The sequence below is a fragment of the Salvelinus fontinalis genome, chromosome 24 (assembly GCF_029448725.1).
Source record: "Salvelinus fontinalis isolate EN_2023a chromosome 24, ASM2944872v1, whole genome shotgun sequence".
Lineage (NCBI taxonomy): Eukaryota > Metazoa > Chordata > Actinopteri > Salmoniformes > Salmonidae > Salvelinus > Salvelinus fontinalis.
In genome coordinates, this window is record NC_074688.1 from 16,090,800 (window position 1) to 16,217,424 (window position 126,625).

General features: G+C 43.2%; 5 protein-coding genes across 6 annotated transcripts; 2 read left to right on the top strand and 3 right to left on the bottom strand.

The window, feature by feature from the left end:
* Nucleotides 1–18,478: 18,478 nt before the first annotated feature.
* Nucleotides 18,479–22,890, bottom strand: LOC129822024 (homeobox protein otx5-like). The gene is made up of 3 exons (XM_055879869.1): nucleotides 21,905–22,890; nucleotides 20,480–20,631; nucleotides 18,479–20,312 (listed from the first exon to the last, which is right to left on the bottom strand). The coding sequence occupies exons 1-3, from the start codon at nucleotides 21,999–22,001 to the stop codon at nucleotides 19,683–19,685; spliced, it is 879 nt and encodes a 292-aa protein (XP_055735844.1). The 5' UTR covers nucleotides 22,002–22,890; the 3' UTR covers nucleotides 18,479–19,682.
* A 22,518-nt stretch (nucleotides 22,891–45,408) lies between these two features.
* Nucleotides 45,409–48,616, bottom strand: LOC129822026 (histone H3.3A). 2 transcript variants are annotated; one of them, XM_055879872.1, is made up of 4 exons: nucleotides 48,505–48,616; nucleotides 47,497–47,640; nucleotides 47,143–47,296; nucleotides 45,409–46,910 (listed from the first exon to the last, which is right to left on the bottom strand). In XM_055879872.1, the coding sequence occupies exons 2-4, from the start codon at nucleotides 47,622–47,624 to the stop codon at nucleotides 46,782–46,784; spliced, it is 411 nt and encodes a 136-aa protein (XP_055735847.1). In that variant the 5' UTR covers nucleotides 47,625–47,640; nucleotides 48,505–48,616; the 3' UTR covers nucleotides 45,409–46,781. The 2 variants fall into 2 exon arrangements, with proteins under 2 accessions (XP_055735847.1, XP_055735846.1); XM_055879871.1 differs by having other exon boundaries at nucleotides 48,501–48,614.
* An 872-nt stretch (nucleotides 48,617–49,488) lies between these two features.
* On the bottom strand, nucleotides 49,489–52,539 carry LOC129822027 (histone H3.3A). The gene is made up of 4 exons (XM_055879874.1): nucleotides 52,431–52,539; nucleotides 51,264–51,407; nucleotides 50,975–51,128; nucleotides 49,489–50,447 (listed from the first exon to the last, which is right to left on the bottom strand). The coding sequence occupies exons 2-4, from the start codon at nucleotides 51,389–51,391 to the stop codon at nucleotides 50,319–50,321; spliced, it is 411 nt and encodes a 136-aa protein (XP_055735849.1). The 5' UTR covers nucleotides 51,392–51,407; nucleotides 52,431–52,539; the 3' UTR covers nucleotides 49,489–50,318.
* On the top strand, nucleotides 52,027–66,973 carry nop53 (NOP53 ribosome biogenesis factor). The gene is made up of 13 exons (XM_055879870.1): nucleotides 52,027–52,100; nucleotides 53,049–53,349; nucleotides 54,339–54,415; nucleotides 54,512–54,608; nucleotides 55,112–55,311; nucleotides 55,404–55,459; nucleotides 55,614–55,709; nucleotides 59,551–59,652; nucleotides 59,771–59,920; nucleotides 60,022–60,197; nucleotides 60,512–60,578; nucleotides 65,424–65,500; nucleotides 66,119–66,973. The coding sequence occupies exons 2-13, from the start codon at nucleotides 53,144–53,146 to the stop codon at nucleotides 66,177–66,179; spliced, it is 1,365 nt and encodes a 454-aa protein (XP_055735845.1). The 5' UTR covers nucleotides 52,027–52,100; nucleotides 53,049–53,143; the 3' UTR covers nucleotides 66,180–66,973.
* Nucleotides 66,974–70,322: 3,349 nt separating this feature from the next.
* LOC129822028 (gap junction delta-2 protein) lies at nucleotides 70,323–115,251 on the top strand. Its single transcript, XM_055879875.1, has 2 exons — nucleotides 70,323–71,608; nucleotides 106,568–115,251. The coding sequence occupies exons 1-2, from the start codon at nucleotides 71,538–71,540 to the stop codon at nucleotides 107,409–107,411; spliced, it is 915 nt and encodes a 304-aa protein (XP_055735850.1). The 5' UTR covers nucleotides 70,323–71,537; the 3' UTR covers nucleotides 107,412–115,251.
* The last annotated feature ends 11,374 nt before the right edge of the window (nucleotides 115,252–126,625 follow it).

Genomic DNA, 126,625 nt, shown 5'->3' on the forward strand with positions numbered 1-126,625 from the left:
TGGAAAATGCAACAGGTTATGGGGCTGTTCTGTGAAAATAGGTTTTGGATTCATTGGGGAAAAGAATGCATTCAAACAAAATGTGTCTTCCGCATTTAACCCAACTCCTCTGAATCAGAGAGGTGCAGGTCTTAATCCACAACCTGGGGAGCAGTGCCTTGCTCAAAGGCAGAACAGCACATTTCCCCACCTTTCCTGTTCGGGGATTCGAACCAGCAACCCTTCTGTTACAACACTCTTAACCGCTAGGCCATGTGTTGCACTGTATTTATCTGGGCATGTCCAGGCAGACAGGTAGTAACTGCAGCCAGCTGTAGTACAGTAGATTATATCTACACAGATCATCATGGCTAACTCACCTGAGCACCCTCACATCAAAATCCAGATCATTTACACTACAGTACATCTAAGGCCTTTACTCAGCTTACTACAGTAACAGTACACCAACACACTACAGCCAATGTCTAAAGTAGAGTACATGAAGTATACCATTCATTAAAACACTTGTGTGAAACTTTGTGCGTGGCAGATTACAGTAAACTTGTAATATTCGCTCGATTTTATTCTTACAGAAGAAAAGCAAACATCATAATAGCTTAGTTATAAAATCAAGCTGGAGGATTAGGGACTGTATCTTAAAAAAAAACATTTTAGTCATTTATCTTATCCAGAGTAATTAGTGTTAAGTGCTTTGCTCTAGGGCACATCGGCGGGTTTTTCACCTAGTCGACTCATGGATTCGAACCAGTGACCTCTCAGCTACTGGCCAAACGCTCTTAACCGCTAGGCTAACTGCCACCCACTACCTGTGGAGGTTTGTTACAGGATGTAGGCATGATCATAGTTCCTGTAAGTAACCATAGCATGTTTTCTTGATATTCCAGAGAAGTTGGTAAAAGCATGTCTCCTGTACATCTGTATGGCACTGGGACAAACAGAGTTCACCAGTATCCGCAGCAGGTGTGTGCACACTGTGTGTGTGTGTCTGGCAGTAGTGTGTTGGTCTCTGTCAACCTAGTGGATCCGAAACAGGACGCGGCATGTGTGTGTTTGTGTTCACCTTCCCCAAGGTCTGCATAGTGCCGCTCCATCTGTGCCACTCTGGGGATTACAGCCCCATCCGTCTGTCTGCCTCTCAAAGTGCTGACGGACAGACCCCAGATTAGCAGAGCACTGCCTCCACCAGCAGCAGAACGGGTTGGGGGAGTGAGGGACCAGGGAGAGAGAGGAGGGGAGGAGAAACAGCGAGATTATCAGAGCAGTGCCAGAGACTGTGGGGGCGGGGAGGGGGGCAGATTAGAGCAGCACAGGGAGGCATGGAGAGATTAGTACGGCGTAGTGCACAAAGAGATGATGGGGGGAAGAGGGGGGGGGCTGGAGATTAACCTTGTTCAGCCACGAGCAACAGCACAACCTGGCCCCACAGCAACCATGGTCGTGTCCAAACGGCACCCTATTCCCTATATAGTGTACTACTTTTGAACAGGGTACATAGAGCTCTGGTCAAAAGTAGTTCACTATACAGGGAATAGGGTGCCATTTGGGACGCATCCTGATTCTGGAGTCTACATTATACTGCATATATTATTAACCCATCATACTTTATGACTGGCGTTAGTCTTACCTAGAGTCAATGATAGTATAGTTCAGAGAGTATTGACATATACACTAAAATGTCACACACTCAAGTATACTGAAATGCTACTGGTAAGGTTATACTGAAATGTAACGGGTTGAGGCTAAAGAGAAATTATCATTCAATGTATTCTGAGATTTTAGGATTCTACTGCATGCTACGATATAGACTGCAGTAAACTAAAACACAACAGTTCAGTTTATGGGAAACATGCTAACACAACAACCCTATTGGAAGTATGTGTTATTGTCTTGTGTTAGACACCTTAGACTAATACTACTACAACTACAACTACTACTACTACTACTACTACAAATACTACTACTACTATTACTACTCCTACTACAACTACTACTACTACTACTATTACAACTACTACTACTATTACTACTACTGCAACTACTACTACTACTACTATTACTACTACTACAACTAATACTACTACTATTACAACAACTACTACTACTATTCCTACTACTAGAACTACTACTGCTATTCTATTGCAACTACAACTACTTCTACTACTATTATTCCTACTACTAGAACTACTACTACTACTTATATTACAACTACTACAACTACTACTGCTGCTACTACTATTACTACTACTACTACCACTACTACTACTACTACTACTACTACTACTGCTACTATTACTACTATTACAACTACTACTATTACAACAACTAATACTACTACTACTACTACTACAACTACTACTACTATTACTACTACTACAACTACTACTACTACTACTATTACAACTACTACTACTACTACTACTACTATTACTACTACTACTACTACTACTACTACTATTACTACTACAACTACTACTACTACTATTACAACTACTACTACTACAACTACTACTGCTGCTACTACTATTACTACTACTACTATTACTACTACTACTACTACTACCACTACTACTACTACTACCACTACTACTACTATTTCAACTACTAGAACTACTACATCTACTCCTACTATTCCTACTACTACAACTACTACATCTACTACTACTACTAATACTACTATTACTACTACTACAACTACTACTACTATTACTACTATTACAACTACTACTACTACTATTACAACAACTACTACTACTACTACTATTACTACTACTATTACTACTATTACAACTACTACTACTACAACTACTACTGCTGCTACTACTATTACTACTACTACTATTACTACTACTACTACTACTACCACTACTACTACTACTACTACTACTACTATTTCAACTACTAGAACTACTACATCTACTCCTACTATTCCTACTACTACAACTACTACATCTACTACTACTACTACTACTATTACAACTACTACTAATACTACTATTACTACTACTACTACTACTACAACTCCTACTACAACTATTATTACTACTACCCCCGTGATATGCAACTTTTTAGGGAAGTTAGGAACCAATATACACAGGCAGTTAGGAAAGCTAAGGCTAGCTTTTTCAAACAGAAATTTGCATCCTGTAGAACAAACTCAAAAATGTTCTGGGACACTGTAAAGTCCATGGAGAATAAGAGCACCTCCTCCCAGCTGCCAACTGCACTGAGGCTAGGAAACACTGTCACTACCGATAAATCCACAATCATTGAGAATTTCAATAAGCACTTTTCTACGGCTGGCCATGCTTTCCACCTGGCTACCCCTACCCCGGTCAACAGCCCTGCGCTCCCCACAGCAACTCGCCCAAACCTCCCCCACTTCTCCTTCACCCAAATCCAGATAGCTGATGTTCTGAAAGAGCTTCAAAATCTGGACCCCTACAAATCAGCCGGGATAGACAATCTGGACCCTCTCTTTCTAAAATTATCTGCAGAAATTATTGCAACCCCTGTTCAACCTCTCATTCGTATCGTCTGAGATTCTCATAGATTGGATAGCTTCCGCGGTCATCCCCCTCTTCAAAGGGGGAGACACTCTAGACCCAAACTGTTACAGACCTATATCTATTCTACCCTGCCTTTCTAAGGTCTTTGAAAGCCAAGTTAACAAACAGATTACCGACCATTTTGAATCTCACCGTACCTTCTCCGCTATGCAATCTGGTTTCAGAGCTGGTCATGGGTGCACCTCAGCCACGCTCAAGGTCCTAAACGATATCATAGCCGCCATCGATAAGAGACATTACTGTGCAGCCGTATTCATCGACCTGGCTAAGGCTTTCGACTCTGTCAATCACAACATTCTTATTGGCAGACTCAACAGCCTTGGTTTCTCAAATGATTGCCTCGCTTGGTTCACCAACTACTTCTCCGATAGAGTTCAGTATGTCAAATCGGAGGGCCTGTTGTTCGTACCTCTGGCAGTCTCTATGGGGGTGCCAGAGGGTTCAATTCTCGGGCCGACTCTCTTCTCTGTATACATCAATGATGTCGCTCTCGCTGCTTGTGATTCTTTGATCCACCTCTACGAGAGACGACACCATTCTGTATACCTCTGGCCATTCGTTTGGACACTGTGTTAACTAACCTCCAGATGAGCTTCAATGCCATACAACTCTCCTTCCTTGGCCTCCAACTGCTCTTAAATGCTAGTAAAACTAAATGCATGCTCTTCAACCGATCGCTGCCTGCACCTGCCCGCCCGTCGAGCATCACTACTCTGGACGGTTCTGACTTAGAATATGTGGACAACTACAATACCTAGGTGTCTGGTTAGACTGTAAACTCTCCTTCCAGACTCACATTAAACATCTCCAATCCAAAATTAAATCTAGAATTGGCTTCCTATTTCGCAACAAAGCATCCTTCACTCATGCTGCCAAACATACCCTCGTAAAACTGACCATCCTACTGATCCTCGACTTCGGCGATGTCATTTACAAAATAGCCTCCAACACTCTACTCAACAAATTGGATGCAGTCTATCACAGTGCCAACCGTTTTGTCACCAAAGCCCCATATACTACCCACCACTGCGACCTATATGATATCGTTGGCTGGCCCTCGCTTCATACTCGTCGCCAAACCCACTGGCTCCAGGTCATCTACAAGTCTCTGCTAGGTAAAGCCCCGCCTTATCTAAGCTCACTGGTCACCATAGCAGCACCCCCCGTAGCACTCGCTCCAGCAGGTATATCTCACTGGTCGCCCCTAAAGCCAATTCTTCCTTTGGCCGCCTCTCCTTCCAGTTCTCTGCTGCCAATGACTGGAACGAACTGCAAAAATCTCTGAAGCTGGAGACTCTTACCTCCCTCACTAGCTTTAAGCACCAGCTGTCAGAGCAGCTCACAGATCACTGCACCTGTACATAGCTCATCTGTAAATAGCCCATCCAATCTACCTCATCCCCATATTGTATTTATTTATTTATCTTGCTTCTTTGCACCCCAGTATCTCAACTTGCACATTCATCTTCTGCACATCCTATCATTCCAGTGTTTAATTGCTATATTGTAATTACTTTGCCACCATGGCCTATCTATTGTCTTACCTCTCTTATCCTACCTCATTTGCACATGCTGTATATAGATTTTTCTAATGTATTATTGATTGTATGTTTGTTTATTGCATGTGTAACTCTGTGTTGTTGTATGTGTCGAACTGCTGTGTGTGTATGTGCGCGTGTGTGTGTTAGTGCGTGTGTGTGTGTGCGCACAAATACACTGTCAACATTGTTATTGCGGGTTTGATTGAATATGGTCATCAGCCGTGCTGGAATATGACTACAGTAACAGAGTTATTGTTCAGGACTCTCACACTGACCCTCACACTGGCTCCCGGACCATGTGTTCCTCAGGTCTCACTGTTCCAGTAGAAGGCCAGGCCAGAGGGGAGGGAGTGGGTTGGACACATGCCAGTTTTCAGCTGGCGCCACCTTACTGTGTCAATGACTTCTCTGCTCTAGGCCTCCCCCCACTGACTGCTGTTGTTATAGCACCTAAATACAACATGGCCCTCATCGGTCTAATATTAATGACAGACCATTGTTTGTGACTAGTTTTATAACATGAGAATGTGTTTGAGGTGCAAACACCACTGTAGCCTGAATTTGCTCTGTCCAATTATATTGTCTCGCCAACTGTTTTTCTCTTTTAAAAATGGCTCGACTTGTCAGTCATCTCATGCCATTCAACGTGCCAATTGACCAGTAAGTCATTATTGAGCATTTCTCCATTTGTGATCGGGTGTGTGGTAAAAACGTATCAAAAGCCCTATACAGGACAAGCTTAGTATAGTTGGTAACTGTCTTTGTGTATTCTGCCAACATTTTCCTATAGTTGAAATTAACCCAAAAAGGACGGGCAAACTGGTATTGGAAGGGTTATGCTTAATGAAGAGTCTGTAACGTAAAGTATTATTTTTGTTGTTCTAGAGCTGTATAAATGGAGAACACTGGTTCTGAATACCGTGTCTGTACTTGTTTTTCTAACCCTGACAGTTGTCTTTATTATCGAAAATCAACAGACACAGACACAATGAGTCTCATGGAATCATTGGAGTCATCATGAATAAACATGTTGACTGGAAGTCTCAAAAGGTCCTCTGATATTTTGAAACTTAAGGGAAATACACCTCCCCCCGAAACCCCCCCATCCCCGCCTTGCCATCTGTGATTGGTCACCGCGTCCCGGCAGCAGAGATTAAGACATGTTTCCCTACTTTACCTCCCCTGTTCCCCACGCCAGCGTCACATGACCCATTACATCACTGGATTGAGGTCAGCGCTGGATTAGGATGCTGGGAGAGTGGTGGAATTACTGAAAGTGATGGAGAAGTGGAGGGAGGAGGGGGGGTTCAGAGGGTAGAGAGAGAGGGAGAGAGAGAGAGAGAGAGAGAGGGGGGGGGGCATTAAGAAGAAAGAGGGGCATCGGGAAGAAGGGCAAAGGGGAGAGAAACAAGAGTCCAGAAAATGTACAGTAGAGAGCTTAACGTAAAACGGGGGATTGTACAAAGCAAGCAACTTAAATTCCATTTCCATACTTTTGTTGAAGTGCGGTTTGTGTGTGGCCATGCAGTTGACCTCTGTTAGAGTTCTAACAATAATTCATTATCAGCAGATAGATAATGACTGAGATAATGGTGTTCTAATGGCAACATAAGTGAGGAGGAAGGATACGTGACCCACAGGAATTGTCAGGGCTGTTGAAAGATGAGGACCAAGGTGCAACGTGGTGAGCGTACATTTTCCTTTATTAATATAAATGACGCCGAACAAAACAATAAACACTACAAAAACAAACCGTGAAGCTAAAGGCCATGTGCCCTAAACAAAGTCAACTTCCCACCAAGACAGGTGGAAAAAAGGGATACCTAAGTATGGTTCTCAATCAGAGACAACGATAGACAGCTGCCTCTGAATGAGAACCACACCCGGCCAAACACAAAGAAATAGAAAACATAGAAATAAAGAAACTAGAATGCCCACCCTAGTCACACCTTGGCCTAACCAAAATAGAGAATAAAAGCCTCTCTATGGCCAGGGTGTGACAGGAATGGGGTCACAGTCAAAGGATTTGTTGACTGTTGTGGAGATCACTCCACTGTGTCTCTATTTGTCTATTCTGTTCCTCTGTTGACCACTCTCATGTATTCATTGTATAACTTTGTTTTTGTTTATCAAACCATATGGGCAGTCACCTCCGCCTGTTTGTTGCACTGTTCTCTCCCCTCCCTCTCCATTCCACCCTCCATTTCTCAGGAGATTATGTCTGGAGACTTGTTATTGATGGTCGATGATGACAACAGTCAGTGATAGCAGCTTCCTAACACCTCCTCCCAGCTGCCCACTGCACTGAGACTAGGAAACACTGTCACCACTGATAAATCCACGAGAATCGAGAATTTCAATAAGCATTTCTCTATGGCTGGCCATGCTTTCCACCTGGCTACCCCAACCCCGGCTAACAGCTCTGCACCCCCCGCAGCAACTGGCCCAAGCCCCCCCCGCTTCTTCTTCACCCAAATCCAGACAGCTGATGTTCTGAAAGAGCTTCAAAATCTGGATCCCTACAAATCAGCTGGGCTAGACAATCTGGACCCTCTCTTCCTAAAATTATCCGCCGCCATTGTTGCAACCCCTATTACTAGTCTGTTCAACCTCTCTTTCGTATTGTCTGAGATTCCTAAAGATTGGAAATCGGCCACGGTCATCCACCTCTTCAAAGGGGGAGACACTCTAGACCCAAACTGTTACAGACCTATATCCCTCCTGCCCTGCCTTTATAAAGTCTTCGAAAGCCAAGTGAACAAACAGATCACCAACCATTTTGAATCGCACTGTACATTCTCCGCTATGCAATCTGGTTTCCGAGCTGGTCATGGTTGCACCTCAGTCATGCTCAAGGTCCTAAACGATATCATAACCGCCATCGATAAAAGACAGTACTGTGCAGCCGTCTTCATCGACCTGGCCAAGGCTTTCGACTCTGTCAATCACCGTATTCTTAACGGCAGACTCAACAGCCTTGGTTTCTCTAATGACTGCCTCGCCTGGTTCACTAACTACTTCTCAGATAGAGTTCAGTGTGTCAAATCGGAGGGCCTGTTGTCCGGACCTCTGGCAGTCTCTATGGGGGTGCCACAGGGTTCAATTCTCGGGCTGACTCTTTTCTCTGTATACATCAATGATGTCGCTCTTGCTGCGGGTGATTCTTTGATCCACCTCTATGCAGACGACACCATTCTGTATACATCAATGATGTCGCTCTTGCTGCGGGTGATTCTTTGATCCACCTCTATGCAGACGACACCATTCTGTACACTTCTGGCCCTTCCTTGGACACAAACTTACAAACGAGCTTCAATGCCATACAACACTCCTTCCGTGGCCTCCAACTGCTCTTAAATGCTAGTAAAACGAAATGCATGCTCTTTAACCGATCGCTGCCCGCACACGCCCGCCCGACTAGCATCACTACTCTGGACTGTTCTGACTTAGAATATGTGGACAACTATAAATACCTAGGTGTCTGGCTAGACTGTAAACTCTCCTTCCAGACTCACATTAAGCATCTCCAATCCAAAATTAAATAGAGAATCGGCTTCCTATTTCGCAACAAAGCCTCCTTCACTCATGCTGCCAAACATACCCTCGTAAAACTGACTATCCTACCGATCCTTGACTTCGACGATGTCATTTACAAAATAGCCTCCAACACACTACTCAGCAAATTGGATGCAGTCTATCACAGTGCCATCCGTTTTGTCAACAAAGCCCATATACTACCCACCACTGCGACCTGTATGCTCTCGTTGGCTGGTCCTCGCTACATATTCGTTGCCAAACCCACTGGCTCCTACCTACCTACCTACCTACCTACCTCATCCCCATATTTGTTTTTGTTTTTTCTGCTCTTTTGCACACCAGTATTTCTACCTGCACATCCTCATCTGCACATCTATCACTCCAGTGTAAATTGCTAAAGTGTAAGTACTTTGTTGCTATTGGCCTGTTTATTGCCTTACCTCCTTACTTAATTTGCACACACTGTACACAGATTTTTCTATTGTGTTATTGACTGTACGTTTGTTTATCCCATGTGTAACTCTGTGTCATTGTTTTTGTCCCACTGCTTTGCTTTATCTTGGCCAGATCGCAGCTGTAAATGAGAACTTGTTCTCAACTGGCCTACCTGGTTAAATAAAGGTGAAATATATTTTTTTTAATTCACTAGTACATACAGTACCATATCAACACACATTGGGAGATAACAACAGCCACAGGTTCATACCAGCAGTCTATAACAACTAGACATATGTTCATACCAGCAGTCTATAACAACTAGACATATGTTCATACCAGCAGTCTATAACAACTAGACACATGTTCATACTTGCAGTCTATAACAACTAGACACATGTTCATATCTGCAGTCTATAACAACTAGACACATGTTCATACCTGCAGTCTATAACAACTAGACACATGTTCATACCTGCAGTCTATAACAACTAGACACATGTTCATACCTGCAGTCTATAACAACTAGACACATGTTCATATCTGCAGTCTATAACAACTAGACACATGTTCATATCTGCAGTCTATAACAACTAGACACATGTTCATACCTGCAGTCTATAACAACTAGACACATGTTCATATCTGCAGTCTATAACAACTAGACACATGTTCATATCTGCAGTCTATAACAACTAGACACATGTTCATACCTGCAGTCTATAACAACTAGACACATGTTCATACCTGCAGTCTATAACAACTAGACACATGTTCATACCTGCAGTCTATAACAACTAGACACATGTTCATACCTGCAGTCTATAACAACTAGACACATGTTCATACCAGCAGTCTATAACAACTAGACACATGTTCATACCTGCAGTCTATAACAACTAGACACATGTTCATACCTGCAGTCTATAACAACTAGACACATGTTCATATCTGCAGTCTATAACAACTAGACACATGTTCATACCTGCAGTCTATAACAACTAGACACATGTTCATACCTGCAGTCTATAACAACTAGACACATGTTCATACCTGCAGTCTATAACAACTAGACACATGTTCATACCAGCAGTCTATAACAACTAGACACATGTTCATACCAGCAGTCTATTACAACTAGACACATGTTCATATCTGCAGTCTATAACAACTAGACACATGTTCATACCAGCAGTCTATTACAACTGGCCAGTAGTCTATAACAACTACACACAGGTTCATAACAGAAGTCTAAATCTATAACAAAGACAGGTTCATAACAGAAGTCTAAATCTATAACGAAGACAGGTTCACAAAAGAAGTCTAAATCTATAACAAAGACAGGTTCACAACAGAAGTCTAAATCTATAACGAAGACAGGTTCACAACAGAAGTCTAAATCTATAACACAGACAGGTTCACAACAGAAGTCTGAATCTATAACAAAGACAGGTTCATAACAGAAGTCTAAATCTATAACACAGACAGGTTCATAACAGAAGTCTAAATCTATAACACAGACAGGTACATAACAGAAGCCACTAACTGCGGTATGTTGTTAGACGTACCATTTAGGTGAGATAGAAATCCTAAATGGACTATGACTAGTTACTATAACCCAGTGAATTCCTCTGAGGCAGACTCTCCAGATTAGTCTGTGAGAGACTGGCACAGCAGGGCCTGGCAGGCCTGGGACCGGTTACTGGAAGAAGTCACACTCCAAATACTGCCAGCATTGCCATGAAGACCCGGAAAACACTATACTGTATGAAAACATGATAGGGATGGAAAGTGTTTCCCTGTAATTTTCAGGTGTTCTGTCTAGTTTTCTTCATGTTTTTTTCGAATACATTTTTTGTCCACTCTTTTTCCTGTCTGTATTGTTCTCGTCCCTCATTTATGTACTACAGGTCAAAGTTTAATTAAAGATCCTTTTTCCCAGGATGCACTGGGCTTCGAGGGCAGCTGTCATGGGTAATGGTGGAACCAATTTGTCGTCTGGAGAGAGAAGGACAGTAATCCTGCCAACAGAGAGAAAGATGTCAGGAGAGTGATGCACGTGGAGATGGAGAAGAAAGGCTGGAGAGACAGTGACACCATAGAGAAGAGAGAAAGAAATAGGAGGAGGAAGAGAGAGAGAGACTGTAATCCTGTCTAATTCACTTAGTGAAGCGCTGAAGGGGCAAGACACTAAGAGGATTGGGACATTCTCTAAATTAGATCAGTAAAAATAACTAAGTGCAACGAGAGGTGAGAACAAGTGTGGACATGTGGGCACATGACACAGGACAGGACAGAACAGGGGGACATGAAAGGACATGGGAACAGGACGGGAGAGGGGGACTAAGGATGATAATGGACATCTTTACTGACAGACATCAGAGAAGGTTGACCTAGTGCTCCTGTATGAGACTTCTCTCCAAGTCAGAGAAAGAACCAGAATCCCCTATTTAGTTCCACTTCAATTTAACCCTAATTCTAATTGTAAGGCTGAACTACCCCATTTCCCTCTATCCTCCAACCCTGCCTTTTCCCAAATCAGACTTCTCTCGTAAACAAATCTAATCCTGACAATAATCGCAGTCCAAGACATGGACAAAAATCTTGGATCCAAACACTGACTACTACTCTCGATAATAACTAGGTGTTAAACTTTAAGCCCCAGTATTGACTTAGTAAAATGATATAACATGATTTCCAGTCAAGTGTTGATCCAGTGATAGGCCTAACCATAATACTGATCTTATTACGACACTAAATTCAACTGAAAATACTGCACTTACCCTTAAAACGAATTATGGAGTGAGTCATTCCTGTTACGATTCTATTTGAGATGAAATCATGACAATAATAATAACAGAAAATTTTCATAAAAACAAGAATAACAACAACTTTATTTGTATAGCACTACTTAATGCAAGTAACAAAGTGCTTCGCATCATAAAACAAAAGTACTAACAAAGAAACAAAATCAAGAGGAAGGAGAAATGAAAAAAGAAGATGCCTAATTCAAATCGTACTGTACATTGAAATCAAACGTTAAAAGCATCTTTATGGAAGTGCATCTTCACAGTGTCAAAAGAGGATGGAATGAACAGTATTCTCAGTGATAATGATAGGATAGATCTATTACTACTAAGATGTTGTCAGCCTTGTCATATCAAACAACCAATCTCAGAATCAGACACCATTTAAAGATTCAAATGGACATCCATAACGTTGTTTGGTTGATTGAAGAGAGGTACAGTAAATAGCATTTAGAGCTTGACAGGGATAGACATAAGCTATTTGTTAAGGTTGGTAATATTTAGATGTACGTTTACAACCAATAGCATATTAGGATTAGGCTTTATGTCATAGAGAATACAGGCTTTTGGGGATTGTAAATGATCACAGATGGCATTTAAAACAAAGGCAGCCAAATTGTCTCCATCTTCTATATCTACAAAATAAACTTTCACTCTCAGCTTCTGTCTTCTTCCTCTTAAGTCTTATTTTGGACTTTATTGTATAAAACAATTATTAAAACTTCACTTTCATGAGATTAACAAATTCAATGGTTTTTCCTCCTTTCAGTAAATGAATTTTGCACCCAAAGAATTGGAATTGACTTTTAATTGGCTTGATTCACAAACAAAACATGTGGTATCCAGTATCCTTTGATTGTCTCCTTTCTGTTCACATAACCTCTCAGTTGTCTCACCCAACAATACACCATCTTCTAGTTCCATCCAACCTATCCCAGAGAGCAGTCTAGAACCCAGCCTAGAACCCAGTCTTAAACCAAGAGAACCCAAGCATGCCACCGCGTTCTCACAAACAATGATACCCCCACCCAACACTTACATGACGCCAATTAATTTCTGTGAAACTAGGCTTCTGACAGAACAGAGCATAATTGGGAAATGCTATTTTAATTTCCCTTCGCTCCCCACACACCTTTTAGTTCCGTCCAACCTATCCCAGAGAGCAGTCTAGAACCCAGAGCCAGAGAACCCAAGCGTCCTACATGCCATCATGTTCTCCCAAACAATGATCCACCCCAAGTAAACTCTTACGTGACGCCAATTAATCTCTGTGAAACTATGCCTCGGAAAGAACAGAATTGGGAAATGTGATTTCTTTTTCATTTAGTTTTATTCCTCACAAACCACCCACCCCCCTCGTGCAGAATGTCGGAGGGGGGGGTTGTTGGGTTGTTGGGATTAGGAATCGATTACGAAGAAATTGGACTGTAGGGCTGACTACGTCTCGCAGGGGCGCTGGCCTGGCCGCAGGATGATTACAGTATTTACAGAACATCCCGGGGGCCAGCTTGTTTGCCAGGGATTAGAGGCAAAGAAATGAATCATATTTTTAAGTCCTAAGTGTATCTGTGTCTCCCGCTCTGTCCCACTCTGTCTCTGTGCTTTACTAGTCCATATGCTGCTCCCAGGGATTACCATGGGGGAGGTTCTGGTCCTCTCGTCTGTTTCCTCCATCGCTCTACTCCTCTTTCTCATCTCTTATCTCTCTCCTTACTTTTCATCTCTCTTTCCTCTCCTGCCTCATTTCTCATATCCCTTTATCCCTCTCTCTATTCCTCCCTCTCCTATTTTTCTTTATCATCTCTCTGCTCCCTGACTATAGACGCGTAAATTAATAGAGGGGCGGCAGGTACCCTAGCGGTGAAGAGTGTTGGGCCAGTAACCATAAGGTCACTGGTTCGAATCCCCAAGCTGCTAACGTGGAAAATCTTCTGTTCTGCCCTTGGGGAAGGCAATTAACTCCCAACAACAACTGCGCCAGTGATGTCGACTAAGGCAGCCCCACGCAACTCTCTGATTGAGAGCCGGTGATGTCGACTAAGGCAGCCCCACGCAACTCTCTGATTGAGAGCCGGTGATGTCGACTAAGGCAGCCCCACGCAACTCTCTGATTGAGAGCCGGTGATGTCGACTAAGGCAGCCCCACGCAACTCTCTGATTGAGAGCCGGTGATGTCGACTAAGGCAGCCCCACGCAACTCTGATTGAGAGCCGGTGATGTCGACTAAGGCAGCCCCACTCAACTCTCTGATTGAGAGCCGGTGATGTCGACTAAGGCAGCCCCACGCAACTCTCTGATTGAGAGCCGGTGATGTCGACTAAGGCAGCCCCACGCAACTCTCTAATTGAGAGCCGGTGATGTCGACTAAGGCAGCCCCACGCAACTCTCTGATTGAGAGCCGGTGATGTCGAGTAAGGCAGCCCCACACAACTCTCTGATTGAGAGGATGCATTCAGTTGTGCAACTGACTAGATCTCTCCTTCCCTAATCTGCACTATCTTTTGGGTATTCTTACCATCTATGTCAGGAGTTCCCACATTTTTTTCACTCAGGCCCCCCTTCCAGCATTAGGTAACATCCCACACCCTCCTCCTGCGTGCACGCGTCATGTTTATTTCTATGGGAACAAGCACTGTTCATGACACAAACTGTTCACACCCCTCTTGTCGGTGGTGTAACGGCTGTCGAAGTCATTCTCCTCCTCAGACGAGGAGAAGCATGGATCGGACCAACACGCTGCGAGGTATGTAGACATCATGAATTTAATTATAATAACGAATACGAAAATACAAGACAAACTACAAAACAACAAACGACGTCAACAGACCTGAACATGCGAACTAACATAAAACGAAGAACGCACGAACAGACTAAACAAAAACGAAACAGCCTGTGCACCAGTGTGGTACACAAACACAGACACAGCAACAATCACCCACAAACAAACAGTGAGAACAGCCTACCTTAATATGGTTCTCAATCAGAGGAAACATCAAACACCTGCCTCTAATTGAGAACCATATCAGGCAACACACTTAACCCAACATAGAAGCACATAACATAGAATGCCCACCCCAACTTACGCCCTGACCAACTAAACACATACAAAAACAACAGAAAACAGGTCAGGAACGTGACAGGTGGAGAGAACATTTGACATGTTTAAAGTTTATTTCCTGCAATTCCACACGTTTTGTCATGGAGTGTAGTGAAAATGTTGCCTTTTCAAAACATATTTTCTGCTATTCTACACATATTGCCATGGCTAATGTGTGTTCATGTGATAGTTGAGTGACTCAAACATTACAACAAAATATATGGGCTAAAAAACGTTAGCTGACACGGGCTAGTTGATCTGGATATTACTTAAAAGTTATAAATAGCTCTAAGGTCTGCGATGACTGACATGACAAGAGGAAAACTGATGGTGCACAACCCAATTTAGAAATTGCACCTTGTGGATTCTATAATTACAACTTTCAAGAGTAAATTGAAGGCTGACTGAGTTCCTTAAAAAATATGATAATATATATATATATAATAATATATATATATAAACAGTACCAGTTTGGACACACCTACTCATTCAAGGGTTTTAGTTTATTTTTACTATTTTCTACATTATAGAATAATAGTGAAGACATTACAACTATGAAAAAACACATGGAATCATGCAGTAACCAAAAAAGTGTTAAACAAATAAAAATAGATTTTATATTTGAGATTATTCAAAGTAGCCACCCTTTGCCTTGATGGCAGCTTTGCACACTCTTGACATTCTGGCCCAATCAAGTCTCTTCTTATTATTGGTGTCCTGTAGTAATGGTTTCTTTGCGGCAATTCGACCAAGGGCTGATTCGCGCAGTCTCCTCTGAACAGTTGATGTTGAGATGTGTCTCTTACTTGAACTCTGTGAAGCATTTATTTGGGCTGCAATCTGAGGTGTAGATAACTCTAAGGAATTTATCCACTACAGCAGAGGCAACTCTGGGTCTTCCTTTCCTGTGGCGGTCCTCAAGAGAGCCAGTTTCATCATAGCGCTTGATGGTTTTTGTGACTGCACTTGAAGAAACTTTCAAAGTTCTTGAAAATTTCCGGATTGACTGAACTTCATCTCTTAAAGTAATGATGGACTGTCGTTTCTCTTTGCTTATTTGAGCTGCCACAGTAATGAACTTGGTATTTTACCAGATAGGGCTATCTTCTGTATATCACCCCTACCTTGTCACAACACAACTGAATGGCTCAAATGCATTAAGAAGGGAAAAAAATCCACAAATGAACTTTTAACGAGGCACACCTGTTAATTGAAATGCATTCCAGGTGACTACCTCATGAAGCTGGTTGAGAGAATGCCAAGCGTATGCAAAGCTGTCATCAAGGCAAAGGGTGGCTATTTGTCTATATAATCTATGTAACTCTGTGGACATCGTGTTGAAACGCGAAGAACTACTGAGCAAGAACATTATTCACCAATGAGATTTTCATCTGAACAGAGACGCTGTGCCATTACAGTCCTAAAACAAACTTTGACCCAAATATGTCCATGCCAAACTCAGTTGATAGTGTGGAAGAATACAAATCAACAAATATCACAATGAACTCATAAAACAGGTACAGAATTAGTCTTCTAGATGGTTCTATAAAGTTTTATTTAGGCTCAATAACCAGGGCTCATATTCAGAAAGAGTCTGAGTAAGAGAGCTGATCGAGGGTTGGTTTGGTCTTTTAGATAATAATGAATAAGATTATATGGACAGGAAGGACCCTGATCCTAGATCAGCACTCCTACTCTGAGACGCTTTGTGAATACGGTTCCAGATATTTGTTTAACCTGCATTGGTCTTTTTACAACCTATTGTCCAGTGCACGTTTCATAACACAGGTCTAGCTGACCTTACTGACAAAACACATGGACATATATGTGAGCCATCCAAATCCCTACCTCTCTCATGTCTCTGTTTTGGGAGGTTCATCAATTGGCCCCCACAATCTTAGGCCTACTTCTAATTTGTTTCTACTCTGTTCTTTCTCCTCTCAACATCTCCCCTCTCAACCTTTTGCATGGATTAGAGTAGTGTCCCTGGACGTCACATGTCTATCCCACTCTGTGTATGTACGACAGATACTTTACCTCCTGCTCTCTTTGCAGGGATACAACAGGAAAACACATGTAAGAGTGGGAAAGTGATCTAGGAGAGGCCTGCAATCGTAATAGTTGCTTCATTCTTATTGGTTGGATGATTAAGTGCCGCTAATGTGTACAATGTAGTTGGAATGCTGCTGTTCATTGCACACTGATAGGATTGTGTTATTACTTTGTTTGGGCACATTTTTATACACGTGGTTATTATGCGAGCATTTATGTACCAGTTTTAAAAGAGTAACGTTGCATATTTTATTTGTGTGTCAACAGAGTGAATTCCTTTTTTTCAGCATATGAACTGGATGCAATCAGTGTGTAGGGATAATCTTTGATGAAGTTATGCTACCCCTAGTAGTACTGTATCCATCCGTCTTTTAGCTTGTTGTGAAGCTCAATGTATTGGAATATGACCATAAAACACAAAGACCCCACAGACTTTCTTCAGTTGTTTAATGTCTTTAAACGAAATATCTGTCCCATGTAGAGTTGGGGAAACACACAAGAGATATGTCTGATATATTAATACTAAAGAGGGTGAGTCATTCGTATCAGGAAACAGAAAAAGCATATATTAGAATGCAAATAATGAAAGTATACAATCAAGAACTATACACAGTATTATATCCTATCACCACTAACTTTATTGGATAAAGCCCTGAGTTTGAAAAACGTTATTCAGAATAGACCAGACCAGAAAACAGAATTTAAAAAAGATATTGCCAGTCTTGTAGAAATTAGGAGTGAAGTTGCGTGGTGTGTTTGTGTAACACATTGTTGGTGCCAGACATGATTGCATTTTCAAGTAAAGTTTAATATTTACAAAAAGAACAAAATAAACAGAATAATAGCAATATTCATAAGAGCTGTGGAATTAATAATAATTATAATTATATTAATAATGATAATATTAACGTCAAACAAATTACCACAATTGTACTTCAAAGGACTCACAAATTTAAAGAAACATAATATGTTATAGTCTAATACAAAAAAGATTAAACAATACATCAACACAAAATGGTACCCCTCGCTCCTTCACAGGTAACAACTGAGAGAAGCTCCGTGCTTTCTGTGCAAGGGTAGCGCAGTCATGCCCAGACCCTTACCTTTCTACTGTTGAGTCTTCTCTCCTGCAAATATCTCATTGTAACAGTATATTCGGCAACAGGGTTTGTTAAGTCATTATTAAGGGAAAATGTTGTATTTAAGTGACGTAATCATCAAAGTCGTCCACCCTCCCCCAACAAACACAGAGTTGGATAGAAACGCAAAGGCTACACATTGGTCATCCTTGCAGATCCCAGAATGCCTTGTGCCCAGATGTGATTCATTCCATGATGGGTGCTCAAAGACAAGAGGTCTGTTACTAACCCTATAGCCCTAACCCTGCCCCTCTTTCTTACCCCCTCACCGCCCTTCACTCTAACACACTGTCTGCCGAGGGTCCCCTCCCTTCAAAGCTACTGGGGAAAAGGATACAACGATAGCCTAAGGTCTCTACTTGACAGTACCAAAGGTTATCCTTGCTTTACCCATCCCCTCTGGCTTATTGAGAAACACATGCACGTCTGTGTGTCTGCCTGTGTGTCTGTTTGGCTCCAGGATCTCTCAGTTCACCAAATATGAAAAGCAGCTTCATAACAAAAATAAACCATAAAACAAATGACAGAGGGAAAAAGAAAACAACATTGTCCCCATTGGAGTCAGTCTTCACCTATGGCTGGAACTCCCTATGTTTGTTCAATATCAAATTCAAGGCAGAGTCATTTTCTTCATTACAATGTACACAACTTTCAATTGTTCTGAAGTAATGACAAAAATAACCACTGGATCAAATTTGGTCAAAAGTCAAGGCCAGCCCACCCATCTTGGGGGTTGAATTCCACTTTTCCTTTCTAGTTTTCAGTTACCATTAAGCACAACAAGACCACTAAAGGAGTGACAGATCTTGTTCAGAAATCAACTTGGGGTTGACTATCAGCTACCTGAACGATGGGATCCATTGAAACCAATATTTGAATCTCCTTTTTCTCTTTTCTTCTCTATTTAAATCAATTGTTCATTCTCGCCATCGAATTGATACTCCATTCACCCTTCAAGTTGCAATCTCTGTTCATTTGGTTCACAAAACCCTGATTATGGAATACAAGAATGGAACATTGTCAATGATGCAGTTTTTTTCTCATGGTAATCATCAAATTATAAATCTATTCAATTTCATTCTACGGGTATTGCTTTCAATAGTGTGGTATGTAGTCCTTTTTAATAAAATCGGTTTTCAATTTTAGTATCTCAATTATCTTTTTACATGTTGATTTGTTTGTCATCAATTCTATATTACTATCTTTATTACTTTAATGTCCCATTGATTGTGCATCCTCACATTGTTAATGCTGTATTGATTGGATATAATAGATTTAACAATATTGATGTGATCATTGATTTCTTGTCACCTTCCCAACAATCACAAAGTCCAACATCATTGGATCTGCTTCCACATTGCTTTCCATAACACAAAAAATAATGACATATTACTCAGTCAATGAGTTCATGGACTGAAATGATTAGTTGACCATCTATGTGTCCAAGTCTTTAACACTGAATGGAATGGGAGCTTCTCCTGGCTGGTCCCTTCCTTACCTCCTCCCCCCTACAAGACCTGAAACTTCCAGGAGTTCTGGTCTTTGTAGTCCAGGCAGTCAGCTGCATTGAAGTTGAGTTTCCAGGAGGCAGCTTGGTCCTTGTAGTCCAGGCAGTCGATGGCCCCGAAGCCCAGCGAGGCGGCTGTGTAGCCCTGTGAGGACAGAGAGGGGGACTGGCTTAGGTGCCCGCCCATAGAGGTGATGGGGCTGAGGGCGCCCCCTGTGGCGGAGAGCTGTGAGTGCATGGGAGACAGGTAGGAGCTGCAGTCCAGGCCAGTGAAGTAGGAGGATGAGCCTGCGTAGCTCTGGGTGTAGGCCGGGGCCTGGGTGTAGGTCATGGGGTAGGCAGAGGAGCGCTGCATGCAGGGCGTGGTGGAGGCTGACAGTGGATCTGGCAGCGGGGAGATGGAGGCAGGGCTCCAAATGGACACGGTCGCGTTGGCACTGCTGGAGCTGGGGGTGATGGTGGTGCCAAGGGGAAGCGGTGCTGGACTGTAGGACCCGTTGGTGTTGACACTGGCCTCAGAGTTGGCCTCCCGGGCTGGAGAGGCCTTCTTCTTGGGTGGACGAGGTTTAGACTGGCCCGTGCTCTGCTGCGCCTGCTGGCGGCATTTAGCACGGCGGTTCTTGAACCATACCTGTGGAGGAGCACATGGTGAGTTCTCAGGCAACTCAGCTCCCATTCTGGCCAAACAATCACTGACGTTTTGTAAATAGACAATTGAACCACACTTTCATTTTTGCAAGATAATTTAACCAATTCTAGTGGGCAGTTATGCATGAGAGTATATATCATGTTTATTACCTGTACACGAGACTCTGGTAGGTTGATCTTAAGGGCCACTTCTTCTCTCATGAAGATGTCGGGGTAGCGCGTCTTGGAAAACAGTGCCTCCAGGATGTCCAACTGCGCGCGCGTAAACGTGGTCCTTTCCCGACGCTGCTTTCTGGGGATGTCTAAAATACACACACACACACGCACACACATATTATTTTTCTTATATTTCGTTTCATCATATATTTGTTTTTGTGAAGCTTTTCCACCTTGGCAAACATGCTTTCAAATGGAACACGAGAAAAAGAGAACGGGAAAAATGAACTGTAAATCACTTGTTTGGTGTTTGGTCAAATTTCCAAGTTAAATAATAGTCTAAATTAAATTAGTCTCATTTAGAATTTAATTCGTGTATATTCGTGTAATATAATTGTACTAGTAAGTAGTTATACTGAGGCATAAATTATGTTCTCTACGAAAATATATATTGTATATTCAGGGATGCTTTGTTTCCAATGTTATAGAAAATAAATATATGGCTCTGGCCTTCACATGTCATATCGTGGATCATTCAGCCAAAAGTCCTTTCGTTTGTTACATCATTAGATAAACATTAATACAGTTCAAAATCTAGTTGTTTTAACTTTGGTAAAAAAAAGATATCGGTCCCTTTATGTAAAAAAAAAGTGTTATTTAATGTTCGAGTGTTTTATTAACTTTAATTAGAATATTTAACATTATCCATTGATTCAGATATACATTGAGGCTTTATAAAACATAAACAAACACGAAATAAAATACGTTTGATAAAGGGAACGAAATGTATCTTGATAAAACATGTATCTTTTCACAGGAAGGTGGTGATCTATAAATCTTCATTTCACAACTGACAGGAACATAAAATATCTAGAACTACAGGTCTTAGTGAATTAGACTGGTGAGCATAACGCATGGCCCTGGATCAATCATTGAACAAAAAAACACACATTTTCATACAAATAGTTGTTAGGCCTACCACTTACACATCAAGTAAATAGGTCATCTCATTTTAAAGCTGTCATTTTATCCTAGGCCCTTCAAACAAGTTACTATGGACGTTCCCCATATCTTTAAAAAGATAAACAAACATGGAGTTTTTTTGTATGTGCGCATAAGGCATTTCCATTTGAAACAACGATGACCGTCGAAATTTGGCATCAGCTAAGAATAAAATATGGTGTCCGTAGTATGAAGATATATTATGCACAATTCACTGTCATAAGTCTAACAATAAGAACGAAAACAACATAATGGGTGTTCGTTGCGCACCGGTCCTTTTACGCACTCGTTGCGCATGGATAGGGTAGCAGTACCGCTTGGAATTCAGGCTGGATTCTGCCCGTTTTTCCATAATATAAAGTGCAATTGTTGAGACAAACATTTCTAAAACATTAAAAAGTTGAAAATATGACTTACTTGGGTATCCGACGGCAGAGTGTAGTAGATCCATGCCCGGGCCAGACAGAGTTAACCCGTTCACGGCGTAATGAGGCTGCTTAATGTAGGACATCATGCCTGTGCCGGCTTTAAAACGCTCCCTCACCCTCTCTCTCTCACAATCAGGCCGGGGGCCGGGTCTTCTGCTATTCTCCAGGGGGTGTCTCTCTCTCTCTCTCTCTCTCTCTCTCTCTCTCTCTCTCTCTCTCTCTCTCTCTCTCTCTCTCTCTCTCTCTCTCTCTATGTCCCTCCCTCTCTCTCTTTCTCTCAGTCACTTGTTTTTCTTTATATCTGTCGATCTGATTTTTGTTTTGTTTTCCTCTTTTGTTGCTGACCCTGTCGCAGTATGTTGCCAACTTTTGAGGCTACAGTAGCACCTGTGCTCGTCGGTAAAGAGTGCAGGTGCAGGGCGCCGGTAAAGAGTGCAGGTGCAGGGTGCCGGTAAAGAGTGCAGGTGCAGGGCACCGGTAAAGAGTGCAGGTGCAGGGCGCCGGTAAAGAGTGCAGGTGCAGGGCGCCGGTAAAGAGTGCAGGTGCAGGGCGCCGGTAAAGAGTGCAGGTGCAGGGCGCCGGTACTCCTTGTTCTGCGGCCTTCACACCTGTTGATCAAGCTGTTTCAGGGCACAGCTATTCAATAGGTATTGTGGTGCCGGTGTATTGTTTTCAATTTCACTTACAAAGTAACCTGAAAGCAATAATTAAACACACTAACCAATGGTATGATCACAGTTTTAAGTGTGATAAACCTTTCGATCCACGTGCGCTTTCGAAGTGCTCATCGGCATCAAGAAGTGACTGTATGCTTCCTTATTCTTCCCTTGTCAGATCTAGCGTTCCCTGGACTGAGCTCGAGCCTGTTGAAGTCTGTTGAAGCAAAGAGGATCAAGTCGTGCCTCCGGTGAGTGGCGATAAGCTTGGGTGAGAACGCGGAACTGAGCAAACCAAGAAAGAAGTTGGCTAATTAGAGTGAAGTTCTTGCGCGGAGTAGACTCTGACCCCTCCCTCTCTCTCTCTCTCTCTCCCTCTCTCTCTCTCTCTCTCCCTGTCCTGACACACGCAGGCTTTGCACTTTGTTGGATTTGATTCTGTCTTTCTTTTCTCCGCACACCATGCACATTCATCCAGTCAAATGAAACAACAGTTTGATATGTGTAGGCTCAAGAACAACAGGTGGACACAAAGCATATTGAACACCGGCGAGACAAAATGATTTACGCTGTTATTTTTCGAATCTCCTTTGTCCACATTCGAGTTAAAAGAGGAAACATTGGTATAACAATGTTGAACAAAAACGTACAGTAACTGCATAGCCTACCAATCCACTTAATCAAAAAAATTGAATGTTACACTCATTCATGAAAGTTAAATTGTACAATTAAATAGATGTGCCACTCATAATTTCTGAGTAGCCAATAAGTTTTGTGTGTTATGAGATTCCGTTTTGAATTGTTAAAGACAAAAAGACAAGCTAGAAACACTGTTCAAGTCATTTTCCTGGAGACGAAGAGGACCTTTAGGAGTTGAACAGCAGTGCTGCACTGTCAGGGAAAGCTTGATAGCTATTAGAAGAGTACATCCGTATCGAATCTCTTGTCTTGTTTGGAGAGAGCAGATTTAATACATTTTACACCGCTCTTAAAATACAGAAATAATTGGGCGATGTAGTCTGAGTGAGGAAGTTCAAGGGATAGAAGGGAATGGGGGTTGGGTGGGTGTACAAGCAGGATTAAAACTACACAAAGGCCGCGTTGTTCTCTACTAAAACCCCTACTGATCCCCAACATACTCCCTCTTCTATATTCATCTTTCTGTAGTAATAATAATAACAACAATATTAATAGTTATAATTATGATAATAATAATAATAATACTTAGAATTATGATAATAATTATAATGGTATGATGTTATCTGTTATAATATTATAATTAACAGGGATAACAGTGCATCTTATTATTGTATATCAAAATAGTAACATGATAACAACTGTATGGTCATAATTGTAAGTTAAAGCTATTATTTTTTATAGTCTCTTGGGGCATTTCATTCCAAATAAGTGGATGAGTTATTATAGACAAACTTTGCAGAAGTCTATTTAAATTGTACTCGTTAGCCCATGTCCCTCTGCGCTTTTAATTATAAATATATGGTTTGATAGATAGTAAAGTCTGTTATGGTGTAAAACAATGTTAGGGGCAGCATTAAGATTGGCTTAAACATTATAATAAAGCGCAATGCCACGTGTTGTTTAGTTGGGACTGAGAACATTGCGTTGCTGTGGGTTACAATGCCACGTGTTGTTTAGTTGGGACTGAGAACATTGCGTTGCTGTGGGTTACAGTGTCCAGTGTTTTCATTCGTTGCAGAACTCTAGCCAGGAGATCCGAATGGCCTGTCCAAAGTTCTGCTGGTGCATTTCTTTAAATGCGACGAGTTGTTGTCCATCCTGCGATTGTTGGCCTGTGCCTCATCCTATCCCTGTGGCCAGACAATTTCACAGTGTCCAAAGCCGATTCTCTGCTCTGGTTAATTGAATCGGATTTCTTATAGTTTAAAATCCACACAGACCCATGTACTGCCGAAACTGTATAAGGGGTTTATCTGAATCTGTAAAGCCACGGTGGAGATATAAAGAGAGAGAGACTATACTCGCATGTTGAACATTTTAAATCTTAAATAAACGTCTTTACCTGCGGCATCTGCCGGTGCGCACAGCGTGAGTGTGTGTGTTGTTTTAACCGTCCAATTTGGAATATGTGTTTCAAGAGGCCACATCACCTGCTCAACTAGGCTATCAGGTATGGTTTTGGTCTTTTCATTTTTATATAGATAAGGTCGAAAGCTGGCGATCGAAATAGCCTATTATTTGTAAATATGACAAGAAGCGCAACAGTCGATGGTTCAAGACTTCAAAACTACGTGTTACGTACTTTCTGAGAAGCAAAACCAAGAGCGCGTGTCAGAGTAGGCCTACACGCGCACTGAGACATGCACCTGTTCGTTTGCCTGTCTAGTTCTCGCTCTCTTACCATTCCTTCAGTACAATTTTAGTAGGCCTATGTGCTTTTATGCGTTGGGAGAAACAATTAACATTTACAAAACCTTTTAAAATATAGCATTTCACATAAATTATGTACGTTTTTCCACGCATTTCCGGATTGTATATTCTTTAACCATGATCAAACCATTAGCCTATCCAAAGACAACCAAATGATATCCATACAAATTATTGACTTTTGGTTAGGTATATTTCCATGCCCAACATTGAAAATTGCAAACTTTAACAACATATTCATGTACACAGAACGATAAGCTTCCTGTTTTCAGAAATATTGTTTTTTTGCTTTATGGTTTTGTTGCATAAAATGCAAATTTTAGCCATTTGGTTTATCGAATTTATTCGATAAAACGGAAAGACACGCTCGTTAATGGTGTTTGTGTTTGACCTACACTAGCCTATTTCATTCTTTTGTGTACTAAAATTGTGTTTAAAACGGAGGACATTCTAAATACCAAACAAATATAGCCTACAAATTGTTCATGACGAACCAATGCATTTTGAGACATTTGGTAGTAGCCTATCATTATTATATTTCTAGTATTCCAGAAAATTGTAAAACGGCAACAATTTAATTTCTGAAAGTATTGCTGTTAAATAACTTATTATTGCTGTTGTTCTTTTGTGCTGTTAATAACAACCATAATAATTGTTGTGGATGGATTTTTAAATAGGTGTTTGTCTTGGAAATTTACTGGGCAGTGCAATTACTATTACTAAGGTTGCACTAGGACCCAGGGCAGATACAAATTCAGGACACAACCACCACATAAGAGGCTTACTATATCTAAGCTATTCACACACACACACACACACACACACACACACACACACACACACACACACACACACACACACACACACACACACACACACACACACACACACACACTCACACACACACTCTCACACACACACACACACACACACCACTTAGAAACATCATATTTTTTAAATGGGTACGCAATTGGTCTCAGAGACATACATAACAACTGCGGTATTTTGATTTAATGTTCATCTTCTCCAAACTATTTTATTCCCCATTTGACCCCGACTTCTCTCCAGCTTTGTCAGAAGACTGCAGCCATATGTTGCATGATTGCTCTTGTCCAATTTCATTACCAAAGATGCACGCTCTTTCACTGTACAATTTGTCCAAAACATGCACTCTGTCTGACTACAAAGACAAGGGGTAAAGTGCAAACACGTTACTTTCCAAAACAATACACATTACAGTAAACAATGTCTAAATGTGCAACAAAAAAATGATTTGCACCAGACACGTAGTAATGCACCAGACACGTAGTAATGCACCAGACACGTAGTAATGCACCAGACACGTAGTAATGCACCAGACATGTAGTAATGCATCAGACACGAAGTAATGCACCAGACACATAGTAATGCACCAGACACGTAGTAATGCACCAGACATGTAGTAATGCACCAGACACGTAGTAATGCACCAGACACGTAGTAATGCACCAGACACGTAGTAATGCACCAGACATGTAGTAATGCATCAGACACGTAGTAATGCACCAGACACATAGTAATGCACCAGACACATAGTAATGCACCAGACATGTAGTAATGTACCAGACACGTAGTAATGCATTAGACACGTAGTAATGCACCAGACACGTAGTAATGCACCAGACATGTAGTAATGCACCAGACATGTAGTAATGTACCAGACACGTAGTAATGCACCAGACACGTAGTAATGCACCAGACACGTAGTAATGCACCAGACATGTAGTAATGTACCAGACACGTAGTAATGCACCAGACACGTAGTAATGCACCAGACACGTAGTAATGCACCAGACATGTAGTAATGTACCAGACACGTAGTAATGCATCAGACACGTAGTAATGCACCAGACATGTAGTAATGTACCAGACACGTAGTAATGCATCAGACACGTAGTAATGCATCAGACATGTAGTAATGTACCAGACACGTAGTAATGCACCAGACACGTAGTAATGCACCAGACACGTAGTAATGCACCAGACACGTAGTAATGCACCAGACACGTAGTAATGCACCAGACATGTAGTAATGTACCAGACACGTAGTAATGCATCAGACACGTAGTAATGCACCAGACACGTAGTAATGCACCAGACACGTAGTAATGCACCAGACATGTAGTAATGTACCAGACACGTAGTAATGCACCAGACACGTAGTAATGTACCAGACACGTAGTAATGCACCAGACACGTAGTAATGCACCAGATACGTAGTAATGCACCAGACATGTAGTAATGTACCAGACACGTAGTAATGCACCAGACACGTAGTAATGCACCAGATACGTAGTAATGCACCAGACATGTAGTAATGTACCAGACACGTAGTAATGCACCAGACACGTAGTAATGCACCAGACACGTAGTAATGCACCAGACATGTAGTAATGTACCAGACACGTAGTAATGCATCAGACACGTAGTAATGCACCAGACATGTAGTAATGTACCAGACACGTAGTAATGCATCAGACACGTAGTAATGCACCAGACACGTAGTAATGTACCAGACACGTAGTAATGCATCAGACACGTAGTAATGCACCAGACACGTAGTAATGTACCAGACACGTAGTAATGCACCAGACACGTAGTAATGCACCAGACACGTAGTAATGCACCAGACACGTAGTAATGCACCAGACACGTAGTAATGCACCAGACACGTAGTAATGCACCAGACACGTAGTAATGTACCAGACACGTAGTAATGCACCAGACACGTAGTAATGTACCAGACACGTAGTAATGCACCAGACACGTAGTAATGCACCAGACACGTAGTAATGCACCAGACATGTAGTAATGTACCAGACACGTAGTAATGCACCAGACACGTAGTAATGCACCAGACATGTAGTAATGCACCAGACACGTAGTAATGGAGTGTGTGATACCTTGGATGGACAGGGCCTATGGTCATGGCTGACAGTGCTATGGCTCTCAGGGAATGTATGTGTGTGTGTGTGTGTGTGTGTGTGTGTGTGTGTGTGTGTGTGTGTGTGTGTGTGTGTGTGTGTGTGTGTGTGTGTGTGTGTGTGTGTGTGTGCGCGTGTGTGTGTGTGTGTGTGTGCGTGTGTGTGCGTGTGTGTGTGAGAGAGAGAGATAGAGAGAGAGAGATTGTGTAAGCACAGAAAAGAGGAGATTACCCACTGATCACCACAGAGTTTAAGAGGTCACCGATATAGAGCGTTGGTGATGGGTTGCATCAAGCATGGGCCAAAAAAGACAAACCAAAACACAACAACCCCCTCCTCCAAAACCCCTGAAACCCCACCAGTGTTACTGTGCAGCTGCTAGAGCCCTGACTTCATGGAATTTGTTCGATACACACAGTGGGACACCAACACGCTCACACACACACACGCACAGAGTTCAGCCGATTTATCATAATATGCTTTATCTGAAAAGTAAGTATCTTACCTCGGGATAAAGGGAGGATAGTGGGGCTTGTAGTCAGATTGGCAGAGGAAGGGAGAGGATGGAGGGAGCGAGTCGGCTGGTCCAAAGGGAGGACATGAAGGACCTATTTGGAACGGATTATGACTGATAAGATACAGGGACCCATACGCCGACACAATGGGGAAGTGTTGTACCCGGGAACCTAGGTCTCTACGGCACTGGGAGATATGATTGACAGATGGACCTGGAGGGACCATCGTCGTACATAGATGAAGGGATGGATGGATGAACAGGTCACCCCCGAGGAGGAGGGTAGGGTGTTTGGACCCCACTGGGGGCCTTTTCTATAGTTGGAAGGAAAAAGAATGGTGGGATTCCTGATGAAGGAGTGTAGAGAACGAGAGGAAGTAGAGAGAGAGGAAGGGAGGGGCATAGTGGGAGGGGCGTGGGGTAGGACCTGTCCACAGAGACATTATAAGGGGCATAGCTAAAAGATTTTTACAGGTGTGTGTTTGGCCAACAAAGACGTTTAGAGTGGTTTGAACCCTTTTGTTGTGCTATGTTTTACATTTGGATTCAAGGTTTCTGTATGTGTCTTGCGTGATTGTTTTTTTGTATGTGATTGTCCTCATGTGTAAATCTTGAAAGCACTGGCATTTCCATTGAATTGTAAAGGGTTAATAGTGACGGGTTAACATCCATGTCAGTGGTTGTCGTGGTATTAAGGTCAGGCTGTGTTAATACTTAAATTAAACTGATGTAGGGATTACGCTGTGTAACTAAGCCAGGCAGTGACAGTAGTGGGTTTTGTGCACAAATACACTTGACTGTACGATACATTAGGAACGCCTTCCTAATATTGAGTTGCACCCTTTTTGCCCTCAGAACAGCATCAATTTGTCAGGGAATGGACTCTACAAGGTGTCGAAATCGTTCCACAGGGATACTGGCCCAAGTTAGACTCTGATGCTTCTCACAGTTGTGTCAAGTTGTCTGGATGTCCTTTGGGTGGTGAACCACTCTAGATACACAATGGAAACTGCTGAGAGTGAAAAACCCAGCAGTGTTGAATCTTTTGTCTTGCTCATTCACCTGAATGGCACATACACGACCCAAGTCTCAATTGTCTCTAGGCTTAATTAAAAATCCTTCTTTAACCTGTTTCCTCCACTTCATCTACACTGATTGAAGTGGATTTAACAGGTGACATCAATAAGGGATCATAGCGTTTACCTGGATTCACCTGGTCAGTCTATGTCATGTTCTTAATGTTTTGTCCACTCAGTATATATCATCACTTTATATTTACATTAGTAGTTCCTGCTTTATGTTACATACTGTAACGGTCCTGACCTGTTTTATGTTGTTTTTGTATGTGTTTAGGTCAGGGCATGTGTTTTGGGTGGGCAGTCTATGTTATCTGTTTCTATGTTGGTTTTGGTTGCCTGGTATGGCTCTTAATTAGAGGCAGGTGTTTTGCGTTCTCCTCTAATTAAGAGTCATATTTAGGTAGGGTGTTCTCACTGTTTGTTTGTGGGTGATTGTCTCCTGTGTCGTCGAATGTATGTACCATACGGGACTGTTTGGCTGTTCGTTTATTTTGATGTCGTCTGTTCGTTTATTTTGATGTCGTCTGTTTCCTGTCCGTGAGTTTACGTTTAGTTATGTAAGTTTATGTTCAGGTTTCGTCAACGTTGTTTTCTTGTTTTGTATTTTTGAAAGTGTTTTGTTTTTCGTGTTGCCATCATAGTTTTTTTCAAATAAAGAGATGGCCTATTTCCCTACTGCTGCATTTTGGTCTGATGATCCTTCTCTCCTTTCCTCGTCCGAGGATGAGGAGAGAGACAGCCCTTACACATACATTGTTTTCCGTTTTTTATGTAAATTAGAGTTCATGGATCCTATGATATGTTGCATAGCACTTCTCATTATGAACCTGTATTAAAGGAGCAATCTGGGATTCAAACAACAAATCAAAAAATGGATGTACCGATCCCAGATTGCCCCTTCTAATCACAGGCCATTCAGTCTGGGTACATTTGTTAGGATAGGGTTCCAACTACAGTGTATGCCCATGTGGCAGGCTAAATGTTTACAATGTAGTACACCTTGTATAGGGTTTCTTATAGGACGGATGGGTATGGTATGTAAAGTCTAGGCCCAGACACCTTTGAATTACTATCTCGATAAACTATTGCTTCTTTATGAACATATTGGGCTTCTCGTTATACAGTACAGGTCTGGTGCTGCTCACCAAGATATTTACTCTTCTAAATCTGCCCTTTGGTTATGCTTCTAATCAGTCCTGCAAAACTCTGAGCATGTCTGCTATGCTGTATATCAATACGACTGTCACGATCGTGTGGCGGATTAACGGACCAAAATGCAGCTTTTGGAAAATAAGCCATCTTCTTTTATTATAACACGAAGATGAACACGACACAAAAACACTTTAACAAAACAACAAAACAACAAAACGACCGTGAAGCTACAAACGTTGTGCACAAACATACAGGCTACTAACGTTCTTACATAGACAACGCTAGACATATACACTCAACACAAAACCATCTACTACACCCCATAACCCCTTTACCAAATAAACACCCAAAACCAACAAAACATAAACATTACCCATGTCACACCCTGACCTAACTAAAATAATAAAGAAAACAAAGAATAATAAGGCCAGGGCGTGACATAACCCCCCCCTTGAGGCGCGAACTCCGGGCGCACCATACACAGTCTAGGGGAGGGTCTGGGTGGGCTCCCCTCCACGGTGGCGGCTCCGGCTCTGGTCGTAGTCCCCACGTCACCACAGTACCTAACCACCTCCTAGGCTTCCTCCAAACGACCCCCCTCCACATTAACCCCATTGCATTAAGGGGGAGTTCCGGACTAAGGGACAGCTCCGGACTAAGGACCAGTACCAGGGTAAGGGGCAGTACCAGGGTCAGGGGCAGTACCAGGATAAGGGGCAGTACCAGGGTAAGGGGCAGCACCAGGGTAAGGGGCAGCACCAGGGTAAGGGGCAGCTCCAGGGTAAGGGGCAGCTCCAGGGTAAGGGGCAGCTCCGGACTGAGGAATGGCAGCTCCGGACTGAGGGACTGCAGCTCCGGACTGAGGGACTGCAGCTCCGGACTGAGGGACGGCCCATGGCTGGCTGACAGATCTGGCTGCTCATGGCTGGCTAACGGATCTGGCTGCTCATGGCTGGCTAACTGATCTGGCTGCTCATGGCTGGCTAACGGATCTGGCTGCTCATGGCTGGCTGACGGATCTGGCTGCTCATGGCTGGCAGACGGATCTGGCTGCTCATGGCTAGCTGACGGATCTGGCTGCTCATGGCTAGCTGACGGATCTGGCTGCTCATGGCTAGCTGACGGATCTGGCTGCTCATGGCTAGCTGACGGATCTGGCTGCTCATGGCTAGCTGACGGATCTGGCTGCTCATGGCTAGCTGACGGATCTGGCTGCTCATGGCTAGCTGACGGATCTGGCTGCTCATGGCTAACTGACGGATCTGGCTGCTCATGGCTAGCTGACGGATCTGGCTGCTCATGGCTAGCTGACGGATCTGGCTGCTCATGGCTAGCTGACGGATCTGGCTGCTCATGGCTGGCTGACTGATCTGGCTGCTCCTGTCTGGTTGGCGGCTCTGGCAGATCCTGTCTGGTTGGCGGCTCTGGCAGATCCTGTCTGGTTGGCGGCTCTGGCAGATCCTGTCTGACGGACGGCTCTAGCGGCTCCTGTCTGGCTGGCGGCTCTAGCGGCTCCTGTCTGGCGGACGGCTCAGTGGGCTCATGGCAGACGGGCGGCTTTGCAGGCTCATGGCAGACGGGCGGCTTTGCAGGCTCATTGCAGACGGATGGCTCAGATGGCGCTGGGGAGACGGATGGCTCAGATGGCGCTGGGGAGACGGATGGCTCAGATGGCGCTGGGGAGACGAGCAGTTCAGTCAACGCTGTGCAGACGGCAGACTCCTGCCGGCTGAGGCGCACTGTAGGCCTGGTGCGTGGTGCCGGGACTGGTGGCACCGGGCTGGGGACACGCATCTCAGGGCTAGTGCGGGGAGCAGCAACAGGACGCACAGGACTCTGGGGACACACAGGAGGCTTGGTGCGTGGTTTAGACACTGGTGGTAAAGGGCTGGAGACACGCACCATATAGCTAGTGCGTGGAGGAGGCACTGGTGGTACTGGGTTGGGGCGGGGAGGTGGCGCCGGAAATACCGGACCGTGCAGGCGTACTGGCTCCCTTGAACGCCGAGCCTGCCCAACCTTACCTGGTTCTATGCTCCCCGTCGCCTGACCAGTGCGGGGAGGTGGAATAACCCGCACCGGCCTATGTAGGCGAACCGGGGACACCATGCGTAAGGCTGGTGCCATGTACGCCGGCCCGAGGAGACGCACTGGTGACCAGATGCGTTGGGCCGGCTTCATGACATATGGCTCAACGCTCAGTCTAGCCCGGCCGATAAGTGGAGCTGCAATGTACCGAACCGGGCTATGCACGCGTACAGGAGACACCGTGCGCTCTACTGCGTAACACGGTGTCTGCCCTTACTCTCGCTCTCCACGGTAAGTACAGGGAGTAGGCGCAGGTTTCCTACCTGACTTCGCCACACTCCCTTTAAGGCCCCCCCCAAGAAATTTTTGGGTAGTACTCACGGGCTTCCAGCCCTGTCTCCGTGCTGCCTCCTCATATCGCCTCCTCTCGGCTTTCGCTGCCTCCAGCTCTTCACGAGGGAGGCGATATTCTCCAGGTTGATCCCAAGGTCCATCTCTTTCCAATTCGTCCTCCCAACTCCAGAGATCCTGTGTAGGCAGGTCCTGTTGCCGCCTTCCATGCCGCTTGGTCCTATGGTGGGTAATTCTGTCACGATCGTGTGGCGGATTAACGGACCAAAATGCAGCTTTTGGAAAATAAGCCATCTTCTTTTATTATAACACGAAGATGAACACGACACAAAAACACTTTAACAAAACAACAAAACAACAAAACGACCGTGAAGCTACAAACGTTGTGCACAAACATACAGGCTACTAACGTTCTTACATAGACAACGCTAGACATATACACTCAACACAAAACCATCTACTACACCCCATAACCCCTTTACCAAATAAACACCCAAAACCAACAAAACATAAACATTACCCATGTCACACCCTGACCTAACTAAAATAATAAAGAAAACAAAGAATAATAAGGCCAGGGCGTGACAACGACACATGCTGGGAAAAAGGTGATGAAATAATGCTTTCAAAGTTCTCATGTTTGCATGCATTCATGGCTAGATTATGTTCTCTTTATATTTTTGCAAGGGTTTTGTTGTTGATTGTATTATCAATATTCCTGGCTTATTAGAGTTAGTATTGTAGTGATATTGGACATTGAAGGAGACACACACTGAATGCAATATGTCATATAGTGTTGCAGTGTTAATACACTGTCCTCAGCCAGGATTTGTGGCTCAGTCGATATCTATTGAATCTCAGTGTGTGTGCAACAATACACACAGTCTGGGTCCTGTCTTAATCAATGACACTACTCTGTAAAACACACGCACACACACTCACGGCGTGTGCTGCTGACTGCGTCTGACGGCGCACGGGGAGATTCCTAATCCTGTGCAGACGGCAGCAGGTGGGGTCTGGGACTCGGTGTGTCAGCAGGGCAGGCAGCAGTTTAACTGTGCTAATGGCTGGCGTTTAGAGTAGACACCCTGTCTTGCCCTGGACCACACTGTCCTGTCTGGGGATTACATAGGTTAACACTTGATATGCTGCTTATTGCTTCAACGTACACTGGGTCTTCACTCCAGCATATAGTCCCTGTTTCAAATGACCTTTTCAATGATCTTTTGATAAAATCCACTACATTTCAACCTATGCTGCTATGTCACATAGCATAGGTGTACTTATTAGTATGAATACTTTTATCATATATGCATAATCTGTCAAATTACTTTGTGACATTCCCCCTTGATTTCTAATAATTTGCACCAGTTTTTTTCGCCATTTCAAAAAATAAGAGCTGCAAAGTTTACCAAGTCTGTCTCCCATTTCATTTCATCCCTCCTTGGAGTAGGGGACAATATGTATTTGTATTTGTACTGTACATCTATTTAGAGAGGGCATTATGTGGTGGACAGGACTAGAGTTACCAACTCTGCAGTAAGACAGGCATAATATAAGAGAAGCATGACATAAAGTGTGTGAAAATGGCTGGGGGTGGCCCAGAGGGGTGTCATGCCCCCAGTCCTTAAATTGGAGAATTTGGCATTTTTCAAACACCTGAAACAGCTTTTTCCTGCAATCTAGAGCCATAATCATGATTTTTAATTAGCTATCTATATCCCCCTGACTCGTGGTTCTTTTTTTAAAGAAACGAACTATGCTTCTCTGCATCTCTGCTAAAATCTGGGTACAATATTCAGTACATTTAGTTATTGCTTGCTTTTCTAAAGTCTACCAACCTTGCCAGCAGGCCTGCCAGCTAAGCTAGTTAGACAAGCTAGCGACTATTTGTTGCCTGAAATGGCTTCTTGGTAGCTAGTTATGAGGTTGGGAGATTGGGAACCTGTCTAGGCTAGCTAAACCCAACTTGATAAAAATTGCTAGGTGGCTAGCTAGCAGTATTACAGAGAAACATTAACTAAAATAAAGCAAAAAATATATATGTGCACTACCGGTCAAAAGTTTTAGAACACCTACTCATTCAAGGGTTTTTGTTTAGTTTTACTATTTTCTACATTGTAGAATAATAGTGAAGACATCAACACTAGGAAATAACACATATGGAATCATGTAGTAACCAAAAAAGTGTTAAACAAATCAAAATATATTTTATATTTGAGATTCTTCAAATAGCCACCCTTTGCCTTGATGACAGCTTTGCACACTATTGGCATTCTCTCAACCAGCTTCACCTGGAACGCTATTCCAACAGTCTTGAATGAGTTCCCACATATAACGAGCACTTGTTGGCTGCTTTTCCTTCACCATTTCAATATGGTTGAGGTCGGGGGATTGTGGAGGCCAGGTAATCTGATGCAGCACTCCATCAATCTCCTTCTTGGTAAAATAGCCCTTACACAGCCTGGAGGTGTGTTGGGTCATTGTCTTGTTGAAAAACAAATGATAGTCCCACTAAGCCAAAACCAGATAGGGTGGCATATCGCTGCAGAATTCTGTGGTAGCCATGCTGATTAAGAGTGAGTTCTGAATAAATCACAGACAGTGTCACCAAGAAAGCACCCCCACACCGTAACACCTCCTCCATGCTTTACGGTGGGAAATACACATGCAGAGATCATCCGTTCACCCACACCGTGTCTCACATAGACATGGCGGTTGGAACCAAAAATCTTCAATTTCGACTCCAGACCAAAGGACAAATTTCCACCGGTATAAGGTCCATCGCTCGTGTTTCTTGGCCCAAGCAAGTCTCTTCTTCTTATTGGTGTCCTTTAGTAGTGGTTTCTTTGCAGCAATTCCACCCTGAAGGCCTGATTCACACAGTCTCCTCTGAACAGTTGATGTTAAGATATGTCTGTTACTTCAACTCCGTGAAGCATTTAGTTGGGCTGCAATTTCTGAGGCTGGTAACTCTAATGAACTTATCCTCTGCAGCAGAGGTAACTCTGGGTCTTCAATTCCTGTGGTGGTCCTCATGAGAGCCAGTTTAATCATAGCGCTTGATGGTTTTTGTAACTGCACTTGAAGAAACTTTCAAAGTTCTTGAAATTTTCCATATCGACTGACCTTCATGTCTTAAAGTAATGATTGACTGTCGTTTCTCTTTGCTAATTTGAGATGTTCTTGCCATGATATGGACTTGGTCTTTTACCAAATAGGGCTATCTTCTGTATAACCCCCTTACCTTGTCACAACACAACTGATTGGCTCAAACGCATTAAGAAGGAAAGAAATTCCCAAAAATTACTTTTAAGAAGGCACACATATTTTGATTTGTTTACCACTTTTTTGATTACTACATGATTCCATATGTGTTATTTCATAGTTTTAATGGCTTCACTATTATTCTACGATGTAGAAAATACACATATCAGCTTTATTGTTTGTTCTGGGGCACATTGGCAATGTGTGTGTGTGGGGGGGTGTGCAGTGTGGGGGTTGAGTGGGGTAAGGGGGGTGTACAGTGGCTTGGGGACCCTCCCCGGCCCATATGGCAGCAGACAGCAGTAGTAATCAAGGAAGTGGAGCAACAGGCCTGAGCCCTTATAATCCCTAGCCACACTCTGACACGTGCCATGCTAACGCATACACCACCCGGTACACAAACACACTTGGATGCATGCACACGCACAGACGCATGCACACACACACACACGCAAAGATGTACATCATGTACACACATACATACAGTGCTTTCAGAAAGTATTCAGACCCCTTGACCTTTTCCACATTTTGTTACGTTCCAGCTTTATTCTAAAATAATTAAATAATTTCCCCCCTCATCAATCTACACACTACCCCATAATGACAAAGCAAAAAAATAATAATATCACATTTACATAAGAATTCAGACCCTTTACTCAGTACTTTGTTGAAACACCTTTGGCAGTGATTACAGCATCGCGTCTTCTTGGGTATGACGCTACAAGCTTGGCACACCTGTATTTGGGGAGATTCTCACATTATTCTCTGCAGATCCTCTCAAGCTCTGTCAGGGTGGATGGGGAGTGTCGCTGCACGGCTATTTTCAGGTCTCTCCAGAGATGTTCGATCAGGTTCAAGTCCGGGCTCTGGCTGGGCCACTCAAGGACATTCAGAGACTTGTACCAAAGCCACTCCTGCGTTGTCTTGGCTGTGTGCTTAGGGTCGTTGTCCTGTTGGAAGGTGAACCTTCGCCCCAGTCTGAGGTCCTGAGCACTCTGGAGCAGATTTTCATCAAGGATCTCTCTGTACTTTGCTCCATTGATCTTTTCCTCGATCCTGACTAGTCTCCCAATCCCTGCCGCTGAAAAACATCCCCACAGCATGATGCTGCCACCACCATGCTTCACCATAGGAATGGTGCCAGGTTACCTCCAGACGTGACACTTGGCATTCAGGCCAAAGAGTTCAATCTTGCTTTCATCAGACCAGAGAATCTTGTTTCTCATGGTCTGAGAGTCATTAGGTGCCTTTTGGCAAACTCAAAGAGGGCTTTCGTGTGCCTTTTACTGAGGAGTGGCTTCCGTCTGTCCACTCTACCATAAACGCCTGATTGGTGGAGTGCTGCAGAGATGGTTGATCTTCTGGAAGGTTCTCCCATCTCCACAGAGGTACTCTGGAGCTCTGTCAGAGTGACCATCGGTTTTTGGTCACCTCCCTGACCAAGGCCCGTCTTCCCCGATTGCTTAGTTTGGCCGGGTGGCCAGCTCTCGGAAGAGTCTTGGTGGTTCCAAACGTCTTCCATTTAAGAATGATGGAGACCACTGTATTCTTGGGGATCTTCAATGCTGCAGACATTTTTTGATACCCTTCCCTAGATCTGTGCCTCGACACAATCCTTTTTCTCTGAGCTCTACGGACAATTCCTTCAACCTCATGTCCAATCAATTGAATGTACGACAGGTGGACTCCAATCAAGTTGTAGAAACATCTCAAGGATGATCAATGGAAACAGGATGCAGCTGAGCTCAATTTCGAGTCTCATAGCAAAAGGTCTGAATACTTATATAAATAAGGTATTTCTGTTTTTATTCATATTTTTTATACATTTGCAAAAATGTCTGAAACCTGTTTTCACTTTGTCATTATGAGGTATTGTGTGTTGATTGCTGAGGATTTTTTTTTATTTAATCAATTTTAGAATAAAGCTGTAACGTAACAAAATGTTACCTATTACCTTTACCTATGCACTGTACGTAAACATACAGATGCACACAACGAAGAGATGAGCGCCACACCATTGACACACAAAACATCTAAAAACACATATTCACAAAATACTCTTTTCTTACATTTTAGTAGATACTCTTATCCAGAGTGACTTACAGGAGCAATTAGGGTTAAGTGCCTTGGTCAAGGAAACATCAATAGTTTTTCCCCCTTAATGAGCTCAGGGATTCGAACCAGCAACCTTTCCTTTGCTGGCCCAACACTCTAAGCTGCTAGGCTACCTGTCATCCTTCAGTGACACAACACTCCTGCTGCTTTCCAACTGCATACTACAATGCTTGCCTTACCTACACAGGTACTAGAGTACACACAACAAGCACAACAAGCACAATAAACATTGGCGCACACATTACTGCTTGTTTATTGGTAACAAAAGCATCAGCTACTCTTCCTTGGGTCCACAAAAAACACAAAACATGACAAGTAACAGAACAATGGTTCGCTGATAGACAAGGACAGTCACACAAATTTCAAATACAATGATATACAAACAACACACCTAAAACGAACCAAGGGTGTCATGCATGCGCCTTGTGAAACGCTGTCACACACACTTATAGATGTGCAGGAACTTCCACAGCATAGCTGTCTCACTATATATTGTAAATACACACATCTACCCTAATTTAGCGCACAAATAAATCACAGTATTATAGGGCCACATTTGCGCACACATTTACATACCTTTAACGAACATTTTCAGTTTACCACAAAAACACCTTGTTAACCCACCAAACCTGACATTGCACGCACACGGACACACACTCAGACAGACACACACAAACCCATTTGCGGTGACGCACAAGTACACACTCTCACAATGGTCCTCTTATTGTTAATTGGCTGTTTAATCCTGTGGAATGTCTCTAATTAGTACACTCTGGCGGGTGAGGATCTGACTCAATCTGCTGCGTTACAATAGACTGGCTGTAATGGGGATCTCAGACCACACTCTCTCAAGCACACGGTCAAACAAACTCCCATGCCCCAACACTCACAAACATACAACACACACTCATACACACACACACACTCATACACACACACACACACACGCACACACACACACACACACACACACACACACACACACACACACACACACACACACACACACACACACACACACACACACACACACACACACACACACACACACACACACACACACACACACACACACACAAGTAGCAGAATCTGTAGACTGTTACAGTCACACACTGTCACCTCATCACAAGCAAAGCCATTGATACTCATGATTTTATTTTCCAATCAGGGTTCCATGACGAGGTCAGTTTGGGGTGTCAGTGACAATAATACTATGCATTTATATTGATGAGCAAATAGAGCATCTAGGACTCAGTTGATTCCTTGGCATTTGAAGAACAATCGAATGCAGTACACCATTCAATAGTACACACACTCTCTGTGTCTCAGTCCCTCAGATGTACATCAGAAGCCATTATCTGGCAACAAGTCATGTTATTGGATGTCTTGCTAACTGTTGGCAAACAGGACTGTAAACCTTGAGCTCACTTTACTGAATCTCCATGGTAGACCTAAGCCCAGCCCGGTAATAGAGTCACAAGTTGTGTTTGTCGTCACTAGACTAGGCCTCAGTGCATGAGCAATGAACCAGTTACTGTTTGCTAGATTTTGCTGTGTACTCCGCAGCGTCCTTTATAGCTATCCCACTAAGGTCATGCATTTCTGAGCCTGCAACGGGGTGTGAACAGTAAAAAAACAACTCTATATTATGGCTGGGTTCCATTCAGCCTGACTCTGATAAAACATTTCCTGATGAGGATAACAGCACCACCAAAGAAGATCGAGCGAATGATGCCTTCCAGAGCCAAGTCTGTTCACGGGTTAAAGTGCAAGACTGTGGGCATGCTGGAAGCAGACACAGTCAGCACTGGGCCTAGTGACAGGTGTCATGCTGAGTAGAACGTGTGTAAGTCTGTACAGTGACAAAGAGGTGGCTGTACCAGGAGCTGAAGGACCAGAGTAAGAGTGAGGTGAAATATAGATACACAGGTTAAATGATGCAGATGAGTAGTAGAGAGGAATATTGATAGGAAGGAATGAGACAGAAAAGGAGGGAGAAGAGGTCAGACAAGAGGGGGGGGGGGGGGGTTGAAGAAAGACCGGGCAGGGCAGCATCACTGCTGACACACTGCTGCGGTCCAAATCCCAGCTTAGCGTGTCTAAAACAGGCCCGGCAAATAAGGCTGCAAGGCCCCTAATGCTGAGACCGCTGTCACCCCCAATCACTCACACATGCTTAATCCCCACGCCGTGACCCAACACAGACACACACACAGCCGCCCGCCCACAGCCACCACACACCAACACCGGGCGGCCCATTGGCCTTGGCTCCAGGCGGGTGGCCGGTCCCAGCACTGGGTGACACGAGCTGCAGGGTCAACCTTCTGTGCCAGGGGGAGGGGAGAGATGCAAGGGGGGATGGGGGGGGGGGGGGGGGGTACAAGAGCCAGCTGGATAGAGTTGGGGTGAGTTTCAGTAGTGTTTAACATAGTAGTGATGCTATAAGATGGTTTATGAGAATGTATGATGCACAGAGAGAGGGAGTGAAGGCATTTAAAGAGACCAGGATGCACATCATTAAATAACCATTTTCTCCCACAACACAGATATTCTGGTTCTATTGTCCTTGTCACATTGCATGATAAGCATTTGTTTTCTTGTTTATTCAGCAGGTGCTATGTCAACAGTAGATCTTCTGTGCTCTGAGAATGCATTTGAGAGTCAGACATCCTCATGTTGCTGATGTCGATCTCTTTTGTGTCTCCCTGTAGGTCCTGTCACTGTGTCTACCAACTCCGCACCCCTGAATAGCCCAGAGAGCCACAAGCCCTGGCAGTGAACCAAAGTGCTCCAGTGAATACGGAGAGAGGGCCTGGATGGGAGGGCTGCAGGGGTTTCTCATGGTCTCACTTAGAAGGAACTGTTTCTTAGAATGAATTGTCAAAGCTTCTTTCAGTAGTGTTGATCCTAATTTAGCTGTCTGCAAACAGGCAAACAGATAAAGAATCAGATTAAGTGGATAACACCATTTGGATTTATCAACATGAAGCTGAAACCCAGCGATACTCAGGTTCCGTTTCATATACTGTACTAAACAAAAATATAAACGCAACATGCAACAATTTCCACGATTTTTTACTGAGTTACAGTTCATATAATGAAATCAGTCAATTTAAATGAATACAGATACCCAGTCGGCAATACAGATACCTTTTTTTAAAAGGTTGGGGCGTGGATCAGAAAACCAGTCAGTATCTGTTGTGACCACCATTTGGCTCATGCAGCGAGTCACATCTCCTTCGCATAAAGTTAATCAGGCTGTTGATTGTGGCCTGTGGAATGTTGTCCCACTCCTCTTCAATGGCTGTGTGAAGTTGCTGGATATTGGCGCGAACTGGAACACGTGGTCGTACCCGTCAATCCAGAGCATCCCAAACATTCTCAGTGGGTGACATGTCTGGTGATACAAGCCATGGGAAAACTGGGATATTATCAGCAGACAGGAATTGTGTACAGATCCTTGCGACGTGGGGCCGCGCATTATAATGCTGAAACATGAGGTGATGGCGGCGGATGAATACCATGACAATGGGCCTCAGGATCTCGTCATGGTATCTCTGTGCATTCAGGTTGCCATCGATAAAATGCAATTGTGTTCGTTGTCCGTAGCTTATGCCTGCCCATACTATAACCCCATCGCCACCATGGGGCACTCTGTTCACAATGTTTACATCAGCAAACCACTCGCCCACACACAACGTCATACAAGCTGTCTGCCATCTGTCCTGTACAATTGAAACCGGGATTAATTAGTGAAGAGCACACTTCTCCAGCGTGTCAGTTGCCATCGAAGGTGAGCATTTCCCCACTGAAGTCTATTACAACGCCGAACTACAGTCAGGTTAAGACCCTGGTGAGGATGATGAACACGCAGAAAAGCATCCCTGAGACGGTTTCTGACAGTTTGTGCAGAAATTATTTGGTTGTGCAAACCCACAGTTTCATCAGCTGTCCGGGTGGCTGGTCTCAGATAATCCTGCAGGTGAAAGGGGATACCTAGTCAGTTGTACAACTGAATGCATTCAACTGAAATGTGTCTTCCGCATTTAACCCAACCCCTCTGAATCAGAGAGGTGCGGGGGGCTGCCTTAATTGACCTCCACGTCTTCAGCGCCCTGGGAATAGTGGGTTAACTGCCATGCTCAGGGGCAGAACAACATATTTTTACCTTGTCATCTTGGGGAATTGATCCAGCAACCTTTCGGTTAGTAGGACAACGCTCTAACTGCTAGGCTACCTTCCGAAGAAGCCAGATGTGGAGGTCTTGGGCTGGAGTGGTTACATGTGGTCTGTGGTTGTGAGGCGGGTTGGACGTACTGACAAATTCTCTAAAATGATGTTGGAGGCGGCTTATGGTAGAGAAATTAACATTAAATTATCTGGCAACAGCTATGTTGGACATTCCTGCAGTCAGCATGCCAATTGCACGTGTTGTGTAATAAAACTGCACATTTTAGAGTGGCCTTTTATTGTTCCCCAGCACAAGATGCACTTGTGTAACGATAATGCTGTTTAATCAGCTTCTTGACATGCCACACCTGAATTATCCTGGCAAAGGAAAAATGCTCACTAACAGGGATGTAAACAAATTTGTACGCCACATTTTTGAGAAATAAGCGTTTTGTGCATTTGGAACATTTCTGGGATCTTTTATTTCAGCTCATGGAACATGGGACCAAGACTTTAAATTATTTATATTTTTGTTCAGTGTATATAGTGAAAACAAATAACAGCACATCTATACAACTTTCTCTGATGTACTGTGTAGTTCAGTGGTACTATAGCTAAAGTCACATTACAGAGTTAAGGAAACACCAGTATTTTGTTCTGCTAATATACACCCTTAGAGAAAAAGGTGCATCTAGAACCTAAAATAGTTATTCGTCTGTCCCCATAGGAGAACCCTTTGAAGATCCCTTTTTGGTTCCAGGTAGAACCCTTTCCCTAGAGAGTTGTACATGGTACCCAAAAGAGTTCTACCTAGAACCAGAAAGGGTTCTACCTGGAACAAAAAGGGTTCTCCTATGGACGCAGCCAAAGAACCCTATTGGAACCGTTTTTTCTATGAGTGTATGGAGAACAAAAAGGATATATGGACAAAGATAAATGAATAGGAATTGACAAAATGTTACTGCTTTAGAATGTTTTATTTAGAATTATAGCAAGGGTCCAATGTTGTAATTCAATAAAATGAAATGACAAAAAATACAATCTGACTTTGGTGCAATGTCTGCAGGCTACATTGTGCTTTTGCCATTTACAGTTGACGACCTACATTTCTACAGTATTTCTTCCTTTAATAATCGTACCTAGCCTGATTTTATATTGCTCTCTCCTGTCTGTGTGTCTACTGTTGTGTATTTATGCTGGTGTTAATCTGTATCGTAGCTATACGTACTGTATATATTTGAGTGTGCCTCTGTGTGTGTACAGATTGTCAGGTGTGTGGCAGTAATTGACAAGGACACTGATCCGGTGACTAGATTAGAAGGTCAGTGTGGGTGGAAACTAGGAATGAGGGACAGCTATTCCTGAACCGGAGAATATATAGACCAAGACTTTTCTGTCCTGCTGCCCAACACACTCACCCACAAATTGATGTACACAATAGATTTTCACCCTCATTCACTTCAGGACAACAACCCTGTATGGCATTTCTAATCAGATGCTACTGTTTTATGTTGCAGGCAAAATTAGCAGATTTCTTTGCAGACTTGTTAAAATGAACAAGTCTGCAAACTACACCTACAATATTAAAAGTAGCACCTGAGTAGAAATATGTATGTGTGCATAGGACATAACCTGAATTAAGGGGACATAGCTTAATTTAATTCGGCTACATGCCCTTAATTCCTAAGCACATATTTTGATTACCATAATAAACAGGTTTCTACTAGTTTTCCGAACATGTTAAGCAACATGGTGGAAAACGTCAGTCATACTTGTTCAGTGGGGAATTCTAAAAGTCAAGAAGACAAATTCGATCTTTTTGTTGATTTGTCCTGTCCACCCCTGTGAGAGATGTGCTATTCTGAGGCCCTTGCATGCTTGCAGCCTCAATCATGTATTTCCACTCTAACACCAGTTCACTTTTAGCAGTTCATTAGGGCAGACTTTTACATATTTTACAATAAAACAGGATAGAGCAAAACAAATATAAATTGGTGTGAATGTTGAAGAGATAGCAAGGGTCTCTGAGGCTGAGCCCAGTTTTTATGCTACTGTTAATTTATTTATCAATGTGATGACGGAACAAATAAACGGAGCACTTTTTGGACATTCTCTATAAGGATGTTCTCTCTCTGATCTGAAGACTTCACATAAAAACAGGGACACATAGAATGACACTGTGCTCTCGGCCTAACTTACCACAGCTGAGAACAGATATCTGATACAATGATGTTGATTGTTTCTGTAAGGTTTCAGTTGTATGTAGATAAAACAGTACAGCTCCAATGGTCTGAATATTGTTGAAGAGATACCTAAAAGAGTGTTTAGTATAGGGCTCTACAGATACCCTCCATCCATGGACTTCTCTTCACTCAGAATATGACTTGTCTAGTTGGCTCGTTGTTCAAATGTGGTACTTTACTGCCCTCTAGTGGTCGTTTTGTATCTCAAAAAATTATAAAGAGCACAATCCACGTTTAAAAAAAATATGTTTTTCCATTGCCTCAAAACATGGGACAAGACTACGAATTTGATATCACGAAATTCGGGAGATAAAGAGGTTTTAAAAAAAAAGGTATAATCACACACATGATACCCTATTTGGTCCAGTATTTGAAACAACATGAGATTGTTAATGCATTCAGAAGAACACCAGATTGTGATGGTCATAACAAACCTTACTCATAATGGTCAAAGGTGTGCTTTTCACAGCTCTGGCAATAACATCAAATATCTATGTTAGTAATTGATTGATAGTCAATGGACTAAACAAAACTGACAGAAGACAGGTGTGTGTGTGTGTAACATCCATTTATTACCACCTTATATGAGAAATCTGGAAATTACAAACATTGTTTTATTTCAACATCTTAACATTTCAAATTCAAATTAAGAAATAAAAATTATTTAAGTTAAAAGGGTGACACATCAACCTGAGAAACATTACACAAATGTAGAATCTGGAGCGAAGTGAAGGGGGAGGTCTAAATATCTGACCATCCCATTTATAGCTCCCATAACATTAACATACATGATCACTTTACCAATTACACTATTTTTGGTTTGCAAGAGAGCATTGACCACCAAGCTCCATTACCCTCACAACGAGGCCCCTCAGGAGTGATCACAAAGAATATCACTGGATTCACTATTTGTTTTCAAAAGCCTTAAAATGCTGTCTCCAATTATTTATCACTGAAACCAAATTTGAGAATTCAAAGACAAAGGGAAAACAGTGTCAATCAGGTAAAGGGGAAATGAAATGACAATGAACAATCAAGGATCCCCTTTGACAGCCAAAATAAGCTTACGTCGATGTTGTTTCCTGTACAAAATTTTATTCGAATCCCCCATCTCCATTTCATTCACAAATATTATTTCCACTATGAAAAATGCGCGTAAGCTAAAAAAATAATTGACAACCGGTCCCATGTGGCTCAGTTGGTAGAGCACGGTGCTTGCAACACCAGGGTTGTGGGTTAATTTCCCACAGGGGACCAGTCAGGAGAAAGTATGGAAATGTATGCAATCACTACTGTTAGTCACTCTGGATAAGCGCATCTGCTCAATGACGTAAATGTAAATAACCATGATAGTGATGATCAATATTGTAAGAATAAACCATTGCTCCAGAGATTTTTTTGAATTGTATACAATTTGCTGTGCTGATCAGAATCTACACTCACACACGGGGGGGGGGGGCTGGACTCCCATTCATGGGTTCCCATGAAAGACACCAGCTCAGTCTTTATTTCACTGGCAGAGTTGGGAAGGAGGAAGGGGACTAGGGCAGTTGTTGTAGCACCCTGCAGAGAATGAGGTACTCCCCTCTGCAGACAAAAACCTAACCCCATCCTCCTGTGACCACCACCCGTCTCAGATTCCCTGCGTTCTGTTTAATCTGATCTCTCCACACGGCATCATGACAATGGAACATCTGATTTGAAGGTGTGGTGGTGGGAGATCTGACCAGCAACAAGCAGGTACATGCACAAAAGAGTACCCATAATAGTCTGCTGCCGAGAGTACTAAGAAAACACCACTATACACGTTATTCTTGTCATAATCATTGTTTCTCTAATCACTACCAACATAAGAGGAGAGGGCAGGGAGGGGAGGGGGGAGATAGACTGGTGAGGGGAGGAGAGGTAAATTAGAGAGGCATTTAAGCGCGCTCCCCACGGATACGACGGGCCAGCTGGATGTCTTTGGGCATGATGGTGACACGCTTGGCATGGATAGCACACAGGTTGGTGTCCTCAAACAGACCAACCAGGTAAGCCTCGCTGGCCTCCTGCAGACAACAAAGAACAGGTTGGAAAAATGGCTCACGACAACACACTTAAAAATGTGTGGACAATATCAACCTATAAAATGCTATTTTGTGATACACTCAGGCACATGATCCAAGTATTCCTCTTCAGTGTGTGATAAAACAATCAACATAATGCAATTATTTTTCTTCTGCCTCAAACTTGGATTATGTGGTTTATGACAGCAACCAACGGTGATGGTGTACCACTGACCTGCAGGGCTCCAATTGCTGCACTCTGGAAACGCAGGTCAGTCTTGAAGTCCTGAGCGATTTCTCTCACCAAGCGCTGGAAGGGCAGCTTGCGGATCAGCAGCTCAGTGGACTTCTGGTAACGACGGATCTCACGCAGGGCCACCGTACCAGGCCTGGAGGGAAACACAGTTAGAAGAATCCCATGACTAACACCACTGTATGGATTCATTACAAAAATCCAGAATCAAACTCTTTAGGCCTAAATCCTATCTTGTATCAGGTGGTGATGGAGTCATAATAAGGGCCAGTAGCATGACTCAGGGACAGAGGGCAGCTTTGGTAAGACCTTTCAGCCTCTGTCACTCTCTCTCACCTGTAGCGATGGGGCTTCTTGACCCCACCAGTAGAAGGGGCGCTCTTGCGGGCAGCTTTGGTGGCCAGCTGCTTACGTGGGGCTTTGCCTCCAGTAGATTTACGGGCTGTCTGCTTGGTACGGGCCATGGCTCCTACAAATCACCTGCATGAAGGGGAGAACCACATACATAGATGTGAGATATAAGAATGACCATAGGTTAAAAATGTTAACTTTCAGTTGTTGCAATTAGACCTGATAATCAAGTCATTGCATTTTTATTAATCCGTTCTCGGCTGATTCAAAACTTAAACAAAATTGAAAAGCACTGTGAAACAAGAGTATTTTTATACAGTAATTGGGTGTTCAACTCATTGTCATTGAACACATTTAGAACAAAAAGTGCGGACAAGATACAACATGAATCTCCCCAATCAAAGTCGACAGTGAGCCAATCAATCAATCAATAAACGGGGAAAACGACGGCATTGGTTGGTTAGTCAATCTAATTGTGTAAACATATGACTAAGGCCAATCAGCGTGTCTTCTGTCACGAAGAGGCGGGATCTACAGCTCCCAGACGTTGGTAGCCCCGCCCACTCAGCTGTGATGATGGCGGCTGCTTAATGCGCAACCGGGATAAAGACCCAAGGCATAAAAGCAAAGGAGTAGCACTAAAACTTTGATATTTAAAGAAACAGATGTTTGACAATCTCATTAAACAACTAATATACATTAAAGAAGACATCCCAGGGAACTCGTATGTAGTCATAGAAACGGAGTTTGACCGCCAATGACTGCGTACAACCGAAGCGAACCCGCGCATAATTTGAAACAATTTCTCCGGCTGCACTAGCTGTAGAAAAGGCTGCAATTCTGTGCCGTTTCGACAGTCGGGTTTGTTATTTTTCTCTACGACGAAAATGAAATGGATTTACAACAAAATAACACCAGAATTGAAGCAATTTGAAACTTTTCAAATGTGAAGTTAACGTAAATTAAAAGCAGTCGAGTGTCTGACTTACCTACACCAAAAGTGGTTAAAAAGGATGTGAGAAATGTTTAGCTTGTCTGGCCGTGTCAGTATTTTCTTCCTCGTATCCACAATGGGAGCAAACGTACAGCGGGAAAATGGCTGCTATGTCAATCATTTCTCCCATAATGCAACAGTGTACACACATTTCTTGTTTTGTAGCACTTCGGCCACATGTTTTGGATATTTATTTTGTACTCTACTGAATGTTACTGTATCGGTCTCAATTTCTTAAGCGAACATCGTAGTAATATCGATATTTTTCTCCAGATATTGTGGAAACGTATTGGCTTTTCAATTTGCCATGCTCAAGAAAATTATGCAATTGTATATCCTTGTACAACCGTAACTTCACAAGTCTTACGCAAATGTCAGCCGTAAATGTTAACCTTAAATGTCGTCACAAAAAGGTATGGTTTCCGACCAGTGGTGTGAAGTACTACTTTAGTTTCTGTACCATTTATATTGGACAACTCCTAAAGAAAAATGTACTTTCCACACCATACATTTTCCCTGCCACCCAAAAGTACTCATTACATTTTGAATGTTAAGCATGACAAGAAAATGGTCCAATTCACCCATTTACCAGGAGAACGTCCCTGATCATTCCTGCTGCCTCTGATCGGGAAGACTCACTAAAGAGGTAGTAGGGATGTTCTCTTGTTAAGTGAATTGGACCATTTTCCCGGTCTAGCTAAGCATTTGAAATGTAACGAGTACTTTTGGGTGTCAGGGAAAAGTGATTATAAAGTAAATTTAGGAATGTAGTCAAACATCGTAAAGTACAGATAAACCACCCCCCCAACTGCTTTAAAGTATTTTTACACCACTGCGGTGTTTGTAAAGTATGTCTGAGTTAAGTGTGCCCATTGCTACCCATAAATAAAAATTAACACACGGGTGCTGTTTGCTTAAGGAATATCAAATGATGTACACTTGCTACTTATGTATATTTAAAACTAAATACTTTTACTCTAGTATTTTACTGGTGACTCACCTGTCATTTTTTTTATTAAAATGCATTGTTACAAGTAAAACTGGGTACTTTTTCTAATGAATATGACAGTTCTTCAAATGACCAAATATGAAAAACCCACTATTTAAAATACAAATTGAGTAAAATATCATTGCCAGCAGCATGCAACTCAGTACTTTGTGTAGGTCAATCACTTTACTCAACCAGTTGTGGAACATCAGTTTATCACCTTTGTGAGAATTCTGGATATTACAAAAGTCTGCTTAAAAAAAATGAACAGAAAATTAAAATCAAAACCAGTAAGAAAAGGGTATCACAACCTGAGAAAGGAACTAAAATATTACCTGGATAAAACATGGGAGAAATACATAAACATTACGCTACATATAGGCCGTCGCAATGTTTTGAATCAATGTCACTTATCAATTTCAGAACAGAATTAACTATTTGTAAATGCATCCTGTAAACAGTAGAAACACTAGTTGTAAAAAAACAAAAGGGTACATGTAAAAAAAACAATGCATGTCTATCAATTAGAAAAGCCTGTTATAACAATGTAATAGCATCGTCAATAGGAGAAAATGCTTGCCCAAGATGCTTCATGCATGCACCCTTTGCCGTGCCGATTTGCACACACATTAAAGGTGTGACTCCGATCAGCTTCAAAACAGACACATGATACACAAAGTACCCTAAAAGTCTTCTGCTAAGAGAACTAAGGGGGACAAGACTGCACACTACTTTTATCACATCATTACTCAAACCAAGCTACTTAAAAAGAAAAGTGGGAAGGGAGGGAAAGACAGCCTGAGGACACGTAAATTAGGGAGGCATCTAAGCGCGCTCCCCACGGATACGACGGGCCAGCTGGATGTCTTTGGGCATGATGGTGACACGCTTGGCATGGATAGCACACAGGTTGGTGTCCTCAAACAGACCAACCAGGTAAGCCTCGCTGGCCTCCTGCAGACAAAAAAAATACAAGTTCAATTCAGTTGATGATATGCATAAGCGTTAACTTGGTATGGGACAATGCCTTCTTCAAACATTTGGAGAGAGTACTGCCAGTAGACCACCATTAAAGGGATACTTCAATATTTTGGTAATGAGGCCCTTTGTCCACTTCCCCAGAGTCAGATGAACTTGTGGATATATTTTTTGTCTGTCTCCAGTATGAAGGATGTTAGAGGTAGTTTTGCATGCCAATGATAACTAGCATTAGCACAATGACAAATTCTATGGCATCGTCGAGCATGCTAGAAGATACCCATAGACTTGCAGTCATTGGGCTCGCTAGTTAGGTTGGTGAGCCAATGCAAACTAACTTTCTTCATACTGGACAGACATAAACATGCATCCATTTTAGACTCAGCGAAAGTAGAAAGGTCTTCATGGCCAAAATTCCTTAGTATCCCAAAAAGTGTACAAAATCTGATAGGTCTGGCTTTAGTGTCATTTGGTGGGTGAACAAAAATCATAAACACACTGACCTGCAGGGCTCCAATGGCTGCACTCTGGAAACGCAGGTCAGTCTTGAAGTCCTGAGCGATTTCTCTCACCAAGCGCTGGAAGGGCAGCTTGCGGATCAGCAGCTCAGTGGACTTCTGGTACCGACGGATCTCACGCAGGGCCACCGTACCAGGCCTGGAGGGAAACAGTAATTAAGTAACACCACTGTGGTCCTTTACTTTATTTGCATCAAATTATTAAAGGAGAGAGCACGACACCAGGTGGGTCGAAGCCTGCATGTTCAGGCACTGCATTTTGTCCCGCCGTCACCTGTAGCGATGGGGCTTCTTGACCCCACCAGTAGAAGGGGCGCTCTTGCGGGCAGCTTTGGTGGCCAGCTGCTTACGTGGGGCTTTTCCTCCAGTAGATTTACGGGCTGTCTGCTTGGTACGGGCCATGGCTCCTACAAATCACCTGAATAAAGGGGAAATTGAGACAGGAACATTAATGGAAGTAACAAAATAGCTATCAAATCCAGTAAAAAACCCATGTTAGTCTACTAAACACCACCAATTACACTACCAGCAAAAATAGTGTAATAAGATTATACTTTGGAAAACTAAACCATTACTTGTTTTAAATTTAGAAAAAATGTTTGCAAAAAATACATTAAGACACCTTTGTTGTCAATTGCATTCAGTTAAACTTGCTTTTATTCAATGATTAAGTTTGTTCCACCTAAGCAAGTCAGAACCCTAGAATTACACACCAAATGCATTGATGGTCATTTTGTATTGTAATGGCTCTTAAGGGCAAATTAATTAAAATAAAACAAAGTTGTCAGACAAGTAAATAGAAACTAACCTATGACATGCTTTTTTTTATATAAATCGTTATTTGTATATAACCCTCTGTGATTGTATCCAAGTCTGTGGCACAAGTCCGCAAAGATGTACATTAACTTCAGCGAATTACAGCGTAAAAGGTTTCATACAACTACCAATAGGGATTTGTTTAGTGTTATAAGGGGTGGCATTTTCTTCCTTTTCCGCCAATGAGCAACGTCTTTCACCAAGTAGGTCCCCGCCTCTTACGCATTGAAGACTATGGCTGCTGTAACAGGAACGTATTAACGTGAAGGAAAATTCGAATGTGTTTAACAAGAAGGTGACAATTAAAACGACATTTAAAACGAGGACATTGTCGCTTTAAACTAAAACACATTGAAGGATTGTTCTAGACATCCTTAGGAATCTATTGAAAAACTTCTGTACTCAGAAAATTACTCAGAACCCGTGCATAACCGTGTCAAATTCGAAAGGAGTGCTTTGGTCTGTAGTTCCTACAAGCGGATAATAGCTTGCTTTTTCGGTTGTCTGGGTTGTGTTTTCCCTATGACTGCGGATTTACTTGCAAAAAGATAGTCTAAATAACAAAAAAGTTAAAATTTACAAATACACAATATTTGTAAAAAAATATTTCAAACGCGACACTTACCTTTGATACAACAGACAATGTTAAAAATATGAAACTCGTCTCGTGTCCTTATTTATTGCGTTGTTCACACAACAGAATGGAGTCCTATATTGGGTTAAAATGGCAGGTTACCCACAATGCATCTGCTGTGACAAGAGACCAACTTTTTTACACGATTATGAATTGACCAATTCAATAAATTATCAATCATCTTAAAAGCGTGATATACTCCATAATGAGATATGTTAGTGAAACGTCTGTTTACTGCATTGGCAGATATTGGTCATTTGACAAATTTACAAATTGATGACAATTATTGAAAGTGTTTTATGGGACTCAGATGATTCCACGTGAGTGCGCGATACAAAATGGCTATAACTGCAAAATTAGCAATTACAGGATTTCTGTTACCTGTAGTTCTTCATGTAAGAATTCAAACAATTTAGATTATCAGATTACACTTCTTGGAAGGTTTGTGTATTGTGATAAACATTGCTTTAGTATAAATTGTATTATATACACGTTTTAAATCACCAAAGTATTAAATGACCTATCAATTAAAAAAAATATTATCAATGTATACATTTGTGGCCTACAAATATCTTATTTCCAGGGGTGTTCATTTTTTTCTTACGCAAGTCCTCCTCAAGGTGGCCATAGGGGCCCATCAGCTCGTGCTGAACCTTAACAGAGGAAGAACATACGTCATCAGCATCGTCTTCAGATGATCCAGCATGGCGGCGGTCAAGAGACTGAAACGCGTGGCAGCGGCGCAGCCAGGATTCATGTCTTTTAAATCGTCGGCCAGTTTAGATGACTTGGGCAGTGGCCAGAGAAAGCGTGTGAATAAGAATAAGAAAAAGAATTGGAACAAACACAGTGATATTCAAGATGTTGAAGAGTTTTTGGATGACGTGAGACTTCAGGAAAGAGCTACAGGGTGAGCAGCATGTGTTAGCCAATACCTGCTTGCATTATAGCTAGCTACAGTGGCTATCTAGCTAGGTGTATTACTTGCTGTACCAATAAGCGATTATTTAGCAGGTATTGCGACATTATCAAACCACTGTGTGCTTACGCTAACTAGTTTTGCATATCAATCCAAGTCCACTTGGAAAAAATGGAAACACCACTTTGCTAGCTAGCAATGCTAATATACACGTTGGGTTGTTTATTCTAGCTAGCTATGCTTTATTTTATTTTTTTACCATTTCCTTCCTACATTCCTATCTATAACCAGTGGTGGAAAAAGTCACCCAGTAAAATACCACTTGTGTAAACGTCCAAAAGAATTTGGTTTTAAATATACTTAACGTTAAGTATCAAAAGTAAATTAAATTGTTATAATGTACTTAAGTATCAAAAGTAGAAGTATAAATCATTTCAAATTCCTTAGATTAAGCAAACCAGACGGCATAAAAAAATTGAACCAATTTACAAACGAAGCATTTGTGTTTAGTGAGTCTGCCAGATCAGATGCAGTAGGGATGACCAGGGATGTTCTCTTGGTAAGTGTGTGAATTGGACAAGTTTCCTGTCAAAATGTAACGAGTACTTTTGGGTTTCAGGGAAAAATGTATGGACTAAAAAGTACATTATTTTCTTAAGGAATGTAGTAAAGTAAAAGTTGGCATAAATATATAAATAGTAAAGTACAGATACCCTGAGAAACTACTTAAGTACTTTAAAGTATTTTTTACTTAAGTAGTGTACACCACGGGCTATAATCACCCAGACTTGAGCAATACACCTAAACTGAATTGTTTCTTGACCGGTTTACTCATTTATGATTAGGCTGCTTTTATGCACTTAGCTAGCTAACATTAATGCTCATATTTACAGTTTAACACATGCTGTATACCCAAATTTTATTTGCTTCAAAATATGAAGTTATTCATTTACTTGTCTAAACCTTCTTTTTTTTAACAGAGGACTGATATCTGAGAGGCCAGATGCTAGTCTCTTCTTTGTGGACATCGGAGAGCAGAGAAAATATGTCCAGCCAGGTAAGTAATACCACTGTTTACCATAAATACATTTTCTGCTTCAGTTTTGTAAATGTTTAGTGTCAAATCACTGATGTTTTCTGTGTCTGATGCCAGAAGTCCAAGAGGGAAAGAAGGGGAAGAAGTCAAAGTTGCGGCCCTTGTGGATAGACCTAATCCTGCAGCATGACTCTCTCGTCCATCCACCTAAAGAGTGAGTTTCTGACCATGGCCTGCTCACCCCCGTTATCCTCCCCCTTACCCGGAGATGGGCCAGTTAAGTTGTGCATGGCACAATGTCCCTCAGTGAACCCATCCTTGTGCTCACAGTATTTCCTCTGGAATGTGAAGACAATCATGGAACTTAGGGAGCTGTTGTGTGAACAGTCTTCTGGCAACTGAGGGCAACATGCTGTGCTGCTTACCCTCTCCGGGGTCGTATGTACTAGAAATGAAACAGAAACTCACGGAGGGACTACCTGAACTTACTTTTGTTCTCTGTTGCGAAAGGTGTTCCTACTGTTGGCACTAACTAATGCAACCCAGATTTGCCTCCACTTTGTAAACTGAAGCCATGCAGCAAGGCTATATTTTGAAAAGTACACAAGTGTACATAGGTTAGCTTATTCCTCATTCTCGTAATAAACTGTGATTGTGCACTGAAGTCTTCCTTTTCTTGAGGACACTACTTAAAATTCAGTTCCCCCTCTTCCCCAGTGTTTTGGCCTACCAGCAACCGAATGCAAAGAAACTCCGCCGCATTGCAGAGAATGCAGAGAAATTGGCGGCCATGGGTGTGTTACCACGGAGACAGAAACGGCTCTTGAACCGCAGACCGGCAATTACAACGTCAAAATCAAAAACGGCGGCCAACAACTTCCCAGACAGACCCTATTATGATCTGTGGGGAGGTGATGGTAAGTTTGACTATTCAAAATGCTAAATTATTTCAAATAAATCCTGGAGTGCTTTTGTCAGTGTTTGTGACCATCTTTTCTACATATTGCAGCCAAAGAGACAGCCGATCCTTACTACCTTGAGCAAACAGGGAAGAAGCGTGTGAAGGTGAGAAGAATACTGCATTGTCACTGCCTGAAAGTTTATAGTTTCTCAGTATTGTATGTGCTGTATAGTGAAGAGGGATACTTAGGCAAATGGGAGCGTTTGTATATTTAGTGTCTGACCATGAGGTGTTTAACACTGTCTTGTTCACTCTTAGCGACCAGAGAAGCTCAACTCAAAGCCCTCTGTTCTCCCGGCAGTGGAGGTCATAGCCCCCGGAGGCTCCTACAATCCAGACTTCTTCTCCCATCAGGTAACTTACTACACTTAACAGTGATTAAAACCCAAACCTTCCACCCTGTTTCTTTCTAGAGTTCGACCGAATATGATTTTTCAATACCGATACCGATTATTGGAGGACCAAAAAAGGCCGATACCGATTAATCAGACGATTTTTATTTATTCGTAATAATGACAATTACAACAATACTGAATGAACACTTATTTTAACTTAATATTAATACATCAATAAAATCAATTTGGCCTCAAATAAATAATGAAACATGTTCAATTTGGTTTAAATAATGCAAAAACAAAAGTGTTGGAGAAAAAAAGTGCGATATGTGCCATGTAAAAAAGCTAACGTTTAAGTTCCTTGCTCAGAACATGAGAACATATGAAAGCTGGTGGTTCCTTTTAACATGAGTCTTCAATATTCCCAGGTAAGACGTTTTAGGTTGTAATTATAGGACTATTTCTCTCTATACCATTTGTATTTCATATACCTTTGACTATTGGATGTTCTTATAGGCACTTTAGTATTGCCAGTGTAACAGTATAGCTTCCGTCCCTCTCCTCGCCCCTACCTGGGCTCGAACCAGGAACACATCGATAACAGCCACCCTCGAAGCATCGTTACCCATCGCTCCACAAAAGGCGCGGCCCTTGCAGAGCAAGGGGAACAACTACTCCAAGTCTCAGAGCGAGTGGCGTTTGAAACGCTATTAGTGCGCACCCCGCTAACTAGCTAGCCATTTCACATCAGTTAACACCAGCCTAATCTCGGGAGTTGATAGGCTTGAAGTCATAAACAGCTCAATGCTTGAAGCACAGCGAAGAGCTGTTGGCAAATGCACAAAAGTGCTGTTTGAATGAATGCTTATGAGCCTGCTGCTGCCTACCACCGCTCAGTCAGACTGCTCTATCAAATCATAGACTTAATTATAACATAATAACACACAGAAATATGAGCCTTTGGTCATTAATATGGTAGAATCCGGAAACGATCATTTTGAAAACAAAACGTTTATTCTTTCAGTGAAATACAGAACCGTTCCATATTTTATCTAACGGATGGCATCCCTAAGTCTAAATATTGCTGTTACATTGTACAACCCAAAACACGTGTCATAATTATGTACAATTCTGGCAAATTAATTACGGTCTTTGTTAGGAATAAATGGACTTCACACAGTTCGCAACGAGCCAGGCGGCCCAAACTGCTGCATATACCCTGACTGCTTGCACGGAAAACAAGAGAAGTGACACAATTTCCCTAGTTATAAGAAATTCATGTTAGCAGGCAATATTAACTAAATATGCATGTTTAAAAAATATATACTTGTGTATTGATTTTAAAGAAAGTTATTTCTTGTTTATGGTTCGGTACACATTGGTGCAACTACAGTGCTTTTTTTGCGAATGCGCTTGTTAAATCATCACCCGTTTGGCGAAGTAGGCTGTGATTCGATGAGAAATTAACAGGCACCGCATCAATTATATGCAATGCAGGACATGCTAGATAAACTATTAATATCATCAACCATGTGTAGTTAACTAGTGATTGTTAAGATTGATCATTTTTCATAAGATAAGTTTAATGCTAGCTAGCAACTTACCTTGGCTTCTTGCTGCCCTCACGTAACAGGTAGTCAGCCTGCCACGCAGGCTCCTCATGGAGTGCAATGTAAGGCAGGGGGTTAGAGCGTTGGACTAGTAACCGGAAGGTTGCAGAAACGAATCCCCGAGCTGACAAGGTAAAAATCTGTCGTTATGCCCCTGAACAAGGCCGTTAACCCACCGTTCCTAGGCCGTCATTGAAAATAAGAATGTGTTCTTAACTTCTACTGCTTCAGAAACCCGGATCCGGGAGCACCCCCCACCACCCCCGCCAGTAAAAAAGCTGAATAGCATAGCTAGCATAGCGTCACAAGTAAATACTAGCATCTAAATATCATTCAATCACAAGTCCAAGATACCAGATGAAAGATCCACTTCTTGTGAATCCAGCAATCATTTCAGATTTTTTAAACGTTTTACAGGGAAGACACTATGTAAATCTATTAGCTAACCACGTTAGCAAAAAACACAATTTTTCTTTGTCCGCCATTTTTTCTCACCACCGGTAGCTATCAGCAATTCGGCCAAATAAAGATATTGATAGCCACTAACCAAGAAAAAACCTCATCAGATGACAGTCTGATAACATATTTATGGTATAGGATAGGTTTTGTTAGAAAAATGTGCATATTTCAGGTATAAATCATAGTTTACAATTGCACCCACCATCACAACTCGACTAGAATAAATACAGAGAGCAACGTGTATTACCTAATTACTAATAATAATAAAAAATCTTACAAATACACAGCGTACACTAATTGAAAGACAGATCCTGTGAATCCAGACAATATTTCAGATTTTCTAAGTGTCTTACAGCGAAAACACAATAAATCGTTATATTAGCATAGCACATGTGCAAACATTACCCCAGCATTGATTCACGGCAAAAAGAGCGATAGCATTATCACCACCAAAATGTATACATTTTTTCACTAACCTTCTCAGAATTCTTCAGATGACACTCCTGTAACATCATATTACAACATACATATAGAGTTTGTTCGAAAATGTGCATATTTAGCCACCAAAATCGTGGTTATACAATGAGAAAAGTAGCCAAGCTGGTCAGAAAATGTCGGGCGCCATATTGGACAGTGATCTAGTCTTATACATAAATACTCATAAACTTGACAAAAAAATACAGGGTGGACAGCGATTGATAGACAATTTAGTTCTTAATGCAATCGCTGAATTACATTTTTTAAATTATCCTTACTTTTCAATACAGGTTGCGCCAAAGCGAAGCTACACCAAAGAAAATGGCGGCATAAGTGTTTAACATTTTTCGACAAACACGATTTATCATCGTAAATAGTTCTTACTATGAGCTGTTCTTCCATCAGAATCTTGGGCAATGAATCCTTTCTCCGGTCTAATCGTCTTTTGGTCGAAAGATGTCCTCTTGTCCCGTCGAAATGGCCACTAACGTTCACCATGCACTCAAAGTGCCCAGCTCCTCGAAGTGCGTCACACAGAAATGCCATAAAATCGCCCTAAACGGATATAAATTGCTATAAAACGGTTCAAATTAACTACCCTATGATGACCGGAGAAATATTACTGGCTAAACAACAGCTTGGAAGGAGGCAAGTCCGACGTCCATCGTGCGTCAGGCGCAGAGTCGAAAAGAAATGTACTTCCGGTCATTGGTGTTTTATACAGGCCCTGATTGCGCAATTGACTCCATTCAAAGCGTCACCACTTACTGACATCTAGAGGAAGACGTAGGCCGTGTCTGTTTCTCCATAGCATTTACAGGGACATTACAACTGACCTGGGAACAGGGGCCAAGATTTCTGAAATCTCACTCCCTGTCATGAAAAGTGCTGTAGAAGGAGTTCTGTTTCACTCAGACAAAATTCCAACGGCTATAGAAACTAGAGTGTTTTCTATCCAATAATAATAATAATAATATGCATATTGTACGAGCAAGAATTGAGTAGTAGGCAGTTTAATCTGGAGACCGATTTATGCTAAGTCGAAACAGCACCCCCTATATTCGCAAGAAGTTTTAACTGTCTTGCCTAGTTAAATAAAGGTGTAAAAAAACGGCCACAATTGGTGTCCAAAAATACAGATTAATGATTGTTATGAAACCTTGGAAGTCGGCCCTAATTAATCGGCCATTCCGATTAATTGGTCGACCTCTAGTTCGTTCATCAATGTTTCTGCTCCCTTGGTGTGTGTGGTGTTCTGTCTTCATGTTGAGTAATGCTGTGGTTAATGTATTGAAGTGCTGACCTTTCTCCCAGGCCTTGTTACTAGAGGCCCATGAGGTGGAGGTGAAGAGGGAGAAAGCGGAGCTGAGAATAGAGAGACAGCTGGCTGTCAACCAAGAGGATACCGCCACTGAGGTACAACAACAGTACACCCCTCCCCCCGCCTCTCAACTGTTCATCGTTTCACAATTCAGACCTGTATGTGGTCTGTCCAGTTCAATTTTGCCTGACCTTCCTCGCTGTTTCTCTGCAGGAGACAGTCTTCCAGGAACAAGTGGAAGGGCTAGTGGAAGAGGAGGAAGATGAAGATGAGGAGGAAGAGGATGTTTCTATTCGTGGCGGCTTGCAGCAGGAGAAAAAGACAGAGAAAGAAAGGAGGCGAGAGAGAGCCAACAAGATAAAGGTACGCGAGACTACAAAGCCTTTTTCCCCTAATGTGCCCTAGTCTTTCCCCTCCATGTGCTAGCTTAGCATCTGACCGACAGTGTCTCTCTCGCTGTGCAGTCGCAACAGAAGCAGGCAGCAAGGGCGTTCACTGACAAGAAGCAGCAGCTCTTCCAGCTGCGCTCCATCCAGGCGACCCTGAAGAGGCGGGAGCAGCAGACTAGAGAGAGGGTGGCCCAGCGCAAGGCCAACCAAGAAGCAGAGAAGTCCATGCCTCGACGTCTCGGCAGACTCAAGTCAGTACCTCCACAGGGCTGCCACTGTTATCTGCTATCTTGGTTATTTATTACAATTTTATACCTAGAGCGAGATGCAACAGTTCCCCCGTTTTGCAAAGCAGATCAAGTAAAATGCATCATAGAATGAACTGTAAGTAGCCCTAGACATTTCTGTAATAATGGGCTCCAGAAGAGCCTATACCCCATTCCAAACCAAATAATTTAGCCTTATTTCTATAGTGCTGCTTTCCCCTAAGTGTGAGTTGCGTCTGTGCTGTTTTGTCTATGGTCTCCATACTCTGTCTGAACTTGTCCCCCACATATCTCCCCAGGTTCCAGGCTCAGGATCTAGAGGTCCAGCTAAGTGATGAGATTCCTGGATCCCTGCGGACACTCAAGGTTTGACAGACTGTATCCCTATCACATTCTACAATACAATCATACTCGGCTGACCTTTGAACCCATGTACATTTACACTACAGTTCAAAAGTTTGGAGTCACTTAGAAATGTCCTTGTTTTTGAAACAAAAGCTCTTTTTTTGTCCATTAAAATAACATCAAATTGATCAGAAATACAGTGTAGACATTGTTAACCTCTCTAGGGTATGTGGGACGTCCCATAGGATAGAACATACAACATTTTTAGTTTTTTGCTTTGTTGAATTAGATTGTATGTTTAGATGTATTTTTGGTTACAACCACCAACATAGTGTACACAGCTCTCAATTTACACACCATTTAGAGATTGTGCATATGTGGTGTTTGGTGACAAGTTTTCATATTGTCTGTCAATGCAATACAAATACACCATGACAGCGCAATACAAATACACCATGACAGCGCAATACAAATACACCATGACAGCGCAATACACAAGGGGTGGAACAGTGGCAAAGGTACCCACAGGACAAACAGAATAATATTAGTCTGAGGAGAGATTAAATAGCATTAATACAACAAAAATAATTCTAAACACACCTTTAGTTTACACAAGTTAAACAGATGTATTTTTTCTTCATAATAAGCAGGAGTAATATTCTTAGATCAGAATGACAGCAGACTGTACTTCTATCCATGTCACTAAAGACTAACAGAAACAAAAGACAAATTTAACTAGAATGGCTTATCTTTTCTCCCCCAACCCACCAAGAGGTAACATGTAGATATACACATTTACTTTCAAAGCATACACACGAAACACACCATAGTAGCAATAAAAACAAAATATAAACTGAGGTACACTTGCGACATGTACTGAGAGTAATATTGCTTGTACTGGCAACCACACAGAAGAGTTATTGCAGCATATATATATCAATGGGTTTGTTTTTTTGCATAGGCTAGTCAGTTACAGTACATTAGAGGCGCATGGTTGTTGCGGTGGTTGTGCGTCCCACCTCGTCAACAGCCAGTGAAACTGCAGGGCGCCAAATTCAAAACAACAGAAATCCCATAATTTAAATTCCTCAAACATATAAGTATTTTACACCATTTTAAAGCTACACTTGTTGTAAATCCAGCCAAAGTGTCCGATTTCAAAAAGGTTTTACGGCGAAAGCACACCAAACGATTATGTTAGGTATGAGCCAAGTCACAGAAAAAGAGCCATTTTCCAGCTAGCGAGCAGTAACAAAAAGCAGAAATAGAGATAAAATGAATCGCTAACCTTTGATAATCTTCATCAGATGACACTCATAGGACTTCATGTTACACAATAATGTATTTTTTTGTTCGGTAAAGTTCATATTTATATCTAAAAATCTGGGTTTAGGCAAGACATTACTGTATCACTTGGCAAAAAGCCTGAAAATGCAGAGCGACAAATTAAAATTAATTACTATAAAATCAAACTTTCATTAAATCACACATGAAATATACCAAATTAAAGCTACACTGGTTGTGAATCCAGCCAACGTGTCAGAATTCAAATAGGCTTTTCAGCGAAAGCATACAATGCTATTATCTGAAACGAGAGAAAACATTTCAACCCTGCAGGCACGACACAAAACGCACAAATAAAAAATATAATTCATGCCTTACCTTTGACGAGCTTCTGTTGTTGGCACTCCAATATGTCCCATAAACGTCACAAATGGTCCTTTTGTTCGATTTAATTATGTCGATTATATATATATATATCCAAAATGTCAATTTATTTGGCGCGTTTGATCCAGAAAAACAACGGTTCCAACTTGCTCAAACGTGACGGCAAAATATCTCCAAGGTTACCTGTAAACGTTGCCCAAAAAATTCGAACTGCTTTTGTAATACAACTTTGGGTATTTTTTAACGTTAATAATCGATAAAATTGAAGACAAGATGATATGTGTTCAATACAGGATTAAAACGAAATGTTGCATGCCTTCTGTTTGATTGAAGCGCATGTCCAGGACACCTGGAGTGCCTCGACTTCCAGATGGCCATATTTCTTCATTTCACAACGGAATAACCTCAACCTATTTCTCAGGACTGTTGACATCTAGTGGAAGCCATAGGAACTGCAAGCAATTCGCTTAGAAATCTGGTTTCCCAATGAAAACTCATTGAAAAGACAGTGACCTCAACAACAAAAAAATTACTCTGAATGGGTTGTCCTCGGGGTTTAGCCTGCTAAATAAGTTCTGTTATACTCACAGACATGATTCAAACAGTTTTAGAAACTTCAGAGTTTTTTCTATCCATATCTACTAATAATATGCATATCTTATCTCCCGGGGATGAGTAACTGGCAGTTGAATTTGGGTATGCTTTTCATCCAAACGTGAAAATGCTGCCCCCTACCCTAAAGTTAATGTTGTAAATTACTATTGTAGCTGGAAACGGGTTTTATTTTTTAAATGGAATATCTACATAGGCGTACAGAGGCCCATTATCAGCAACCATCACTCCTGTGTTCCTATGGCACGTTGTGTTAGCTAATCCAAGTTTATCATTTTAAAAGGCTAATAGGTCATTAGAGAACCCTTTTGCAATTATGTTAACCTTTCTAGGACACACGTTCCGCTAGCGGAACCCCTCGACAACATTCCGCTGAAAAGGCAGCGCGAGAAATATTATTATAAATTTTTTTTTTTCATATGTAACTTTAACACATTAACAAGTCCAATACAGCAAATGTAAGATAAACATCTTGTTAATCTACCCATCGTCTCCGATTTAAATAATAATAATATATTTTTTAAAGGCTTTACAGCGAAAACACAACATACGATTATGTTAGATCACCGCCAAGTCCAAAAAACACACAGCCATTTTCCCAGCAAAGATAGGAGTCACAAAAAGCAGAAATAGAGATCAAATTAATCACTAACCTTTGATCTTCATCAGATGACACTCATAGGACATCATGTTACACAATACATGTGTGTTTTGTTCGATAATGTGCATATTTATATCCAAAAATCTCAGTTTACATTGGCGCCATGTTCAGAAATGCCTCCAAAATATCTGGAGAAATTGCAGAGAGCCACGTCAAATAACAAAAACTTTGATGAAAGATACATGTTTTACATAGAATTAAAGATACACTTGTTAATGCAACCACTGTGTCATTTCAAAAAAACTTTACAGAAAAAGCAAACCATGCAATAATCTGAGATGGCGCTCCGATAGAAACAACATTTCTCCGCCATGTTGGAGTCAACAGAAATACGAAATTACATCATAAATATTCCCTTACCTTTGATCTTCATCAGAATGCACTCCCAGGAATCCTAGTTCCACAATAAATTGTTGTTTTGTTCGATAATGTCCATTATTTATGTCCAAGTAGCTACTTTTGTTAACACGTTTAGTACACGTATCCAAACGCTCGCGCAGGTCCAGGTGAACTTCTGGTAAACTTCAAAAAGTTATATTACAGGTCAAATAAACTTGTCAAACTAAGTATAGAATCAATCTTTAGGATGTTATCATAAATATTCAATAGCGTTCGAACCGGAGAATTCCTTTGTGTCTATAGAAGTAATGGAACGCAAGTCGATATCATGTGGAATGCGCGTGACCAGGACCTGGCACTCTTCCAGACCACTGACTCAAACAGTTCCCATCCGGCTCAACATCACAGTAGAAGCTTCATTCAACGTTCTACAGACTGTTGACATCTAGTGGAAGGCGTAGGAAGTGCAAACAGATCCATATCCCACGGGGATTTCAATAGGCGATGGGTTGAAAATCGACTAGCCTCAGAATTCCCACTTCCTGTTTGGATTTTTTCTCAGGTTTTTGCCTGCCATATGAGTTATGTTATACTCACAGATATCATTCAAACAGTTTTAGAAACTTCAGTGTGTTTTCTATCCAATAGTATTAATAATATGCATATATTAGCATCTGGGACAGAGTAGGAGGCAGTTCACTCTGGGCCCGCTATTCATCCAAAGTGAAAATGCTGCCCCCTATCCCTAAAAAGTTAACACAGCTGAAATCGGTTGACCTGATTTAAAGAAGCAATAAAACTGGCCTTTAGACTAGTTGAGTATCTGGAGCATCAGCATTTGTGGGTTCGATTACAGGCTCAAAATGGCCAGAAACAAAGACCTTTTGAAACTCGTCAGTCTATTCTTGTGTACGAGATCTTCCGCTTTTTGGCAATTTCTCGCATGGAATAGCCTTCATTTCTCAGAACAAGAATAAACTGACGAGTTTCCGAAGAAAGGTCTTTGTTTCTGGCCATTTTGAGCCTGTATTCAAACCCACAAATGCTGATGCTCCAGATACTTAACTAGTCTAAAGAAGGCCAGTTTTATTTCTTCTTTCATCAGAACAACAGTTTTCAGCTGTGCTAACGTCATTGCAAAAGGGTTTTCTAAACAATTAGCTAATCCAAGTTTCTCATTTTAAAAGGCTAACACAACGTGCCATTGGAACAACGGAGTGATGGTTGTTGATAATGGGCCTATATAGATATTCCATAAATCTGTCATTTCCAGCTACAATAGTCATTTACAACATTAACAATGTCTACACTGTATTTCTGATCAATTTGATGTTATTTTAATGGACAGAAAATGTGCTTTTTTCCAAAACAAGGACATTTCTAAGTGACCCCAAACTTTTGAACGATAGTGTATGTGGAACTGAAATGCTGAAACGTTTCAGGATAGCAATGTAATTCCCTTCAATAATGTCTCACGTGGACCCCTGTTTTGGCGCACGGTCCTTCATCAGAGCACTCATTATTTATTTGGGTTTACTGACATGTACTAACATGTTTCCCTTCACATGTAATTATGTGTTCTGCAGCCAGAGGGCAGTGTCCTCAAGGACCGCTTCAAGAGTATGCAGAAGAGGAACATGATTGAGCCCAGAGAACGAGCCAAGTAAGTTATTCTCCCTTTAAAAACAAACAGCATTTAATGTCAGAAATGTATTTGCCTATAATGGATATTGAACAGTGATGTCATATACATAGTGGTCTATATGTCTAACTTTCATAGTAGAACTTTCTAGATTTGTGTTTATTGTTTATTTCCAGGGAGTTATACTACAAAGCAGGATCAATGCGTTAGCCAGTTAACTTGCCTAAATATTGTAAAATACCTTTTTTAGAAAGCTGAGCTTGAAATGGGAATGGTCTGACTCAAACACATCTTTGACTATCTTAATGAACCAGACAATCAATAGTTATTTTTGCTTGTTTATCAAAGTTAGCTGGGTAACTAGTGCTCTCCCCCGTTGGTTCAGTCAGCTTGAGCATGACTGTGTCCAGTGATGATCCCATCCTTGCGCTCACAGTATTTCCTCGGAAATGTGAAGACAATCATGGAACTCAGGGAGCTGTTGTGTAAACAGCCTCCTGGGAACTGAGGGCAACGTGCTGCTTCCCCTCCACATCACCTTTTTGTTTTTCTTGTACATGAGAATAGTCTTTGATGTGAAGCCGTTGATGTGCTTTAGAATGGACAGTGTTTGATTGTGCGCTCCGCCTCCTCCCACAGGTTCAAGAGGAGACACAAGGTGAAGTATGTTGAGAAGAGGGCCTTCAAGGAGATCACCTAGAGACCAAACCAACCTATGGAACTGTTCAAGACTGTGACCTCACTAACAACACAGCGGCAACCACCATTGAGTGACAGCCAGCCAGAGAACTACTGTTTGCCCCATCAATTGTCATCAATCAACTCAGCCCATTTTTTGTCATTGATGGATTTTCCACCTTTTTAAATCTGTTGGAAAATATTGAAGTCCCCACAACTTGTAACATTTGCCGTGCCTTGCTATTTTCACACATCTATATACAACACGAACCAGCCCAACCCAGCTAGTGCTATACAGATTCAGTCAGTTCTAATGCATTTTGAGGTCAAATGAGTTCATTGGCAGGATATTTAAATCCTCTGTGTCTGTCAACATCAGTTGGGAACGTTAAAGGCTTCAGAAGGGTGCTCTCCTGTCTATCCCTCCCAGTTGGTAATCTTGTCTTTTGCTCTTGTCAAACCAAGATTAATGCCCTCGTTAGAAGGGGTGGATGCCTGAGTGAATATGCAAAGCAATTAATGACAGACTAACGTTTAAAACCACGTGTCAAGAGTTGGACTTGTGTGCGTTCTGTCACTTACATCTTATTGTGTACAAAATCCCTTTTTTTGCCATAATCTGACTTGATTTCATTAAAGCAAGTTAATTATTGACCTTGTTTTTGCTGACTGCTATTTAAATGCCTCATTGCATTTGTAGTAACAATAAAATAAAGCCTATTTAATCCCATTGGTCACAATAGTGTGGAGAGGGATGTGTACTTAACAGGCTCTAGAGACGTTAGCTGTATTAATCAATAAATAAGTAATGCATTATTAAGGTGTCTAGTATGATTTCTCAATGGTCTAAACCACAAGCATAAATCTCAAAGGTTTCCTTTTACAGATGAATTTGGCACCAGTCTGTATTACACTACTTAAAATACCAATACATTGAAATTGTGTGTGTGTTTTTTTTTTTAAGGGTCTAGTTTACATGTCTTAATTTTCCATACATTGTATCCATGATGCTTGTGAAATATGGAAAAAATCTTAGCAGTCAGTTTTGACCTTTGGATTATAGTGGCTCAAATTTATACAGTGCCCTTGGATATTTTTCCAAATTTTATTGTGTTTCATAGTGGGATTAATTGTTTTTATTGTACTTTTGTCTACACACAATTCTGTCAAAGTGGATGAAATGCACACAAATAAAAGAAATAAAACTTACCTTGATTATATAAGTATTTGCCCCCTTCAGGCAATACATGTTGGAAACACCTTTGGCAGCGATTACAGCAAATAGTCTTTTTGGGTGAGTCTCTTAAGAGCTTTCCACACCTGTATTGTGCAATATTTGACCACTATTTTCAGAATTCTAGATCTAAATTTTCAAGTCTTGGTAAGCAACTAAGGTGTAGATGTGTGTTGTAGGTGGTTGATGTACTGAAAGGTGAATTCATCTCCCATTGTCTCGTGTGAAGCAGAGTTTCCTCTAGGATTTTGCCTGTGCTTAGCTCCATCCTGTTTCTTTTCATCCTGAAAAACTCCCCAGTCTTTGGCAATGTCATGTACACCCATACCATGATGCAGCCACCACCGTGTTTGAAAATGAGGCAGTTACTCTGGATTTGCCCCAAACATGAGGCTTTGCATTTAGGCCAAAAAGTGTATTCCTTTGCTCAGTTGTTTTTGTTGCAGTATTACTTTAGTGCCTTGTTGCCTACATATGCATATTTGGTATATTTGTGTTCTTTTCACTCTGTCATGTAGGTCATTATTGTGGAGTCACTACAATGTTGATCCATCCTCAGTTTTTTCCCATCACAGCCATTGAACTCTGGTAGCTCTTTTAATATCACCAATGGCCTCATGGTGACATCATTAAGCAGTTTCCTTCCTGTCTTGAAGCTCAGTTCAGAAGGACGACTGCATCTTTGATGTGTCTGGGTGGTTTAATCCATCCTCCACAGCATAATTATTAACTTGACCATGCTTAAAGAGATATTCAATGTCTTATTTGTTATTGTTACCCGTCTACCAATCAGTCTTTATGAGGCTGCCAAAAATCGCCCTGGTCTTTGTACTTGAATCTGTGCTTGAAATGTAATGCTTGATTGAGGGACCTTACATATGTAAGTATGGGGAACAGGGGAAAGTGTTAGTCATTCAAAAATCATGTGAACCCTTATTATTTCAAACAGCGAGTCCATTTAACTTACACTACATGACCAGAAGTATGTGGACACCTGCTCATCAAACATCTCATTCTAAAATCATGGGCATTAATATGGGGTTGGGGAGCTGAGGGGGACACGGGTGGGGGGTAAACCTTAATTACCCCTGGCCGGGCGGTATGGACATCTATCCCGCTGCCCTGTGGGTGTCTGGAGCGTGGACAAAGCTGCTTATCCCTTAATCGGGGTGCAAATGTAATCTTTTACCTAAAGAGTGGCCCACCGCCTGCCTCTGATCCCGCTAAGCAAATCCTCGGGCCTGCCAGCCAGGCACCATCCAGTGCCCACATTACCCTGCCCCTACCCACGGTGTAGTTACCCTCAACACACTGATGGCTCTGAGGCTGTGCCCACAGTAAACCGTACCTATGGTATAGCCGTCGACAGCAATGGCACTAAAAAGGCACATTTCTATTTCACAATGCAATGGACAATAATGTTCTCGTTTAATCTATTCTGTCAATGCTACCAGCCATCTTGGTGTTCAATTTGGTTCACCATGACCGTCAGTCATTTTGAGTGTTCAGATTTAGGTATGTTTGAGAGCGATGGTTTTCATGTTTTTCTCCTATTCTCCCTCACCTCACGTGCGAGCCGTGATGGAGCCAGATTGCCTTAGCATGAGGTAGATGACTATGGTGCGTCGTGAGTGGAGTCGTGCGGTACACATTATGAACGCTCTCACTGTTCACCTGCATCACTTCATTATAGTGTGTCTCACGGCTCGCCTGCATCACTTCATTATAGTGTGTCTCACGGCTCGCCTGCATCACTTCATTATAGTGTGTCTCACGGCTCGCCGAGCACATCGGTGTGCTGAGCCAGCAACCATCAGTCTCCTCACCTATAGTCCTATATACCGGTCTTTAAGCTGTCCTTTCTCCTATCTCAAAGACACATGAATAGTGAATGTGAGTGGTGAATACCTCATCCCCTCCCCTACCGACTGCACTGATACTGACCATAACTCACTTGCTCAGGACATGACTATGTCAAAGACCCCTCTCTTGGGAGGTATTTCTAATCTTCACCTGAACCTCACAGTGGATGCTTCCTTGAATGTGAGACGATGGGTAGCATAGTGATATGAACTGTGTACATACAGTAGCTTACAAGTCAGATCCCACGTCTGTATTCACCAGGGAGGATAAGGGCCTGGATCCTTGTGACTGCTCTCCATGAGTCCTCCCAGTCTGGCGTCTGTGCTGGTGTCCAGCTGATGATACACAGACACACTAGTATATACACCTTGTAAAGGCCTCCGCATTCCACTCCCATTGACGCCGTGGCTGTGTGATGTAACTTCCTGCTTAGAAAGGGTTTTGCATGAAGAGAGAGAGAGAGCATCATCTGGTCTAGGTCCAAAGTCACTGCAGAATTAGACTTTTTCCACGTTTCTCCAAACGTCAAATATAGAAATTGCAAGCTGCTTCAAACGTCAAATCTCTTTGTTAAAACTTGTCTCTCTTTAATTCCAACACATGCACGCACGCATGCGCACACACACACACACACACACACACATACACCTTCAGTCTTGCTCTGCTATCTACTTCCCTTGGCTGTGGGTAGAAAGAGAGAGAGGAGGGTCATCTGTATATTCGCATTTCCACCAGACTTAGCAAGTGTTTGTGCATTTGAGGGTGACCATAACAGTCTTCAACATCCCCCAACACCATGCCAGTGCCAATAAACACAGTTGTCAATGTGAACGCTCTGTGTACACACAAAAGGTGAGGAGAGGTAGAAAAGGGGAAAAGAGGTAGACCAGTCACGCCAGTAGGTGCGGAAAATGGAGGAATGGAGGAAAAGCAAGGCAGGATGAGAGTGGTAAAGGAAAATGGTTTGTGTGTCGGTTGTGTTGTAATTGGAGTGGAACAGTGAGAGATGAGAGAGAAGGGGATAAACAGAGCAAAGGATGGAGGGATGAGCAGAGCGATGATTCCTCTCTCTAATCTTCTGGACACACGCACGAGCCGAATGCCTGCAGGCAAAGAGAGAGAGAGTAAAAGAAAGAGAGAGAGAGAGAGAGAGAAAGAGAGAGGGAGTGAGAGAGAGAGAGTCAGAGAGAGAGAGTGAGAGAGGGGGAGTGGGCAGGTGGAGAAGGTGGAGACAGAGAGTGTCAAACTGTGAGGGGAAACTAGATGAAGGCAGAGAAGCAGCAGAGGGAGGGAGAAGAAGAGCTATCATTCCTCTAGCACGCTGAGAGAAACCAGTGAGGAGCTTTCCTTATGAGCACCAGCGAAGCAGAAATTCACTCTTGCTCTCTGCCAGAGTGAGAGGGGGAGAGCGAGAGAGTAAACGAGAGAGAGAGAGAGGGACACTACTCCACCGCTGACGGTGTGAACACAACGAGGAGAGAGGAGAGAGGGAGAGAGAGGCAGAGAAGCACAAGACTAGCCATAGGGAAGGAGAGAGACAGGACGGAGGAGAGACAGAGTGGAGGGAGGGAAGAGGAGGATGAGGGAGGAGTGGAGAGAGAAGACAGACGCTGATCTTTGACTGTTGAGGACCGTGTGAGCGTGAAGGAGTGTGCTTGTGAGACTGGGTGCGATGGATCACTGTTCCTGAACACTGTAAGTCTCAGTGCATGGCAGGGCATTTAGAGTGTGTGAGTTTGGTTTCATTGTGTTGGGTGATGTTTTATCAGACATAGCACAGTGGCTGAGGGATTACGACAGCTGGGGAGAGAGTGTGAGACCCATCTATGTGTGTTGTGGTAGCGAGCAGGGGCAGCTGTATGTGTGTTTGTGTGAAAGAAGCAGGGCAGCTGGAGACAGAGATTGGTAGAGAGGCCAGGTACACCTAGAGGGCAGGTTCATAGAGAGAGAGAACCCACGTGAAGACAGAACAAGTGAAAACAGGGATACCAACTCTGCCACCGGATACAGAGCTTGTATGTGTGCGTCTGCATAGCGGCATACAGAGAAGCACCGGTCCAGTCATCTCAGGTCAGCGCAGCGGGGGTCCAGGGATATCCATCAGGCAGCTATGGGGGCCCAGTGAGCTGTAGTAGAGGACACCCTCGGCCCCCAGTCCCACCCAGCAGCAGCGCTCTCTCTTCCCCTCCGGTGGGTAGACACACGTGGGCCTAGGGCACCTCAAAGCCCCGGGTGAGGGCCAACAGCGGGGTTCCTGTACCCAGAGGAGTAACCACGGCCATCATGGGGGAATGGACCATCCTGGAGCGCCTCCTGGAGGCTGCCGTCCAGCAGCATTCCACCATGATCGGAAGGTAAGCAGCATACTGATATCTAGAGCAGAGGTATTCAAATCTGAGCCTACAGGTCCAGAGTACTGCCGGTTGTGTTCTACCTGATAATTAATTGCACGCACCTGGTGTCCCAGGTCATTATCAGTCCCTGGTTAGTGGGAAAGAATGAAAATCAGTGTGGAACTGGCTTCAAAGTCCAGATTTTAATTTGCCTGATCTAGAGGTTAAATTACATGACATTCAAAAGCTTTACTGTCCCATTCAATTTGTCTTTGGTTTCCATTCCGAAGGCTCAATCGCAAAACACAATGGCTACAACATTAAAAGAAAACAAAAAGAAAAGAAAACATTACATTACCATTTTAAATGGGCAGATTGATAGTCAATGTCTCTGGTGTTGGCTGCAAAGGGCACTATCCGCTATTGGTTTTGATGGGGATGATGCTAGGTATTGGATAAGGGGCTTATTGCGAGGATATTCTCTTCTGTATGGTCAGTTTGAGGCTCTCAATGGAGCTTCCCCTCTGCGTGTCATCTCTATGTGTTGCAAATATGGTCTGATTGAGTCTGTGGCTTCCTGTCCAAAGTGGCTGATCAGAAGCTGAGAGGCTTTGTTTAAATCCTGTCGACAAAGTGATGGGATGATGATGGGAGGGTGGGAATGGAGGGGGGAGAACGAGGGGGATGAGAGATGCCATTGGTCAGAGGGGCTTCAGCTATCAGAGTTTAGAACAGCACACGGATGCAGAGACCTCGTTTGACTTTCGTCCAGTCCATTCCTCTCACTTTCTCCTCTCTCTCTCTCCTCTCGTTCTCTCTTTCTCTCACTCTCACACTCTTTCTCTCTCTCTCTCACACACACACACACACACACACACACACACACACACACACACACACACACACACACACACACACACACACACACACACACACACACACACACACACACACACACACACACACACACACACACACACACACACACACACACTCTCTCTCTCTCGTTCTCTCTTTCTCTCTCACACACACACACACACACACACACACACACACACACACACACACACACACACACACACACACACACACACACACACACACACACACACTCTCTCTCTCTCGTTCTCTCTTTCTCTCTCACACACACACACACACACCCACACCCACACCTACACCCACACCCACACCCACACCCACACACACACACACACACACACACACACACACACACACACACACACACACACACACACACACACACACACACACTCTCTCTCTCTCTCTCGCTCCTTACTCTCTTACACTTTCTCTTTCTCTCTTACTCTTTGATAGAGTGTGATGTTCTATGTGTGGTAGTCGTCAGAGCTTGTTTTCTCAGAGCTGCATGCAGCAGGAAGTGCTCTCCTTTGCTATGGTGTTTAGTCCTCTGGGAAGTCACTACAGAAGGCTGTAGGGTTGGTTGTGTCCTCATTATCGGCAGTGTGGTCACTGGTCCTCCCTGACATCTGCATAAAGATAAATGAATACTCCAAGACTGCCGTAGAAAGTGTTCTCATTTGGCTTGCCTATCCACACCTTCCTAATATCAAGTTGCACCTGCCCCTTTTGCCCTCAGAACAGCCTCAATTCATCGGGGCAGGGACTCTGTGTCGACTTTCGACAAGGTGTCGAAAGTGTTCCACAGGGATGCTGGTCCATTGTTGACTCCAATGCTTCCCACAGTTGTGTCAAGTTGGCTGGATTTCCTTCGGGTGGTGGACCATTCTAGATACACACGGAAAAATGTTGAGCGTGAAAAACCCAGTAGCGTTGCAGTTCTTGACACAAACCTACCATACCTCATTCAAAGGCACTAACGTCTTCTGTCTTACCCCATTCACCCTCTGAATGGAAAACATGCACAATCCATGTCTCACTTGTCTCAAAGCTTAAAAAGCCTTCTTTAACCTGTCTCCTCCCCTTCCTCTACACTGATTGAAGTGGACATCAATAAGGGATCATAGCTTTCACCTGGATTCAGCTGGCAAGTCTATGTCATGGAAAGAGCAGGTGTTCCTAATGTTTTGTACACTCAGTGCACTACTTTTGAACAGAGCTCTATGGACCATGGTCATGAGTAGGATACTATAAAGGGAATAGGGTGTCATATGGGATGTACATGTTGTTACTGAGTAAAGATACATCTCATTCATATCTAGATTTTGAGTTATTATATCATTATATTACGTATGTGTTCTGAATTATATCACAAATGAATTGTGGGGGTCTTATGTCATTGGTTGTCCTAATGCAGTGGAGGCTTAAAAGTGAAACTGCCGCCCAGCGAGGTACAAAAAAAAGTGTCAGTCATTCTCATCAGAAAACCATGTCTTGACAAATCCACTGTAAACCTAGAGAGAGAGAGAGAGAGAGAGAGTGACAGAGAGAGAGAGTGAGAGAGAGAGAGACAGAGAGACAGAGAGAGAGAGAGACAGAGAGAGAGAGAGAGAGAGACAGAGAGAGAGCGAGAGAGAGAGAGAGACAGAGAGACAGAGAGAGAGAGAGAGACAGAGAGAGAGAGAGAGACAGACAGATAGAGAGAGAGAGAGAGACAGAGAGAGAGAGAGAGAGACAGACAGAGAGACAGAGAGAGAGAGAGAGAGAGAGAGAGAGAGAGAGAGAGAGAGAGAGAGAGAGAGAGAGAGAGAGAGAGAGAGAGAGAGAGAGATTAAAACCAACATCCAATATCAACTGTAGGCTACTTCATAACACAGTGCTGGGCCCTATAGCTGGTGGTCCATAATTTGTCATACAAGATACTTTGAGTGTATAAATTACATTATCAGCTATTCAGCACATTCATTATAGGGTGACGCATTGTTTGAAGGGTACCTACATAAGGACTTCATAACACATTCATAACCCATACATAACACTATCATAATCAGTGTCCATCGCTATGTATAAATGAATGTTCCTCCAGGACTAGCACTATAGAATTAGAGTGTAATATGTGTAGTGCCTGACCCCTGGCTGCCTGACCCCTGGCTTCCCCAGATGTGTACTTCCATTAGGAGACAGACCAGTCAGCCTGTATCTGGTAGCAGTAGTGGTGCTATGAATGATCACGCCTCCCCTACTCATTCATGATCCACACTGATCATCTGAATTAGTCACCCACGCTAGAAGGAGTGAGAGCAGAGTGTTATTCACACTCTAACAGACAGAGGCAGACGCCATCGCTTTAGTCTGCAGAGGCCGGTTACAGTCATAGAAATACAATTACTAGAACGTTAATCCCCTTTTCAAGTAATTGTTCTGATATCTCCATTCTAGTGTCTGTTCTAGTAGTTATATTTATATGGTTACAGAACCAGTGTAAGGACTGTCCTCTCTCTCTCTCTCTCTCTCTCTCTCTGACAATTGTATTAAAGGGTAAGATGGTAATAGGAACTTCAGCAAGAGGGCTTATTGGAGTTAGAGTTAAAGCAATTGTCTGAACTGTTCCGTAGCCGACTCATTTTGTCATGTTTACTTTTCATCCATTGCTACACTCTTAGAAAAAAATTGCTATCTAGAACCTAAAAGAGTTCATCACCTGTCCCCAAAGGATAACCCTTTGAAGAACCCTTTTTGATTCTAGGTCATATCCTTTTGGTTCCAGGTAGAACCTTGTTGGGTTCCATGTAGAACCCTTTCCACAGAGTTCTACTTGAAACCAGAAAGGGTTCTCCTATAGGGAAAATTTAAGAACCCCTTCGAACCCTTTTTTCTAAGATTGTACTGTAAGTGGCTGGCATGTAAGCTGGCAATTGCCTTCACTATTGTTCAGTCGCGGTAGAGAACGATGGCTCTCCATGACATGACACCTGACCTTGGCATCATCGCTGTTTAGAAACATTGTGGAAACTGGAAATCCCCCTGAGCACAAGTCTCTGATTGGTCCTCTACTGTGGTTTGGGGCTCTTCATTGGTCACTGTCTGAAGATGCGAGGAAATAAGGAAGGAAGCATCATGGCTCCCTTATTCTCCCTGGTGATGCCACTGTGCATTCCCTCAGGACGACACAAAAACAAACTGGCTGCTTTTCAACACAAATCACATTAATTGCATTAGTATTAACACACGCAGATGTGCTTGTGTACATTTGCAGAAGAGATGCCACATTCCTTTCCCAAGACAGTGTGTGTGTGTGTGTGTGTGTGTGTGTGTGTGTGTGTGTGTGTGTGTGTGTGTGTGTGTGTGTGTGTGTGTGTGTGTGTGTGTGTGTGTGTGTGTGTGTGTGTGTGTGTGTGTGTGTGTGCGTGCGCGTGTGTGTGTGTGCGTGTGCGCGCATATGATTTATCAGACGTTGTCCACTTATAAATACAATTCCTGGCTGAGATCAGATAGTGGCTTCCTTCCATTGATATGCAGGCTGGAGAGGGAGAGAGCATGACTGAACACTGGCCACACACCAGGGTTTCTATTGGAACCAACCTCTAATCTCGACACTGATACCCATTGTTGGAAGGAAGATCCTCAAAACAGGCAGAGATCATAATGTCTTGGCCATAACCCAGCTTCATGACTGAGGTGTCACACCCTGGCCTTAGTTATCTTTGTTTTCTTTATTATTTTTGTTAGGTCAGGGTGTGACATGGGGAAGGTTTGTGTTTGGGTGGTTATATGGTTAAGGGGTTGTTGGGTTTTGTGTTTGTGGTTTTGTGTTGAGTGAGTATGTCTAGGTATGTCTATGGTTTAGTGAGGGTTTCTAGGTATGTCTATGGTTGCCTGAGTGGTTTCTCAATCAGAGACAGGTGTCTTTCATTTGTCTCTGATTGGGAGCCATATTTTAGGCGGCCATAGGCATCATGTGTTTGTTGGGTCATTGATTTTGTCATTGTCTTAGTTTGTGTCTAGGTCTGTTTCAAGTTGGCATGTTTTGCATTTAGTCGGTTTTTGTTTCACGGTCTTGGAGTTGTTGTTTTGCTTCGTTAGTTCATCTCCTAAATAAAGAGAAGATGTATTATTTACACGCTGCGCCTTGGTTCTCTCTCTCTCCCATGGACGATCGTGACATGAGGAGCGCTATGCCCAGCTGGTAGAAAACATTGTAGACAGCAACTGACAAGGGGAGTAGGAGTTAGTAAAACATATTGTTTTGAGTTAGATCAAATTATTATTAGATCAAATTTGATTCACTTATTATTTTGAGTTGGGTTAGACTTGGATAGAGGAGTAGGAAATGGAACATGCGAGGGAACCCATGCGAGGGAACCCATGCGAGGGAACCCATGCGAGGGAACCCATGCGAGGGAACCCATGCGAGGGAACCCATGCGAGGGAACCCATGCGAGGGAACCCATGCGAGGAACCCATGCGAGAGAACCCATGCTCCAGTCAGGTTAAACCTGGTGGAAACCATGTGATTGGACACTAATCAGGATGACATTCTTACCTGATGGATTTACTTATTAATCATAGTAGAGCTGAAACAACCAGACCAAACTATGGCTTCCAGAAACAGGGTCTACCATACTTACCATAGGTAGAGGAGCTAGCCTCAATGGCATGGCATTCTCTGTGCCTTGCCTCAGGGCAATGTCATTGGGCATTAGAGCTAGCATAATACAGTACACACTGTTTGTGTGCTTTTGCTGCGTGGGCAGCTTTGGGTTAGAAGGGCAGCATATGTGTGTGAGCAAAGGATTGGGGGTCTTTGTTGGTATATGAATGTATTGTGTGTTATTTTAGATGTGTGTGTCACGTTCCTGACCTATTTCTGTTAGTTTGTTATATGTGTTAGTTGGTCAGGACGTGAGGTTGGGTGGGCATTCTATGTTTTCTGTTTCTATGTTGGTTTTTGGGTTGCCTGGTATGGCTCTTAATTAGAGGCAGGTGTTTGGCGTTCCTCTAATTAAGAGTCATATTTAGGTAGGCGTTGTCACAGTGTTCGTTGTGGGTGATTGTCTTCCGTGTCTGTGTAATTGTTTGCACCATACAGGACTGTTTACGGTTTGTTCGGTTTGTGTAGCCTATGTTTCCTATTCGTGCGTTTTTCTTGTTTTATGTAAGTACATCGTCTAGGTCTGTCTACACCGTTTGTTGTTTTTGTTAGTTTAGTCAAGTTCGTGTTTTCGTTTATAAAATATGTCATTTCACTACGCTGCGCCTTGGTTCCCTCAATACTCCTCCTCTTCAGATGAAGAGGAGGAGGACTGCCGTTACAGTGTGTTTGTGTCAGTGTGCACATGGCTGTGTGTGTGTGTGTGTGTGTGTTTTCTGTGTGTGCACCATGTTCTCTTCCTGTACTGTCACTCAGCATGGTTTCTAAGCAGGCTCTCTGAAATCAATATGCATCTGTGTCACCGATGAGGAAGGGGAAGAGGACTAGACCCCCTGTGCTCCAAACATGCACAAATACATTTACAGTGTATAGTAGACATGAATCAGTGTATAAACACACAAACACATAGCTTATACTAAAGTACAGGTCATCTAAACATGTCTCAGTGCGGTCATTTGAGTTGGATAAACATAATTTTTTGAGTTGGATAAACATAATTTTTTGAGTTGGATAAACATAATTTTTTGAGTTGGATAAACATAATTTTTTGAGTTGGATAAAGTGATTGTTTAGAATTAGATGAACATGTTATTTTGGATAACATTATGCTTTTCTCTTTGCTGGAGCATGGCTCCATGTAGCTCCGACTCCTTTTAACCACTGATCATTTTGTTGAATCAGTGTGAGGGCTTCCACTGGTCTGTGTTCAGCTCCTGTGAGAGTATTGAAGTCAGGGAGCTGTGAGGTAATGGCCACTTAGGGGGGAGAGCACTGAGAGAGCACATCTGTGTGTGTGTGTGTGTGTGTGTGTGTGTGTGTGTGTGTGTGTGTGTGTGTGTGTGTGTGTGTGTGTGTGTGTGTGTGTGTGTGGGAATAACAGATCATGATGAGAATGCGCTGCGGTGGTATTAGAGGGCCCATACCTTGCGGAGTCCCCCACAGGTCTATTTATTACCGTCCTCATTTCAGAGACATTGGCCCCTAAAGTGTTTACAGTCGCTTCTTCCCCTTACATCAGGGGTAGGTAACTAGATCGGAGGGAATGGTCGTAGGGCTGGAAAATAATTATAAAACATTTTCCACGTTAAATTGACAACACCTGAGCCCAAAACGAGATTGTATTTGAAAATAACAATCATTATATCTCTTGATTACATTGAGACACGATCACATGTCTCTTTTTTTATTTGTGGGAATACTTAAGAACAGACTTCCTCAATTCTTTTTTTGTTGTTGCTGAATTCCTGGTGATTTTACAGTCTTTAAATATGTTTTTACCAAAAACTATACTGAACAAAAATATAAACGGAACATGTAACAATTTCAAAGGTTTACTGAGTTACAGTTCATATGAGGAAATCAGTCAATGGAAATAAATTCACTAGGCCCTAATCGATGGATTTCACATGACTGGGAATACAGATATGCATCTGTTGGTCACAGATTCCTTAAAAAAAGGTAGGGGAATAGATCAGAAAACCAGTCAGTACCAGTAAAGAGGAGACTGCGTGAATCAGGCCTTCATGGTTGAATTTCTGCAAAGAAACCACTACTAAAGAACACCAGTAAGAAGAGAATTGCTTGGGCCAAGAAACACGATAAGTCCAAATTGAGATTTGTGATTCCAACCACTGTGTCTTTGTGAGACGCAAAGTAGGTGAACGGATGATCTCTGCATGTGTGGTTCCCACCGTGAAGCATGTAGGAGGAGGTGTGATGGTGCTTTGCTGGTGACATTGTTGGTGATTTATTTAAAATTCAAGGCACACTTAACCAGCATGGCTCCCACAGAATTCTGCAGCGATACGCCATTGGATATGGTTTGCGATTGGGACTATCATTTGTTTTTCAACAGGACAATGACCCAAAACACACCTCACACCTCAACCCAATTGTGAGCGTTTGGGAAGAGTCGTACCGCAGAGTGAAGGAAAAGCAGCCAACAAGTGCTCAGCTCGTTCAAGACTGTTGGAAAAGCATTCCTCATGAAGCTGGTTGAGAGAATTCCAAGATTGTGCAAAGCTGTCATCAAGGCAAAGGGTGGCTGCTTTGAAGAATCTAAAATGTGTTTAACACTTTTTTGGTTACTACATAATTCCATATGTGTTATTTCATAGTTTTGATGTCTTCACTATTATTCTACAATGTAGAACATAGTAAAATAAAGAAAAGCCCTTGAATGAGTAGGTGTGTCCAAACCTTTGACTAGTACTGTATATACTGTATATATGTACATACTTACAAAAAAATATATATGGGATTGGAAATGATGCAGACAATTACATTGATGGAAGCTCAAATCTATCTGCAATATTAAATCTGATTGTGTTCATTGTCCGTAGTTTATGCCTGCCCATACCATAAGCCCACCGCCACCATGCCATCTGCCCGGTACAGTTGAATCCGGGATTCATCCGTGCAGAGCCAAGTTCTCCAGCGTGCCAGTCCCACCGATCTCTCTTTTCACTCTTTCCTCCCACAACCCATTCCTCCTCTCTCACCGTTTCTTCTTTTTTTTCCGTTATTTCTTATAACTCATACTTACAATCCTTTAATTCTAATCTTTCTGTCATCACTGTTAAAGTCATACAGATAAACCCTTGTCTTATGTGAATGAGCGTCTGGATGAGTGTTTGGATAAACCATGTCACTGTGAAAAGGTGTAAGATCTCCTATACACAGTTGTTACATTCTGAGTGTTTATCTCTCAATGGGGTCTGTCTGACTGGCTGTATCCAGATGTCCTGGTGAAACACCACAACACGGTCACCAAGATTAGAAGAGGTTGAGCCAGACAATAATGAGTAGTGACAGGAGCAAGATGGCGGACTGAACACAGCAATGTAGATCACCTCAAGATAAAAACGCAATATTCAATATTGGTAAATTAGACTAAATATTAGCGCTTCACAATCTGGTGGGTATGAACCTTCAATCTGCATAACAACACAAAACAAATTATAAGACTAGAGAAATGTATCGACACATATTACGAAAACAAGCAACACCCAAACATGACGGAGAGTAAGACAGGGGAACCTATCTCAACATGATGGAGAGTAAAACAGGGGAACCTATCTCAACATGACGGAGAGTAAGACAGGGGAACCAGTCTCAACATGACGGAGAGTAAAACAGGGGAACCAGTCTCAACATGACGGAGAGTAAGACAGGGGAACCCATCTCAACATGACGGAGAGTAAAACAGGGGAACCAGTCTCAACATGACGGAGAGTAAAACAGGGGAACCAGTCTCAACATGACGGAGAGTAAAACAGGGGAACCAGTCTCAACATGACGGAGAGTAAAACAGGGGAACCCATCTCAACATGACGGAGAGTAAGACAGGGGAACCCATCTCAACATGACGGAGAGTAAGACAGGGGAACCCATCTCAACATGACGGAGAGTAAAACAGGGGAACCAGTCTCAACATGACGGAGAGTAAGACAGGGGAACCCATCTCAACATGACGGAGAGTAAAACAGGGGAACCAGTCTCAACATGACGGAGAGTAAAACAGGGGAACCCATCTCAACATGACGGAGAGTAAGACAGGGGAACCCATCTCAACATGACGGAGAGTAAAACAGGGGAACCAGTCTCAACATGACGGAGAGTAAGACAGGGGAACCCATCTCAACATGACGGAGAGTAAGACAGGGGAACCTATCTCAACATGACGGAGAGTAAGACAGGGGAACCCATCTCAACATGACGGAGAGTAAGACAGGGGAACCCATCTCAACATGACGGAGAGTAAGACAGGGGAACCAGTCTCAACATGACGGAGAGTAAGACAGGGGAACCAGTCTCAACATGACGGAGAGTAAAACAGGGGAACCTATCTCAACATGACGGAGAGTAAGACAGGGGAACCAGTCTCAACATGACGGAGAGTAAAACAGGGGAACCTATCTCAACATGACGGAGAGTAAAACAGGGGAACCTATCTCAACATGACGGAGAGTAAAACAGGGGAACCCATCTCAACATGACGGAGAGTAAAACAGGGGAACCTATCTCAACATGACGGAGAGTAAGACAGGGGAACCAGTCTCAACATGACGGAGAGTAAGACAGGGGAACCTATCTCAACATGACGGAGAGTAAAACAGGGGAACCCATCTCAACATGACGGAGAGTAAGACAGGGGAACCAGTCTCAACATGACGGAGAGTAAGACAGGGGAACCAGTCTCAACATGACGGAGAGTAAAACAGGGGAACCTATCTCAACATGATGGAGAGTAAAACAGGGGAACCAGTCTCAACATGACGGAGAGTAAAACAGGGGAACCTATCTCAACATGACGGAGAGTAAAACAGGGGAACCTATCTCAACATGATGGAGAGTAAGACAGGGGAACCAGTCTCAACATGACGGAGAGTAAAACAGGGGAACCTATCTCAACATGATGGAGAGTAAGACAGGGGAACCAGTCTCAACATGACGGAGAGTAAGACAGGGGAACCAGTCTCAACATGACGGAGAGTAAAACAGGGGAACCTATCTCAACATGATGGAGAGTAAGACAGGGGAACCTATCTCAACATGACGGAGAGTAAAACAGGGGAACCCATCTCAACATGACGGAGAGTAAGACAGGGGAACCAGTCTCAACATGACGGAGAGTAAGACAGGGGAACCAGTCTCAACATGACGGAGAGTAAGACAGGGGAACCCGTCTCAACATGACGGAGAGTAAGACAGGGGAACCAGTCTCAACATGACGGAGAGTAAAACAGGGGAACCTATCTCAACATGACGGAGAGTAAGACAGGGGAACCAGTCTCAACATGACGGAGAGTAAGACAGGGGAACCAGTCTCAACATGACGGAGAGTAAGACAGGGGAACCAGTCTCAACATGACGGAGAGTAAGACAGGGGAACCAGTCTCAACATGACGGAGAGTAAGACAGGGGAACCAGTCTCAACATGATGGAGAGTAAGACAGGGGAACCCATCTCAACATGACGGAGAGTAAGACAGGGGAACCCATCTCAACATGACGGAGAGTAAGACAGGGGAACCAGTCTCAACATGACGGAGAGTAAAACAGGGGAACCAGTCTCAACATGATGGAGAGAAAAACAGGGGAACCCATCTCAACATGACGGAGAGTAAAACAGGGGAACCTATCTCAAAATGACGGAGAGTAAAACAGGGGAACCTATCTCAACATGACGGAGAGAAAAACAGGGGAACCCATCTCAACATGACGGAGAGTAAGACAGGGGAACCCATCTCAACATGACGGAGAGAAAAACAGGGGAACCCATCTCAACATGACGGAGAGTAAAACAGGGGAACCCATCTCAACATGACGGAGAGTAAAACAGGGGAACCAGTCTCAACATGACGGAGAGTAAAACAGGGGAACCAGTCTCAACATGACGGAGAGTAAAACAGGGGAACCCATCTCAACATGACGGAGAGTAAAACAGGGGAACCCATCTCAACATGACGGAGAGTAAAACAGGGGAACCCATCTCAACATGACGGAGAGTAAAACAGGGGAACCCATCTCAACATGACGGAGAGTAAAACAGGGGAACCCATCTCAACATGACGGAGAGAAAAACAGGGGAACCCATCTCAACATGACGGAGAGTAAAACAGGGGAACCCATCTCAACATGACGGAGAGTAAAACAGGGGAACCCATCTCAACATGACGGAGAGTAAAACAGGGGAACCCATCTCAACATGACGGAGAGTAAAACAGGGGAACCCATCTCAACATGACGGAGAGTAAAACAGGGGAACCCATCTCAACATGACGGAGAGTAAAACAGGGGAACCCATCTCAACATGACGGAGAGTAAAACAGGGGAACCCATCTCAACATGACGGAGAGAAAAACAGGGGAACCCATCTCAACATGACGGAGAGTAAAACAGGGGAACCAGTCTCAACATGACGGAGAGTAAGACAGGGGAACCAGTCTCAACATGACGGAGAGTAAGACAGGGGAACCAGTCTCAACATGACGGAGAGTAAAACAGGGGAACCAGTCTCAACATGACGGAGAGTAAGACAGGGGAACCAGTCTCAACATGACGGAGAGTAAGACAGGGGAACCAGTCTCAACATGACGGAGAGTAAAACAGGGGAACCTATCTCAACATGACGGAGAGTAAAACAGGGGAACCTATCTCAACATGATGGAGAGTAAAACAGGGGAACCTATCTCAACATGATGGAGAGTAAAACAGGGGAACCTATCTCAACATGATGGAGAGTAAAACAGGGGAACCAGTCTCAACATGACGGAGAGTAAGACAGGGGAACCCATCTCAACATGATGGAGAGTAAAACAGGGGAACCTATCTCAAAATGAAAACGTGACTCTTCTACAGACACAGACGATTTAATCTTTTCACCACCGGGAATGGTAAAGGTCGAAACCGATCTGTTAAAATCAATAAATGACAAACTGGGTATACTTGAATTAGGCAGTAAGGATATAAAAGAGTTGAAGGCAAGCCTCGAGATGAGTGACGAAAAAACTGCGACATTGGAGAAGGAAACACACAAGCTAAAAGGGACAGTCAATAAGATTGAAACCGAAGTTAATGAACTTAAAAAGGAGAACACCGTTCTGAAAGAAGCCTTACCTGACATGCAGACCAGATCCACGAGAGATAATCTGGTACTTAGAGGTATCCAAGAGAAAGAAGGAGAAGTTCCTGAATGTGTAGTTAGAGAGATCCTCCTTACAGCGCTTCAGATCCCACACGGAGCTATTGACAAAATCCAACTCGAACATGTACACCGCTTCGAGCAGAGGTATGAATGCCAAATCGTTGCCAAATTTGCTTTCTTTGAAGATAAAATAATGGTTAAAAGCCTGGTTAAAAGACTTGCTGGCACGAAAATAGGCATGAATGATCAGTTCCCGAAGGAAATTGCAGAACGGCGCAAAGTCCTGTGTCCAATTTTCAAGGAAAATAGATTGAAAGGGAAACGCCTAGCTCTGTAAACTGTATATTGATAATCAATTGTTCAGAGACACAAAGACTACTCCATGGCTATTCTCCATGGCTATTTTGTTATGTTCATACAAATATTTACACATGTTAAGTTTGCTGAAAATAAACGCAGTTGACAGTGAGAGGACATTTCTTTTATTGCTGAGTTTAGCTTTTCTATCTATCTTCAAATATAACTAATCGGAACACAAAAGCACTAATTCAACATGGCAGAGATAAAAACTCAGCAGACAGAAGGCGCAGTATTTGGGTATGTGTGGATGTATGGAGATGGATGGTGTGGTGTGTGTTTTTTGGTGTTTGGGAAAGTGTGGCGTTAAGTGACTGGGAAAGGAAATGGTTGCATATCCCAGAACCAATGTATGTCTGTGAGCAGGGGTTGCGAGAGAGCTTTCAATTTTGTGCAGATGATGGATATCCATGTCACGTTCCTGACCTATTTATGTTAGTTGTTATGTGTGTTAGTTGGTCAGGACGTGAGGTTGGGTGGGCATTCTATGTTTTCTGTTTCTGTGTTGGTTTTGGGTTACCTGGTATGGCTCTTAATTAGAGGCAGGTGTTTGGCGTTCCTCTAATTGAGAGTCATATTTAGGTAGGCGTTGTCACAGTGTTCGTTGTGGGTGATTGTCTCCTGTGTCAGTATTTATGTTCGTACCACATGGGACTGTAGCGTTTGTTTGTTTCGTTTCGTTTCGATGTCGTCTGTTTCCTGTACGTAAGTTTATGTTTAGTTATGTAAGTTTATGTTCAGGTCTCGTCAACGTCGTTTTGTTATTTTGTAGTTTTGAAAGTGTTTTGTTTCGTTTCGTGTTGCCATCTTTATCGTTGTTATAATAAAGATGGCTTATTTCCCAAAAGCTGCGTTTTGGTCCGAAGATCCTTCTCTCCTCACCTCATCCGAGGATGAGGAGAGCACCAGGCGTTACAGAATCACCCACCACGCTAAGACCAAGCGGCAAGGGAAAAATAAACGGAGTAAGGGACAGGAGAAAAACAAGGATTTCTGGACATGGGAGCAGATAATGAATGGAGAAGGTCCCTGGGCTAAGGCAGGAGAAAATCGCCGTTCTCAGGAAGAGAGGGAGGCAGCTAAAGCCCAGGAGCGGTGGTTTAAGGAGGCAGCAAGGAGACGTGGCTGGAAGCCCGAAAAGCCATGGGAGCAGCTGGAGGCACTGGGGAGTGCAGAGGCTACCGGAGAGAGGAACCGGAGCTATGAGGGAACTCGTCTGGCACGGAAGCCCGAAAAGCCCGTAAGTAATTCCCAAAAATTTCTTGGGGGGGGGCTAGGAGGTAGTGGGCCAAGGGCAGGTAGGAGACCTGCGCCCACTTCCCAGGCTTACCGTGGAGAGCGGGAGTACGGGCAGGCGCCGTGTTACGCAGTAGAGCGCACGGTGTCTCCTGTACGAGTGCATAGCCCAGTGCGGGTTATTCCACCTCCCCGCACTGGGAGGGCTAGATTGGGTATTGAGCCAGGTGTCATGAGGCCGGCTCAACGCGTCTGGTCTCCAGTGCGTCTCCTCGGGCCGGCATACATGGCACCTGCCTTACACATGGTTTCCCCGGTTCGCCTACATAGCCCGGTGCGGGTTATTCCACCTCCCCGCACTGGTCGGGCAACCGGGAGTATTCAACCAGGTAAGGTTGGGCAAGCTCAATGCTCAAGAGTGCCAGTACGTCTCCACGGTCCGGTATTTCCGGCACCACCTCCCCGCCCCAGCCTAGTACCTACAGTGTCTACACTACGCACTAGGCTACCAGTGCGTATCCTGAGCCCTGTTCCTCCTCCACGCACTCTCCCTGTAGTGCGTGTATCTAGCCCGGTGCCTCCAGTTCTGGCCCCACGCACTAAGCTACCAGTGCGTCTCCAGAGCCCTGTACAAACTGTATCTTCTCCCCCTACTAATCCTGATGTGCTTGTCCTCAGCCCGGCGTCACCAGTGCCGGTACCACGCATCAGTTATCGAGTGGGCTTTGAGAATACAGTGTGCCCTGTCCCTGCTCCCCGCACTAGTAGGAAGGTGCTTATCCTTAGCCCGGTGCCTCCAGTTCCGGCACCACGCACCAGGTCTACAGTGCACCGTATCCGGCCAGAGCCATCCGTCTCCCCAGCGCCATCTGAGCCATCCGTCTCCCCAGCGCCATCTGAGCCATCCGTCTCCCCAGCGCCATCTGAGCCATCCGTCTCCCCAGCGCCATCTGAGCCATCCGTCTCCCCAGCGCCATCTGAGCCATCCGTCTCCCCAGCGCCGTCTGAGCCATCCGTCTGCCAGGAGCCTGCAAAGCCGCCCGTCTGCCATGAGCCTGCAAAGCCGCCCGTCTGCCATGAGCCTACAGAGCCGTCAGCCAGACAGGAGCCGCTAGAGCCGTCAGCCAGACAGGAGCCGCTAGAGCCGTCAGCCAGACAGGATCTGCCAGAGCCGCCAACCAGACAGGATCTGCCAGAGCCGCCAACCAGACAGGATCTGCCAGAGCCGCCAACCAGACAGGATCTGCCAGAGCCGCCAACCAGACAGGATCTGCCAGAGCCGCCAACCAGACAGGATCTGCCAGAGCCGCCAGCGAGCCATGAGCAGCCAGAGCCGTCAGAGAGCCATGAGCAGCCAGAGCCGTCAGAGAGCCATGAGCAGCCAGAGCCGTCAGAGCGCCATGAGCGTCGAGAGCCGTCAGCCTGCCATGAGCGTCGAGAGCCGTCAGCCTGCCATGAGCGTCGAGAGCCGTCAGCCTGCCATGAGCGTCGAGAGCCGTCAGCCTGCCATGAGCGTCGAGAGCCGTCAGCCTGCCATGAGCGTCGAGAGCCGTCAGCCAGCCATGAGCGTCGAGATTCGTCAGTCAGCCATGAGCTGCCCTTCAGCCTGAAAAGGCTAGATACCCAGAACTGCCCATCAGTCCAGAGCTGTCTCTCTGTCCGGAGCTGCCTTTCAGTCCGGAGTTGCCCCTCTATCCTGATCTCCCTCTCTATCTTTATCTACCTCTATATTCTTATCTATCCCTCTGTATTGATTTATCTCTCTGTCCCGGTGTTGTCCTTATTGGGTATGTTATTAAGAGGATTTTGTGGGGGAGAAAAGAGGGTGGACATTCTTGGAGGGAGGAAGCTAGGATGGATTATGGTGGGGTGGGAACCGCGCCCGGAGCCTGAGCCACCACCGTGGTTAGATGCCCACCCAGACCCTCCCCTAGTCCTTGTGCTGGTGCGTCCGGAGTTCGCACCTTGTGGGGGGGGTACTGTCACGTTCCTGACCTATTTATGTTAGTTGTTATGTGTGTTAGTTGGTCAGGACGTGAGGTTGGGTGGGCATTCTATGTTTTCTGTTTCTGTGTTGGTTTTGGGTTACCTGGTATGGCTCTTAATTAGAGGCAGGTGTTTGGCGTTCCTCTAATTGAGAGTCATATTTAGGTAGGCGTTGTCACAGTGTTCGTTGTGGGTGATTGTCTCCTGTGTCAGTATTTATGTTCGTACCACATGGGACTGTAGCGTTTGTTTGTTTCGTTTCGTTTCGATGTCGTCTGTTTCCTGTACGTAAGTTTATGTTTAGTTATGTAAGTTTATGTTCAGGTCTCGTCAACGTCGTTTTGTTATTTTGTAGTTTTGAAAGTGTTTTGTTTCGTTTCGTGTTGCCATCTTTATCGTTGTTATAATAAAGATGGCTTATTTCCCAAAAGCTGCGTTTTGGTCCGAAGATCCTTCTCTCCTCACCTCATCCGAGGATGAGGAGAGCACCAGGCGTTACAATCCATTTTATAATGAATTATACATCTTATTTTTGTATTGTCTAATCATGGTGGAACTGCATTTTAAAATAAATTATACATCAAATTTATTTATTGTCCTACCATGTGGAGCTACATTTTTAAAATAAATGTTAATTTATTCATTTATGGTCCTATATTGAGGGAACGGTCCACAACCCTATACCCTAGACACCCACCTGAATGATCCAGATACTAAGGAGAAGTCCCTATTTGTTTTATGGGCCTACTGTAAGCAGCCTGTGTGCAGCCTAAATGCGGTCAGAGACCTAGAGCAGCACCGCCCCCTCATGATTCTGAGCCTGCCTGGCAGGGTTGGTCCTGCAAAGCCCCCTGATGGGAGAGCATAATATACAAGGAAATTCTCAAAGATGCTAAAGAGAACCTTGACTACCTTGTACCTAGCCGGTGGGGATTCTGGTGGGGTGCCCCCACCCAGGCAGCGGCAGTGCTGGCAACACTAGCTGCAGTAACCCATGGCGAAGGGGTCACACAGACATTCAGAGAGGGGGCATATTATTGTGGCCCTGGTGGCACAAAATCAAAGATCTGAATGCACAGAGATGCTTGGGAATATGGTCACAACGGGGGACCATGTGTGGGTGTTTCAGGGGAAGGGGGTATATCTGACTGTATATGCATTCGTAAATCAAGACTTTTCTTGAATTGGGCTCTGTGGTGGTGCAACTGTTGAGAATCTGAGTCTATGGTTGTTGTGGGGGAAAGGGGTTGAGTGAGTGAGTGAGTGTGTGTGTGTGTGTGTGTGTGTGTGTGTGTGTGTGTGTGTGTGTGTGTGTGTGTGTGTGTGTGTGTGTGTGTGTGTGTGTGTGTGTGTGTGTGTGTGTGTGTGTGTGTGTGTGTGTGTGTGTGTGTGTGTGTGTGTGTGTGTGTGTGTGTGTGTGTGTGCACGTGCGTGCATGCGTGTATACACCACAACTGTTGCGAGGGAGTAAAAGATGTTAGGGACAATATAGGATGAATCACAATAATTGTTTGCTAAAATAATAATTGCTTGCCATAATGTAATTTTGGTAATGGCGAGACTGGTGAGAGGTAAAAATCCTTTGCATAAACTGCCTACCTTACTACAAATATAAATAGCTAAATATGGAAAATAAGATAAACAGGATTTTTAAAAGATATATATATATATTTAATGGGTTATATATAATACAGATGGAGGTGAGGGCGATGGAAATGCATTCGGCGGTTGATCTGCTTCTGTTCTGTGGGTGGAACTGTGTGCTCTTTTCCAAGGATGGGTCCCGGTCTCTCCGGAGCCATGGGATCCGGGGGGTCGGGGGCTGTCTGTCGGGCATTGGGATGACAACCCAACTCGGGATGAGGGGTTTTAACGGGTGGAATAGTGGGGACCAATTGGAGGTTTACTTAGTAGCAATGCAAATATCATGGTACAGCTATATAGACACTCAATCATCATGTTACTTTTTAATGGTATGTTTACAAACATATATTATGATAAATAGAATTGAAACTTGTGTCTCATTATGGTAATTGGTGAAATAAGTATAGCCAGTTATAATTGTAATGGCTTAGCAGATAATAAGAAAAGTAATGAACATGAGGGGAGACAGAGAGCTGGTTTCAAGCGCAGGCTGCAGCAGGTGTTTATTGTAAAGGACCACAGGAGGAGGCAGGTAGCTGGGTCCAGCGGCAGGCAGAAGGTCATACACAGGGGATCCAAAAGGGCAACAGTACAGGCAGGGAAAAGGCTAGTAATGTCTTCCTGGAGATCAGGCAATAGGTTGACAACAGGAAATCCAACAGGCTAAGTAAGGTACAGGCAGGGAATAGGCGTCATTAGTGAGGCAGGCAAAACTATCATACACGGGAGGATTAAATAACAGGCAAACCAGCACTCTAAATAGTGTGTCACAAAACAAACAATACCTCACAATGATGGGGTGCAAAGAACTGAACTAAATAGTGTGCGATAATGACATACAGGTGTGTGAACAGGTGATCAGAATTCAGGTGATTGGGATCTGGAGAGTGAGCTGCGTTCAGGGGATCTACGTGTTTGAGAGTGTGCGTTGGAAGCAGATGTTACAAAAAGACGATCATATATTTACCTGGTTAAAAGAAAAGGAATCTAATATCTATTGTTTACAGGAAACTCTTCAACAATTTTAGATTACGTTTTGTGGAAAAAGTACTGGGGGGCGAAAAATATGTTTCTCCCATGGGCAAAGAAACTCAAAAGGGTTGATGATCTTAATAAACATTCATTTTGATATGAATCTGCAAATTGTCCAAACAGATCCTCAATGTAGATGGGTGATTTTAAATATGTTATTGGACCATAAACAGATTTGGCTCATTAATATATACGGTCCAAATAATGGTGATCCATGCTTCTTTGAAAATATATTTAAGAATGTCTAAACTCTATAAGCAACACTATACTCTATTATTTTGGTGGGAGATTTTAATATGGTTTTAAATACCTCTATGGACCGTAAAGGAAATCACACTACAAACTATCACCCTCAGGCACTAAAGGAAATCATGAATGTCATGGATATATTGGAATTAGTGGATATATGGAGGCTTAAATATGCTGACCTCGTGAGATGTACATGGCGGAGGCTTAATCAAGCTAGTCGGCTTGATTACTTTCTTATGTCATTCTCGCTGGCACCAAAAGTTTAAAAAGTGTTGATGGGGGACAGAATACGGTCGGACCATCACATAATTGGCATATATATTACTCTTACATGCTTACGTGCTTCTACATCTCCACTGCTTGCTGTTTGGGATTTTAGGCTGGGTTTCTGTATAGCACTTTGTGACATCGGCTGATGAAAAAAGGGCTTTATAAATGAATGTGATTCTTACGGAATTTCCACGTAGGCGAGAATATTGGACATTTAATCAAAGCCTACTGGATGATAACTTGTTTTTAACTAGGACACAATCATTTATAACAGATTTGTCCTGACATAACATAGGTACAGAAGATCTCCATATTGTATGGGACACTTTTAAATGTGCCTTTAGAGGCCATGCAATTCAGTACTCATCTATAAAACAAAAGCAGTTTAGATCAAAAGAGTCCATATTAACAAAGGAAATTGAAGGACTAACAGTACAGTTAGATAGCAATAAAAACTGTACCATAGAGGCACAGAATAAGTTAGAGGAAAAACAAAAAGAAATGGAGGAACTTATTCAAGAAAGATCCAGTGTAATATATTATTAAAAAAAGCGAACTGGATGGAATATGGGGAAAAATGCACCAATTTCTTTTCCAATCTTCAACATAGAAATGCTACCAAAAATGTTGTATTGAAACTTTTTACAAATGATGGAGTCACTCATGATTCACCGAACGATATTTTGAAAGAGAAAGTAGAGTTCTCGTTTCGGTCTCCTCCATCTCCGCTAACCCGAAGATAATTGTACAGTAGATTTATGTATTTACCAAAAAATAGATTAGAAGAGGTTGTAGCGGCAGCACTCTACTTTTTACTGTATGCCCAAACAGCTGGGTATACAATCAACAGACCATTAGAAATATTAAGAGAGAGAAGGGGGGGAGAGAGAGAGAGATAGAGAGAGAGAGAGAGAGAGAGAGAGAGAGAGAGAGAGAGAGAGAGAGAGAGATAGAGAGAGAGAGAGAGCGAGGAGAGAGAGAGGAAGAGAAAGCGAAAGAGCGATGGAGAAAAAGAGTGGAAAAGAGGGTTAGAAAGATTATTCAGGCCGAGAGAGGAGAGGTCAGTGAATCTGGCCGTTGAGAGGCTGGGCTGTTAACGAGGGTTCAGGCCATGAGTCAGCACTTATGACTAACAGTTTATAAATGACCCTAAGACTGACCTTAAATGACTGTAAGACTCACAGGGAAAGAATAGAATAGACACAGTGTCCCAGACCACTCGTAGGCCATTCAATTATTATCTTATACTCTTAACCCATGTCAACACCTCAAACAGTCATGGAGCCATAGATCCAGCCTTCTCAAAGAGCCATACCATGGTTTGTCAAAGATTAAGTAAAGGCCTCATCGTTTAGACCTCACACTAGCATTGGGCTCTCAACAACAACAGAACATTGAGCTTTCATTATCTTACTTAGCAAGACGCATATGAAAGGTTGTGTCATGACGTTGGCAGTGGGGGTAGGTTTATGACAGTCATAAATACCTCTTTCCCCCTTTTTCTCTTCCCTACTGATGTGACATAATAAAACCCCTTGGTTAACATACAGATTCTGGGAACATCCGAAGTGGGGGGAAATGAACTATATTCTGGTAATCGACCAACTGATCATATGCGGTGGTACTTAAGGTATAATATGTCAGTTCGGTTGCCCTCTGACACATTCTCATCAATGATAGAATGACAGAAACTCTACTGTGGAAAGTCTAAACATCAGAGGTATCGGATTCACATGGAATTGTTGTTTAATTCAAATGTTTGAATATGACATTATTTGTGAAGAGGTGAAATGTAATTTTAGCTTCCAAATGAGAGATCTGGGCTTTCATAAGTTTTCCTCTGCTCACAGTGGCCCGCCCCTGTGAAGAGGCATGGGTTATAAACTTTTCAGACACACCCCTCTCCCTCCACTATAAAAGCCATTGACAAGAATATAACTTTCTCTTCCGGGTACGCTAGGATGACGATCCGGTGTCAGAATGGTTAAGATAATAACTACAGAACTAAGCCAACAGCAGCATGGACTTTGGTTGTGAATGGTATGAACTTTGAACTCGTATTCACTACAGAAGGGATACCTCCTAGCCGTTGAGTTAGCAACAGCTGCTACAAATGTAGGTTAGGAAGGACAGTCAGAGTATCCGGTCTACTACACACGACGTTACTCCAACGTATCCAGTGATCACCAGAGACATTCTTCAAAGGACAGAGGACTCGGGTTGGCGATACGGTCTTCCATCTACCACCAACCTACTGAAGCGCAGCTCAGAGTAAATATTTATTGCATTTTCCTTCTTCAAATGGGTGGTAATTTAGAATGCATAGGATACTGTATTTACGATAACACAGCTTCGCATATGTTCCAGTCTCCCACTCTTTCACTAAAACCCAGCCCCCCCCCTTTTCTTTGTGTAACAAGCTGTCATATCTATTCCGCCCGCTAGGGACGTTTTTCTGTATGACGGCACTTTGTAATCAAGTTTAATTGTATATGTGTGTACAATCATTTAATTGTATATGTGTATATGTGTGATTCTGTTTGATTAGTTAGGTATTTAGTAAATAAATAATTAAACCCAATTTTGTATTGCTGATTCAACTTGTTAGCCAGGATTCTTGCAGATAATCAAGGATTTACAACTTTCAGATGAGACTGAATAAAATGACGATTAATGTGACTGTTATGGATGTAAAATCTTACTAAATCTTTAAGAGTTTATTCGAAATATAACAGCTCTATAAATATTATTTCGTGGTGTCCCTCTCTAGTTAATTAACATTTACATGATTAGTTCAATCAGGTAATATTAATTACGGAGAAATGATTTTATAGAATAGCATGTCATAGCAATTAATCTGGCATAGTCAAAGACACGACAGTTGTATCAGTTTGTTAGGAGCCTTTTCCCTTTGTTCTAAGCTTCCATAGACTCTTGATGAGATCCACTGACTGTACAAAGGCACCAGCGCTCTCGCTCTAACTGTGAGAGTAAGATGGAGGAAGTGTCTATGAGTATTGATTTGCACCTGGTGCAGATCATATCTATCCCATACATCTCTGACACATTGTCTTATACCGCTTCTCTCAATGTTTTTCTACAGTGACTTGTGGTGCTGAATCTCTTTCTCTCTCTCTCTCTCTCTCTCTCTCTCTCTCTCTCTCTCTCGTTCGCTGAACAGAACCTGCATCCTATCCTTCTGCTGCAATGTTTGGGCTATAGGCATGATGAGGGCATGGGGAGATATGGCATTGGTGTGTGTGTATCTGTGTTTGTCCACTGTGTCCAACATTGTCCCTCAGGGCTGGCAGCAGCAGCTGCTGTGTTTGGTTGAGTAAAAGTGATAGGAGCGGATGAGAGACCCAAACAGCTCACTCAAACACACACACACACACACAAATACATACTTAATCACACACGCACACACCAGTGAAACACCTTACACAGACCAATAAGCGACATGCGCCACACTCCCTCCAACACAGATAGACAAACATAAACAGACACTTGTGATAGAGATCCTCTTCTGACTCTCAAGTTCATCCCCCAACACACACACATAGACACACATACACAGTCATACAGCCAGATGGCCAAACATACAACCACAAGGGTGAGCAAATTGCAGTGCGGATGCTATATTTACTCTCACACTCTCAGGCAAATGTTTCCAATGCCAAAACTGAGTAAGCCACACACTGTTAGCAGCCAAACATGAATAACAGCATGCTAAATGTGACAACGACTTCACACTCCACCGATCACATTCACTATTCTTTCATTAAGTATTCAGCATTCAACTCACCATGCTGCAGAGAGAGAGTGAGACAGAGAGAGAGTGAGACATAGAGAGTGAGACACAGAGAGAGTGAGACAGAGAGAGAGTGAGACAGAGAGAGAGTGAGACAGAGAGAGAGAGTGAGACAGAGAGAGGCCATATGACTGGCAATAATATACTGAATTGATCTCCACTCTTTCCAAGCAAATTGTGTTACAAACATTTGGGATGTGTATTGTACATGCACACGCACAACCTCTCTCTCTCTCTCTCTCTCTCTCTCTCTCTCTCTCTCTCTCTCTCTCTCTCTCTCTCTCTCAATTCAATTAAATTCAAGGGGCTTTATTGGCATGGGAAACATGTGTTAACATTGCCAAAGCAAGTGAGGTAGCAATACACAAAGTGAAACAAACAATACAAATTAACAGTAAACATACACATCTCTCTCTCTCTCACACACACACACACTAGGAGAGAGCAGTGGTTTGATCTCCTTAGGCCTCAGATGGGGAGTAGAGGCAGATCGGAGCATCACACCTTAGTGAAAGCTGCGTCTGATAAAGGATGGTTTAGTGGTTCACAACCTTTTTTGGTTATTGTACCACCAACTGATTGTTGCTCTGCCCGGAGTACCCCTGAAGTACCCCCTCATGTGCATTTTACCAGTAACCCTGTGGACTCCTGAGTCTTTTCAAGTATCCGCTGTGGATAGCCCAAGGTCCTAGTACCCCTGGTCGGGAAGCCCTGCTCTATAGCAGTAGTTCCCAGTGGTTCTCAATTTTGTCCCACCCATTGAATATAGTTGTTTAGAGTCCCCGTAATCCTAGATTCAGATCATTCAGGCGAGAAAAAACATCACCCAGATAGGCCAGTCGTGTGAGAAACTCGTCATCATGCAAGCGGTCAGACAAGTGAAAATGATGGTCAGTAAAGAAAACTTTAAGCTCGTCTCTCAATTCAAAAAACGTGTCAATACTTTGCCCCTTGATAACCAGCGCAAAATCGCAAAAAAAAATGCACATTTGTGGCCTGCTGGAGGTCATTTTGCAGGGCTCTGGCAGTGCACCTCCTTGCACTAAGGCGGAGGTACCGGTCCTGCTGCTGGGTTGTTGCCCTCCTACGGCCTCCTCCACGTCTCCTGATGTACTGGCCTGTCTCCTGGTAGGGCCTCCATGCTCTGGACACTACGCTGACAGACACAGCAAACCTTTTTGCCACAGTTCGCATTGATGTGCCATCCTGGATGAACTGCACTGCCTGAGCCACTTGTGTGGGTTGTAGACTCCGTCTCATGCTACCACTAGAGTGAGAGCACCGCCAGCATTCAAAAGTGACCAAAACATCAGCCAGGAAGCATAGGAACTGAGAAGTGGTCTGTGGTCACCACCTGCAGAATCACTCCTGTTTTGGGGGGTGTCTTGCTAATTGCCTATAATTTCCACCTTTTGTCTATTCCATTTGCACAACAGCATGTGAAATTTATTGTCAATCAGTGTTGCTTCCTAAGTGGACAGTTTGATTTCACAGAAGTGTGATTGACTTGGAGTTACATTGTGTTGTTTAAGTGTTCCCTTTATTTTTTTGAGCAGTGTATTTTATTTTTGGCAGTGAAACGAGGCTACTAAATGTATAGCCCCATTGGAAAATATAAATGGACTGTTTGAAAATGTGAAAAAAAAGTCTAAAAAATTATAAATATTTAGATTTTATTTAAAAAAAATGTGAATCACATTTTTATTTGGCGTACCCCCGACGGCATTGCGTACCCCAGTTTGGGAATTCCTGCTCTAGAGAATACTGTGGTGGAGGAGATTGGTTTTGCACAGTAACACTAACACAAACATAAATTCATTTAATCCCCCCACACAAACACACGCACACATTCCGAGCTATAAACAGGTAAACACACAACCTTCACCTGAAATGTAGATGTTTATCACACTCAAATGCACAACTAGCAATTTGTTATTTCTTACACTGATTCACTAAATGTACACATCAATCGTGATGGGAAATGTCTTGTGAGTCAGAACGTCTAGGTCCTTGAATACTTCTCTGTACTGCACATGTTTATAATAGATTTAGAATACTTCTCTGTACTGTACATGTTTAGAATATATTTAGAATACTTCTCTGTACTGTACATGTTTATAATAGATTTAGAATACTTCTCTGTACTGTACATGTTTAGAATATATTTAGAATACTTCTCTGTACTGTACATGTTTATAATAGATTTAGAATACTTCTCTGTACTGTACATGTTTATAATAGATTTAGAATACTTCTCTGTACTGCACATGTTTATAATAGATTTAGAATACTTCTCTGTACTGTACATGTTTAGAATAGATTTAGAATAATTCTCTGTACTGTACATGTTTAGAATAGATTTAGAATACTTCTCTGTACTGTACATGTTTATAATAGATTTAGAATACTTCTCTGTACTGCACATGTTTAGAATAGATTTAGAATACTTCTCTGTACTGTACATGTTTAGAATAGATTTAGAATACTTCTCTGTACTGTACATGTTTAGAATAGATTTAGAATACTTCTCTGTACTGCACATGTTTAGAATAGATTTAGGAGCGATAGAGGAGTGTGTGCTAACCATGTGTGGCTGGGAGTCAGTGAAGAATGCTTCCAACATGTGTGACTGAGAGTGATTTGGGTTTTGGCCTTGGCAGGGGCCACACTCGCTAGCCCTGGATTGTCCAAAACAGAAGATTAAATGTGGATTACAGCCATGCTCCCATCCCGATCTCTGACCGCTGCTCTTTTCCTAACTCATGACCTTCCCAAACCCAACGCTCGGCTCTGATGGCTGTGTTGCCAGCCCTATTGCACACCTATACTGTTACCAGTTGGTTACTGTGGAGTGGAGGTCTCTGCGGTGCTGTAAAGGACTGCTGTGAGACTGCGAGTGGACTTGGAGCTACTCAAGTGGTAAATAGGGATTAATCACTGCTGTGCTGTGTGTAATTAAATCAACAGCTCAAGTCACTCTAGTGTGTGTGCAACGAGAGAGGACACCAGTGTGCTACGGCCCCAGTCTGTCTCTCAGTACTGATCAGCTGTACTGGGATATTGAGGAGGAGATTGTGAATATTGTGAGTGTGGGGCGAGGACTTGATGAGAAGTGGATGAGGATGAGTGGGTACTGTCTCACGTCAGAGGTCTACGGATGAGATTTACACCCGTGTGGCTTTGACTTTAGACCGAGAGACACACAAAACCACAGACTGGATCACTCCCCCACTCTCCACCCACAAACACATATAGTATTGTTTCTATATCTCTCTCAAACACGCCAAACCACACCAAAACCCGCACCCAGTGACACTCACACTCTCGCACGCACGCGCACACGCACGCACACACACACACACACACACACACTTAGCAGAGAGTGTGTTCCGGTCTTGAGGGCTATCCTGGACCTCCTCCATCTCTGTCACATTCCAGTGACAGAAGGAGCAGAGGGCCTGCGCTCCCCTGCCAACAGAGTGCCATCCACACACAAGCTTTACCAAGCTGATTGTGTCTATACTGTCTGACATTCCTGTGTTCTTCCCGTGCTCTCTAAAGTGGATGGATGATTTTCAGGCTCCATTTCAGGGTGAACTCTATATCACTACTGTCTAAATATATTTGCATCATGTATTTTGTGTGTATGCTTCACTGGGTATGTGTCTGTGTTGGTGGGGATGTTTTATATACAGTATATATGTGTGTGTGCCAGTATATACAGTATTTATGGTTGCGTGTGAGATGCTGTCAAATAACCTGGATTGAAGGTTGCAGCTCCCCCCCACTCTCTCTCTCTCTCAATTGTTTTAGTTTTTCTCCATGTCTGGAGTCTCATCCTGCTGGGATTAAACTGTTGTCCTGAGGCACAACCAGTGTGTGGATGTATGTGCGTGCGTGTGTGTGTGTGGACGTGTGTGCGTGTGTGTGTGTGTGTGGACGTGTGTGCGTGCGTGTGTGTGCGTGCATGCGTGTGTGTGTGTGGACGTGTGTGTGTGGACGTGTGTGTGTGTGTGTGTGTGTGTGTGGACGTGTGTGTGTGTGTGTGTGGACGTGTGTGTGTGGACGTGTGTGTGTGGACGTGTGTGTGTGTGTGTGTGTGTGTGTGTGTGTGTGTGTGTGTGTGTGTGTGTGTGTGTGTGTGTGTGTGTGTGTGTGTGGACGTGCGTGTGTGGACGTGTGTGTGTGTGGATGTGTGTGTGTGTGTGGACGTGTGTGTGTGTGTGTGTGTGTGTGTGTGGATGTGTGTGTGTGGACGTGCGTGTGTGGACGTGTGTGTGTGTGTGTGGACGTGTGTGTGTGGACGTGCGTGTGTGGACGTGTGTGAGTGGCAGAGGAAATAGGCCCAGGATTCTCTGGGGAGAGTCGATACAGTATTAGTTAAACGGCCAAGATTCTGACCCTACCTGAAGCAAGACGTAGCCGTGGGCTATGTGCCAAATGGCCTGCTGTCAAGTCAACCAGGTCCTATTGATGATTAACCTTGGGGAAACCAGGGAGATGCTTTATAGAGAGAGTTAAAGGGATGAGGCCAGGTAAAGCCGCAGCAGAAGCCCAGACAACAGGGAAAGAGGGAGCCCTTTAAGAGGATTACACCACAGTATCACATGGGGAACATTGAAATCATGGAGCAAACAAGCCAGCTTTGACTCGTCACAGCTTCTTTTGTATGGGTGGCTTCTTCAGCCATCACCAAATGAAAAGGACTTGAATATTTCCCAATAACGTGACCTAGCTTATGCATTGGATAAGACAGACGGAACACATACACTTCTCTAGTGTCTGTTGTATTTAAGCAATAAGGCCCGAGGGGGTGGGGTATATGGCCAATATACAGCTAAGGGCTGTTCTTAGGGATGACTGTCAGCCAATCAGCATTCAGAGCTCGAACCACCCAGTTTATAATAGTGTATATCGATTGTGTTTGTGGTTATCAATAAGAGTCTATCATAGATCAACCATGTCTGCAACATTTTATACAACAGGTTGTAAGAGATGTTCTCTCTCCTGGGTGTAGAATGATTTTTCATCTGGCTTCCATCCACAGATGACAGCAGACAGTTCCAGCCTGCTTTGGTAGCATTGTTATTGCTGGTGTTTCTTCTCAGCTTCCTGGGTAGTCAAGCTGCCTGTAGTCTTCACTACAGCTGGTCCTCAGCTCGAATCAGAGCTCACGAGCACACCGTTCCTTTTTCTGCCCATCTGTTGTTGCCATGGTAACTGTCGGAAGAAGGAGGGGAGGGGAGTGGAGGGAGGGTAGGGGGGATGTAGGGGGTTTGTGGGTAAAGGCACCAGGGAGCCCCCCCTACCTCCTGACTTACCCCCTTTCCTCGATCAACATATTATCTCCAGGGTTACAGAAAGAAACACTGTAGAATCGGTAAGTCAAACTTAAGGAAGAGCGACATTCATGAACGTACAGTATAAAAGGGGCTGTTCTTCCTCCACAACAACAACAATACAGTAGCATCACTTCAAATGGCATCTCTGTTGGTTGTTTAGCAAGCCAACAACGCAAGCTGCTCAGTTGTCTGTGTGCGGACGGTTGTGACAACGCTTCCCTCCGAGAAATAACATGTTGGTGCGCGCTGATCACTGTAGATACAAATAGGACTTCAAACAAATCAACCTGGCTTTTGTCATTAGCTGTTGAGAGGGAAACCATGATAAAATTAAAAGAAGCAGTTTGGGCTCTGGGCATAATGTTTTTACAGTCACTGAGCATTGTATGAAAGCACAGACAGGGTGTTCATTTAGCAACCAGATGCAGGCTGTTGAGGGGGGAGGACACGATGACAAGGGTCTGGGGGGCAAGGCCAGCAGAGCCACACACAGACGGTTGTGGACATTTTCATAAGATTCACAAAGGAGATTTTGTTTTGATGTTAAACAGGTTCTTCCGACAATGGTAGCAAAAATGCTTCACCAAAAAATAAAATTATTGTCTCTATTTGGAGCTCATCAGTTGCAATGCCAGGCAGAGATGGGGAGGGAAAGAGGGGGAGGGAGGGAGAGAAGGAGAGGGGGTTTAGGGAGGGAGGGAGATGGTAGGAGCAGGAGCACAGGGAATGGAAAGACAGGGAGAAAAGACAGAAAGAGAGCTCGTGAAGGAAGAAGAGGAGTAGGAACAGGTGGGGGCTGTGGGCCTGGATCATCTAAAGCTATTTGATGGCATTAAACAAACTACTAGGCCTAATGCAAGAATCCTCCATTGGCCCTGGTGCAGATTAAGGTTGTGGGTTGCGTGTGGAAGCCATTATATAATTCATTCTCCCTGATGAGATTTTCTTCCCTCATCCCTTTTTTTTTTACCGCATTGGCAGTTTTTTTTATTCATCTAAATCTCTGTCTACTACATTTTTGGGTGCCTTTTTATCCCTGTCTGTAACTAATTCCACAGTAATTTGATGTTTTCCCTCTGTGCCTAATCATTTTTCACAGCCTTTGACTGATACAGTGCGCTAGCTGGCACAATGCTACAGAACGGCTATAGTGGATACTGTGTCCTAAACTCCTTCATGGAGTCACTACAAGGGTAACAGCATGACTTTTTTTCATATCTGCTGCAACTTCATCCAGATTACAGGTGGGCGGATTGGGAGCATGTATTTCAGTTTTTTCCTTTTCCTTTATTCCAGGCTTCATTTTTTACCTCTGCAGTCTCTGTCTATTATGAGAAGTATGCCTAAATGTGAATAGCGGCTGACTTTGGGTCAGATTAAATATGACCTCTGAAACCACAGCTGTGGCATGTGCAGGCCAGTAAAGCTGCTCCGATTGGTAGATTACAAATTCACCCACAGCAGCCAAACCACATCCAACTATTTGGCAGCTAAAGTGACAATCCCACTTTCTTCTATTGTCGTCATCACTTCAGAAAAGTTCTCATTATACTGTTAATGAGTTCCAGGGCTAATGGATGGGTATTGTCAGACGGAGGTGGTTAAATCTGCTTGGAGTAATTATGATGATTTATGACCTTAACAGAAGTTCATTCGAAGTGTTAAAATGCCTCCTGTGTTTGTCTGAAAAACGAACGAGACGAATGCTTTGAGTGACAGTGTGTGAGTTCAACTGACAGTGAAAGAGTACCTCTGAAGCCCACTCACAGAATGAACCTGTAGCGCTACACTATACAAAAACAGCTGCATACACTTGTATACATATGCAGGGCCGGCCCTCCCATTAGGCAAGATTGAATTTGGGGTGACATTTTGGCAATTGGCTGCCGCCCCTGATCGGCTACTACACCGCCGGCGCCCCAGACACTAGCTCATAGCTGTTGCTGCAGTTCCCGCCTCCACCCCATTCCCGCTTCTCCCGTAGTTCACTCCCACTATCCTTGATAGCTATAGTGATGTGTGTGTTTATATGGGATTATCCAATTGTGAAACATTAAAAATGAATCTACCAGTTTAAATGATTGTATTGATGTTTTTTTTTTAAGTTTGTATGTGAGGAAGAAGATTAGTGATTAAGGCAGTAGTCTAACCTGTTCACGTTAGCTAGCTACTAGTGGAAGTAATAATAAGCTACAGAGATTTTAAACTAAATTTGCTTCCATTTCTAAGAGACAGAAACAGGAACCGACTATTTTTTTTTAAAAATGAGAAAGTGTCACAATCTCTAAACCAAAGAAATTCCCTGCTGAATTTTTGCTGGCGGTGAGTTTTAACCTTTCACAAGCAGCGGCTCAATTGAACTCAACCAGGGTATTCCTCCAAGACTACCGATCTGATGCAGCTTTCGCTGGCGCATTAGCAAGCGCAAAAGAGTTGGCAGAGGAGATGGGTATTGAGTCCTGTTTCCCAGTGCAGCCCACGGTCCGTCCCGTGACTGAGGATGAGCCTGTGACTGTACCTCAGCAGAAATTCAAAGTACATTTCTTTAATCAGATTCTTGATTCTGCTATCCAGTTTGTCAACGAGCGCTTTACGCAGCTCGAAGAGCACAGCAGTGTTTTCAGCATCCTGTACAACATCCGCACCATCAAGGACAAGGACACTGCAGCACTTATCACTGACTGCACAACACTGGAGAGGGCCCTTACGTACAGGGATTCCAGGGACATCGGCGCAAAAGAGCTGTGTATTGAGCTCAAAGTCTTGAGCAGGAGACTGGACAGTGAGGCAAAACCACTTGACGCACTGGAGTACATATCCAGATATCAAATGGCCTACTTGTATCCCAATGCATTTGTTTGCCTCCCCGTGACAGTGGCAAGTGGAGAGCGCACATTCTCCAAGCTCAAACTCATCAAAAACTACCTGCACTCTACTATGAATCAAGAGAGACTCAATGAAATCTCCACCATATCAATTTCATATCAAACGAGTTGTCTTACAAAATCAACCTCCAACAAGCAGTGCATGCTTCTGCTGCCAGGAAGGCCAGGCGAGTCAACTTGTCTTGGAATGAAAGGTAAGTGTTGATCACACACTCACAATAATTCTATCACAGAGTCATTTGTAAGATTACTCAATTATCTATCACCTGTTTACTTTGTATTTTTATTTATTTAAATAGACTACATCTATCTCTCTCTCTGTCTCTTGCAGATGATTTGATTTCAGGACCATGGACAGTTACCGAGAGAAAACATTGCTGATTGCAAGGCAGCAACACAGCAGAGGAAAGAGGCCTCTTTAGGCAGGGCATGGAAAAAATAGATGCTGAAACTGATGCTGGACAATCAAATTCGATATGTAAATAAACAAAATTTGTTAAGGCTGGGTTATTGACATAAAGCTTATTATATACTGCTCCAGTGAAACGAGGCCCGCCATGCATTTCTGAAAGCACTTGTTTCCAAAGCTCAAATGATGTATCATTCTTTTTACACTTCTACAGGAATATTCAAATATGTTAAATATGTTAAATAAAAGTGTTATTTTTATTCTAATTGTAACAATTGTGGTGTCGTGGCATGTGTGATAACAGGTGTTATATTATTAGTAAGAAACTGCTACCTACTATAAGCAGCTGATGCTTATGGGGATATATTGATTCTTCTCTATGACATTCTGAAGCTGAGCTGCAGCCTATAATATTCGAGGAGATTTTAAAAAATGAAGCTATTAATTTAGCTTTCCGCTTTCTGAAGATACAGTTGAAGTCGGAAGTTTACGTACACCTTAGCCAAATACATTTAAACTCAGTTTTTCACAATTCCTGACATTTAATCCTAGTAAAAATTCCCTGTCTTAGGTCAGGTAGGATCACCACTTTATTTTAAGAATGTGAAATGGCAGAATAATAGTAGAGAGAATGATTTATTTCAGCTTTTATTTATTTCATCACATTCCCAGTGAGTCAGAAGTTTACATACACTCAATTAGTATTTGGTAGCATTGCCTATAAATTGTTTAACTTAGGTCAAACGTTTCGGGTAGCCATCCACAAGCTTCCCAGAATTTGTTGCGTGAATTTTGGTCCATTCCTCTTGACAGAGCTGGTGTAACTGAGTCAGGTTTGTAGGCCTCCTTGCTCGCAAACGCTTTTTCAGTTCTGCCCACACATTTTCTATAGGATTGAGGTCAGGGCTTTGTGATGGCCACTCCAATACCTTGACTTTGTTGTCCTTATGCCATTTTGCAACAACTTTGGAAGTATGCTTGGAGTCATTGTCCATTTGGAAGACCCATTTGCAACCAAGCTTTAACTTCCTGACTGATGTCTTGAGATGTTGCTTCAATATATCCACATAAATTTTCTTTCCTCATGATGCCATCTATTTTGTGAAGTGCACCAGTCCCTCCTGGGGCAAAGCACCCCCACAACATGATGCTGCCACCCTGTGCTTCATGGTTGGGATGGTGTTCTTCAGCTTGCAAGCCTCCTCCTTTTTCCTCCAAGCATAATGATGGTCATTATGGCCAAACAGTTCTATTTTTGTTTCATCAGACCAGAGGACATTTTTCCAAAAAGTACTATCTTTGTCCCCCTGTGCAGTTGCAAGCCGTAGTCTGGCTTTTTTATGGCGTTTTTTGGAGCAGTGGCTTCTTCCTTGCTGAGCAGCCTTTCAGGTTATGTCAATATAGGATGGGTTTTACTGTGGATTGATAAAATAATTTATATGTCTAAAGATAATGATTAAATATTTCCACTCTGAAACCATATAATTGTATGACATTTATTAGAATCATAAAACTATAATCTGATGATGTGTAGTTTTAGTCAGAATTAGAACAAGGACCTTTTGTTCCTTTTTAATATGTAAGCATGGTGCAAGTGAGAAACAAATGATAAGAGGAGCTATCGACAGACAAGTTGTACTACTGTGTCCCTTACAGGACATTCTGTCTCCACCCGTGGAGGGGAGAAACTATTAGGCTTGCAGAAAATGATGAAACATGTTGCAGATTAAACAATGTATCTATATAGTGGAAAAACACAGACTGTCTAAGCAAGGCGGAGCTTAAGATTTGAACTTGTTTGTGTGTGTTATAAAGACTGGGTTGCATTTTTGATGATAGAACGTTCTCGTGAATAAACACTTCGATTTTTGTAAATTGGGACTTTTGTCTGTTTCATTCAACCAGAATCTTACAAACTCTGGGTTGCAGACTGAGTAAATGAATGGAGGTTTATGAACATTGATAACAAAATTCTCATAACAGGATATTATAGTACCTGTTTCCTCCAGCATCTTCACAAGGTCCTTTGCTGTTGTTCTGGGATTGATTTACACTTTTCGCACCAAAGTACGTTAGTCTCTATGAGACAGAACGCATCAGCAGTTGAAGCTTACATTTTTCTGCCTCGTGGGAGCATCTGTCTGGGTGGGAATGTCACTTTTGAAAATGCCATGCTTAGATTCACGAGGATGGCTAAGATAATTTTTTTTGCTAGCAAGACACTCTGGTTTGATGTTGGAGAAATATGACCTATGACTTGGGCTGCTGTTATGTTCTGTTCCTCCGACTTTTAGCTGAGATAAATATTTGATTATTTTAGATTTTTGTCTCGCCTAGGGCGGCAGAACATCCAGGGCCGGCCCTGTACATATGCATGCCCCCTCACAGGCTATAATAGTTATTCTCAGAATGAATATTCTCAACATGTCACATTAAGCACACCACTGAAAAAACACAGTGAATTGCTTCACACCCAGTAATCTCTCTTTCCCCTCTCTCTCTCTCACACGCACAGAAATAGCACGTAAGCCGCAAACAAGGCGCACAGTGTCACCGGTTGCTAAGGGGATAGAGGAAAAATGGGAAGACAGAGATTGTGTGTTACAAAATTAATTAGAGCAAGATCCACCTTAGCAGGGACTGAGATGAAGGTTACCATGTTAAATGAGCCTGATGCTAAACTTAGACCATGAAGCAGAGAGATGTGTCATGTCGCTGTTTTAAATGGCTGTTGTGCTGGAGATGAAATGACTGGAAGAAGTATGGGAAAAAATAATTGTTCTTTCTCTATTATAGATATTGTGCTCAGCAGATGAATGTGCTCTAGATGAATCCCTTTTTTTCTACCTTATCTAAAGGAACAGTGACATCATGTCCAATCACTGATTATCGTTCACAGAACTCCACATCTCTTATCCAAGTTATCTCTCTCTCTCTCTTGATCCTGCCCCGCCCGAATCTTCTTCAATCTCTTTAATCCAAAATGGTTTATTGGTCTTCTACCATCCTTTCTCTCTTCACCACACCCTCCAGTTGTTAATTGTATCTAATATTTATTTTGTCTTCTCTCTCTCTGACAGGATTCTTCTGACTGTGGTGGTGATCTTTCGGATCCTGATCGTGGCCATCGTTGGCGAGACGGTGTACGAGGACGAGCAGACCATGTTCATCTGCAACACCCTGCAGCCGGGCTGCAACCAGGCCTGCTACGACAAGGCCTTCCCCATCTCCCACATCCGCTACTGGGTCTTCCAGATCATTCTGGTGTGTACGCCCAGCCTGTGCTTCATCACCTACTCTGTGCACCAGTCGGCCAAGCAGCGTGACAGACGCTACTCATTCCTCTACCCACTGCTGGAGCGTTCGGATTACGGGCAAAGCGGCACCAGGAAGCTTCGTAACATCAACGGTATCCTGGTGCACCACGGCGACGGTGGCGGGAAGGACGAGCATGACTGCATGGAGGTGAAGGAGATCCCCAACGCGCCGCGGGGGCTCACACACGGCAAGAAGTCCAAGCAGCGCCAGCAGGAGGGCATCTCGCGCTTCTACATTATCCAGGTGGTGTTCCGTAACGCACTGGAGATCGGCTTTCTGGTGGGACAGTACTTCCTATACGGCTTCAGCGTGCCGGGCATCTTCGAGTGCGACCGTTACCCCTGCTTGAAGGAGGTGGAGTGCTACGTGTCACGGCCCACCGAGAAAACGGTCTTCCTGGTCTTCATGTTCGCCGTGAGTGGCATCTGCGTGCTGCTCAACCTGGCAGAGCTCAACCACCTGGGCTGGAAGAAAATCAAGGCAGCCATCCGGGGCGTGCAGGCCCGCCGGAAGTCCATCTGCGAGATCCGCAAGAAGGACATGTCTCACCTGTCACAGCCCCCCAGCATGGGCAGGACCCAGTCCAGCGAGTCCGCCTACGTCTGATGGAGACAGGGCTAAATGCTGGGTAAGTGAGGGGGCAGGGTAGGGACCGAGTGGGACGACCACTCCATTCCACTCTCTCTTTTTAGTTTTAATGGAAAGAGGAGGAGGAGGAGGAGGAGGAGGAGGGGAAGCTGCCACGGAATATTTGGTGCATTTTTTTTACTATGGGACCAGCTGCACCTGTTCTTGTCATAACTTGTCATGTGAATGATGTTTTGATTGGGACGTTCCCAAAGGGCTGTGTGGGAGCCTTTTAGGAGAGGCTTCTGGCTGTTTTCGGGCCAGGGACGGTGAAGGGGACCGAGGGGTTTGTTATATCATGGTGCTGTTCTGGCTTATTTCATCCATGATGAAGAGAGCAGGAGGGGTCGTTAACAGAGAGAGAGAGGAAGAGCTGTCGCAACGATGATCGACTCTCTACAAGCTGCGTACAGGGAGTCAACTTTCTAGCCTCTCTTTCCTGCTGTGGAGAGAGAATGATGTTCCTCTCAAGCTAGTCTCCAGAGATTAAGATGACAGAGAGAGACAGTGTTCGGGAGTCCTGGAGCTGGTGCCAGAAGAAGCTGCTGTTTACGTTTTGTCTCCTGGCAAACAATTATTAACACAAACACCATGAAGGAATACTGAAAACATTTTTTCTCTACTTCTCCACTGCTGGCACCTGCACCATTGAGACTGAGGGTGGATGACAGTAATGTCTTCTTCTCCTCTTCTCCTCCGTGTAAACTTTAGAGAGGAACCCAAGGAGGCCATGCATAAACGACACCTCCACAGTCACAAACCGTTCCCCTCCACACAAAAACACCCCTACGCCGAGCTTCTCTCTCCAGCATTCCAATGTATTGCGTGTGTTTGTGACTGACTGAAAGAAAGAGAAAAATAAAGTGAAAGAGAGAAATAGGAGAGTAGAAGAGGAACCTTCTCCTTGCAATCTCAACGGAGAGGAACCAGATCATTTTATTACAAATTTAAACGTTAACGATATCATTATTATGAGTTGATTTATTCCTTTCGTGACAAAGTTGGTACCAGCCTTTGGATTTACTTCTTGTTTGAAAGTTCCTGCATATTATTTAATCTTTTAGTTGAGCGAGTATATCAAAATAGATGTATTTATCTTTATGGAGGGAGGGGAGGCAAAAAAACATGGTTGGGATCATGGGGGTACTTAAAATGTATAAATAGTCTTGTCTTTTTTTGTTCATTTCAAAGCATTTTGTTTCTGATCGATGGAACTGAATTTGTGTCTGAGAGGAGGATTGCAAGAGGTATTTGAAAAAGGCAGGTTTACAAAGCAGTGTTTCTAGAATGAACCAAGTGTTATCATGGATTGTACTCTTGACAGAGAACATGCTAATCTACTGGTTTGTGCTGCATCCCTCTCATATGTGGTGATCAGCAGGCATGCCTTTAAGGGAAGAGAAAAGATTGAGGAAAATACGATGGAAAATAAGTATTGCAGCATGATCCCTGAAGACAGGCGGGAGAGCGGCAGACAGAAAGGAACTCTCGTTGGGAAAAGCTCTGTAGCACCAGCAATAAAAACCCAACACACTCGCTCAACACCACTGAAGACACGGTTCAGCTTTTCTGCAACAGTGGTACACTCTAAAAGGGATCCCACATTTACAGCACAATGCCTTTTGACCCTGCAGTGAGGCCAGACACGGGAGGTGGAGGGCGGGGGTGTCCTTGTTGTGGATGTATTGAGGGAGGGGTGTGCACACTGAGCAGTAGTAGTGTCCATGGCGATAACATTATAAGAAGGCCAAACATGACCAGCGAGGTGCATCACCATACTGTACATTGTGCCTCCACGTGCAGGCGTGTGTGTTCCTTGGTTTATGTCCTGTCCAGAGAGAGAATCCCCATCAGCATGGTTCTGCTTGAGTGAAAATGTTTGGGCCGGAACATTCTCCTGGTGTTCTACCCCAAGGTCATATAGGAACCCTGTAATGGGAGTCACCCCAAGCACTGCCCAGGGACACACAACCTGGAGTGTGTAACGTACAGGCTTTACGAAACACTCTGTAGGGAGCAGGAGAGAGAAGAGGGAGAGGGGGGTTGCTGGAGACATTGACATCAACAGCATGTGTTCTTTTGGCACGTGCGTCTGGTACACTGTAAAACAGAGTAGGCAGCTCAGGTTGGAGATGTTTGGGTTTACAGTGACACCGGCTTGGCCCGGACCAAACCAACTTCGCAAGCCAAGCCGAGAAAACAGACATGGGAGAGGAAATATGGCTGGAACCTGGAAAGCCACCAAGCCTCTAGTTGCACATTTGTTTGAAAAGAACAGGAAATGTCCTAAACAGAACGACAGAAAGCCATGACAAAGTCCCCGCTAGTCACACAATGACAGAGGATTACAACCGCAGAGAGACACGTTTATGGAGATAGAACCGTTCAGAACTGTCCCCATGTAAGATGGCCGACAAAATGCGGCTCTACGAAATCAGCCTCTCTAGAGTTGTATCTCTATGTATGACTCCAGCTATCCACGCTCCTCCTCTCTATCCTCACTGAGCACACTGCTGATGTGGTTGTATAGTCTTACTGAGGTGTGACTGATGAAGTAGCCAGAGAAGGCTCTTTATTCGTTCAGTCTTGTCTGTGATTAACCCACTGATACTAGTAGATAATCTCTAGTATAAAATTAGTCCCCTTCTTCAGAGCTCGTTGAATGGCCGTGGGATTGGATGAGGAGGAGCCTTGTTCTTAGAAGACTGCTGAGAAGGCGTAATAATAGAGGTTAAGGCCGGGCTTTCTCTAAATTATCCTGGGCGCTTCTCTTTAAGAAAACGGTTTGGGAAGGTTGGTCTGAAGTGTAGTATAGTAGTGTACAAGTACTGTCCCCATGTGTCTCTCTCCTGCTCTCCTGTCTGGTCTCATTGAGGGTTATATAACAGGGTTGGGATAAGGACACTTCCCAAAGTGAACACTTCACAGGGTTCTAGTGGTCCAATGCTCTCTCCAGTCTATATGTGAAAATTATGCAATTTTCTTTTCTTAATTTGTTTCCTTTTTTCTGGCTTGTGGATTCATTTTGTTGTCTTTTTCTCTTTTTTTGTACAGTGATGTAATTGAAAGACCTATCGAAAAAGCAGTTTTTTTCCTATGTAAAGAACAAAACATTTTAAATGTACAAACTGGGGGGGGGGGGGGTTGAAATGTGATCACATGTATTGTATCCCTTGCCAAAGTGATATACAAATTACATGGGGTTTAAAATGTATTCTTTTTTAAGGCATGCACAATGGCTAGAATAAGCATGTTTCTACCTGTTTTTGAAAACTCAATCTTTAAAAGAAAGAAGAGGTTTTTTTAGTTGTCGTCCAAGCTTCGGAGATAAAACGTGTAATTAAGTCTTGATGTCAAGAATCTCTCCTTTCCAACTCTTTTACAAGTCAGTACCAACCCAAGAGGTAATTTCTAAATGGAATAGGGTAGGATTCAGCCCTGCTGTTTTTTTACCAACATTTTGAGGTACTTTACCTGCTATAAAAAGATTAAGATTTTTTTTCAACAACAACACTTAAGATGTGGATACTTCGAATTGTACTTGTGTGTACTGTAAGCCACACTTTTCAGGGTAAATACAACAGTACATTGACAAAATAAAGGAAAAAATATTCCAGAGTAATGCAAATGAATTACGACTGAACGAATTAAGTCTGACGAAAGGAACAGTGAAGCCCTAAGACAACAGTAACATTATGGGGACTGTGTAGCCCTCTGCTTCAGGTCAACACATTGAGGACTACTGCACAACATACAAACAGTCTCAGGAATTATGCACTTCTAAATGATGAACAATCTTTTAAAACTAGGCTTTGTATTCATATTTCTACAATTAATACAACAAAACTTTTCTAAATGCTGTCAGACAACATCTGCATTCTTTCTTACACAGAAAACCCATCAGGAAACATCATATAGATAGTAAGGCACATCAAGTATTGTCAATCAGTACACACATGAGAAAGTTCATGTATTACTACATACACATTCTCAAGACTAGTTTGATGGCAAGAAAATCCCTTTAATCTGCAGAGTTACGGCAAAACAGACCCATAACCCTACTTCTGTGGCCACTTCCTTGTATCCAAGCCTAAACCAGCCCTCTTGCCTAAAACGTTGGTGCTATCAATCCTCATCATGGGTTGCATTGAATCAGTGACAAGGAAGGTCATTTACAAGTTCAGATAAATATTTCCGAGGAGATGGAAGCAAGGACCTACAGACAGCTCACACACGCTTCCAATTGGCAGGAACGGACACCATCTGTGGTGGCACTTTTAAATACCTGCTGTACCGTCACTCTAGCACACTACTACCACCAGTGCCACCTGTCCTAACCTCACATGTAGGGCTGCATTCAAACCAGTGGCATGGGGGGTGTGGAGAGGTAACAGACCCAGGTTTACGTCATCAGGTCTGGCACCGCCGACTCTTGAGATAAAAAGGGACCCGTCTAAACATTTTAACGAGACCGGTTGTGTTGAAAGTTTTATAAACAAGGGCTTTATAGTTTCAGCACAGTGTCTTAGTCTCCTTCATCCCCCCTTCACCATAGAAACAAAAACATAACATACCGCTATCCCAATATTTATCTCCCTAACAGAACGTGGTGACCATGTTTGTTGCTCAAGGACCTAATCAAACCTTTAGCCTTGTTGTGCCAATGGGTGATACGCAGTGCCGTCAACTTCACTAGCCTGAAAATGATGCAGCCCCCCCCCCCTTCCCACCTTGGGCCAGTTGGGCCAATTAGTAATAACAATTCAAACTAGACTATACTGATAGTAACAAAAGCTATAGCGCCACCATGTGGTGTCGATACGAATGTTCTTGGTTGCAGTGCATTTGGAAAGTATTCAGACCTCTTGACTTTTTCCACATTTTGTTACGTTACAGCCTTATTCTAAAATGTATTGATTGGACATCATTTGGAAAGGCACACACCTGTCTATATAAGGTCCCACAGTTGACAGTGCATGTCAGAGGAAAAACCAAGCCAATTGTCCGTACAGCTCCAAGACAGGATTGTGTCGAGGCACAGATCGGGGGAAGGGTACCAAAAAATGGTACCAAAAAATGTCTGCAGCATTGAAGGTCTCCAAGAACACAGTGGCCTCCATTATTCTTAAATGGAAGATGCTTGGAACCACCAAGACTCTTCCTAGAGCTGGCCGCCCCAGCCAAACTGAGAAATTGGGAGAGAAGGGCATTGGTCAGGGAGGTAACCAAGAACCCAATGGTCACTCTGACAGAGCTCTAGAGTTCGTCTGTGGAGATGGGAGAACCTTCGAGAAGGACAACCATCTCTGCAGCACTCCACCAATCAAGCCTTTATGGTAGAGTGGCCAAATGGAAGCCACTCCTCTGTAAAAGGCACATTACAGCCCGCTTGGAGTTTGCCAAAAGGCACCTAAAGGACTCTCAGACCATGAGAAACAAGATTCTCTGGTCTGATGAAACCAAGATTGAACTCTTTGGCCTGAATGCCAAGCATCACATCTGGAGGAAACCCCATCCATATGGTGAAGCATGGTGGTGGCAGCATCATGCTGTGGGGATGTTTCTCAGCGGCAGGGACTGAGAGTCTAGTCAGGATTGAGGGAAAGATGAACAGAGCAAAGTACAGAGAGATCCTTGATGAAAACCTGCTCCAGAGCGCTCAGGACCTCAGACTGAGGTGAAGGTTAATCTTCCAACAGGACAATGGCCCTAAGCACACAGCCAAGACAACGCAGGAGTGGCTTCGGGACAAGTCTCTGAATGTCCTTGAGTGGCCCAGCCAGAGCCAGGACTTGAACCCGATCAAACATCTCTGGATAGACCTGAAAATAGCTGTGCAGCAACGCTCCCCATCCAAGAGGATCTGCAGAGAAGAATGGAAGAAACTCCCCAAATACAGGTGTGCCAAGCCTGTAGCGTCATACCCAAGAACACTTGATGCTGTAATCGCTGCCAAAGGTGCTTCAACAAAGTACTGATTAAACGGTCTGAATACTTATGTAAATGTGATCGTTTTTGCTTTGTCATTACGGGGTATTGTGTGTAGATTAATGAGGGAAAAAACGATTTAATACATTTTAGAATAAGGCTGTAACGTAACAAAATGTGGAAAAAGTCAAGGGGTCTGAATACTTTCCTAAGGCACTGTATGATGAGTTGTGACAGTGTTTGCAACATGTTTACCAGATTTTGTTACAATACGAATATCTGTGACTGATTTATATGCATTTATGTGCCAGACCACGCCCACGTGAATGTTTATTGGTCAAGAGCGGCCATGTTGTTTTAGGTACTAGTCTGGAAAATATTGCGTTGAGAGATCTTTGTCCATAGATGCCACATATCAAGTTTCATGCAGATTGGTAATTCAATGCCAGAGGAGTAGAGTTGTAAGTCTTTTTCACAATATTGTAAATGGCGGAAAATCCATCATAGCAGACCTTATTTGTTTCTTGTGAGGAGAGGGACCTACTGTATGTACAGAATTACATGACCTTTGGTCAAATGGAGTGAGGGGTGTGACCTTTTAAAGTTAGCATTTTCAATAACTTGTTATAGCGCCACAGTCTGGCCAAACAGTGTCATTTTGTAAATGGCGGATCTCTATTGCAAGATGCATCCTTCACCCAAGTTCTGCCAAAATTAGGCCAGTGCTCTCTGAGATATCGCATGTGACGAACGTACTAACGGACGCATATAGATATAGATCCACAGTCCCCTCCCCGATGATCAACTACATGATCAGCTAAAGGCTGGCAAAAATACCCAACATTGTCTATTGTGTCAAAACATGCTTTTAAAATGGACCCTAGCCTGCTAGATCTGTATTCTCATTGGCCACAATAAGCAAGGAAATCACTACTTCATGCAAGACAGACTTGCATCGTTCAAGGGATTAGTAGAACGTGTCATAAGAATTTGAACATGAGAATTGGTATTGATGATACTTGTTACATGCCTTTAGTATCCCACTCTCCACTCTGAGAGTCTGAGCCATGATGAAACCAGCTCTGTCTTGTCATGTGAAGAACATGACACCCACTGAGTCTGAGGCTTTGACGTGCTGATGTAGTCGACACAAACAGCCACACCGAGCTGGATTAGGAATATTTCGTTTATGGGGGCAATTTCAAACCCTTTAATCTCTCATGATATCAATAGTAACTAGGCAATTTCATTAAATTGAGTGCTGCTTGATCTAGTGAGGACAGGGCTAAGGCCGTGAGGTTTTTCAGAAGAGAAGCTTTAGTGTGGGGAAAACGACTACCTGTCCCCTCACCTGACACAGTGGCCCCTTTGAGTCATAAAGTAGCATACAAATTAGAGTAAACAATTTACATAAAGCTTATGATTCTTGATCCACACCACCACTGCACTGTCAAATGAAATGAAGCTACCTAATAGGAGTGGTTGCTACGGTAACGTCATGAGAAATAATATGAGGAACGTGTTCGGGTACGAGAGTGGGTTGAGGACGAGGTAATGTCTATATTTGGCTCGGTTGTAACCACAGGGTACTAAAATGACTGAACGTCAGGTATGTGTTTTCTTAAGGCGCAGAAAGGGAAATGTATTAGCTGTAGAAGAACATGTGATTGTTTCATCATAGCTCTGTATGTCTCCAACACCGAAGTGGACATAACAAAAATGCTAAGAAAGAAAAAAACACTTGTTTGTGATTTTTAACAGAAAATCTGTTGTTTTGACTGCAGATTTTATTTTATATACAACTGAGCTTATTTGAAGGTTTCTTGACCATTGTGTCTGACTTGTACTGTACTGTATGTAAATAGTGAATAAAACCTTGAATGTTACACATGCTGAGCTTGACCTTGTGGTGATTGACAGTGTGCAGCCCTCTCTGGAGGAATGGAGGTGTCTAAATAGCTAACCATTTTCTGTGTTTGTGTGCATGAGAGACAGAGACCGAGAGAGAGATGGGAAACCGAAATGTCAGATTGTCCACGTGAATGGAATCGAAAAACAAAAGCAGTATGTTATAATATGACACATCAAAATGTGCTGCTGCTGAAGTGATAAAACTGACCAAAAATAATAACAATTCCAAGTAGCTGCTTGCGCTAATGGCATCAGTGATAATAACAAGGGAAAAGGAGGAGGGAATGCTGTGTGTGTGTGTGCGCGCGTGCGTATGTGCGTGCGTGCCAAGGTTATTACAGTAAACTAAAACTGAAACTAAAACAAAAAAATAATCATGAAAAAACTATTTAGTAAAACTAAATTCATTTAAATAATTAACAAAAACGTTTGGAAAAACTTAAACTATACTGAAACTATGATCTTTGATTCCAAAACAAACTAAAATTCAAAGCATATTATGTTCTCTTTTAGTCTTTTTCCCTAAACTTTCAATGTAGGTTTTCAATGTGGTTTTCAAGTTTTCAAGCTACTGAATCTGGTGGGTAAATGCTGCCAGGAGATGGCGATGTTTCAAATAGACCTAGTTTGTGCATCACTATTACTAGTTAGGACCAGATATTATGGAGGAATTAAGCAAAAAGGCAGTTTCCCATTGAAAAAAGGGTCATGGTTCAGGTCGGTGTAAGTGAGCGTTACCCTTCTCCTGTGAGCGTGCTTTCTCGGGTAGCCTAGCGACCAGCAGGCAGAGGCAACTGCTTCAGCCACTTTGAGAACTAAAACAAAGTTGTTTTTCTCCTAATCTACTTATTGGAAAGAATGTCAATTTGGGCTCAGAATGCTCAGAACTCATTCAGCTTTTCATAAAATTCCCCGAAAATCTACTACAGTTACTATGTGTGTGGGCAATCTGTAATATTCGGTAGAATCCTATGGCTCTCGCATTGGCACCAGTGCGATAGCAGCTGGCTCTGGAGAACTTAAATAAAAAAATAGAAAAAACTAATCAAAAAAAATAAATATTAAAACACAAAACTATCATAACCTTGGTGTGAGCGTGCGTGTGCGTTTGTGTGTATGTGTTCATTCCTCTTTCATTTCTGTTGCACTAAACAGCAGCACTGTCAACAGAGAAAGTGTGTGCAGTGTGTATGTGTGTGCATGTGTGTGTCTCTGAGGGCTGGTTGCCACAGCAATAAGCCTGGCAGTAATATCTCTAAACCCAGCAAGGATTAATCTGTACACAGATGGCCGGGGGGACAGCATCTCTTCCTGACCACTGTGCAGCCTTCGTATTCATCATCAGCAATATGGCCTTCGTCTTCATCATCATTGTCACCAAGACTAGTATCATCATAAACATCAAGCTCGTCATCTTCATCATCATCATAATCATCATCATCACTGCCATCAAGACTAGTATCATCATAAACGTCTCCGTCATCTTCATCATCATTATCATCCTCGCCATCGTCGTGTCGTTCATCACAAATGTGATCATTCACATCATCATTGCTATTATCAAAACCATCTTCATAAAAACAATCAATACATTCACCAACTGGCAAATCATTACATCTCCCTTATTCTTACATAACCCAGGCCACATAATAGAGGTATCCCAGTACTATGCCGATTTAGGTTTAAATTGCAGATCTACTCTAAACATCTATTATAAAAAAAATACATAATATGCAATACATTGCAGGGCAGCATCTAATATGGATGATTAAATGTGAGCATAGAACTAAGACAAGCAAAAACCATAACCAGCAATGTTACATGTACCCTGATGAAAACAAGCATGTTTCTTGGTGCTGGGGAGAAAGGGAGGAGGAGGAGAGAGGGTTGGGGGTAAGATGGTTAGCGGAGGAGAGAGGGTTAAAGGAATAGGAGGAGAGGATGAGAGGGTTAAAGGAATAGGAGGAGAGGATGAGAGGGTTAAAGGAATAGGAGGAGAGGATGAGAGGGTTAAAGGAATAGGAGGAGAGGGTGAGCGTGTTAAAGGAATAGGAGGAGAGGATGAGAGGTTTAAAGGAATAGGAGGAGAGGATGAGAGGGTTAAAGGAATAGGAGGAGAGGATGAGAGGGTTAAAGGAACAGGAGGAGAGGATGAGAGGGTTAAAGGAATAGGAGGAGAGGATGAGAGGGTTAAAGGAATAGGAGGAGAGGGTGAGCGTGTTAAATGAATAGGAGGAGAGGATGAGAGGGTTAAAGGAATAGGAGGAGAGGATGAGAGAGTTAAAGGAACAGGAGGAGAGGATGAGAGGGTTAAAGGAATAGGAGGAGAGGATGAGAGGGTTAAAGGAATAGGAGGAGAGAGGGTTAAAGGAATAGGAGAGGATGAGAGTGTTAAAGGAACAGGAGGGGAGGATGAGAGGGTTAAAGGAATAGGAGGAAAGGATGAGAGGGTTAAAGGAATAGGAAGAGAGGATGAGAGGGTTAAAGGAACAGGAGGAGAGAGGGTTAAAGGAATAGGAGGAGATGATGAGAGGGTTAAAGGAATAGGAGGAGAGGATGAGAGGGTTAAAGGAATAGGAGGAGAGGATGAGAGGGTTAAAGGAACAGGAGGAGAGGATGAGAGGGTTAAAGGAATAGGAGGAGATGATGAGAGGGTTAAAGGAACAGGAGGAGAGGATGAGAGGGTTAAAGGAACAGGAGGAGAGAGGGTTAAAGGAATAGGAGGAGAGGATGAGAGGGTTAAAGGAATAGGAGGAGAGAGGGTTAAAGGAACAGGAGGAGAGAGGATTAAATGAACAGGAGGAGAGAGGGTTAAAGGAACAGGAGGAGAGGATGAGAGGGTTAAAGGAATAGGAGGAGAGAGGGTTAAAGGAATAGGAGGAGAGGATGAGAGGGTTAAAGGAATAGGAGGAGAGGATGAGAGGGTTAAAGGAACAGGAGTAGAGAGGGTTAAAGGAACAGGAGGAGAGAGGGTTAAAGGAATAGGAGGAGAGAGGATTAAAGGAATAGGAGGAGAGAGGGTTAAAGGAACAGGAGGAGAGAGGGTTAAAGGAATAGGATGAGAGAGGGTTAAAGGAACAGGAGGAGAGAGGGTTAAATGAACATGAGGAGAGAGGGTTAAATGAATAGGAGGAGTGTAATGGGGGAAGAAGTTAACATGGTGAGCAGATGAAGAAGGGAAGGGTTAGAGGAGAGAAGAAAGGAGTTTAAGGATGAAGTAGAGGGCTAGAGGAGAACTCAGGGAAGGAGGAGGAGGAGGAGGAGGAGGAAGAGAGGTAAAAAGGAAGAGGGTTAGAAGGCAGCAGAGCTGGGAACAGGCTGGATGTTCTGCCTGGGTGCTTCTGCCTTGTCTTCAGGGGGAGCAGCTGAGGAGCAGGGACAGGTGGGCCACAAGACAGGGGAGGAGGAGGGAGGAAGGGGAGGGGACACTACTACAGGACCAAATAGAGGGCATTCAGAGAGAGAGAGAGAGAGAGAGAGAGAGAGAGAGAGAGGTGGGGAGAATGAAAAGCGATAAGTGGAACTTCATTGAAGGTGATGAGCCAAAAAGAAATGAGAAGATCAAAGGTAGAAGCGATGAGATTGTCATTAAGAGACAGAGAGGAGAGAGAGAGAGAGAGAGAGAGAGAGAGAGAGAGAGAGAGAGAGAGAGAGAGAGAGAGAGAGAAAAACATAGAGAGAGAAAAACATAGAGAGAGAGACAAAGAAATTGCAAGCTGTGGGGTGGCTGACAGGAAGTGAAGTGTGTCCTAACAGGAAGCAGCAGATCTTAGCTGCGCACACCAATGAAACACTAGCCTTCCTTGGCGGCCTCGCACACTTTCACACACGCTGACGGATTGGCAAGGCTGCCGTGGCACAACACGGGCGATGTCTGGTCCTCTACTCAGCGCTGCACGCCACCCTGCCTGTCCACATGGCAGAGATACGTCAGGCTGACAAGCAGTGAAGGCCGGGGACGGACCATTTAGAGCTGGGATACTATAGGCTACACATCTAGAAGTTAACACAAGGATAGAAAAATGCCTAAACACACAGCATCTTACTATTAGTCACATTACTAAAAAGATTGTCCATAACTTAACATGAAGTTATGATTACATATATCAGGTTCCATGGTTTCATGTTGTCCTAATATCTTGTATTCCTCTGATGTGACCCTAAAACCGACCTAACCCATTGTAAACAAGCCCGTCCTTACATAACCAGAGGAACAGGGCGAGACAATATAGGCCTATATTATCTCCCAAAAGAACACTGGACTCTCTGTCATAAGAACTCTGAGAGCTGTACAGTCCTTATGTAATTCTCAGTCTGCTCTCTGCTTTTAAGGCTGGCCCTTCAGCTGGGGAACCACTTTTGCTAGCTTTCTAAGTCTTTAGGGCCATAGGGAATACTATGGCAGACCGTGGTGATAGTCGTTGTAAGACAAAGGATCAGAGAGTGTTTGATGAGTGATGGTCCTGTCTTCTTGCTGTGTGTAATACACATGGAAATATTGATCAGTGAAAACGGATAGTCAGCGGTTTCTGATTTGATCTTTGGTCTTGACGTTGATCATCCTTAGCCACTGGAGAGGTTCAGTTGTCTTCCATTGAAAATAAGCTTCAACCATAAAGTTTACGCAACAAATTAAATATTGTGGATTTACAAGTTTACATAACAGCTCACAAGAGAGATACAATATTCACCAAAATCATACTGTAGATTAATAGCGTCCACAGACTACTCAAGCAGTCCTGATATAGCGCTCCATGATTGAACATAATGAGTGCAGTTACATTTTTTGTATAGTTGAACTGTCAGCTCCAATTCAATGTATTACTCAACATAATTCCAAGTGCTGCATTTGCTGGACATTATTTGTTAATGCACCTACCTCTAAGACTACTCATGCGAAGCAAAACATTCTGCCATTTTCACCTTAAAATAGCTTTTTCCATTTTCTATTGCTGAATATGCAATGATAATATTCATTACCATAATCTTTACTTAATATATTGTGTGTCTACTGGCTTTGTTAGGTTAATGTAAAACTCTGTGAGGATTTCATAAGAGTGTTTTCATTTTTCAACAGGGATATTAAATGGATTAAGCATATGTTTGCTTTCTACATTGTCCCTGAATGTGCAGCCAATTTCAATAACAGTATCTATCTCTCACACGCACACACGCATGCACACGCAAGCACACACACCAAAACGCATAAGGCTTAATAGAGTAGCTGTTTCTGAGGACATGAGAGAAATAGTGAAACTGTAGCAAGACAAGCTTAAAGTGGTTTTGGCCGAGAGCTGCTTCAGATAACATCATTAGAAAATCAACAGGAAGGTCCGTTACATCAGAAACAGAGCATCGGAGGGCAGTGCTTACGTAAAACACCAATGTGCTTCCTGATGTACTCAAACATGGCCCTCAGACAATTTTCTGGTTTTATGTGTTCTTGTCTTTCCCGGTTCGATACTAGCCCCATTATGGAAAATCAAAATAGATTGTCTTTGTTTTCCTCTCTAATAGAAAGATAATGATCCTAACCCCAGTCTATTTCCAGTCTATTCACGTCCTGCTCTGTGACTGGGGGACCCATATCTCAGTGGAGGAGGAGGAGCTGGCTACTAGGCTACTCCCTAGTCCAATCCCTGGTGTTTTAATGACATCAACCTACCACTCTAATTAGGAATTGCTAGGAAATATGTGTAAAGCTAATTACATTTCAACCAAGACCCTTCAACATGACAGAGTACACCCCTGACAGCAGATATGGAGGAGAGGAGGACAGAGAGAGATGGGAGGACGGGGGGAAGGAGGGAAGGAGGGAGGACAGAGAGAGATGGGAGGACGGGGGGAAGGAGGGAAGACATTATGGAGTGTGTCAGAGTGAATTAATGAGTAGTCGAGGAGGGAGGGGAGACAATAAGATGGAGAGAGATAAAATAAGAAGAGTGAAGAAGAGAAGAGAAAACAGAGACAGAGTGGAGAAAGGCAGGGAGCACCAGAGGTCTAGGTTGACTTTCATAACTATGGATAAGAGAGTGAGTGACGGGTGATCTGTCAGTCTGTCCCCTCACCACCATGGCCCCTCAGAAAGGCCAGCCAGTCTGCAGCCAGGGGCACTGACTATCTTCCTGTCTTCCTGTTACTGTGTGTCTGCATCCCAAGTGGCACCCTATTGCCTTTATAGTGCACTACGCTACATGGGAACAGGGTGCCATTTGGACTGCATCCTGTGACTGCATTGACAGTAATATCTGGGTGGATGACAGTAGCAGGATGTCATGATGACCTAACGAGGCTGTGGCTAATCGCCTGGCCTTTCCGCTACCTTACTGTAATTAGACGGTCATTAATCAGCTTATCACCTGAGAGAGCACAGGGGCACCCAATAACAAGGGACGGGGGAATGAGAGTTCAGACTGGATGCTTATACAACAAATCCATAATCCATAGTATGACACTTACTCTCACATAACAGGTCAATGACATTTTGTGATATATAGGCCTAGTAGAGATGGTGATATTGGAAATGGCACGAGGGATGTACAATTAGGAATATTTTTTCAATAAGTATAGCTAAGGCACTTGTTATTGTGATTTGTTACTGTGTCGGAGAAGACATCATATATGATTGATGTTGACTCTTTGCATACTCTGATAGAATATGAATATGTCATAAAGTATTTATTAGCCAATGTCATTTGGAATGCTTCCTAAATATGTGTATCAAATCAAATGTTATTTGTCACATGCTTGGTAAACAACAGGTGTAGACTAACAGGGAAATGCTTAGTTACAGGCCCTTCCCAACAATGAAGAGAGAAAGACAATACAGCAATAATAGAAAAGTAAAACACATATTAGTAAAAGTAATAATAAATACACAGTGAGTAACGATAACTTGGCTATATACACTTTGGGAGTGGGTGTGTATGTGTGTGTGTGTGTGTGTGTGTGTGTGTGTGTGTGTGTGTGTGTGTGTGTGTGTGTGTGTGTGTGTGTGTGTGTGTGTGTGTGTGTGTGTGTGTGTGTGTGTGTGTGCGTGCGTGCGTGCTTGCGTGTGAGAGCGAGAGCGAGTGTGTGTGGGTGTGTGCGTGCGTGAGAGAGAGAGAGAGTGTGTGTCCATTAGAGTGGTTTCACACAGCTAGAGTGGTTTCACACAGATAAGAGAGAGAGAGAGTGTGTGTGTGTGTGTGTGTGTGTGTGTGTGTGTGTGTGTGTGTGTGTGTGTGTGTGTGTGTGTGTGTGTGTGTGTGTGTGTGTGTGTGTGTGTGTATGTGTGTGTATGTGCGTGTGTGTGTGTGTGTGTGAGAGCGAGAGCGAGAGAGTGTGTGTGGGTGTGTGCGTGAGAGAGAGAGAGAGAGAGAGAGAGAGAGAGAGAGAGAGAGAGAGAGAGAGAGAGAGAGAGAGTGTGTTCATTAGAGTGGTTTCACACAGCTAATTTCACACTAGAAGCAGCATGGTGCATTATAGATCCTGCTGACTAGCAGAGCACCGAGATAGAGGGGGATGGGGGATTGAGGAAAAAAGGGAAAAGAAAAAGATATCCCATTGATGCTGAATCTATACATTAAAGCCACAGGCTTTCTGGCAGAACAAGTAGGGAAAGGGGGATTGAGAGATGAAAAAGAAAGAGGAATGTGACTTAGGGATACTAAGGTTAGAGAGAGAGAGAGAGAGAGAGAGAAAGAAAAGGTATATGGGAAATGGGGGAATGAAAATGGTGGAATGGATTGAGATCGTTTTGGAATGAATAAAGGGCAGAGGGAGAGAGTGTGAGAGGGAAAGCAAGGGAATAAGAGAGAGAATGCAAGGGAATAAGAGATGGAAAGCAATGGAATAAGAGAGGAAAAGCAAGGGAATAAGAGAGAGAATGCAAGGGAATAAGAGATGGAAAGCAAGGGAATAAGAGAGGAAAAGCAAGGGAATAAGAGAGAGAATGAAAGGGAATATGAGAGAGAATGTAAGGGAATATGAGAGAGATTGCAAGGGTATAAAAGAGGGAATGCAAGGGAATAAGAGAGAGAAAGCAAGGGAATAAGAGAGAGAAAGCAAGGGAATAAGAGAGAGAATGCAAGGGAATAAGAGAGGGAATGAAAGGGAATAAGAGAGAGAATGCAAGGGAATAAGAGAGAGAAAGCAAGGGAATAAGAGGGGGAAAGCAAGGGAATACGAGAGGAAAAGCAAGGGAATAAGAGATGAAAAGCAAGGGAATAAGAGAGAGAAAGCAAGGGAATAAGAGAGATAAAGCAAGGGAATAAGAGAGATAAAGCAAGGGAATAAGAGAGAGAAAGCAAGGGAATAAGAGAGGAAAAGCAAGGGAATAAGAGAGAGAAAGCAAGGGAATAAGAGAGAGAAAGCAAGGGAATAAGAGAGAGAAAGCAAAGGAATAAGAGAGGGAAAGCAAGGGAATGAGAGAGAAAGCACGGGAATACGAGAGGAAAAGCAAGGGAATAAGAGAGAGAAAGCAAGGGAATAAGAGAGAGAAAGCAAGGGAATAAGAGAGATAAAGCAAGGGAATAAGAGAGATAAAGCAAGGGAATAAGAGAGAGAAAGCAAGGGAATAAGAGAGGGAAAGCAAGGGAATAAGAGAGAGAAAGCAAGGGAATAAGAGAGATAAAGCAAGGGAATAAGAGAGATAAAGCAAGGGAATAAGAGAGAGAAAGCAAGGGAATAAGAGAGGGAAAGCAAGGGAATAAGAGAGAGAAAGCAAGGGAATAAGAGAGGGAAAGCAAGGGAATAAGAGAGAGAAAGCAAAGGAATAAGAGAGGGAAAGCAAGGGAATAAGAGAGAAAGCAAGGGAATAAGAGAGAAAGCAAGGGAATAAGAGAGGGAAAGCAAGGGAATAAGAGAGGGAAAGCAAGGGAATAAGAGAGAGAAAGCAAGGGAATAAGAGAGAGAAAGCAAGGGAATAAGAGAGAGAAAGCAAGGGAATAAGAGAGGGAAAGCAAGGGAATAGCAGTAACGTAAAGAATAACTTTGTGCAAATTAATCAATTAAAAGCTATGTTTCTTTGTTTTAGCAAAGTCAAATAAACTGAACTGAAAGCATGTAACCACACCCACCAAACCACCTCATACCACTTAGACTCTGGTCCCCTTAGTATCAACTGGAACAAAGCTTTATCAGTGTCAGAAGTCATTTAACCTTTTACACACTCAATGGGCATGACGGAGGCTTAAATGTGCAGACCCATAAACCGTAGCATCACACAATAACCTATATCCATATCACAGCACCAAGTAGCCTTTTATCTCCACTGCATTATTCATCCTGCGCCATGCGATGTAACGCTACTTTCAAACAGAGGTACCTAAGGGAATCCCTGACATCTCTCTCAGAGACGGCCTGGATGATCAGAGAGGACTTAAGGGCTTGAGGAACTTGTATCTACGGAGTTAGTGTCGCTGCAACTCTAACCTTTCTCTCATTACAGTTCAAAGTTACTCAGCCACACACTCAGCTCTCAGGGCCGCACATCAGAAGAATTCAAATGGTGGATGTTTAAGTAGTGTGTGTGCGTGCGGATCTGCAGTTTCATTCCCTTTCACAAATGAAACCATGAAGTGTTCTTATGGAGACTTCAAATCTAGTGGATTCTACAGTATTTTGTGATTTTCGTCAACACAGCTAGGCCATTTTGAGCGGCAGACAGCTGTGGAGATAATGAAGTCATTTAATTGAGTTAAACAGTAGACTGGCTCAGCATCTTGCAGTCATTAGCATGCCTCACTGTGGTAATTACAGCTGTCAGCTCTAATCGCTATAGTAGCGTGGTTCAGCGAGACACCAAGCCGAGGTAATGCCGCCATTATACAGAACCTGGGGACTGAGCGCTCCATATGAGATACCGCCACATCTTATTTGTAGGGAATTGACACACTTAATTGCAGAAGGCAATGGACTAGGTTTGTTTGCGTGTGTGCATGCGTGTCTGTGCGTGTATGTGCGTGTGAGTGAAAACTATGGCCAATTTTCACGTCTTTAATTGAATTTCAGTTCACTGTTTGAATTGACTGAATTGAAAATGAAATAAATTCCAACTCTGCTATAGACAACAAAACCAACTGGATCAGAGGGGGTTCCAACTGGATCAGAGGGGGTTCCAACTGGATCAGAGGGGGTTCCAACTGGATCAGAGGGGGTTCCAACTGGATCAGACGGGGATCCAACTGGATCAGAGGGGGTTCCAACTGGATCAGAGGGGGTTCCAACTGGATCAGAGGGGGTTCCAACTGGATCAGAGGGGGTTCCAACTGGATCAGAGGGGGTTCCAACGTGATAAGAGGGGGTTCCAACTGGATCAGACGGGGATCCAACTGGATAAGAGGGGGTTCCAACTGGATCAGAGGGGGTTCCAACTGGATCAGAGGGGGTTCCAACTGGATCAAAGGGGGTTCCAACTGGATCAGAGGGGGTTCCAACTGGATCAGAGGGAGTTCCAACTGGATAAGAGGGGGTTCCAACTGGATCAAAGGGGGATCCAACGTGATCAGAGGGGGTTCCAACTGGATCAGAGGGGGTTCCAACTAGATCAGAGGGGGTTCCAACTGGATCAGAGGGGGTTCCAACTGGATCAGAGGGGGTTCCAACTGGATCAGAGGGGGATCCAACTGGATCAGAGGGGGTTCCAACTGGATCAGAGGGGGTTCCAACTGGATCAGAGGGGGTTCCAACTGGATCAGAGGGGGTTCCAACTGCATAAGAGGGGGTTCCAACTGGATCAGAGGGGGTTCCAACTGCATAAGAGGGGGTTCCAACTGGATCAGAGGGGGTTCCAACTGGATCAGAGGGGGTTCCAACTGCATAAGAGGGGGTTCCAACTGGATCAGAGGGGGTTCCAACTGGATCAGAGGGGGTTCCAACTGGATAAGAGGGGGTTCCAACTGGATAAGTGGGGGTTCTAACAGCAGACATGCTGGGAGGGACTTTTGAGACGCAGCCAACCAGATAATTGCTAATTAGTTTGGGCCTTTAAAAGGTGAAGCTAACCTCGGCAGCGTCATCACCTGCGGCTTTTTTGCTAACTATTATTCAACCAAAATGGGCTAAAATTTGCAGTAAAAGTGGCAATGGACACACATTGAAAAAACGGTCTAAACCAATGAAAGAAAAAAAACATAACAGTCGGCACAGGATCAAAATCTGAAGAGCTTCTCCTGGTATCCTTGCCAACACATGTTGCGGTGACTATTCACACACATCAACATCATGTGCTATTTACGTATCAAATCAAATTATAATCAAATGTATTTATATAGCCCTTCTTACATCAGCTGATATCTCAAAGTGCTGTTCAGAAACCAGCCTAAAACCCCAAACAACAAGCAATGCAGGTGTAGAAGCACTGTGGCTAGGAA

What these genes read in the sequence shown, in the direction of transcription:
- LOC129822026 (XM_055879872.1), bottom strand. Translation starts at nt 47,624, where the DNA reads ATGGCCCGTACCAAGCAGACAGCCCGTAAATCTACTGGAGGCAAAGCC. An exon ending in AAGAAGCCCCATCGCTACAG is followed by an intron (nt 47,297 to 47,496) that starts GTGAGAGAGAGT and finishes GTTTCCCTCCAG; the next exon opens with GCCTGGTACGGTGGCCCTGC. An exon ending in CAGCAATTGGAGCCCTGCAG is followed by an intron (nt 46,911 to 47,142) that starts GTCAGTGGTACA and finishes TGTTGTCTGCAG; the next exon opens with GAGGCCAGCGAGGCTTACCT.
- LOC129822027 (XM_055879874.1), bottom strand. Translation starts at nt 51,391, where the DNA reads ATGGCCCGTACCAAGCAGACAGCCCGTAAATCTACTGGAGGAAAAGCC. An exon ending in AAGAAGCCCCATCGCTACAG is followed by an intron (nt 51,129 to 51,263) that starts GTGACGGCGGGA and finishes GTTTCCCTCCAG; the next exon opens with GCCTGGTACGGTGGCCCTGC. An exon ending in CAGCCATTGGAGCCCTGCAG is followed by an intron (nt 50,448 to 50,974) that starts GTCAGTGTGTTT and finishes TTTTGTCTGCAG; the next exon opens with GAGGCCAGCGAGGCTTACCT.
- LOC129822028 (XM_055879875.1), top strand. Translation starts at nt 71,538, where the DNA reads ATGGGGGAATGGACCATCCTGGAGCGCCTCCTGGAGGCTGCCGTCCAG. An exon ending in CATTCCACCATGATCGGAAG is followed by an intron (nt 71,609 to 106,567) that starts GTAAGCAGCATA and finishes TCTCTCTGACAG; the next exon opens with GATTCTTCTGACTGTGGTGG.
- LOC129822024 (XM_055879869.1), bottom strand. Translation starts at nt 22,001, where the DNA reads ATGATGTCCTACATTAAGCAGCCTCATTACGCCGTGAACGGGTTAACT. An exon ending in CTCTGCCGTCGGATACCCAA is followed by an intron (nt 20,632 to 21,904) that starts GTAAGTCATATT and finishes TGTGTATTTTAG; the next exon opens with ACATCCCCAGAAAGCAGCGT. An exon ending in TACCAGAGTCTCGTGTACAG is followed by an intron (nt 20,313 to 20,479) that starts GTAATAAACATG and finishes GCTCCTCCACAG; the next exon opens with GTATGGTTCAAGAACCGCCG.
- nop53 (XM_055879870.1), top strand. Translation starts at nt 53,144, where the DNA reads ATGGCGGCGGTCAAGAGACTGAAACGCGTGGCAGCGGCGCAGCCAGGA. An exon ending in AAGAGGATACCGCCACTGAG is followed by an intron (nt 59,653 to 59,770) that starts GTACAACAACAG and finishes GTTTCTCTGCAG; the next exon opens with GAGACAGTCTTCCAGGAACA. An exon ending in GATCCCTGCGGACACTCAAG is followed by an intron (nt 60,579 to 65,423) that starts GTTTGACAGACT and finishes TGTGTTCTGCAG; the next exon opens with CCAGAGGGCAGTGTCCTCAA.